This window comes from Nipponia nippon, unplaced genomic scaffold (genome assembly GCF_047370975.1).
Source record: "Nipponia nippon isolate SJK-2023a ecotype South Korea unplaced genomic scaffold, ASM4737097v1 scaffold_5, whole genome shotgun sequence".
Classification (NCBI taxonomy): domain Eukaryota; kingdom Metazoa; phylum Chordata; class Aves; order Pelecaniformes; family Threskiornithidae; genus Nipponia; species Nipponia nippon.
Genome location: NW_028262369.1, coordinates 65,384,643 through 65,528,821, shown reverse-complemented (window position 1 = coordinate 65,528,821; position 144,179 = coordinate 65,384,643). Strand labels below are relative to the sequence as shown.

The 144,179-nt window shown below is 38.2% G+C and overlaps 1 protein-coding gene across 1 annotated transcript; it reads left to right on the top strand.

Annotated features, from left to right (window-relative positions):
• The first annotated feature begins 27,866 nt into the window (after window positions 1–27,866).
• COL5A2 (collagen type V alpha 2 chain) lies at window positions 27,867–141,807 on the top strand. The gene is made up of 54 exons (XM_087732471.1): window positions 27,867–28,172; window positions 84,857–85,081; window positions 86,610–86,623; window positions 89,277–89,309; window positions 89,985–90,017; window positions 90,685–90,738; window positions 94,608–94,718; window positions 96,455–96,532; window positions 98,626–98,670; window positions 99,191–99,244; window positions 99,856–99,909; window positions 101,395–101,448; window positions 103,854–103,907; window positions 104,639–104,692; window positions 105,835–105,879; window positions 107,098–107,151; window positions 108,016–108,060; window positions 111,201–111,254; window positions 112,916–113,014; window positions 113,485–113,529; window positions 113,634–113,732; window positions 114,185–114,238; window positions 115,325–115,432; window positions 115,894–115,947; window positions 116,671–116,769; window positions 117,476–117,529; window positions 118,034–118,132; window positions 118,242–118,295; window positions 118,394–118,447; window positions 118,944–118,997; window positions 119,563–119,616; window positions 119,948–119,992; window positions 120,441–120,539; window positions 121,409–121,516; window positions 121,637–121,690; window positions 123,505–123,558; window positions 123,680–123,733; window positions 124,779–124,832; window positions 125,664–125,771; window positions 125,879–125,932; window positions 126,134–126,187; window positions 127,288–127,449; window positions 127,571–127,678; window positions 128,677–128,784; window positions 128,944–128,997; window positions 129,322–129,429; window positions 129,543–129,596; window positions 131,739–131,846; window positions 132,748–132,801; window positions 133,513–133,620; window positions 135,673–135,964; window positions 136,868–137,055; window positions 138,964–139,188; window positions 140,067–141,807. Exons 1-54 carry the CDS (start codon window positions 28,070–28,072, stop codon window positions 140,211–140,213), a joined length of 4,491 nt encoding a protein of 1,496 aa, XP_087588597.1. The 5' UTR covers window positions 27,867–28,069; the 3' UTR covers window positions 140,214–141,807.
• The last annotated feature ends 2,372 nt before the right edge of the window (window positions 141,808–144,179 follow it).

The following is a 144,179-nucleotide window of genomic DNA, read 5'->3' as shown; positions in this document are numbered from 1 at the left end:
AATGAGGATTAAAGGGATTCTGTCAAGATGATTAGGCCTCAGATTTTTTTTTTTTTTAATCAGTTATAATACTTGTGAGGTATGTCATGTTGATAAAGCTAAAAAATAAAATTCATCTTTTTTGAGAACAGACTCAGTATGGACAGGTGTAGATCAAGCTGCTAATTTACTCATCTTAATTCAGAGACAACTTTAAAGCATGTTTCAGCCTCCAGGGAATCTTTTGATGGGTAGTTATGACAGTTTATGAACTAATGACACTTTTTCACTAGAAAATAATTTTGAAACCATAGATCACCTATGTAGTTATCCTACAATTTAACTTTCAGTCATTGTTGGAGTGGATTACATTTGAATTAGAAGCCTACCAGTCAAAAAATTTACATTTCATTATCAAAATTCTGACTCCTCTTGTCTCCGCAAAACCGCTGTATTTAAGTACCTAAATAAGGTCACTTTTACTTTAACAAAATTAAGGAAAAAATATCTGTAATTTAGAAAATCTAAGTAAAGTAATCTTGTGCAGGGTTATGAGATCTGGCAAGTCAAGCTGATGTGTACAAGGTGAGTGGCTTTTATAAAACAGAGTAAATGCATTTAATAGCACACCATGAAAAATTCATGTGACCTTAAAAATTCGGGCAAGTTGCTGGTGTCTTTTTTGCAGTGTAAGTAGGTAGGCTTATTTTGACTGCTGGCATGATTAGCTGAACTACACAGACACCATGGTAGCATATAGGCCTCGTTTACTGCAAAAAGATTTAATAAAACTTGCAATTCTTAATTACTTCTGCTGCTCTTAACACTACAATAAGCAAATGTACATCTTCCCACCCTCTTGACTGGCTACAGTGTTTATTTTTTACAGTGGAAAACTTGATGGCTGATGATGAATCATCTGGCCAGCAACAACTAGCCTTGTCTGGAATGATATAACTGGTAGTCAGATGCATGTAGAAGGCAGTCATTATCTGAAGCAATGCTAAAATTAGAGTATTTCTAAACCAAAAAATTCAAACGTCACAGTAAAGAGATTGCATAGTGAAAAGGATACTCAGTTTTTTCCGTATCCCCTAATTTAATTTAGATGGTGCTAATAACTATTCTACATCTCTGTAATTACACTGCAGCTACTCACCATGCAACTGAGCTTACTAGGTAGGTGCTGTGCAAACCACAGGACAAGAATGGTCCTGTTGTTCTCACAGTGACCACTGCATGATGTGAAATTCAAAATCTGTGGATTGCCAGAACACAATCTTTGTACTTCTTTTAATACTGGGAATCCTGAGAATGTTTAATATTTGTAAGAATAAGTCTGATGTGTAGTGCTCTGTTGATTAAACCCTTCCTTTGCTTATTGCTGGGGCAAAAATAAGACGGCAGCAGGGAAAGCCTCTGTGGATTCCTAAGGCTGTTCTGTGTCCAGTCTGGTATGCCTTAGCATCCTGTCCTGCACTTGTAGCCAGTCCTGATTGTGGGACGGAAAACAGGGGATCTGCCCTCCCAGAACCCCAAATCCATCTTTCCGTGCCACTGTTGATGAATCACTTGTAGCAGAACTGCATCAGAAAAAAGCATGGCGGGTCTCCACATTTAAGGCTTCGAACAGAATTCTCTGAAAATTATCACAGAATGATGGGTCCTTTGCTATTTGAAGCAGACAGGATTGTTCCTTCATAGCAAGTTCTTTCTTCTAAGGAACTATAGACATGTTGTGTCATATTTGCCTTATAATTTTACTATCATGTGCTATATTACTGCATAATTAACTTTGAGTGCAGTTTTGGACACGTTCATGATGTGCTAAGTTTAGAATGATCTATATTTAGGAAGTGCAGTGGTTTTGACAATAGCATTGCTCAAACTTTTTTGGCATATTTCTCTCTGTCGATAGGCAGGGCTTGCAGCAGGATTGGGCTTTGAAACAGATTTGTACAGAATTCAGCGTTTGCTGAATGGAAGTTTCATTTTTAGTACCATGAAATGGCAACAGGTCTGTGAGTACTGAAGAGGCACAACATGTATTGTTTTAAGCAATGGAGAGCATTTGTAGTGGACCAAATTTAAACATTTTACTGCCACTGATTGTACTTCCAGGTAGGTACTATTAATACCTTAATTAAGATCCATTCTTAGTCTGCTCCTCAAATGCTTTTTAGACTCAAACTAGAAATAAAAAGTGCTTCGAAGCACTGTTAAATGCCTTATGCATTCTGTTGAGTCACATCCTGCCCCTTTCTTAAGGGAAATGAACATGAGAGACATTAGATTGTATGCCAGCAATTGTATGTTTAATGTGAAACATTTGGCCCTAACAGACCTCATTTTCTTGGCTCGTGCTGATTTTGCAGATTGGTAACTCCACTTATTTCAGTGGCACTAGCGGTATTTCATCTTGGAGAGCAAAGCTGTGTTCATAGCGGGTAAAATACAATCGTCCAAATGCAGTAACAATGTGTTTGGGGGGGAAAAAACCAAGAGTTTTTCATTGCCTGCTCTAGGCAAAGATATCTGTAATTTCTGCACTAAGCTCTTTATGGTAGCTGGGCAAGATAGTACGAATTCATTAATGCCTGAATATAGGAGGTTGTTATCAAAAGAGAGCTTGAAACAAATAATTATAGTGTCATTTTATTTTATTGGCATTGGTAATTAGTCACAACAGTTACTGTGAGGTTCTGTAGAAGTTTTAGAGACAGAAATAAAAATGTATATTTTTTTTGTGTCTGTGCATATTGTTCTGCAAAGAGCTTTTTTTATTAATGAGACAGCACTAACAATTTTTCTGTCATTAGTCAGACCAAAATGTTACTTTGCAAGATGACTTTTAGTTAAACTCCTGAATGGTTTAATGACTGCCTTGAGATTTCAATTAACTTTCTATTATATGGAGTACAATGTTATTAATAGCCAAGAAAATAATGAGAGAACATTGTAACACAAATGTCTTGTTCAAAAGGAGAATTAAAAATGGGAAATGTTAATGTGGCAGTAATCTGTAAAGTGAGTTCTTTATGGTAGATCCGTCCTGCTAAAAGTAGACTTCCAAAGAAAAAAGATGGGAGTAAGTGCTGGTTTAGGGAATTTGATGAGAGGTGCCTTTTCTTGAAGTTGGAGGGATGCTCCCTTATTTTAGAAAAATTGCTAATTGCTCAGAAAAGCCTGCTCCAGGAGAAGTGCAGGAGAAACATTCAGCAGAGAGTGCCCGGCATATGGCAGCGGACAAGGCAGGAGGTGACACTGCTCTGCTTCCCTTCTTGCTGCAGGAGAATGCTCTCCAGCTCCCCCAGAGAAAGGATCTGTGCCCAGATGTCTGTTCCAAAGCTTTCCGTCTCGTCACAGTGTAATATTTCCCTTAGTGTTCAGGTTTCGATGGCTTGAATGAATTTTATATCTGTTTCTATAATTATTTTATCAACAGTGTTGAGACTTTGGACGTATAGTTTAGAGTTTATACCCACGATGCAAAGAAATCCTTATTCACAAAGTATGGACTGTGATAAAGGCACAAGGAAGCAATACCTAATAGTATCTTGCTGTAGAGTAGAAAGCATGGGCCCACAGTTGAAGTGTGAAATTAGTACTTGCTTCTTCCAGCAGGCTATTTTTTATTGTCACACTGATGAAATTTAGTTATCAACAATGTTGAAAGGAGTAAAGTGAGGAGAAATAAGTTGATAGGTGGAACATCCATAAACATCTCATAGGAATTACAGAAAAGCCTGAAAGAAGTGTTAGGCTTCTAGAGGAACCTAAGAAAAAGAACTTAAAGGCAAATAAAAAGACTGGAATTCAGAATAAATAATTTGTTTCCTAGTTAAAAATATTTATTCTCACATTACAAATAAGCTTAGAACTGATGCATAAATGCAATAATTTCCTGAGGTAGCTTTGAATGTTCATTTAATTTACTTTTTTAAAGATGTGTATGAGATTTGCATTTTGTCCATGTTTGCTTAGCAATGGTATTTTATTAATTAGGCTATGAAATATGACTGCCACATCCAGTTTAAAATTTTGCAAGTAGCATGCAAAAGTACCTATTTCAGTTTCTTCTTTTTTGATTATATTAAGGTGTAAACCAGATTTATAAATCTTAGAAACTGACATTTCTAATTGACATTTCTAAGATAGAAAGCAGATTTCAAAAAGCACCAGTTGCACTGATTCTTGAAAACATATTAAAAAGATAGGGCAAAATGAATGAGCTTTGCCTCCCCAGGAAACTGGAAAAAAAAGGGCTATTTTTCAGAAAGCTTTGTGCCTTTATAATTGGGGCCACTTTCAAATATTCAAAATACAGTTCTTCATCCCTCATCTGTTTCTTCTTCACTTCCTTCACTCGGACATAGTTGTGGAGAAGCATAACCGCTCTGAAATACCAGACTACTTCGGTAGGACCATAAATGATGACAGATGCAACTATTTTGGGGAATGACATATGGAACTCAATACTGGATTTTTTTTTTTTGTACACTGAAATAAATATGTCTAATTGGTCACTTATGATTGTCTTTGAGCTTAATCTTAAGAACTCAGGGCAATCAGACTTCCCAGGAAACCGCGGTACCGCAAAAATAGAGCACTTAAATCTGAACAGTGAAGTCGATTTTGTCACGTCTTTCTTGAGTAGGGTTGCAATTAGAAAAAATGTTTCCTGAGGTGGAAAGAAAATCTGTATGACCCAGATGAACTAGTTTGGTCTAATTTTCTGAAATGCAAACAAAGAAGCATCATTATGGGATTTATAGCTATTCAACAATTTTTGATTCTGCACCAGAGGAAGTATCTTGATTGGATGGGAAACTTGGGCATATAAAGCAGCTGTGCTGGTTACCATTCTCCAGTTGCTATGCAGAACTACTGTTTTGTTAAAATAGGAATATTGAGATGTTGGTGAATTACTGTGAATTTCCATATGACTTGCCTAAGATTCTGCAGTTGGCACAAGGTAGTTTCTAGCAGCTTTTTTTTTTCCTCTCAGCTTCAAACCCTCATTTGATATTACTTCAAGACTGGACTAAATGGAGAATGTTTATTATTAGACTATGAGTGTATAGTGGAATTTTCAAAATACTCTTTTTGAATTTTATTTTGTTAAATGAGTTAAAAGGCACATTTGTAAAATTATTTGAAAATTAAATAAGGGGAAAACCAATTTCATTTCCTCCATTCACATTTGCTTTGCAGAACTCGGAGAGATAAGAAAGGAACAGACTCTAAGAGTGGAAGGTCTAACACCTAAATAGGTCTATTGCTTTGCAGATCTGTTTTTACATAGTTGCCTTTACAGTATGTATGGTTTTAAGCTTTCAGGCTTTTTTTTTTTTTTTTTTTTTTTTACTGCCTTACCAGTGTCTGAGTATACAACCTTCCTTTTCTTCCTTTTGCAAAGCAGATATATGACAGTGGTAACTTGGATATTTGAAAAATTTTTAAGCTATTGGAGAGAAACATAGTTCAAGCTGGCATTAGATTAGTTATTTATAGTTAACAACAACAACAAAAAACACTAAAAAACCCACCCTTCCAAATAGCCTGTTTCATGTAGAAAGCTCGATGGTTAAATTCATCATTCTTGTGTTGTCCTTGGATGCTTTTTTCATGTCTTTAAACACAACTAGTAGCTTTGGGAAACATCATAAGACGCTTTGCAGCCAACTTTGTTAGTTTTTCATCCTCAGACCCTCCCAGCTCCTTTGCAATCTGTTTTCATTTGTTTAATTGCTGTTTGGTGGCAGCCCTGCATACCTACTGTGTTAGTTTCAAACCCTTGCAGCTGGACTATAAATGTTTGCTAAAAACATTAGTAATGGTTGTCTCGTCAATTTGGAGGTAATTAAAATATATTTTATCATATAGATTTCCTTATTTTGTCTGTAAGGATCAGGATGTCTTCAAACTATTCTACCATATGACTACTAATTTATGCTGCTGTTGTTTAAGGACTCTGGACTTCTTGCCAGCCTGTGAGTCCCTGGTAGGCTAACAGTGATTCAGATAGCTTCATGAGCTCCAGAAACATGTACAAAGATGTAAATTAAGTGTCTTTGCTTTTTTACAAAATGAAAGTTCAGAAGTCTGGGGGTTTGGGGTATTTTTTTGGCAGAACATCTGGAAATTCCAATTTTTACTTTGCCTGAATAGAAGAAATTCAGCTTTCTGTCTGACTAGAAATTTACAGCAGTGGAGGATATTTTCTCTTTGATTTATTGTTCCAGCCTGTGCTGCAGCAATATGCTCTTTTAAACTAGTTTGTGCCTGAGCTTTAAATGTTAACTACTAGGGCCAGACAGACATCTCCAAGTTGAAAGAAGCACTTAAAGTTGGATGCTTCTTAAAAATCAACAAGACGAGGTTGATCAATTCAGGTTGTGACTTGGAAGCAACTGAGTTTGTGAAGAAGGATGAAAGTTAACTGGAGAACTCTTCTGTCTGCAGACTGTTAACATGAAAGTGTGGCTCAGAAAGTCAGAGTTAGCAGGGAACAAGGAGCCCCAGTGCATTGTATTTCAGAGAGATATCAACACTTGATTCTCATTCTTCTTGGGGATTCCTACTCCATACGAATGATTTTAAAAATTTAAAAAAGATCGCTCCTCAAAAGATCTACTCAATGATTTTTAAAATGTTCCATCATTTTTTTCTTAATACGGTGCAAACTAAGACGTGAACTTAGTGACTTGCCAAAGTGCAGTGAACCCATAGGACAACCCAAAAGAAAATCCTGGTGTTCTGATACTGAGTAGTGCTCTGTTCCTTGCACTGTAATTGTACCAATAACTGGACTAACAGAGGTTGGGATTTTTATCTTAATTTCTTTAGTTCTTATTTATTACTACATTTAATGACTTGGATCAAATGTTGATAGCTAGTTTCTGGGAAAAAGTTGCAGGAACTGCAAATAATGGTTTTCACCTTTTGAACTCCATCCTTCTTGGTGTCCTGATGTGATCTGTGAGATATTCATCTTTAATTAAACTCATATGGCCATTCCTAAGTCTGTGAGAACAGTCATAAAAAATGTCCCGCAGTCCCTCTCCCTCCCCCAACTTTGCTGAAGTAAAATGACGACTATGCAGACATGAGTATGCACAACTGAAGGTTAAAGAATTTTAAAATACTTCACAAGGAACAAGAAAGATGAGTCATTCATGATTCATTTAATTATCTGGTTCTCCTTAGTCTTGTGGTGTTCCACATCTCCCTAGCTGTATGGTCAAATTTTTGGCAACCTGTCTACCAGTAAGTGTAATAGGCAGCTGCTTCTTTCCCTGAAGTGAAAATACAGCTGTCACTCCTGGGGATGAAAGCAGGCAGGTTTGCATGGGCCCCAAGCCATGTCTTAAATGACATGGTTTAAGTCCTACGAATGCTTGTCAACTGCTCCACTACAGTCAGAGTATCAACCTCCTGTCTGCTGTGGAGGCAAAATATTTGATCATTTAGAGTCTCCTGTTAGATGGTACACAGCTGTTTCCTTTTATTACATGTGACTGCGAATGTGAAAAGGCATCTCTTCTACAAGCATAGGTAGGAAGAAATTCCATCAGTCAGGTTTCTCCAACAAAAAAACCAAGTGTCCACAGGGAAATCCCGCACGTAAGTCAGGCATGCTGATGGAAGAGCAGCCCATGTTATATCCTTTTATATCATGGTGGCAGGGCAGAATCATTCATCACCGTTTTTCGAGAGCGAGGATATGATTAAATTGCATGTCTCCTTCCACATTAGGATACCAAGTATAATGAGGTAAAACTGAGGGCTGCCTGAAAGAGATTTGTTTACTATCAATTAGACTTGCAGTGACTGAAAACCATTAAAATAGTGGGAAACTGAATGTGGAAAGACTTCCAAAGTAAAAAGAAAGTTCCTTGTTTTATACAGTTCCTCAACCTGTGTGGGTTCCCTGCTCACCAGAGAGCATCCACAGAAGCTTGGCAATGCAGGAAATGATGCATAAATCATTACTGCAAGGTCAGTAATTCACTACCAGAAGTTAAACGTTATTTGTGATCAGAGAGAAGCAGTAAAAACTATCAAATAGAAGCTGTAGAATTCAAATAAAATTTGAACAAGCAGACAAATTTTCTAACATGATCTGCTTGTTTCTACTTTGCATTAATAAAGGCTAATTTTATATTTGCCTCTTTGGTCTTTTCTGGAATGAGAAATATCACCATTAATGTGGGAACTAATTTTTTTTTTTTATGGGAAGTTTGTACTCTCTGTATTTGTACTGAGTGATAGTTCAGGTAAACCTATAAAATTTTGTGTATGAAACTTGACTGCTCTCCTCCTACTTTTCTGCCAGCAGCCTACATGCTCCTGGCACCGTAGCTGCTCTCTGATTCTTAAACCCATTTGCTAGATGGATCTGGCGCATGGGCTCTTGGAGCAGGAGAGGAGCTCTCAGAGTCTGCGCGTCACCTACTTACATCCCTGTATGGCAGCTGCACTTACCAGCTCCTGTGTTAGTCATGAGCAGGGATGAAGCATGTTCTTGTCAGGCTGGGTAGGTATTTCACCACCAGGGGTTCCTGGATGTTTGATGAAGTGCATGATGCCCAAGAAGTTTATCCAAGGGGTCTCATTTAATTCAAGACTTGTGATAAGTGCCCTTATTAGCTGCCAGTTACCTGCTCATATTGTTATGTAAAGCTCATTTCATTTTTGTGTCACAGAGCTGGCAGAACTTGGATGCAGTCCTGGGTAATAGCTTTACCGCTCCACAGCTAAAACACTGGCTCATGGAAAGAGCTAAACAGTTTACTTTCTGCTTCAGCTTTCTTCTGGAGGCTGTAATTTGTGGGTCTCCTACGCAACTGACAAATCATAGCATTTTTCCCCTGTGGACTGATGTGCTTTAAGAGATCAACAGTCTGGTCATTCCTTCCTGCTCTGGGAGTATGAATATTATATGGTCACATGGAGGTTTTCAGGCATGCAAATGAATTTCTTATTTTCCCTTGTCTCTTTCCTCCTTGTTCTTATTTTGCCCCTTCCTGCTTATTCTTTTACTTACATCTGACTCAGGATGTCTCCCTTGGTGTGTATGGCCTTCATCTGATTACCAAGGAATGGTATTAGGATGCTGAATTTCCTGGGTCCAAGTCCTCATCTTCCATCACTAGCTCAAATAAAAGCGCATTGCTTCTACATTATAAAAGTAATTGAAATAGTAGCCCCGAGCAGTATTGAGGACAGGAGTACTTTTGTGTAGGGGATGGTGTGTGGGCTTTTTTCCTTTTTCAAGACATGTAACCAATAGTGCTAATCATCCAAAAATGTTGGGTTTACACATTTCGAGCTTGCACATTCAGGAATGATAGTGTACCTAATGTAATGAATGGTCTTGGCTCTGATTTTGCCTACTGCTGGCCTGTTCTTTTAAGCTTTGCCTGGTTGGGTTTTTTGTGTGTGGAGTTTTTGTTTGTTTGTTTGGGTTTTTTAGTGTAATGGTTTGACTTCATTTCTGGACTATCAACTGCATTTATCATGCAAATTAAGTATTTGTAGGTTTTCTACACAGGCAAACTAATGAAACTCTCTTATCTGTTAACATGGGCAAACTTCAGACAAGGTGTTGCTAATATTCCTTCTGGATTGTTGTGATTTGTGATGACATCCCATAATGTGGGTTTTCCACTGGTTTCCAGCATATGATCTGTGACTTTTTATATGCAGTTCTTAGTTATCGCTTGCTTTCCCTTCAGTTAATTGCTAATCAGTTAATTTCAGATTTTTGGACATTATGTTATGCTAGAAGCTATCACCACATTGTAACTAAAGTAATTTTAAAAGATTGAGGATTGTTATGGACATCACTGGCAATAACCTGAGAATCTTTTGACTCCATCTAAGTAAAACTTTATTGTGAATATTGATAAGTGGATTGTAAATCTGTTTATCTCTTGAAAAGCTCTTCATTCCAAAGGAACTTTGGCTTTTGGAAAGAAAGCTTCATTTTTACATGTTTTGTGGCTCAGTTTTACTAGAACTAATTGAGGTTATAGTAATAGCTGACTTAATTTATATGGTAATAGGGGCGATAATTAAGAATTTAGATACAAAGAGGAGACTGAAAGTAAGCTGTCACTGAGCATCAAATATAGATTGTGGCCTCAGTTAGGCTTCTTGTAATACTGAACCATATTAACAAAACTGAATTGGGATCAAGGGGAGGGAGAAGCATATCTTTGCTAACATGTGTCCGAGTTTCTCTTCTGCAGAGTAGGTGGCTGACTAGTCCACATGGATTGATAACAACACAGTACTGTTCTCAGGATTTTCAGACACGGATGGATTCAAGGTCATGAAATTGCTGGGACAAAACTTTTGTGTGAAATTGTCCCATAAATGAGTAGAGTGACTAGTTCTGGGCACCACACAAATGTCAGGAATGAAGTGTTATTTAAATCAGTACATTTGTTCAGAGGTTTTCTGTACTGATGCAATACTTTCCTTCCAGAAGAGCAATACTGAGAAAGGGGATGCAAGACAGGCATTTCTGAGTTGTCTCCCTCTTTTCTTTCCTCCTCCTCCCTTCCTTTTTTGAAATTAAAAAAATAAAAAATGATCACTTGTAGCAAAGTTTGAAGATCACTGTACATTCACCATACTCTTTGTAGTGAAGTGTGGCCCTTTCTCCCTACAGTCTCACTTTTCTCTGGAAATTGTGACCAAATTCACTTTGGAGAGTTCTCTTTGGAGACAGAAAATTCAGTAGGGGGGTAAGGAGAGGAGGAGGAGGCAGATTAAAACAATACAGTATAGAAATAAAGAGCATATAGATTGGAAATCCTGGTTAGGAGGCTAAAGGTTTGTATGCTCTTTTTGCGAGCATATGCTGTAACGTTAGGTGAAACCATTGGCATAACAAAGCCATTGCTATTGATTTCGGTTTTGGTCAGGACTTTCCCTCTTGAGTGTCTTCCTTTCTTGTCTAAAACAAGGTGAGATTCTGCTATCTTTCAGTCCATTTCCCCTGCCTGTGTCCTAAACAAGCTTGTTTAACTGTAGTGTTTCAGTGTGTGGGTATGTGGTAAACTGGTATATGAATACCAGTTCACTGCATGGGGTTGAGACTTCTAGGAAGGATAAAAAAATCAAGGAAAAAGTGTTGGGCTTGGAAAGCTGCAGTTTTTGGTATGCATCAGCTTATCAGCTGTAGGCAGAAAACAAGATATCCTTGCCCATGTTCCAGGCTGTTCTACTGATTTATGTATGTGTGTTGGGAGAAGCTGAAAGACTTTTACCTTAGACCCAAGGCACAGGTACCAAAGCATGAAAATTGGGGAATAAAGTAATTAGGGAGTAAATATCGTTGCATGGAATAAATACCATTGCACGGTATTATAAAGCAAGTTATAGAATTGGCTCAGGTATGCAAATATTTTCAAAACTAATTTTGGGTACGCAAAAATGTACTGTGCCCCAAACATGGTATTGTGTCATGTCCCGTCGTCCCTCCCCCGCCCCGCTCAACACTCTTGAACTTGGAAGGAAATAGGACCTCTTTTAAAATACGTATTTAAAGGAGAGTGTCCACATAAATTGTGTTTTCTTTCAACTTCGGCAGTTGTACGTAATCTTCTACTTAAGCAATGTAACCTTTATGCCAAGTCACTTTGGTTGACTTTTTTTGCTTGAAATACTCATGGAAACCTCTCAGTTCAGCAACAGCCACTGTGTCATAGACTTCGAGGTGACATGATGCCTCTCATAGTGACATGTTCATCTGAATGCAATTGAAGAATTTTTAAAATAAGATTACTTTTATGTTTTAAAGGGAAATGATCAAGGCAACAGGTTTGCAATTACTTCAGTTGCTTTCAAAAAATATTATTTCATCTTTTGCATGTCCTCCAAAGATAAAAAAGCTTTGAAGTCTTGTTTTTAGCTATTATTAGAATCATAGGATTGTTTAGGTTGGAACAGACCTTTAAGATTAATACCTTCCATTTTAAACCATGTTGCTTTGCTCTGGAACCATCTTCTCGCTGGATGTTGATAAAAACCAATTGCAAAAATGGAAAGCAGGCTCTAGTTTTCTGTCTCTCTTGTTTGGTTTTTCTCTGATTTTCACTCTGTTTCTCACTTTTTCTTTTCACATAACATATATCTACCAGGTTAATTAAAAATAAGGATTCCTTTTCTGGGCAAGTAGTAGACCATGCATTACATTTGAGAAATATATTGGACATCCTTTCACAAGGCTCGTGTCATTATTTCTGCAAATTACAAAAGGTACCATTATTTCCTCAGAGCTTTCTTGAAGTCAGGAATACCTAGCCAATGAGTCAGAACCTCTTCACATTTCGCCTTTTAGTAATTTTCCAGTTGCAATGGTTGTCTGTGTTGTTTTTTCTAAACCCCATAAATGTAAAAAAAAAAAAATCTAATTAAGTGAAAACAGGCTGAAATGTGACTCATCCTACTCGTCAGGGATTGGTTTGCTGATGTAATTTCGCTTTCTATAGCCAAAACCTGGGAATAGTTATAGCTAGTCTAAGATGATATTATGTTTCTATTCAACTAAATCAAATCTCAATGCTCTTAAAAAAAAAAAAAGAAAGTTTTCATAGGAATTACTTTCTTTCAGTCCTCCTATTATTAAGTAAATTTGAGCGCTCCCCAAATCAGTCCTGCACTCCTGCATGTCACATGAACCTCTTATTAGAACTTACAAATCCAGTGGGGAATTTTTGAATGAAACAGCAGCTTTTATGCTCCATCAAGAGGGATTCCTAGTAGATGACTGTGCCGCTGTAGTAACCTCATTGTTCAGGGCAAAGTGAGATTCTGCTTAGCATAATGCTGGATTTCCAAACTCCCTCTGTATTTTATGGGGAACTTGGTTAAGAGACAGAATAAAATATTTTTAATGTTGCATTGCTTAAGAAATACACAAGAAGTTAATTTTTGAAAAGTTATCATTGGTTCCAAAATGCCTTAGCTCACAATCTCTTTGCTTGCTTTATCATTTTCTTAGCCTTGCTGGGAAAACAGACTTTTATGTTCTTATGGGAAAAGGGGAGGAGGAGGGAGGAGCAAATAGTTTAACATCTGAGAGAGAATTACAAAGCTGTGAAATAAAACCAGCTTTTGGGACACCACTGTGAAGTGAGTCATGCATTTGGTTAGGGACTCATCGAAGTAGGACTATGTAAAGCAGACAGCAGGCTGCTGAGGGATGGCCTGAAGGGGAAAGAAAGGGATAACGCTTGGCTATTTGACAAAAAGGGGAAACCTCAGGCATGTCTGTTGCTTGAAGAAGATGGGATGCTAAAGTGGGATGATTTATTTCATGTTTCTCACCTCTCCTAACCTGGCCAGAATTGTCTTCCTTGGTATTTGCAGACTTTGAATGTCCTAAGCTGGGTACTTGCACTTAGCCTGCACAGGGGAGCTGTCTTTGGAGCAGTGAGCCTTGGCTCTGTGCTGGCCCAGGTGCATTCACAGGGGAGGCACATGCCTCCATTCTCTCTTGTCCTTAGCCCTTCTCCTGCACGCCTCCAAGGTGGAATCTTACTCATGTGTGTTCACTTATGTATGCCTTATTCTCAGGTACAGTACCCTCCTTAGCCAGGACATTAACCCATGTCCTGCTATTTCCCTACTCTTTTACCATGCATCTTCATCTGGCATGGAATACGAGTTGAAGTCATTTGTACAGCATTAGTTGTAGAAATAAAAACCACAGTTTAGGAATCCCCCTGGCAAAATTGTGAAGTTGTGTGTCTGTGCCACAGCCTCCTTTAGCAACTGCAGTACTCTTTAGTGCCTGACTAGCCAGAAATCAACACGCATTTCTGCCTCTCTCTCTAGCTGCCCACCATTGCTGTGAGCCAGAATGCTGATACGGCTGGAAAGGAGTGGTTGGAGAGTGGAGGGTGAAAGGGAGGCACACAGTGGGAAACAAGCTATGTGTATAGCAAATACAGACTGCAGGTACTTTGTTAGATACACACCATCTCCTTGCTTGCATCTCATGTGTTGTTAAACAAAATGTCTTGGGATTCAATTTATGCATTTGCAGAAATAACAAATTAGCACCAAGTTCTGAAATTGAATTTTCTGTTCAAGTAATGACTTTCCAAATATTATTACATGATACAACATTGCTCACTAGAGCAAAGACAAATGTTAATTGCTATTCATTAAAGTTACTAAGCTGTCCATACGCTCTCATAACCCTGCAGGTCCGGTAAGCTGCCCAGTTCATAAAAGGGAACACATCTCTCATTCACAGAAGTAATGATCTTTGTCATCATGTTTCACTGTGACAGAAAATTTAGGCGTGACTTAATGTGACCTGGGATTATATTAAGCAACTTTACCATATTGTTAATAAATGGTATAAAAAAGCAATACCACACATTCAGCACCTATTTCCTTTAGAAAATAATGATATAGCTCACTTTTGGCAAATGTTCAAATACTGCAAGATGGGGTGGGTAGTAAAGGAATGTGAACAGAAATATTATGGCTGAATATGCAATGTACGATGTGGAGTCGGGCAGGGGAGTAGAGCTGGGTGGACCGGCAGGAGATGGACTATTGATTCCTTGGTATTTCACTCAACCTTGTGGGAGTGATGTGGGATGATGAAGGAGTTGCGATGTTGTGAGTCACAGCTGTTTGCAGCTCCATATCTCATACCCAGAGCTAAGCCTCAAGCTAACATGAGCCCAAAGCCAAGAAAGTTGGTTAGTCTGCTGAAACATACTACAGTTTTTGCCATTTTAAAATGTAATCTGGCCTACAGTCATAAAAAGCCATGAAAATGAGCAGTCATTCAAGAAGAGCTGCAGCTGTAGGAGAGTGTGTTTTGCCCTCAACAAATGTGTGTAATGTCTATTAAGTTTAATGAGACTTACACAGGTGCATTGATGACCTTGGGATTTTGAAATATTTTATGGTTTTTGTTTGAACACTAGTGACTGAATTTTCCAAGGCTGGCACACAGCTGGTTTTCTTTCTCCAGCTAATTATTTAAATCCTTCCTCATTTCCACAATGGAAACAGAGGATTGCACAAATGAAGAATTGTGCTGATTTTACCTGATTTTCACAAACAAGTTCTGTAACTAGTTCTTAAGTTCCTGAGTATACACATAATTATAATGCTGACCCACTTCACAGAAGTTCTGCATTCATCAGTTTAAATGTGAAAAAGTAATATTTATATTAATCCTTTGCTAGCTCTTACTTTAAAAGTACATTTGCTTTTAAAAGGATACTGCGACAGTACTACAAGGATATGAAAAGGTATTCACTGGGAACTCTGAGCTAGATTGCTAAATGACAAATTACTGAAGTGCCTTAGGCATAAATTTTGCTTTCAGAGATGGAGGAAATAGGTTAATTTTGAGAACTCCAGGACCAACAGAGATAACTTGCAGAAGGACTAAGTTTCATAGGCCTCGTGTAGATCATGAATGTTTGCTAAAGAAGCAGAAGATGATTAAACTTTAGTTATGTCTGTCCTCAATAATATGGATAAATTAGCTTTCAAATAAAATAGGACAAAACATTGAGAGCTCACTTGTCAAGATGAAATATCGGGCACCTGTATGTTTAGGGAGGAATGTTGTAGACAAGCCAAGCTATAGGATTAAAGCCTTCCATTAGCCCCTGCATAAATGTGAGTGAACAGAAGACACAACCATTTTTGGAATATCCTTCTTATAGACAGTGGAGAATGATTTCCATAAAGGCCGGTAAGTATCAGAGACTTAATTTTCAGTATCACTTAAAGTATTTGTTTCTGCAGTTTCTTTGAATCATTCCTCACCATCATTAGAAAAGCAGCATTTGTCTTTGGCTTTTCTGACATTCGCTAACCTTTGTGTTCAGAAAGGGCACTTAGTGCTGGCTTGAATCAGACTGTGAAAATGTGACACTAAATAAAACTTGGAAATAAACAATTGCAAACAGTCCCTAGATGGATTGAGGGATTTTAGTGAAACATCCACTCCTGTAGAAACTAATGGTCCTCTGGGTGCAACACATGATATCTAGAGTTTCAAAAACATTACAATAAGCACTGAAGGAGTATGCTATTGAAAATGTTGAAAATGATCCAACTTCATGAAAATAAAGGAATCATTCTAACTTATGTATCTATTCTTTTCTTTCCTGTGTAGTATAACTTGGGGTGGTGTGGTTTGGTGGTGTTTTTTTTTTTTTTTTTGGAGTTCAGATGCTTTAGATCCTGTAAAAAGTGCAGGATTCAGCTGTATTCCTGTTTATACAGACTTGTTCTCTGCCAAAGAAAATATTCGTCTGTGTGCCACCAGCTTGATCTTCTGGCGGTCTGTTGTAGTCCATATGTAAGATGGTGGGCTTTTAAAATTCTTTGTTTTAGGTTTAGCAGCAAACATTCAAATAGCCATTACAAGACTATCATAACAACAGTGTATTGTGGTCTCATAACCTCAGTCTGTGGTTATGGAGAATGTAAAAGGCTCCATCTGCCTTCATTTTTGTCCTCAAAATCTGTATTTCTTTATTTCACTGTTGACACACAGGTTGTTTGCCTTCGACCGTGGTGGAAGTCCTTTCCAAGGACATGCTTTAGCAGGTCAGTGGGCTGAGTTTGTTCTAGTACTGATATTTAAGCTGCAGTGCAACAAGCCCTCTGTGATCCATAGGTCCCACCCTCACTGGAAACGGCTTTATTACACAGTTTGAGAGGTGATTTTTCAGGGGCATAAAATTCTCTTACAAGGCTATAAATAGTGTTCTTAAAAGTCTCTGGCACTGAGGAGAGGTTAGGAGTAACATTTTTTCCATCCCCTCTCCTTCTCTATATTTTCTATATATTAGAGTACTCTTACAAGATTATTCGGAAGAGCCTGTGTACAAGCCTGAATCTGAGATTTCAAAAAGGCTAAAAAAAGAAAAAGAGAAGATATATTAAGTAAACTAAGCAAGGCCTGGAGAACATTCAAGCCCTAGGAATATTTGACTAAATGCTGGTGACTTTTAAAGACTTTGCCACATCCTTGAGTCAACATCTGCACGGAGCCCTACTGACTTCAGTGGGGCTTGTGACAGTTTTGACAACTATTCCTAAGAGTGTTACAAGGTAAGGCTGGGATCAATGTCTAGTTCATGACAGGACTTTACCTCTGACATGTAAGTGTTTGCTTTCTCTTCTTTCTGTGACATTGTCACAGGCTTCTTGAATGCAAATAAATGAGGTCAAGATTTTATATTAAAAATTTTCCTTTATTCTCAGTAGAATGGCACTAGGATTTCATGCCAGCCTCTTGTTCTTAGGTATAATTCTAAAAATAGTTGCAAGAAGCAGATAAAAAATCTGGAAAATTCTTCCACCTTCACTAAAAGTGTATATGAATTGCCACATTTTCTATTGCAAGTTTTATAAGTGTATATGAAATAATAATAATAGATATTTAAAGCTTGTATTCCAGTTGCAAAAGATAAGTTTTTATTAACACTAAGCAAAAGCATCTGTTCCATCTTGCTGAAAGCCCCATCCAACCTGGCCTTGAACACTTCCAGGGTGGGGGCACCCACAGCCTCTCTGGGCAGCCTGTTCCAGTGCCTCACCACCCTCATAGTAAAGAACTTCCTAATATCTAATCTAAATCTACCCTCTTCCAGTTCGTAGCCATTATCCCTTGTCCTGTCACTATGCTCCCTCGTAAAAGTCCCTCTCCAGCCTTCTTGTAGGCCCCCTTCAGGTACTGGAAGGCTGCTGTAAGGTCTCCCTGGAGCCCTCTCTTCTCCAGGCTGAATAACCCCAGCTCTCTCAGCCTGTCCTCATAGGAGGGCATAGCAAAGTCTGTGTGGGCTTCGCTCTGTGTAGCGGTGCCTAGACTTGATTTGCATGCTGAACTAATGTGGATGTAAATGAATGTCCTGGGAGATTTGAAGGAGGGTATATGCGACACGGTATGGTACTTTTAAAGTACTTGAATATAAATCCTTTATACAAACCCTTGCTTTCTAACAAGAACTCTAAATCTTTCCCAGATATCAAACAGTTAGCTGAGGGGAAAAAGAGAAGTCCAGTCACCCACTGTGGCTATTACTTATCTCTGACTATGTTTTAAACCAACCCGTTACTGAATCAAGGGTTACGAGGTGAGGTTGTGTTCATATGCTGCAGTGCCACCAAGTTTAAGTATTTTAGCTGCTGTCAGAAATGACATAACTAACAGGAGATATAAGGAGACATTTTATAAGTTTTTACCTACCATGGGAATTTTAGGGTATAGGGATCTTAGAGAAACAAATAAGTTATGCTGCTGAGGAAATGTGAGATGATCTTTAAGCATTAATAACTATTCTGTAAAACATCTGAGGCTCATCTAAGCTATCATTCTTTAAAAAGGGTAAGAGGCTGGTTTCCTGAAATACATCATGAAAGCAATCAGTTGAGGCAAAATAAAACATGCTAGTGAATATGGAGGGTGGGTATTGCCCTTGAACTGTCTGTTTCAGCCCATTAACCGATGAAAATCCATGTGCTGATGGGCCATAGCTTTGAGAATAAGCTTACCTCACGAAGAGTTCTGAAATAAAATTTTTAAAAAGGCTCAGTTAATATGTTTTTTCACAGCAAAAATTAAATGTAAACTTGACGGATTGTTTCTGAGTAAACTATGTTTTCAATTAGCACTTAATCTTTAAAGGCAGTGGGAAATGTGCTCCACACATGTATTTAAATCATAGTGCAGAAAAGCTCATAAAAGCTATAAAATACGGGAAAGAAGACAGCATGGAAAGGAAATGGAAAAGTAAAGGAGGCAGAATGAACCTTTCTCCTTAATAAATCTGTTTTGCATTCTGTATTTGAATCTAGCATAAGTAACTAGGCAACTGTACCGACATTTATCTAATGTTGTCTTGGGTTTATAGTTCTAATAGTGACACCAACACTTACAGTGCTAGAGTTATAGCTCTCTTAGACAAGATTTTTCTTGTTTTAGCTTTGTGCGAGTGTGATACATAAATTCAAGTCTTATATCCTTGACTTACACAAATGCTAATTCCTTTCTTGCTCCTTTTTCTCTATTACTTCCTTCTGCTGTTGTTGCTCTTCCCCTTCTTCCATTAATCATCCATAATTTGGTCAATGTTGACACATTTTTTTCCTGGATTGGATTTTATTCATTCCCTGGTTTTCCATTTATCAGACCTTATTGTCTGATAGAAGTGGATCCTATTTTCCAGAACAGGACTCACTTTTGAGAGACAATATAGTCAGTGTATAAATCACATTTTCCTGCTGGAAGAAAAATAATGCTGGAAAGAATCTAAAAAGATAATCTAGACTATTCCCATCCTTTAAAGCAGGATAAGCCCTATCCATATTGTTCCTGACAGGCGTTTATCTAGGTTTTTCTTTTAGACCTCTCATGGTGGGGCAAGTGCAAGCTGCCCATCACCATTTGTCGCTCTGGCCGTATGCAGCTGGTCTGGTGCATCAATGGAAGTGCTCCAGATTCCGTGTGTGCAGAGAAAGACCATGCTTCATACGAAAGAAACCAAGATGCATGTGGAAGAGAAAGGCCTACAAATAGCTGAAGTAGCCATGACCTGGCTTCCTAGGGCTGCTGATATACTGATGAGGTGTATGTATGTTTTCTTTTATTTATTGGTCTGCTTTTGTTCCTCACCTCAAAAAACCTGCACGATTCTACATTCTCATTCTTTTGAGTGCTCAAGAGGGAACAGAGTGGTATAGTAAAAGATGACCAGGGACACCAAGGTAGCATGAATGTGTGCTTGTGCCAAGGGTTTGAACCATAGTTTGTTTATTTTAGAAACAACAGATTGGATGGGACTGCTACTGCTGCTGCCACTTGCACTTGTCAGAAAGGTGTTATGCTTAACGCTCCAAGTAGGGATGACTGTTTATGTATTAACTTTCTTAGTTAATCAAACAGTGTGATGAAAAGATTGTTAGAAAGGGGTAGAAACATCCATCCCGAGGGAAAACATGAATTCAGTAGCTGAACTACTGCTGCTAACTTCAACAGGGCTGACATTTCACCACAGTGTCTACTGCTTTGATATGGTGTCGAGCATACCTGCCCCACAATTATTAAACCCGTTTCTTCTTTCTTGTTCTTACAAAATATTAATTAAAGATATTAAGTAATGTATTTTAAGATTATCTTACAAAAAGTTGAGCAATTCCAGTAAGATGCTCTGAGCAAGCTAAGTTCCTTTTGTCATTGGAGCTGAGGCCTTTCCCAGTTTTAGAGGGTAAGTAAGTAAAATCAAATGCTCTTTGACTATTCAGGACAAAACCAGTATGATTAAAAATGGGGATTTTCTGGCAAATGTAAATTTAATGTATGACATTGTATCAAACATTCACTAAACATCTGCTAAGGTTTTTTTACATGGGAAACAATATCCTGTGTAAATCGATCCCTTCAGTCCTACTTCATAGTGTGCGTAAAGTCACAGGCACTTCGTTTCACATGGATGTAGTAACGAATATGGTTTTGTGTGTGGGGGGAAATTCTTTAGTTCAGCGGCCCTTTGCCTCAGTGTTTCCCTCCTGAGAAGGGAAATTCTCCTTGGACCCATCTCCACTTTTGGCTTGCACAGTGCCTCATCTGCTCAAGATACTCCCTTCTGCAGACCACCCAGGGTGGTTCCCCCATAGATCCCTGGCAGCCAGCAGGCGGAGAGCAACTGCTGAAAAAGTCTCATGTTTAAGCTAACAGACAAATTCCAGTATGTTTGGTTACGTTGGGGTTTATCTTATTTGGCAACCTAGTCTGTAGAGCTTGATCGGTAACTAGCTTTCCTTGGAACATTATATATATTTTTTCCTCTAAGATTAAGTTTAATGTACATTTACTGTGAGTAGCCTGGTGATTCTAAAGTCCCTCCTGGAGTGCTGCTGCTGCTTTAGCCGTTCTCAATTCAAATCTGTAAGCCAACTCTGTTAACTGACACATAGTGTGTACAGGTTTTTTTAGCATTTTTATTTTGCTAGGAAAAAAGATGTAACTTGGGAGCAATGTGGTATGTAAGACTGCATCCTGAACTTCTTACTCGTGTTATGATTGGTAAGAATTTTGCTACAGACTTAAACGCTCTATTCCCCAGGCCTTTCTCAAGTAAATGACTCTGTCAGCTTTGGATATTCCACAGAATTAACTACAAGGCTGAAGAACAATACTTTAAAAAAAGAAAAAGTGTAATGATAGGGAAAAGAATACAATTGGCCAGTGATGGATAAAATAAATAAATAAGATTTTAATCATTCCCTTAGTTAACAAAATTTAAACTCTAAATGACAGATACAGTATTTTGTTTCTTAAAGACGTGATATGTTGTACTAGGACACCATGACAAGTTACCAAAGGGCTTATTTTGTCCTTGGGGCTGCACTGGGCGTATTAAAGCACGGTTCAGTGGTCTGATATCTGTGACAATAAGATGAAATAGTTCTACATCGTCTTAGACAGATTTTTAAATAAAGGAATGGCAGTGAAATGAGTATAAAACAAACACTGTAGTATTCTTTTAAAACTGTAGATAAAGCTTTGAAGTGGTGATTAAGTAACCCTGAGACTCAACACAGCTTATAAGAAGCATATTCCTAAAAGAAATGAGGGTTGAAAATGAACTTTCAGCCAAATTCCCTGTTTACAGTCCCATTGATTTCACCAATTCCCTGGGTCAGAAAAATGATTGGAGATGTGGATCTGCTTGTTGGATAGGATTTTAACTCTACTTTTGCGTGGACCTTCAGTCAATGAAAAAGTACAAAGTAAACTATCTTAGTGTCCCAACATAAATGAATTTAATATTAAAAAAAAAAAAAAAGTGGAGACCTATCAGAAGTTGGGACCTATTTGAATTACAGATTAGCATTTGCCCTTGCCATTTAAGTGGGTAGCTTGCTGTGACCCTTTTATGTTTTCACTTAATCAGTTTAAGTTCTTAAGTGGATGAAAACTAGCCTGACAATGAATTTGCAATAAACAATGAAATAATGATGCTATTTTTCCTGATCTAGGTAAAGAATAAGTATAACTTACAAAAGGACTTCATGCAAGACTTTCCCTAATTATTCTTGATTTTTTGCTTAGACTAATGTTGAGTTTAATTTAATTGAGGCATTCCGAAGGAAAGGCTGGCAGCGCTAATAACCTTACTGAGCTTATTGGGTTTGGAACTGCCCATAGCAAAAGCAGATTTATGGTGACTGACATAATCCAAGACCCCACTAGCAGTTTAAAAGCAAAGTATCATCCTGCTTCCCCGAATTAAAACTAACTGAAACAACATTACAAAGTTTGAATGTAACCAGGAAACATATTTTCTCCCTCTTCTCTATAAGGACTTAAATTCATTTATTAAACCTTCCTACCCAAAAGTTGATGGGAAAATTCTCCTGCAAATGGGAAGTAACGTTACTGATGTAGCATTGTTTAAATTTCTAGCTGATACTAGTTTTTTGGTGGATTTCTCAGCAGGAAGATTGGGATTTTGAGGTGATGCCGTTTGGAATCTAGTCCATTTAAAGATCTGATTTAAAAGTAGTATCCTGTTCCTCTGTTTATATTCTTGCCAATCTATGTAGTTTCCTATTACATTTTCTTATTTTAAATAATGGAATTTTCTGTCCTTTTACTATGTGAAAGACCTGTATAAAACAAGAAAACTGATTCCTTATGCAGCAAAGGGTCTTAAAATTGCAAAGTGAACACACTTCAAAGGAAAAGAACTATTTTTCTCTCGTATATCATTTGAGTCATGTTCATTTTAATGGTTAATTCTAAGAAATAAAACTTTTTATGTGGACTATATTCTTGTGAGTTAAAAATGTGGTATGTCACTTTGCTGCTTTTGTTTTTTTTTTTTTTTAAGCTAAGTGTGTGATTGAAGAACTTATACAAGGTGGAAATTTCAAACAGCACTTACTACGGATTTAACTGCCTACATAAAATTTGATAGCAACTCTCAGATTGACTTAAGTTCACTTTGGTGAAACCGCACTGCTTTTGAAAATATTGCTTGTTTTTAAACAGATACTTTTTGAATTCAAGTACAGCTTCTTACCAATTTCCATGATTCCACTGACTTCCTATTGCTGCTAAAAGACTGGTCCAGCATCTTATTTGTAGCAGATAGCTTGGTCATTTGTATGAAGGCATTTTTTGTCAGCTTGGTACAAATTAATTTAAAACAGGAGCACTGTCGCACTGTATGTAGCAGTGTCAAAGGTCATTAAACTCTATTGAAGAGAGACCCTCATGGATATTGGAATTTTAATGACTCATATGTATGCATGCTCTGAAGCATCCTAAGGTAATAATTGTTTTTTCTGGCCCGACTTGGAGATTTTGAAAAGTATAAGCCTGTGAATTATATTTTAATATATTTCTGAGTCCTCACAATTACCTAACAGTATTCCCTAGCTTCATCTGTCACTCAAAATGTTCTTTGAATGCGGAGTAACTTTGAACTTCACATGTGATTTTTAGGTCAGATAACATACAGTCCCTACTTATTGGCTAAAACGTAGGAATGGATATCAACAGACTGGATATTAGGGAGTATTTAATTACATTTTTTTTCAGAGTACTCTATCTTGACATTTCTAGGATTGTCCTAGCTTTGGGGACAGCTGTCATTTCATGAAAACTTTTTAGAGCTTATCATAAAGGAGCACACACTGCTTTTGTGTGAAGATTTTGCTCTTGTTTTATTGTTTCTCTTCATTTGATATAAAGATCCTTCAAACTTAAAAGCGTCTGGTTGCTCTAGTGTGAAATGTGAAGCACTAGAAAGTGATCTTTTAATCATGTCATATCGCTTTTTCATCTCCTGGGAGTCAGAAATCAGCCACAAATTGGTAGCTGAGACCGTCCCAATTTCAAAGAATCTCCTGCAGTAGAAAGAGACGGGTTTTGTGTCCTGTGTTTCCAGATCTATCATTCTACTGAGATGGACTAGAGAGAGTATTCAGTCCTACCACTCCTGCAGTGGCTCTGTCTGCTAAATTCGGGTTCATTACATGCTGTAAGCTTAATATATAACAATGAGTAGATTGAAGGTGCATTGGAAGGGAGTCGGCTCCAGGAGTCGGGGCCCTGGATTCTCCTCCTAAGGAATTTTCATCTTGTATAAGTTTTCCTTGGCACAGAAGAGAAATGAGCTCCAAAAAGTCTGTATCTGGCTTTACTTCTACTGAATGTATGACCTTAGGCTAGTTTGCTGAATTCCACATTCCTCTGTTCTTACAGAATCCTAAAAATGATGGAAAAAGTGAAAAATGGTTGGAGAGAAGTTGCTGCATAAATATACAGTATTATTCTATGCAATGTTGGTTTCTCCCCTGTTGAGAGGAGGAGGGGGAGGTGACACTGAGCATACTTGGAATTATTTATCTGCCCACTCTTAATTGCTTAGTCTGACTCTGTTTACAGTGGTACTAACTAAAGAATTTCACTCGTATCCAATGTGATGCTATCAAATAGCTTAGGCCTAGAAGTTAATTTGTTTAAATGAAAATTATAGACTTAATGACTAGTTATGATGCTTGTAATAAAACTGAAAACCTCTTTAAATGCACAGCCATGGTGAAAGGAAGTATTTATAAGGAGGCATAAGGAGATTGATTCGCTAAGCAATTTACACCCTTTTCTATTCTCTGTTGTTCACCTATGTCCTCGTTTCAGCTGGGATAGAGTTAATTTTCTTCCTAGTAGCTGCTATAGTGCTGTGTTTTGGATTTAGGATGAGAATAATGTTGACACATTTTAGTTGTTGCTAAGTAGTGCTTATACTAAGTCAAGGACTTTTCAGCTTCCCATGCTCTGCCCGGTGCACAAGAAGCTGGGAGGGAGCACAGCCAGGACAGCTGACCCAGACGGGCCACAGGGCTATGCCATACCACATGACATTAGGCTCAGTATATAAACGGGGGGGAGTTGGCCGGGGGGCAGCGATCGCTGCTTGGGGATGAGCTGGGCATCAGTCAGTGGGTGGTGAGCAATTGCATCATGCATCACTTGTTTTGTATACTCTTTTATCATCATCATCATCATCATAATCATTATTATTATTATTATTATTATTTTCTCTTTTCTGTCCTGTTAAACTGTCTTTATCTCAACCCATGGGTTTTACTACTTTTTTTTCCAATTCTCTCCCCTATCCCACTGGGGCAGGGAGGGGAAGGTGAGCGAGCAGCAGTGTGGTGTTTAGTTGCCAACTGGGGTTAAACCATGACAGTCTGTTTTGGTTATGTGGCATAATTTGTTGGTGAAACCAAGGCAGAAATAGATTTGAAGGGCAACTTTTAGATGTTGCTGTAGGAATCTCTCCAAAGGAGAGGCTAGACTTGAAATGGCAGAAGGTATCTTTGAAAAAATCTCTGACTCCTCAGGAAAAAGTTCCATTGGAAATGGTAAAAGGGGTCCTTCTGATTCTTTTTTCTCAATGAGCTATCGGGGGAAAAAAAAGCCACCATAATTCAATGCTGTTCTTGTTCTGGTGTTTTTCTCAGAGGCTATAAGAGAGAATGACGGTAAGGCTCATTCTTGCTGTGAATACACTAGGAATTTACCGACCTATTGCAAACTTAAGACCTGGGGACATAAGCATTATCTAATTTTGAGGACAAAGTTAGCAACTATAAAGGCAAGTTTTACCAGTGTGTGGCCATTGCTATGATTCTGTGGTAGAGTCTGAATTCCCTGTGGTTTCATTGTAGTTTTCCCCAGGCTGCATGGAGGACTTTCAGCTGTGAGTTCTCCGAGCAGTTGTCAGCTTTATTATAAGAAATTTCACATAAATCCCCTCCAGTTAGTAGCATATAGTTCAGAAACACCTATGTGTCTGTTGTAATGGGTTTTCATCAATGAGCACAGGAGGCTTTTCAAAACACTGTCCATATTCTCAGCCTTTCTCCTCTTAAATTATTAATATTACTATTTCTGTACTTAATACTGTAAATGACAGTTACCTCCAACTGTGGGAAACCTTGTGTAGTGTCAGTTTTAAAATGTGTTATTTTCCTTTTCTAATATATATATAGTGATTTTGCATGGTGTAATTTCGTGTGATGCTTTAGCAGTGGCAGTGTGCTGGGTTATGGCTGTAAGCTTTCTTGTTTGCTGCTCTCATAACTAATGTGCGTGTAGAAGAGTGCAAATGGCAAAGGTTGGATCTGGTTCTAAACTAGATATATCATCTAACGCACCTGATGTTTCTAGCCAGCATCACGTAACATCAGCTTTCCAAGGGAGATTTCCTGGGGTTCTGCTGAAGTATGACATCTGAAATATATGACTTTTGAGACTAGCAAACCAGTGCAAGTACTTACGAACCTGTCAAAACAGAGTTTCACCTATGACTGGGCAGGTTAACAAATGTTAATTTTTGTTTTTCCAGTTCTGAGTTTCTCCACTGATACTTACCAATGATTATGATTGCTTTTCAAAATCAAATTGCAGCGGCTTGCACAGTTTCAATATTTCTATTCTTTCTCATAGCTACCACTCTTGAGCAGGGACTGTGGGATATTACGCTCCTGCAGTGAAACCCTGTATGGGTTTAAGACTGCTGTGTCAAGACTGCCTGGTGCAAGACAGCGGGGAATTTTGATTTTGCTCTCTTTCAGCATATTTTTATGTTAATCTCTGGTTTTGCTACTGGAGTAGGTATGATGTAGCATTGCAGTGCTATATCATTTTCTGGGTTACCTTTCCTCTTCTGGGCGTGCTGCTCTTTTGAAGAGACGGAAGAAAACTTCACAGGCTTGAGGATGCTGCATCACTGAGAAGTGCTGTGATAACCAGAGTGCGCTAGTGTTGCCAACCTGCACAAATCCAGGCGAAGAGGTTTACTTCACATCGCATCCACTTCAAATGGGCTTGTTCTCAAGCTGAAATGCCTACAGATAGAAAACCTTCCAACAAATGAATCTGCGTTTCCCTGCAGCAGGTACAGGCAACCCCATTCTTAGCAAGTGAAGGGATTAGTGATGGAACTCTGCAGACCATGAACACTGTGGGAGGAAAAAAATCTTGCATCCACCTCCCAGTTGCAAGTGATCCACAAAAGAGAGATTTACTTAGTGCCCGTGCTAGAATGCTAATTAAGGCGCATTGTTAAGGGCTAAATACTAGACTGGGGCTTAGGTAGGTTTCCAGCTGTCAGGGAACAGAGGTGGAGAGCGTTGGATAAAAGCAGGTAATCGGATAGTTTGAATTGTCATTCTGGCGTTAGAAGTGTAGAGCATCTTCCAGAGATTTGCGGTACTCTTCCCAGCTGGTAGGACAGTAAATATAGAGCACACTAAGCATTTGAGGAAAGATTATTCAGAAAAGAATTCATTTGAGAAAGATTATTCCCCTTTGGGGGGAAAGGTGGTTATTTACAGGTTCCTGAAACAAGCTGCCTCGGTAGCTCTGTGGCCCCTCTCAAGGGACTGGAGTCGTGTTTGATAAGGCAGGGGACAGTTATCAAGGGAGAGGAGGAAATCCTCCTCTCCGCGAGCTGGAAGGGATCAAGTTCCTAATAAGGGAATCGGCTCCAAATGGGGCTATACCCTGCATTCCCAGGAACCGTGGGCTGGGTGCGTTAAAAGCAGAGCTTTCTCTTCCTGACAGCTTCTTATGGAGCTATGCTTTCCTTTCTTAATAAATGGTCCTGACACAGCACATGAACTGCACAGCAGCAGGAAAATATCCTGCAAGTGTACTCGTAAAGAGAAAAGTTCAAGGAAGAGTGAAATCAGCTCTGATTCGGTTATTTACCATCAATCAGACTGTTGCTTGGCAGGGAGTGGATGATTAGGAGCCTGAACGAGCTGAAAAGGGGCAGGAAGAGAAGTGGAGGCAGCATTCTTCCTATTTAAAGCTGCATCCCCTGAAAGGAGCGTTTGCAGACTGCGCTGGAGCTGGTGCTGAAGAAAAGGGCTCGCAGACTTTGTCCTGGAACTGATGCTGAAAGGCAGAAAGACTCCCCCGCTGGCTTCATGGTGCTAAAATAACCTTACGTTTCTGCGCTTTTTGCTGCCCAGGAGGATACATGTCTAATATCTAGGCATGATGGCAATCTGGGTACAAACGAGAACTTTTTTCATCCTTGCTGCTTTATTAGGGCGGTTTGTAACCATACAAGCGCAAGAAGAGGAAGAATATGACGGTGGTGAGTTTCTCGCTTTCCCTCTAAAAAAAAAAAAACCTACAAAGATCCCCCCTTTTTGTATGCAGCGTGCTTATTGTGTGATTTGGATAGTAAGCGGAATGGAAAACCTCTGGGGCGCAAGAGTAACAAGACTTTTGCTTTTATATACGGAGCGGGGGGCAGCGAGGTTCGCGCTTTGGGCTGCGGGCCGGCAGGCGGAGGGAGGCTCCCAGCGGCGGGGCGCGGCGGGCCGGCCGCGGCGACCGAGGGCCGGGCGCTGGCGGGGGGCGCTGGGGCTGAGCCCCCGCCGGCGGGGCTGGGCCGGGCCGGCGGGGAAGCTCCCAACAAAAGAAAGTGCTTGGGACGGGGCTGCAGGCGGGCTGCGGGGCCGGAGACCAGCCGGGCAAGCCGGGCTGGGAGAAGTAAACACAGCAGCCTCGCAGGGCGGAGTCGTTTGCGCTGAACTACATCTGCCTTCCCACGTTCTTTGTTTTAGGGAAATCCAGAAATGTGGATTCCCCCCGTCCCCCTTTCCCCCCCACCCCCCCTTTTTTCCCCTTTTCTTTTCCTCCTCCTTTCTTTGCTTCTCCGTCTCCTTCCCCCCGGCTCCTGCCGGCGGGGCTGCCCGACCCCCCGGGGCAGGCTGCGGGGGCACGCCGCCTGCCCGCTCCCCCGCCCGCCGGCTTGCTTAGCGGGGCAGCGGCGGTTGCGGTCAAGCTCTCTGAAGGCAGGAGGGATGGCGAGCTGCGTACCTGACCCGTGTAACCTGAACTTTCTTAGGCTGCTTTATATCCGTTTTTATTTAATATCATTTCAATGCCTGCAAGAGAGAGACTGACGGTCAGGAGAATGCGTAGTGACGGTACTCTTTCATCAGTCTGGATGGATGTCGCGCTGTACGTTGGTTTCCTGAAACGTGAGCAGGCTGGTTGTGGGACAGTCCGTAGCTATTAGACTCCTCAACATACTTCCTAGGCTTCTCATGCGTAATACTCCCTTCTTTTCCAAATAATGCCCCACAAAGGGACTAGTCTGTTGCCCTACAATACAACTTGCAATTATTTTATCGCGTATTTTCAAGAGTTCAAGTTTTCTTATGACTCACCTTCTCTGGTAATACGCTGCATTGTATAAGTGAGGAGGAGTCAAAGCCTGATGAATAAAACAGGGCAATAGTTCCGAAACTTTTGTTCTGCAACGCAAAATGAGACTCTCCTGGCTGTGCACAGCTGTGTAAGAAGCCCCGTAGAGGGGGCACTTTGTATAATCTTGGGAGTATAATTCATATACTTACTATAAAGCGAAAATTATACGTTTTTCAGATACGTATAATCACAAAGAAAACACTTGTGAAAATATTGCTTTCTTTTTTTGGTATCTGTTTAGTAAAAATGATAGGGTTTTTTGCCTGTTTAAAAAAAAAAAAAAGGCAACTTTCATGTGAAATTTCTGTGGGGTTAAGTTATTACATGTCATTTACTAGTTTGTTGCTATTATGGAAATTATGGGATGAGCCAGTGCTGCAGCAACACGTCCTGGGATGTGCTTCCCCTGCGCTGATGGCTGAGGCAACTCAGAGGTACGTGGTAACTCAGAGAGCAAAATACATTGTAATAAATTAGTGACATCTGTTTGCACTTACTTCACTTACTCATCTTCCTGTTTGAGATGTAATAGCTTTTGTCTACCATACATACGAGGAAGCTACTTCTCCAAAGTTCATTATATTAAAAATAAAACCCCCAAAACCCCAAAGCTGTTTGAGTGTGTTGTGAAGGATGGTGCACAGTGAGGAAGAAGGGGGGTGTACATCCTACATGCAGGTCTAGTTTAATTGCATAAACAAGGGGTTTTCAGTTTTGATTTAGGTCCTGACTGAAGCCCACAAATGCTGCAGAATGGGGAGGTTTTTACCCTTAGTTCGTCTTGGGTTTAGTACTTGTACAGAGGTCTAAGATCAGTGTACGTTGTATTGTACTGCAGGTGATTTTTGTCTATACAGCTGCTTTGCTTCTCCCCATCCAGTTGGCCAAATGGGTCACCTGAGTATAGGTGCTATGGTAAACAAATATGGGAGGTATCTGGGGAAGCAAGGAAGACACTTGAGGAAGCTTGGATTAGAAAAAACTATCAGACTTTATCATAAAGTATGTAAAACTGTTTTACCAGTCATTTTTCATGCCAATCCTAGAAGAAATGAGAAGGATTAAATACTGGTTGTCAACCTCAACCACAGTGGAAAAAAGAAATAGCTTTTGCAGAAGTATGTTACAGAATTTATCACAATGAGTGTGAGTGATATTGATATGTAAGTTGAAAACAATAAAGCAGGTAAAATGGTTTAAAAAATTTTAATAAAAGAACTGTAATACTTCTTTAAACCAAACATACTGCTTAACAATTTTTTTTTTGGCACTTACCATTGCTGTGCTTTTAAGTAATGCTGGTTTCTATATTCATTTTTTTTCTCTTGGAACCATTGCAGATTGATCCGTTTTGCTCAAGAACACTTGGCTGGTAGTGCTATATAGTACACATGCTTAAAATGCACGTAAAAACGTGAAAACCAGACACTTTCAAACCTAGTGCAGCAAAATCGGTCACTTTGAGACTGTCTGTTTTAAATGTGCCTATTTAAAAGTTATTTAGGAATAAAGTCAGCACTGCAAAATCTTAGAAGGACTGAAAGATCCTGGGTTTAATTTCTGTGTAGGAGCCCAGACTAGTTCAGAAATGCAGTAGGGCCAAAAAGTGCCCAGAAGATGGCTGAAATTATGTGCTGTTTAAGCACTGAATACTTGGAAGCCCTGAACCTTTGGTGTAGGGATTTCCACACACTGTATCATCTTTCCTCTTTCCTTAGGACTCAGGATAGAGGAAACTACTAGCAGAAGCAGTGCATGCTTCTGGGATCCTTTCCCATCCACTTGTGAGTGTAAATGTGATTGCTTTCTTCAAAAAAGTTATTTAAGAAAACTAGAAACACACCTTTAGTGGAAAATCTCTCAGTAAACTTGAATCAAAGCTGAAATTGTGGGACTCACCTCCTTCAAGAGGGTTTGTCTGTGCAAATTCCACGTGGGTATGGCAGTGATGGTCTACTGCCACCATCTCCCATATTTCTCACTGCAATCCTATACTTGCCTTTAGGTTCTCATCAGTTTCTGCAACACACCCTGGTCTGTGAATTTTGTGGTGATTTATCCTTCCCTGTCCCACTCTTGTGGTGTCAGCCCTACTTCAGCTGAGATCAATGTGAGCCCCGCTATTGATTTTAAAGTATCTAATTTGCCTTGTTCCACAGCGTGAGCGAGCAAAACCAAACAACGGTCGTGCCATTTGAATTCATGATCCACTTTGACTTCTTTGAATTCTCAGGGTCTTTCACTTTGTCTGGAAACCATGCAAAGAAGAGAGGAGAATGGACTGGCCTTAATGGAGACAGAAACAGCTGAGCTGGTTGAATGGGGGTTATTAAATATGCCCATTATTCCCTCACTGATATTAGAGACACTATCTTTAGGGAGAAACGAGGTTACCATGTTACATAGCCTCCTCACCGCAACAGGTGTTGGGAATATGATGGCAAGGGAAAGTCCACTGTAGCTATGAGGAGGTAAGAGAATTATTGAGCATTCGTGCCAGATGCTTCCTTGGTTTTTATGGGTCTTTCACCTTTGTAGAGAGTCCTCAAAGCTCCTAAGGAGAAGCATATGAAAGGGGAAAAAAAAAATCTCTGTCTTGCTAATTCTCACAATTTTAGTGAGGATCTTCTAATACTTGATTCTCCCCCCCCCCAAGTTCCAGATCCCAAGGTCATTCACTTATATGTGTACCTCTACTTTCTAAATGAGAAAGCGTGCACATGTGTGTCTGTGTGCGTAGGTATTTATGTTTGTGGGTCTAATCATAGCAAATACCTTGAAAATAGAAGTGATTATAGATCTAAACAAGCAGAAAATGAGAATCCATTATTTATAAAAATAGAAGTCACAGTTCTTTGAGGACTGACTCATGACTTCTGAATATTTGTGGTTGGGTTCCCTGCCTGTAAAAGTGTGGGAAGGGGACTCTACACAGAAATTTCCCCGAGAAGAGTCCTCAAGAAGATTTCTCCTGCTCAGACTGAGTAAACTTTTGCTCGAAATTACGGAATACATAAAATTGAGGGTCACATTAAGCTATCCACATTAGCTTGTTCTTTTTAGCAAATACTTTGTGGTTGAAGAATAATTGCATGCTGTGGTTGTTAGCGCAGGCATTTTTTTGCCACAATGTTTACAAATATAGATTATTGTCATAGAAACCAAATGGTCATTTCATGCTCTCATTCACGTTTTGGCACGCTCACACTTTATTTCTTGATCAAGTCCTTTCATCTTTGCAATTCGTTTCAATATGATAACGTTCTGTCAGGTTGATTTGTTCATGTAAAACATTGCAGAATTGGTCCTGTTTAACAGTAATGTATATTAACATAAAAATAAGCCTTTTTCAATTTGTTACCTCTTTAGAAGTTTTCAGAAAAAATAAATGTCCACCAAACCCCTCAATTTAGTATAAATTTACCTAGGAAAACTCTGCTTAGGAACAGCACCTGGTGTTTAAGTAGTATTTCCTATTTCTATCTGGGTTAACTGGAAGTTACATGATTTTTCTGTGGTTAGAATTAGAACTGGTCAACTCACCACATTACTTGGTTTCTGGTGTTTTGTGAGAAAAGAAACACACGGATTCTTGTATGTATGTGTGGGGAAGCAGAAACTCTGAAGGCAGACCTTCATGCAACACTATGATCCTTTAAAAAAAACCGAGCAGATGTTCAGGGCTGTGTGCAACTATTTTTCCATATACAGGGAAAGGCAATGAACTCAGTGCCAAAAAATAATAAAGTAATAATAAAAAATAGTCAAAATTCCAACCGGAGGCATGTGATCTATCCTTATATGTACACTGATTGTTTCACCCATGTTTGTCTTTGTGACCCTGCACGTTTTTGTGTGTATGGTCCTGATATAAATTTTTTTCTCAAAAATTCTTAGAAAGAATAAATCAAAGTGCCAATCCAATGGATTCTCAGTTGGCTCAAGTGAAGAGAGACTAGGCTTGCACTTCAGCTTGTTTTATAGACAAAAGAACCTACTCTTGATCTAATGCACAGGGCAAAAACAAGTATCCTTTAGTGTAAAATGAATAAATTAATCAGATTAACTTGGAATTTAAGTTTTTGACAAAGGTTTCTTGGAGTTTGAACTTTCAGAGCATGAGGAAAGAGTGTTGCACTTGCTGCCTGGAATCTCAAACTGCAACAGACCCACCTTGTTAAATTGCCCTTTGAAAGCCCTGGTGACTGTTATCTGCAGAAGGTCAGGTATAATTTGAACTGAAGTGTCTGATGCATTAATTGAAAGTATAATGAGAAGGGAATGAGGAAAGTGTGTTTCTTTCCGTAGTATAAAGTAAGCGTTCTTCAGTTATTTAAGAAATCAGGTACTTTCAAGCTGGAGAAAAAGGGCTTATAAGTCATGCAACACTTTGAAGATGAGAGGTACCTCAGAGGTGACATTGTGTACTGTTTACACCTTTAATGTAATCAATACGTTATGTGTGTAACAATTATACCTTTTTTCCATAGTTTTTGTCACAGATTATGTTCTATGATTTATGCTTTTCCTGACTTAAATTCTGAGAAATTTGAAGACTTAGTGCTGTTGCTGAACTACCAGAAAGGATAAAACAGTGTTATTGTCTATAGGAAGTGACACAACAATTTGTTCATATAAATTCTTGTTTTATAAGTTGATTTATGGTTATGAAAACAATAGCATGCAGGAAGCTTTGGATGCTGATAAGCCCTCGGTGCTGGGGTAATTAAAATATCCAAACCATTACTTACAATTATCTTTTCTGAGTAAGCAACATACATTTTTCATAGCCTGCTGTGCTGTCTTTTATTCTTGTAGTGAGAAACAATTCCATTATTCCACTGTCCCACCCGTGTTTGCTGCGGAAAGGTCATGTGTTATATAAGCACGAAGACTAAGAATGATTGTCAGAGGGCCAGCGGTGGGATGCTCTTTGTACAGGGAACCTCTATTCATGCAGACCCTTGGGATTTCGTTTTTATTAGCTGCTGGAGATAGGTCTTGTCTTTGGAGAGCTGGTCTAAGGTTGTTCCTTGGCCATGCTGCTGCCAGCTGAACCGTGATTGGAGTTTTGGAGAATTTGTATTTTTCTGCAGCTTTGTGTAAATAGTACAGTTGGGAGAATGATATAATGGAGTTGGTTTTATACTGAAAAACTTCCACAGTGTTTTGTGTCTTCGCTTGTTTTCATTTATAGCCTTTGGACTACGTAACGGTAGCATGGGAGGACTAAAGAATTAATTTGAATCTCTGTGCCCCTGTTCTTTGGATAATGTGGCTGAATAGAAACACAAGCAGCTACTCTGATACTGCTGGCAGGAATTCAGCATTTTGGACATGAACTCATTTAGAGTAGGAACAGAAGAGTAAACTGTCTCACTGAGGCCTATTCCCTGCTGTGCAGTAGATGTCTGGCTGAGAAGGTCCATACAATATCTTCTCCAAATACTCTTCAGTCATGAAATGCTTGGCAGCATCCTTCAGCAAGCTGACTATCTGAAGTGAAGGATTAAAGGCACAGTGATAGTGGAGTGCATGAAGAGATGAAGGGAGATAAAAGGTATCATCATGAGTCTGTCCTGGCCCAATTGCTCCAAGATTAATACTGCATGTTAAAATGGTAACAAAAATACAGGCGAAAAGCCAGGAAGAAACTGTTCTTCATTTGCAAAGAACTCCTGTCACCTGTCACTGGATAGCTGTATTACTACAGGTAACCTCAGAGGTTATGATGAGAGTTTTGTTTAAAGCAGACCTCTCTCTCCCAGAGATCACAGAAGACCTTGATTCGATTTTTTTTTTTTTTTCCTTAATCTCTTACCAGTCTGAGGTCTCATATCTCTTGTTTAATATCCCAATAGGCCAAGAGAAAAATACTAAAGGGAAAAATTAAAGCAGAAACAGTGAACAGAAACTGTGCTTGCTTGATTGCCTGTTTTTCACTCAGCTTTTCTTAAATATTTTCTTTACAGGGTTCTACCAGATCTTTTGATGTGATGTAATACCGTAGTGATTGCTGTCCTATGATAATTATTTTTGTCTCATTTTCTGTCTGTCTTAAAGTTGTTCTTTGCCTCAGCTGCAGTGCCTTAAGTTTTCCAAGTAGTGAACCTCACATGTTCAGTGGCCGGGAAACAGCATCGCATGGCACATTGTTGAGATAAATAATTGAAATCTCACTGGCAAGAGGAACTTCCTTTAGACTAGGATATATGATTAGGTTTATTAGGCATAGGGACGATTTAGCCATCTTTAAGCCATCCGTGCTATTTTAGGGAAATCAAGTTACCCTGCATTATGAACATTCAGTTACCTGAATTATGAATTATAAAAATTGTTAACAAATAATGTAATCAATAAACATGCATTCATTTTTTAATAAAGTATGATCTATCTTTGGCTTTCTCATTTACATTAATAATGAGCCTCCTGGTAGGAAAGATACCATTGAGTAGCTGGGTCATCTCACTCCTCCTCTAAGACTCCTGGAGGTTTCCTGAAATTCCTCTTCCCATCAGAAAATGAGAATATACTTTAACGTCACTTATCTTCACATGTGTCCTAGTCCCAACGGTAGTGATGCTTTCACAAGAAGTTAAGGTCAAGAAAGGAGAGCATTCTCTGTGGTAGCTGTGACCAGGCCTATAGAAACCTGTCAACTAAATCAACTAAAATGGAGATTAACCACGGAGGGCTCCAGCTGGCAAAGCATGCTGTGGTTCTGGGGTTGTCCTGGCTTAATGTTGCCTAGCAGCGTGACTGCTGATACCAATCCGGCTGAAGGTGTCTTTAGCTGTCAGGTATTATTTCTACAAGGAAAAGTCATTTATTATAGTTCTGGAAAATTCATTATTTATTCATCAGGAAGTTTGAAAATCTATTAGACTTCAGGTCTTTGGAGATATGAACAGATCTTTCAAAAATATTTTAGGGGTCAGACTTGCAGGTGGTACTGTAGCATCTTTGTGTCCCCTAAGGGAGAACTTAGCTTCATTCATTGTGTGTACTGTTGAATTACATTTTACATGGCTGTTGTTACAGGGAAAGATGTTGCAGAGTTTTCCCAACGATAATTTTAAAAGGCTGTTGCTTGATGTCTTTATGCTGTGTTGATGTAAAAGCATTTGACTACTAGTAAAGCATTTGCTTCACTGTCTTATGAAATCTTAAAGTTAGTGTTGGCTTGAATGTTGCTGTTGTGAGTGGTGGGAAAATTAAATGTATGTGATTAAGAGTAATGTATCTTTATTGTGGATGAAATCTCATGGTTTAACAGACAGTCTTCTGTAATCTAGATCAGGAAAGAAACAGGATGTTAATGAAATTCACAGATGATAATGAAGAATGAAATACTTGCCATCTGTGCAAAAATATGGGTAAGATGTACAAAGAGGAGAATTATCTCGGAAAAGTGTGGGCTGGAGTGATGATAACAACAACAGAGTTTGCGTTGTGCTCTGTGATCAGAGGGGGCTAAAACTAAGGATGCTATTCTTTGTCATATAGTAGGACTGGGTAAAGAAAAATACAGTTCTCATGATCCATTAAGCAGAAAAGCATGAGGAAAAGGACAAGAGGCTTTTGTTTGTCCTTCAGTGATCAAGTCCAATGTCAGCCTAAGTGGTAATTTAAGGAAAAAAACAATTATGGTAAAATGAAAATTTAGGGGACCCAGTCTTGAATAGGACAGATATTCTGAGGACCGAATCTGTTATTCAAGGTTTTTGCCATGTGTGCACCTGCCAGACTGAATAATCCTCAGTGTGTCCAAAGCTCTGAGAAAGGAAGATGAAGGGAAGCAAAAGAGGCAGGAACTTCCAGAGAGGCGTTGGGCGTGAGGTGGGGCTCGTGCCTCTCGAGGAGCCCTTGGCTCTGTGCGACTGAGGCATTATTGCCCTATCGTGACTTCAGGCTGTGGAAAAGGAGTTGAAACAGTTTGTGTTTTCTACTCCTTCAGAGGCATAGGCAGAAAGTAGTCTCTCCTTTCCTCTGTGTTGATTTTCCATTGAAGGATTGGCTTCTTTTATTACAAAAAACCCAAACCCAACACACCCTAATGCATGCATTGAAAATCTACTGGCTTCTAAGAGAAAAAGTAATCAGCTCCTTAGCTTCATGATGCAGTTAAAGAACCTCCAATGGTGAGGTGTATTTTCTTTGACTCATGCAGAACATGCAAGAGCTTTTCACATGCTATGTATCAGCCTTGACAGTGTTTCTTTAGGTATGTGAGGCATTAAAACAATGTTTTTGACAAAGGGCTTACAAGACAGAATTGTTGTATTATGCCTACTTTGTACCTTATGACACACAGCATCTGATTTGTTAGACATCCTATAGGTTATAAAACTGAACCTTTAAAACCAGCTTGAATTGTCTGAGTAGTGAAGGGGAATGCATGTAGCAACAACTTCTGAAGACACAGTTAAGACTTTCATAGACCCAGTATTCAAATCATAGCACTTTGATGTCATCATTACAGGCAGATCATACAAAAGACTCCCAGTTTTACATCTGAAATCTCATTTTGTCCATTAAAGGCCTTTTTTTTTTTTTTCAGGAAATCTTAGTGAAAAAATTATATATTTCAATTTCAGATGGCATGCACTAGAAAAAGAATGCAATTCTGAATGTAATGTATTGCTCCATATTTATTTTAAATCTGTAATTTAGAACTCTCTCAAATCAGGAATGTTTTGAGCTGTAAACCTACCAGCATGCACGCTTAAATTTTTAAAAGAAATTCATGTGTGTTTGTAATTTACTGCATGTTAAATTTTAGAATAGTGTAATATATAGTATGTTAAATATATGTAGTGCATTTTGTGTGTGTGTATATTTTTATATATATATAAAGTGTGATGTCTTAAGACATCAGACATTCCCACTGTATAGGAATTACATTGCAAGGCAGACGCATCTTGCTGGTGAAAGTAATGGAGGATGATTTCCAGATGTTCAAATGCTTGCTTTGGCAAGAGTCAGAAAATACTGGAACATGCATTGGCAACAAAGGAAGGGAAGAACTTGATGTAAGAGGTTGGCAACAAGCAAAGCAGAACATGGAAAATGGAGCCATGTGGGGAAGGAAGAGCCAACACGACAGTATGGCTGCTGTGACAGCACTGAATATTGGAATTATACTAATGACTGGCAGAGTGCCGGAAGCCTACTTCAAAAATTAGGACTGAGGTTACACTTTTGTCCTTTACCTGCTTTTTTTTTTTTTTTTTTTCTGGTTGAAATGTTTGCTGTAGTGATAAAAAATGTTATCTAAACCTGGATGCTGAGGTTGAGTAGCTCGGACATGCTTTGATTTTATGTTGTTACTGTAAAGTGCAGGACCTTCCTATGAATTTGTGCAGTGCTGAGCACAAAGCATCCTTGATCTCAAACGAAGCCTTAGGGTACTACTGTAATATACATACTGAGTCATCGTGCTAATAATATGTTTCTTGAATTGCATGGATTTTCATGTTGAATAGTTGACTAGTTTCAGAAGTGGAATCTGGCTCCTCAGCAAAGAAATCTCTAGACAGCAAATCACGTAAACTGTTGCTTGCTGTAAGGTTTCAGTAAGCACACCTCTTTGTGGGGCTGGCCACCCTTTTAGTGTACAGACCAAAACTTGGCAGCTTTACCACATTGTATCAAAATGGTCACACTTCTTGGGGATTTTTAGGTTTTTTGGGGTCAGGGTGGGAAAATGGGGAAAGAAGAGTTAAATCTCGATCTCTTCAGGCTGTGCAAGTTTGCCTTTATGAAGAATGCCAGGGCCTATCAGTGTGAATTGCACTGCTCTAATTTTTCTTAGTGATATCTTTCTAATGGTTTTAACATTAAGAATATGGAGCCCTTAGTTCTTTGTTTTTTGTTGATGGTTTTTGGTTTTGGTTTTTTTTATTTTCCTTTTTCCAGCTGTTCTCTGTTTCTTTGAGCCTTCCCTGGTTTCCTAGGAAACCTCTGCAGGATGGAATTTGTCTATTTTACAGGCACTGTGCAAGATAGGCAGTTTATTTTGTTTGTGTTTGAACGTAATGAACACAGAAAGTAAATATTTGGTGATTTAAATCTCCCATTCAGGAGAGTGCTTTAGAATCTAACTTGAAGCACATGAATAGCCTTATTTCTTGTAATGAGATGACTGGTACCTAGTTATGTTTGCCTAACTACCTTAATGAATGAAGACTTTAATAATTTCAGTTTTTTATTTGAAAGAGGGCAACAAACATCTGTTCATCTGCAGTAAGAATTAATTAGGAAAAATGATGTAGCAGTGAGATACTTGTAATAAAAGAGTAGTTATCTTAGAAATCTTTTATCAATTATACTGGAAAAAAATGAAGTGCACACAGAGATTATTTTCATATGAGCAGTGTTTTTTACATCTGTTGTTATTGGAGTATTAGAAGTATGCAAGCTTTTTGTAATTAACCACCATGCTGAGTTTTGCTATCTTTCTGCCCAAATTCACATAATTTTGACTGATGGTTGCTTCCCGTCACGAGTAAACATCAACCTACAAACACAGCCCAGTTTCTGGTTTCAGGGGGAACCAGGAGAATCTCAGTGGCTTTGGCTTGAGTTTGCTCTATGCTCAAATCTGATGCAGAAAAGGTCGTTGCAGGATCTTGGTGCTGCAGAACAAGCAAGTTAAGGCTTTCGGGGTTCTAAAGATGATCCATGCACTTAGGATGATAGACAAACTCCTGGTAAATTTTACATGAAGCTACAAAATGTTCAGTAAAGGCTTAACTTTGGGGTAGAATTAAGCATGCCTAAACTGGATAGTGACTTAACATTTGGTGTGCGTAACATCCTAATCTGTAGCTCTGCCTGGAAGAATGCTTCAGGAGCCCTCAGCTGAAGGGATGGTACCAGGAGGCAACGTCACTGTGCCTGGAAAGTGGAGGCTCCTACAGTCCTGTTTTCTAACAGGACACAGCTGTGGCTTACTCTAAGTCCCATAAATGTCAGTGAGTGTTGACTCAATGCCATGAGAAGAAACTTTGTGGTGTGATAGTTCCCTGCCTTTCTTTACTGGGACAGCAATCACAACTGAGCAATTAATGACACAAAATTTCAAAATGCCACACAAGAGGGCAAGATCCTGCTGCTTTTCTTCATGTCTGCATCAAACGTCCCTGCTTTCAAAGCCCCAATTGCTTCATTGAGACTACTTGGCGAGTAGAGTTCTCTTGAGAAAAGGAGGAGTAAGAGATTCTGCTTTGTGCTGCCCCCCCCCCTTTTTTTTTAAGCCTGCTTATCCCATAGGTTAAATGTTTAAACTTCTGAAAAACAGGAGTCTGAAAATATAGCTGAAAATACGTCACTGCTTTTAAGATAAAGCTGGTCTGTGTGTTGAAAGATGACGAGTTGAAATGAAAGCATGCGCTGTTGGATAGTATGTTATCCAGATTTACTAGTCACCAACTGATACTCAAATTAGCAGGGAGTCTTAAGATCTAGGTGTGTATAGCTTCATCAAATAGTTACTTAAGGGCTTTGCTCTTGGAGAGAGCTGTGAGACACTGTGCAGCAGTTATTATAATGAATTCCAGTATAATACAGGCTGTCTTGAGCCCATGTGTAAAGTCCATTTTCCAGTTTGTCCTTTTGTTTCCACCTCACAGAAGAAAAAAAGGTATGGTTTTAATGTATCCCTCTTGTCTCCCAGTATAATCAAATAAAACTGAATCTGGTTAGGATTAATGGAGTGGTTCATCTTCTGACTTTAAACTGTAGGCTTGGGGCTGGTTTAGCAAAGGGGTACACTTTTACTAAAACTAGCTTCCAGTGATTGTTTGTTAGAACTACCAGCTTATACTCCTGGTCACAAAAAAAAAAAAAAAAAAAATTCCCCTGAATTGAATTTTATTTGTTTATAAGATGGCTAAATTCACTCTCCATCTTATTCGTGTGTGTGTGTGCGCGTGCGCGTGCTCTCTCTCTCTCTCTCTCTCTTTATTTTATTTTATTTTTTTTTAATCTCCTCCCTTGGGGAGGCTGAAAGACTGAAATTCCTCCTTGAAGTCTGCAAGACTTAGAAAATTCTAAGTCATTTGTTTATACAATGTAATGCAGTTCACAATGAAATGTAAATACCAGGACACTAATGCTCCTACGTTTGCAGATAGCATAGACTTATAACTGTTTATTAAAATGGCAGAGCTAGCTTTAGGACATTTTGTCATAGTCAGGCAAGACAAATAGCTATTTGTTATGAGTCCTTTTGATATCTAACAAACTCTTCTCTTAGTACTTGTCTCAGTAGGTAGAAGGTGATTTTTTTTTTCCAGGGGTGGTGGTGATGTAGGTTTGGTTGGGGGAGGTGTGTGTGTTGTGTTTTTTTTTTTCTTTTCTTCCCCCTGGAATTATCTAGTATCAGTAAGATGGGGATTTGGCAAATTATTTCAGAGCTAATGCAGGAGAAGCTTCTCTTGCCCCATAAAAGCAATGCTCCTAGTACTGCTAGCCTTGCTCTGAGAAGACAACAACAAATGGTATCACGCAACTGTGGTTAAGGCAAGTTTAATAAAAGAAGTTGCATGTGGTTCTGGCTGACAATAGCCTCTGTCACACTGAAAAACTTAGCTAATATCTTCAGTTTGCTTACGAATAGCGAAGTCAATTTTTCAGGAATACAGATATTAAAAAGAAAAAGCAACTGCTGTGTAACCTGTAGGTCATTACAGGTGGTATACAATTACAGCTATCATATTAATATTTTTTGTGCAATGCAGCACAATCTCTTCAGGCATGTTTCTTTCAAGTCCTAATGTACTAAACATACCCCCTGTTCCTAAGGGTGATGTAGGCGTACGCCATTCTTCATGTATAGGTCTGCTACACATTTTCATAGCCCAGTAGGAGATTTGGGGCTGGAAGAACTTGCAGATTTAGCCATTAACCCTACTGACAGATGTACTACCGAAGAACACAAAGTATTTCCTCAAAATGCCTTTTTCCTCTGTTCTAGCTTACACTAGTTTTCTTGGTTGTGTTTGTTTTTTGTTTTGTTTTTTTTTTTTTCTTTTTTCTGCCCATCCTGTGGGAAACATGCAGGAGCCTGCTACTAGACAGCTCTGGTTTTGGAAATGGAGTTGTCTTCACACAAAGTGCCTGAAGGCAATGTTTTTCTTTCAGTCCAACTAAATGCATCATGAGTTTTCCAGCACCTGTGTTAAGTCACTGCTGTATTATGAAAATTCTGACATGCTTGCAAAATTCAAGTTTTCATAGCCTGTGAAATTTCTGGCGTGTCATATGCAATTAAAGCTCAAGTCATATGTTGCACTAGCTCTTTAGATGGTGCTTACTCAGAGAAACTTCCTGCAGAAAGAAAAGTCACTAGTGTGTACGCTAACATGTACTGTTTGGTCTGGGCATGAGCATGCCTTATCTAGCAAAAAGGATTTGATGAAGACTTGAACAGGCTGGTATATATGTTACTCAGGCTGCATAAGAATATTAAGAAGAACAGAACAGAGTAAAAAAAACCTAAACATATTACAGCTCCCTTTGGTCCAAACTGACTATGCTTTTTTGCTTAAGGAGTATTCTCTCTGAGTCGTTGTGTGTTTGAATTCTCTGTTTTTATAACATGTGAATAGTCCAGCAATTACCTGAAATTAATCAGTTGTTGATGGTGTAGGGAAGTTTTCCACTCAGTTTAAGGTGTTACCTATGTTCATAAGAAATTAATGTTAAAAAAGATAATACCAGGACTTCAGGTGCTTGAGGTCTGATTCAAAGGGAATAAGTTTCTAAAGCAAGTTTTGGAGCCTGTGTGAAGCATAGTCTAGCTCCTGTGCAATGCACCTCTGAGTCAGTATTACAAGCTCTTCTGATCTGTGCGACTTGGCACTAAAATTTCAAGGCAGCAATAACGATTTTGTTCTTCAAGCACTGACAGAGATTTAAAACAGGAAATAGAAAGTTGAGGAGAAATTTTTCTCAAGATCTATGAAAGTGCCTCATTAATCATATTTTAATATTCCTGTATTATGTGGACTGTGAAATGGATTTTATTTCTGGATTATTTTGAAAGTATCATATTGCTGCATTATAGTAAAATGGCATCCCCTTCCAAAACAGTCTACACACCGATGCGTTATGGCTAAGTTCTTCATGCGTTAAGGGTGTTGCCCTGCTTATAGGTAGGGGAATGGAAACATGGAGTGATGAGACATCTATTTCCAGCTGTCTGCTGATTCTGAATATTCCCTTCGGATGCTGATGGGGAACACTCAGTAGGGAAGGCCCTACCTACAGATTCATTTACACAGTGACCACCTGCCTGGATAAGGGTGTTTCACAGTGAGCCCTAGACACCTGTTTTACTTCAGGAATGTTTAATTGTGTAACTCAGTTGCAGGAAGAAATCTTGCAAAAGACTGTTACGCATTTTCATGTGCTGTCCTATTTGGAAGAAGATGCTTCTGTTCCCAGAGAGGTGATTTGCATGGATGCTATTCTGTTCTTTCATTGTTTATTACCAGATGTGCATCTGGGATTTAATTTATTGCCCTTGAGATATTCTGAAGAGTAATTATGTTCTGAATGAAGCAGTCGCAGGCTTTGTACCTTACCAGTGGGCTCTTCTGCCTCGGTGCCTGATCACTGGGCTCCTCAGGGTGTATTCTTTTTGGAGCGAGCTTGCCCATAATGAATGAGGCCTGTTTTCCATATTGACCTCAAACTGTACATAATTGCGTAAATCTAGCCAACCATAACAATGAGGTGCACCTAGAAAATGTACTTCACAGAGGGATTTCATAGAGCTTACAGCACAGTTAAGTTGAAATTACGTGGCTGTTTATGGGAAATGTATGGTTAGTTATGCTCTCCATTGCGCCTTCCCTCGATCTACACCATGAAAGCAGCGCATCATCTGTATCAGCACTGCTGTGAGGTTGTCTGTTTCCGTATTTTGGCTAGAAACAATATTCTTGAAAAATAGGAATGGCTTTATGTTACTCTTTAATACCTTTACAATAATGTTCATTTTCCAATTCTAGGAAATTTTAGCACAAAATGAATTTATTTTTTGATATTTTTAGTTCAGTCCATCAGGAAATTCATTGCTCTGTATTTATAAACATCTCCTACCTGCTTCAGGGTCATTTGTGAGCCTGTTACTCAGCCCTCAGTTAAGGGCAGGGCATTAGGAGACTTCAGATGGTGCAGTTTCACTCCAAAGTATGAGTAGGATGCTGGAGGGAGCTTCACTCTGGCAATGTGACATTTACTTAGGGCAGTTCAGCAGGATTGGGACTTGTGTTTGACTGGACAGCCCTGCTGCCGAGCTGCCCCCTTCTTAGGGTGAGAAACACGTTTTGGGCAGGGAATTCATTTTTACTTGACTAAGACATTGAATTTCTTCATTTTACATGCCGGTTTTCCTTGCTCCAAGCAAGACGAACAGTGACCATTGTGTTCCTGTTGCTTCCTCGCACCCCACTTGGTCTCACCTCCATCTGTTGTGGTCACCTTACAGCACTGGTTCGAACTGGGAATTCACGAATTCTTAATTTCTCATTCGCTCCACCATTCTTTTCATTGTAGGGGAATTACTTTGAGGGTAGAAGGGAAGAATTGGTTTATTTAATATAAAATTTCATTTGTGGTTCTCATTTGTGAAACAAACAATTAGAAAACTGATGATTGATCGATGGTCCTAATTATGATTCTGAGTTGACTTCTACATTGGAAAAGTTGAGTAAACTTTGAGGTGACCATTTTTCTTGTTATCCTTGATAGATTAGCATGAAAGTAAAGAACGTGATTAATTTCAAACAAATGTTTCAAACAGTGGGGTTTTATTCTCACAACTAAGCTGATTGCGAAGTGGAAACATAACTACGTTTGATTCTTGTACGACTTGGCACGACTGAACTAGCCACCTTAGATATTTTACATGTAGTGGAAATACTTTTCATGCAGTAGGCATTGAAATAGCTTGAGCGAGAGACACCTGTGCAGATTTTGTGTATAACTGAGATGATAAACACTTTATTTGAACACGATATTAACAGGTTTATTTGCACATGAAAAATTTTGGCTGAGAAAATGAGGACTGAAACATACGCCTTTTTTTTTAATGCAACTCTCAGGAGGTTCACATGTTTTATTTATTTTTCCTCTGGTCTGCAGTATGTAATGTAAGTTCAGAGCTTGGGAATGGTCTTAGGAAAATTGCCTGGAAATATCTTTCACCTGAAGAAGTTGTGCCTGGAGTCGGCGCTGAGACCCAGGAGCAGTTACTGTTCCAAGGGTGACATCCAGGCTGCTGCTGCTGCGTGTAACGAGCCTGCTCTGTTCTTTTAGGCTGGTACCTTTAAATGCTGATCGTGTCTTTGTTATTTCTGAAATCAGCACAGAACCAGTGAAATAAAGGCAAGCCACCGTTTATTTACTTCAGCTTTCATGGAGGAGGCCTATCCCAGGCTCTAGGCAACCTGCCATCAATTATCCACACAATTCATAACAATAAAAGCAAGAAACAGCAAACCATACCCACGTTTGCCAACTGCCTTAGCTAAGGGGAAGTGAAATCATCCAGCCCCTCGCATTCCCTTAGGCCCTGCAACTCGGCCCCTATCAAACATTTGTTCCAGAAACAAGCTATGTCTCTGTTGGAGTTAAAAATGTACATGTTAATATATTGCAACAGATCATGAAATTTCCTAGCTTAGAAAGCTGGCTGTGCCAAGCTCCTCTTCTATAGACTATAATTTCCTTTCTAAAGAGAGAAGAAGCATCTGGACCTACTCAGTCCCTGTGCAGTATTCCTCCTCCACGTCAGCAAGCTGGAGCTCCAGTGCAACTGGCCAGGGTCAGCTGTGGACTGACTGGAATCTTCTTATTAAACAAGCCCAGAGTTTTGGATCTGGACCAAACCCCCAGAACTGAACACGCTGGGACATTTGGAAGTCCTGTTTCTAAAGCAGAACTAGGTTGCAAAAGGTCATCGATGCACACTGCAGACGTTTCCCTGTGTGCTCTGAGTCTCAGACCTCAACTGTAAAACCTTCTCCCAGCATAGCTAGGATTAAAAACCCAATTAATGGAGGGGTCTGCTTTCATTCACCTATGCAACGGACAAGAGAATAGGCTATGTTTAACTTTTTGAGATCAGGATCGAACCGGCAGTTTAGGATTAGCTTGGTATACTTAGAAAAATTTTTCTAAAACTTACGTTCTCGGCCACTATCCCTTGGTAGAAATTTTCCAGTAAATAAACTTCTGTGAAAGGCCATATTTGAATTGTGATAATATAAAATTATAATGTAATTGGGATGATTGGTAGTCTGTTAATTTAGGGGAGAGAATGGTGTGATATCCCATTTCAGTCCTGGTTCTGTCTCCCTGGTTCTTTCTAGACTACTATTCTTCTGACTTTGCAAAGAGAAAATAGAGTAACATTATTCTTGGCACCAGATTAACCCAAGGATTGTTGGCTACTGACATGCTAGGGTAGATGGAGATATAAAAATGGGACTCTCGGTGCACGTTCATCAGGGAGATTGGAACAAGAGGCTTCTAGTGGAGAGGAGTTGTCTCCTGACCTTATTGCCTTAAAAAAACCTCCAAAACCCCACATTAAAAACCCAACACCCCCACCCCTCCACCCCCCAGTAAAAAAAAAACAACACCAAACTGGGTTTTCTGATTTTTCTAGATCCTGTGTTTGAAGCCAACTCCCACCCAGCACTTTCCTGAAAGGCTTAGTTGAGCAGTAGTGAATCTGGTCCCATCTGTAGTGAATCCTTTGGGGTTATTTTTCAACACCGAATTAATTTTGCAGTATGTTTTTGCTTTGATTGCAATGTCGCACTCAGGTAACTAATACACGAAAAAATGCCTTGTCAAGTCAGATCATTTGACTTACTGTCATGCTATTTCTGTTTGGAAGAGGCAGATCTTGGAATGGATCATCATCTGGTGTAAATTACGGTGGTTCCATTACTTCAGTGGAATAACTTACGCAAGCCAAAGGTCTGCAACATTATCCAGAGACCAGGTGTGCCACGTGGGTTTTTTTCCCCATTGTCTGTAAAATCATAATGTGTGTATTAACGGTGGGAGAGTTTCTAGTGTGATGCTGATCTGTTCGTTGTGGTGTGTGTTGCTAACGCTACTCATAGTCGGCAATCATGCAATGAAAATATTATCCTTAATAATGCTTACCTTGCATATACAGCGCATCCATAAATTTGGAAATATTCCCTAATCTCCAGGCTGTAATTTGAGGATGGGAGAAAATCCCATAATGCACACACATTTAACCTGCAAAAACAACAAATGAAAATGTAACAATTTGTTGTTTGCTACTTTTGGGGCCCTCATCCAACATAGCCCGGAATGCCTGAATTAAGGCTTGGATTAGGGCCCCGTTCAGTTGTTGGGATGTTGTTACTGAGCAGTTTCACAGTTCTTTATGTCCTAATTGGAGAACGTGAAAGAGACCTTTTCTGCCCTCCTGGGTGAGAAGCCTGGTGTGGTTTTGACCTCGTATGAGTGGTCAGTTGATGCTGTTTCAGCTATCATTTAATGAAAACGGCTGTGTTTAGAGCCCTATGAAGTTTGCATCAGAGATAAAGACTATGGGCAGTGAAAGAGGCAGTGTATTAATTGCCAATCTGTAGCAGATTATTTAGTATTTGCACTGACAACACTCTAAACTTTTTGAGAGAGGACCAGATCTTTTTGCCTGATCCCTCAGGAGTTTGGTAAGTCCTCGCTGGGGCTCCAATTGTTGCCATAAAATAGATTCTGATGATACTAAAACTACTAATTCTGCCTAAAAGTAGCCATAGAAAGCTGGTTTGTCTCCTCCTGACTGAAATGTTTTACTCTTTAAATAAAGTATTGGAGTATCATCAAGTTTATGGTCAAGTAAAATGAATAAAATGAAGCAAATTATTTATGTCCACAAATAACCATGTCATTGTTTTCCAATATTTTATGTCAGGCAGAAAAGCAGTTGATAAGATTAACATCCAGATAAGCTAATTGTATTTATTTGAAATTCTTGAGATCATGCAGTCTCCTGGAAGTATAGAAATTCCCTGATTGCTACGTGGCACTTGATAATAGAGTAGGGTGGGGGAAACTATAAAGCACATATAAAGGAAACTGTGTATGCATATGTGGGACGAAAGTAAACAATGGTTATTATGTTGATGAATGAATATTAGGGTGTATCATTTAAAAAGAAAAATAAGACATTTGTGAATGTTGGCATAGTGAGATGTTATGTCTTTTCTTTCCCAACTTTTATGGGAACATTTAGGAATAATTTATGCTTCAAAAATTCTTTCTCTTGTGGTCAAATTGCTGTATTTCCAAACAAGAGGCAGGAAATAGTATAAAATTAATTTAACTTGTTTTGAAAAATTAAGCTTTTCATTTCAGCAAACTTTATTTACTAGAAAAAAAATGTACTTAGACATCAGGCTTTTTACCATTGGGAAATTTCTTAACTGATTTCCATGTCTAAGTATTCCTCAAAGCAATGAGATAAACAACCCCCAACTGTGCCACAAACTCTGTAACTGCTGTCCCCCAAAGCCACGAAGATCAGTGTCCTTGCTAGAGCACTACCATGGATGTTTCCAGTATTGCTGGCTTGATTCGAAATTTATGTAGACGGGCGAAAATGGAGACAGGGCCAAAGAATTCAAACCATGAAACTGGAGCGGAGGAAGAGTCAAGTCCCATGCTGGGAGGAGACATTTGCTGTTTTGCTGGTTCCTTGCTTTGCAGGATCATGGGCCAGCACTGAAAGGGGGGAAGAAAAAGAGAAGTATACCTTTCTTTCAGCCTTGCTCTAAATCGGCACGCATTTCCATTAAAGCTTACGGGTTTTTTGTTTTGTTTTTAAGATCTTCATTTTCTGTGCTATTTAGCGTTCTCTGGAATTGGCTCAAAGCTAAGTAATGTGGTTGAATGTAAATTACTGTTTAATATTATGTATTCGTTAATAATACACCTTGTGTTCCAGAAGAAAAATAACCAAGGAAATGTACATAAACAAAGTGAATTAATGGCATGACCTATTTTTACAGTTAATGGATTGTCATAATGGGATGAGATATGATTTTTTTTTCCTCTAAATCATTCTCATCAGTTGGTTTGGTTTTTTTTTCTTCTTTTTTCTTTTTCTTTCTCCCCCTCAGTTGATAAGCATAACTGAAAAAGGATGGAGTAGTTTGGGAAAATAGAACTATGAAGTATGACACTGACATCAGCTTTCTAAAATTCCATGCTGACAAGCGTTTTCTTTAGTTGCATTAGATCTGGACACAAGTGCAATCAAAGTATTTTGTAGCCAGTATGGAGAGGCAGGAAACGGTGTTAATCTTTGTGGTCTGTGGTGTTTATTTTTATAGCTATGGATTAAAGCAGTTTCATATAGTTGGTATGTTGAAGCTGAGAAGACATCTATTTGATAACACTTAATAGCTTGGCATCACATCAATTTCCATAATTGCCTTTTTATATATTATGCTGCTGCTTTTTCTTTTCCAGTGAACCAGATATCACACTATCAGTTACCTGAGGAGATGGGACTGTTGCACTGTGTTAATAAGTATCTGTATTGCGGGTGTAATGGTTGCAAGTCCCTTTCAAAAAAGAAAAAAAAATTGAGTTTAACTTTCTATATATTTATAAATGAGTTCAAAGTTTAAAAGTTTCATTTATCTGCTTATTTATTGTTATAGCTAATTAGGACATTCTTTGACTCCAGTGCTAGAAGCATGAGAACTTAAGAGTTCTGAATCAGAATGTAAGGAGTGTAGCTCTTCCTTTGGAAACGTTTCTGAATTTAGGTATGTTTGTCACTACGGTGTAAGGAAAAAGACCACAGGTTCTGGCTTGTATTGCTGGAGAGTCAAGGTAAATGCTTAATTTAAAGAAAAAAAATAAAATTGTGCTTTCCCGTTGTAAGTGATCTCCTTTGGTTGTGATCAAGGCAGTGTAAGTAACTGTGTTTGTAGCAGCTGATTCCCTTTCCATGACTATGCTATCAAAGCTTTATTGTGGAGAAATCACATTTCTCTTAGAGATATGGAGGGGACTAATGATAATCAGAGAAAAATTTATAGAGTAGAAGAAATTAACAAAACTTACTATGTAGTGTTTAAGAGTAAAATCTGTTCAAAAAGCGTGCATAGCAAGTTTTAAAACCACCTGGGGAGTATGTGTGTAAGCATGAAAACAGTGGCTTCCACTTAGACTAAAACTAAGCAGCTTTGAGGCAACAAGAAGCGATTTTTTCAGCTGAAACAAACACGCCAAAGGATGAAATGTCCTTGTAAAAGAACTGCTTTGAAGAAAAGACAAGGTACAAAATACATTGGGGCTGGACAGCTTTATTTGGACTTGATGATGGTATTGGTAGTTCATGAGAAGAAATCAGACTGAAGTAGTACATTTGCTTAGCTGCTGTCTTCTGGCAGTCTCAGCTTTTAGTTCGTTGAGCATGACAAAATATGACATGCAATGTATTACATACAGAGACTCTTGGTTGTGAAGAGCATGGGTTGGTTACTTTCTAGTAAAAGCGAAAGAAACCAAGATACTTGTGGAGTATCTCAGAAAAGAACTGATGGATTTTTTTTCCAGTGGATGAAAAAGCAGGTGGTTGGATGCATTCTTTCAGTACTAGTGTTGTTAATGTTGCATGTGATGTAGCTGTATTTTTAAGTACTAGGTAGCTAACTTAAAAATCTCTAAAATGCTTTTAAAAATTATTAGCAAAATGTACTCAGCAAATTTAACTTGCTGTCATTCATTCTTGCAGTATAATTAATCTTTTTATAGTCCATTTCTTTTTTTTTTTTTTTTTTTTTAATTTTTTTAGTAAAAGTGACATGAAGTCAGATTTGTGCGAGATACAAACTGGAACTAAAATGGATGATTATGAAATGGCCAGATGATGTAAACCTAAAAGGGAAACTTGGTCTTCTGGTAATATTTACAGTACCCTTGCTTTGCTTTCTGTATCTTCATTGGAGTAGGGAAGACTTTTCTGAGGCATATAGGAGTGGGGTCTGTTCCGCTTGCCATCTCAGCTGGACTCGCTTTACTTCAAAACTGGAGGAGAGTAAGCCCATTTCCCTCAGATGTTTTTAAGACATGGCCAGAGAGGCAAATGAAATACAGTATCACCCTTGGCAAATTCTGGGAACAAATTTCTTTTCATGGAATCGAACTGCATGACTTCTCACAATATATGATTAGGCAAGCAATGTTGAAATGTCACAGCCTCATAGAATATCTCGAGTTGGAAGGGAACCATACGGATTGTCGAGTCCAACTCCCATGTTAACATGTCAATATTAACACCAAAATCAGTATTGCTATCGAGAAGCGAGTAAACTGAGCAAAGCAATAGATTTCAGTTTGATATTGAAAATGCTTTCCAATTTTATAAAAGCTATTAATTTACACAAATTAGGTGTTCAATAGAATCTAGCTTTAAAAAAAAAAAAAAAAAAGGTGATTTTATCTTTCCAACTTAGTGCAGACTAAGGTCAAATTTCTGAAAAGTGACCTCTAGTTGGCCAGCTAAAAAGAAAGGAAGGAATGTACTTGGTGAGTAGCTGTCCTCAAAGTATCTCAGGATGAATAGGCCTACTATTTCAGAGAGGTAAAGATTTCAGTGTTCTAAATTGGGAGACTTCTAGGCCTGAATTTGAAAGGACCAATTTATTTGCCCTTTTTACTTCAGGTTGAGTGGTAGTTGTACATCATTTCATTAGAAAACAACAATAAAAGAAATCTTTCCAGCTGAACAACCAGACACAAGGGACGACTTTCAAATATTACACATTCCTCAACTGTAAAATAGGAACAAAGTAATATTATATAACCTAGGGTATTTTTGAAACTTCAAAGCACTTAATATCCTTTGATGGAATTAATTATGACTTTAAAATATTTTATGTAAATTAAATGCCATCTTAAAATATTGCTGTTTCATGGTACAATGGAAAGAGATCTCCTTAAATGATGAATTTCACAAATAATTTTTTGCAGAATATTAATCATAACTGTAAGAATATAGCATGCTTAAATTATATTTACACATTTGAAATACTTTAGAATACATGCATAACAGATGTATAATATAGAACTTAAGTAATGCAAAGGTAAGCATCCTAATCTCTTTAGGAGGAGATTGTACAGCAAACTTAGGAGAGTCTGTCTTCTCCGAATTCATTCAATTAATAGAAAAAGAAATCAGCAGGAAAAAATAAATTTCAAAAGAGGTATCTGAGTATTAGTAGTATTAGTAATTTTTAGGCATGGTATCTACAGATTGTGTCCCGGAGTCCATTATGTGTGATGCTACATCAGAGGTTTTAAGTACTTCAGAATTAGCTAACAAACGCTTCCCTTTCTCCTGCAGGAGCTACATATCAGCAAAATATTTCCAACTTCATTAAAATTTGCAGCAAATGGTTTATGTTAATTATGCAAACTCAATACCTGGTAAATGATTTTCATGTTCCTAATACAACAAAAGACAAAGCATGGCTTAAGGCTCCAAATAATTTTACAACTAGAAGATTACCTAGTAATTTGATTTGAATTCAGACATCAGGTTTTTGCAAAGCCAGGCATGTGCAAGCTGAAACTGGAGTTGAGTCAAACCGAAACACAAGTTACTCTACAAATACTAAAAAACTCCCAGCCCTGTGCGTAGGTTATTCAAAAGTGGCGTGAAGCTTGCATACTGGTGCCAACTGTGATCCTGAATATAACAGCATGACCGAACCTGCTGGTGAATCCATGTGACAGCCTGTTGGATGCAGACAGGCATTTGCACTCCTTAGAAAAGACGTTTTCTGTAAGTCAAGACAGAACACTCAACATTGTAAATAAATTGAGAGTCAGTAAGTACAGCTGCAAGTGAATTCCTGCTATTCTTACCTTAGTCAAAATGGTTATGCAAACAGTATATGTTTATCTATTTATAGCGCTTTTATCTCACTTCAATTATTTTGACTTGTATAACTGTTCAGTAGATTTATAATAAATGGCAAATAAGTTTAATTCTTACCAGCTTATTATTTTGTGGATGCAGAAACAAAATACGAGCTGGCAAGCTGGGGCAGTTAAATAACATGAGTATGTAAAATTAAATGGGGCCCTTATCCACTTCAGATATTCTGGGACTATGGACACTGAGATAAATTGCTGTATGGACTCAGTCACAGGAGCACTGAATTGGTTTTCCCAGTCAGTACAGTCTACTTATTTTTATTCCATCCAGCAAAATGTTCAAGCGTATGGTTTACTTCAGGGTCATACTGACATACGATGCTGGATCTGGGACATAACGGTTACCTAAATGTAGGCATCTAGGGCCACTTGAGAAGCTGTTACATGTCCTGCCTTGCTAGTCCAGAAGAGCGTGGGTCTCCTGTATGTCCTGTGTTGTATCTCCTAGCCTTACTTAGAGGTCTTGCACATTTTGACATCTAAAGTATCACTAGATGACCTATATTTAAGCAACTGAATCAAGCCCAATATACTGATGAATGTGTGACTGCACTAAGTTTTTTCTTGTGCACTGTCTATATATGTTTTTGTGGCTGTCTTGCACTTGAAATAGTATTCAGACTTTATTTTTGTCATGTGCAACCCTGCAATTGTTTTTTGAAAGGTAATTCACAGGGTCATTTAAGTTCCTAATGCATTGAGTGCAGTATTTTGAATCTTATAAAATGCCAAGAAATTCCTTGACTGAAGCACGTATTTTACCCGAAATTTTGAGTGTAAAGAGTTAATTAGAAAATTAGACGACTAATAACAATGGTGCAACTGCAGAATAAAACCAAGCACATTAATACTTGTATATGCTAAATCAATAATAATAGATAATAGATAACATATACAACCTATAGAAGGTTGTATAACATGTCATGAGAAATGCAGCCCAGAGCAAGGCACCATGGTTTCTGAGAGTGAAGGTCAGTCATTGAAGGAAGCCAGGGATGTATCAGTCCAAAGCACGAAGTAAGAGGAGTCCCGGTTACAAGGCAGATGTCTAGAGCAGGAGAGCAAAAAGCCACACCAGGAACAGGAATGAGGGCTCAGGAATCCGGAGTTCAGCTGTACCAGGATGGGTATCAAGCAGCAAGTAAAACCAATAGCCTTCCCTTATATAAATCGCATATCTTACATGTCAGGATTTCAGTTTGAGGAAGACTGACTGTGAGTAGCGCAGCCCTGCCAGAACCTGATAGTAAACATGCGACTGGTGGCAGGCCAGGACTCATCATCGAGTTTTTCTGTTCTCATGACCTGGAAAGGATTTTACAGCAAAATACCTGAGCTCCCTTTTATTTATAATTGAGTTGTTTTCTACAAGTTGGGAAGGTAAAATAAGTTCAAACTGCTTGATAATGCAAAAAAGGAGTGTCGTCTTTGATGTTTTTGGATCAGTGAATATGATGAATGCTTGGTACTCCTGAAGTTGAGTAAATGTGAATTTATTAGCCGTGGGATGCTTTTATGTTGTTTTGTGTGAGTATGTGGATGTTTTGTGGGACGAGTATGTAGGAGCAAAGATAGGATTTGGAAAATGTTTACATGCTTCTGATACGTATAATGCTGATGTTAGGCTTTTCTTGGAAACTGGGGAAACGCATCTGCAATTAATGAAAGCTTGGTTACTAATAAAGCATTTTGAAATGGAAAACTAGAACTAAACAAAAAGAAGGAATACCGATGCTGATAATAGTAGATGTGGTTAATGTCATGAAACCGAAATACAGTTAATGCTGTGTTGTTCATGAAGATCTCATTTAATTTTATGAAAAGTTAGCTGTTACAAATCTAAAACATGACTGGATAGGACACTTGTTGCCAAAGATGACTGCTGTTAAGCCTGTATTTTATAGGTGGAAGACCGTAACCTCTCAGAAACAATAGATTAAATGCAGCCAAAATGTGGGAGGATGTTTTCTGTGTATGTGCAAGGGAGATGAGCAGACTGGCTTATAAACGTGTGCAGTTATTGCATTGACCACTCACTTCTCTGTGCGAAGTCTGCATTTGAGCACGCAGCTGAGACCTTCCCTCAGCTCCATGGTTTATACGTATTCAGTCCTGTTTGAATGACTGAGTCTGCATGCCCAAAGAAACGTGTGTGCAGCTTTACAGAGGAAAAATATACAAGCCTATATGAAAAACTGTTCTGCAAGGCCTTGTTTACACGTGTGGCATAGTACTGAAATCTGTGAGGATTTAGCTGTGTCAGTTATGTTTGGAGTAGGAAGCTGTAATAGCTTGTGATGCCTCCACTTGCTTTTTATTGGTTTTGTTTTAAAGATTTAGAGGGACATTTAAGATATACTGGGTACGCTGTGCGAAATGCTTGCAGGAAGGCCGTGGCGGCTGTCATTTCTGCAGACATTGTGAGACCCCGTCACTGAAGTAGAGTTACTCTGTACTCGCTAGACTCACAAATGAAGTGGCATTGCAGCAGTTCCATCACACCTTTCAGCAAGCGAAACTCAATGGGAGCTCGCTGGAGTCTCGGTGATCTGACTTTTCCTCCTTTGTGAGCTGTCGAGGGGGCCTGGATCTAATGAGACAGGGTATCCAGCCACATCACGCCTTTTTCAGATGCAAGTCTCGTACTTTGTGTGGCTCAGACCTTGCTGGGAGGTGTGATCCAGCCACCACAGCCTTAAAAGCTGCAGGACTTAAAAACGAAGCAAGGAAGATTCAGGGTAGGTAGAGTAAAAAAGCCTCTCACACAGGGAAGGCTCATATGAAGGTAAGGAGGAGGAATTCAGAGTTTAAAAACTTTTAACCCATGCTTGGTTATTCTGCTCCCCACAGCTACCACTGTGATGGCAGCAGGCCAGTGTATTTGGTCTTCCTTATGACTTGTTAGCACATGCAGTCAACGAACTGCAGTGCTAGTGGGTTTGTTCTGGGTACTGGGTGTCTTTTGCTACAGTAATAAGGTATGGAATACATAGGTTACAATTTGCCTCATGCATTTTTTTCTTGCACAAAAAGTGTCAATGAGTTGGGCTGCAGTGGTGGGAATGTAAGGAAGGTCTCTTTTTCAGAAGCTTGAGACAATAAACCAAAGCAGAATTTTCCCAAATGTTAGGAAATGAAATACAGAGTTAAGGACACACTTCTAGCGTGGGACAACATATAATTCAGGAACACTTTGATAGATTATTCCAGCTTTAGCAGAATTTTTCTGTAAATTAGCCTGAAAGTTTTAAAATTGAGATTACCTGTTTCTAGACTTCAGATTTGGGTGGAACCCCGTTGGGTTTATGGCAAAAGGGAAATGTATGCTTGTCTATGAACAATTGCACTCTTCTGTTTCCTTAATTTCTAGATTTTTAGATTGATATTCTTCTCTGATTCAGTCTTTGGCATAAAATGAAGTTCTACAACAGGAAATTAATGAATAAACCTGTGAATAGTGGTAGTGAGGGTATTTTTATAGATGTCCTTTGTCTATTTAGTTTTAGCTGCTTAAAACTGCAGTCCTTTAATGGTTAGCAGGTGTATTGATAATTAAATAATTAAGCACCAATTAAGTAATAAAGACCAAAGGTGCTTTTGGATTATTATCAGCCACCAAAATGAGAGTGTGCGTATTCTAAAGGAATCTTTGAACTGTTTCAATAATATGAGATGAAATCAATTTGGAAACTGATTTTCTTTTTGTGCCAAAGTGAACAAAAAGATAGCTTTGTCCTCAGTGCCAAGAAGATGTGTTTTCACGACTAGATAATTAATATTCATTTATTCATGTCAGTGTAGAAAACCAGCCTGGATTTGACTGTAAAGTAACTGCGTGAGATAGTGTTACTACAGTGATCGTTGATCTTGTCTCCATTGGGATTTTACAGTGCGTTTTCTAATACTAGTTTTCCCACTGTAAACAAACAAACAAAAAAACCCACCAAAACAATAACTAGAAAGAACTGTCCTGCTGCCAAAGAAATGCAATTTGTATTTATATATTTTTATTTTTTTTAGTAAGAATTGTCTCTTAATCTATATTTATTCATTTCCAACCAACCACAATTATATCGGGTAAGGAACATGAATAGGGTAGGACTAGCTTGAAACCTGGTAGCCTAGATAGAGAGGGAGAGAGTGGCAGGGCTTGAGGTGATTCTTTCCTTTCTGAAAGGACAATAGAGAATTTTTGGGGATGGTGAGGGAGTATTTTAGGGAGTGAATGGGACTGAAATTCAAGAGACAGAAGAATGTGCTGAGATTTGGTAAGAAAGGGTATGCAGTCCTGAATACACGCTTCTAAAGGAATTACTAGAACAGAAATATATCAGTATTTCCAATCCAAAACCTTATGAAATCATGAGTCATGTTAAAAAAAAAATTAAAATAATCATAAACTTAATCTTTTAGTTTTTTTAGTTGCCTTCTGCATTTGTTTAGGTTTTTAGGCTCCCCCAACCTTTTTTTATTTTTAAACAGTTAGAGTTTCTATTTTAAAGCTTTCTTCTGCAAGCCTGGGGCTAGAATTATCCCTTTCTTTTCATGACAGCTCAAATCCTCATATATTATATGACCCAGAATCTATAGTTTTAAGAAAAATACCATGCATCTTCAGACTCATCATGAAATCATGGGAATGGATAGGATAACGCATCCCCTATACATTACTGCTTGGTACTGAAAGATGTGGTTATATTTGGATCATATGTAAGGTAGAAATAGGATGTATTATACATCATATTAATATTCTTTTTAATAATGGAATAATGAGTATGCTTAATAATATCCTTTGGAAGGAATTTTGTTGTTATAGTAATGATAAATGTGTGCTACTCATGAATAGCAGGAGCAATAGATGATTTCCTAAGTTATGGTGAAAGCCATGAATGTCAGACTAGTCAATGTGTAGTCATTTATTAACTCTATATAAATTAAACTTTAATTCTAAGTGAAGTTTTAAAAGCTTTGCCTTTTATTTGTAAGGTTCACACTTTATTTGGTGTTTTAAATTACACAGGATACATATTTACTCAAAACAGGAAGCATTTAGAACATATAATGTATGCATTTGATATTCCTGGAAAGGCCCAACCAGACTAAAACTAAATGCAACATGGCGTAATACATTTTCTGAATGTCTTGTTGTACCATTGCTCTTAGAAATTTCCAAATCTGTTCAGTTACGCTGTTTCTGTAAGAAAAGACGATACTGACCTGACTTCAGAGCTAAATGACAGCTAGGAAATAATGTTCAAGAGTTTTAAAATAACCGATCTGAAACACACTCTGAAAAAGGTATTTGGTACTGCAGTATACCTTTATTTTACTTTGTGTGTGTGTGAGAAAGAGAGAGAGAAGGTCTAATGGATATTTGTCTAAATAAAATCTGGGAAACTGTTGTGAAATCTGTGGCTTCTATTTCAGAAGTAAGCTTCTCTGCTGTTCCTAACTATGCTCGTAGGTCAGATCAAAGACCTCTTCCTACAAGCTGTTTCTTGCTTATGCATCCAGACCACTTTAGCTGAAAGAATTTGGCTGCCTTTTCCTTTTTGGTAATGTGGCGATTTCTGAAAGCTGCCATCAGGGCTTGGAACTCTGGCTGGCGGTACAGCGATGAGGAATATGAGATAACCTTTCCTTCTATGTAAAGCTAATGCAGACAGGAAGGGATAGAATAGTAAGCATTGGAACGATGATTTCTGATAGTATTTTACAAAATATGCCATGCTTTATATATGAATTAAGTCCATAGGTGAATAGGGGACTAATGCTGATTTGCCCCAATGACCTTAGAAGTTTTCAGCTCATGGGCTGAATGCTGTGGCTGGTCAGGCTGGGCTTCTGGGACACTGTTCTGGGTCACTGTTTTAACAGGAAAAACTTTGTAATGGTGTCTAAAACAGGGTAAAGACATACAGTTATTTGAACTGTGTGAATCCATTTCCTTTTATTATCACTGCTACCAATATATTCATTTGTGCTTTAATGCAAGCTAGGTGCAAATTGTAAGTTGTTTGTTCCTAGCTCCAAATGTAATACATTTTGTTACAAGCTGAAAGAAGGGGAGGGAACTGATCTGATCATCAGCTGTGCTATTTCATCTCCAGTGGAAAGAATTACTTGTATAGCAAAATGCTCTTCAGAAACATCCAGCCCATTTGCAAAGTACCTTTTTTGGGGAATTTTGCCACCCATGACCTACTGACTTAAGTAAGTTTTGTGACTAGTAACTCGTATGATTCTGTGTCAATAAGTGCCGTATGTGTCAATAAACTTGCGCACATTTGACATACGGTCTGTAGTGATTAGTGACACTGGAGGACTCGATGTGTGAGGATCAAGTCCTAAACATTTTTAAAAAATGAAAACCTGAAGTAGTTGAAATTTAACAGGCAGCAAACCAGGGGGCATTGGTTTACTGAAAAGAAAATGCTCCACATGTGCCTGCTTTTCATTTTCCAAACACGCTGTGGGGTGAGCATGCAGACACCACATTTAGGAAACACTGGAGTATACTTGATTAAAGGCTCTTTGGAGCTCCTTCCTGCAGAACCAGCTGGTGGGCTGTTTATAACCAAGCATGGCTTTCTACAGATAGCTGGCATTTCTGTGCATTTTCCTGTGATGCGCGTTTGATTTGCTTTATAAATTAGGTGTCAGTTACTGCCCCATATGCCTATGAAAATGGTGTCTTCTCACCACCTGTTTGGTAGTGTTTGCTAGCCATAAACTCTGCTCCCCATAAACTCTGCTTTGGTGATGTATTTGAGACTAAAAAAGAACAGTGCCAAGCAAGCAGCTGAAGTATTGCTGAGCTGAATGATGCGTCGCTGCTGGATTATGCTTTTCTCTTGTGATGAATGGCACCATTTCAGGTGCTATAGCCTAGATCAGGACTTTTCTTTATTTTGAGTAAGTCAGGGTAATACCATGAAATAGAAAGAAAGAAAATGCAGCAGCAGTGATTTGTTGAGTGTAAATGGGAAGGAAAATAAACTCTGGCCAAGGACTGAAAATGAATCTCATCAAGCTTTGTGCTAACCTGGGCCTTCAGACTGATTTTTACTCCACATTTTTTTGATTTAATCTGCCTTGGGATTTGGGAGATATTTTTAAAGAAATGGAATAGTTTTCTGAACTCTGGAAGACTGAAGCCATTTCCGTATGAAATAGCCTTCCTGGCTATGTCTCAGGTTCCCATATGTATTAAAATACTGGAAAATGTGCTTTTGTTCTTTTGTACTATGGTGGAATGTAATCAACTATAAAGACACATGAAATGTAGATTTTATTTTTGTTTTTTTCCATGCTTGGGTTAGTAACTCTCAGGAATTTTGCCTTATCCGTCTCTCATTATATTTATCAGGTTCTCTGCATACAAAATATATGGGAACTGTAGGGGAGCAGGAGTACAGCAACTGCAGGAAAGGAAATCCAGAGAGATTTGCTAAGAGCAGCTGATATCTGCGATAATGTTTTTTTCAGCATTTTTTAATATGTGGGCCCTTAAAAATGTTGGGGGTGCAGAGTACTGTAGAGCAATATAAATCTACTAACAACGTATTTGCTTTTCCTTCGGCTTTCTTCAAACTGGGGGGCTGAAGTGCATGTCCTAACTACATCCCAGTTCTATGTTGGGAGCAAAAGGCCAATTTCCACAATCCTGGCTTACCCGCTTCCTTTTGTGCCCCATTTTTTATCGGGAAGAAATGTTGGGGGATGGCTTAGAAGAGGGCTCAGGTCTGGAAGATCAGTACACCAGGTTGCCGGGGCACACTGCTGCCTCTGCACTTTCCACACTCCATACATAGCTGTAGTTATCGTCACGGGCCCTTTTTTTTTTTAAACCCAGAGACCATAGGTTCAAAACCACTTGACTGGTCTGTGCTAGGGATGCTGTTTTGAGAGAAAAATAAACTGGGAGAAAGCCTATAACCTATTCATCATTAAATGAGGTTAATATGCAGAGAAAGACAAATATTGGAGGAGACTGGCTGAAGCTATACCAAACAATTAAAATCTAAGTTTGGGCAGGGTGCTTAGTCTTCTACGTGGAATAAATTTTTTTTTAGTACTTTTTGCATCCTCAAAAGCTGTTCATTGCTGAGCTCTTATGTAGGTGCCTAGTTAACTGCAGATAGCTCAAAGGAACACCATATTTTGAGCATTAGACCCTTATACCTCTTGCCTCATTGAGAATGTAGAACCAAATATTTGCCCGCGTTTCAGATGTATGGATGGATACCTCCTGGCGTGAAGGTAATAGTTCAAAATATAACTGGTTCTTATAAGCTGAAGCTACCTGGCTGAGAAAATTGATACTGAGGCACAGCAGAAATGGAGACTTTTATAAGATAATATTTACCATTACTACTCATATAGAGGCACTCTGATTACTGTGTAATTTAGTAATGTTACCATGAGCAGCTGTATATTATTTCTGTGCTCTGTACATTAACATTAATTACATGAAATCCATTTGGAAATATACTTAAGGAACTATGTAAATTCTTTGGGTTTAAATATTTTCATATTGATTTATATGTAATTTATTGTATATTTAATATGCACTGTGATTGATATGCAATTCATTCATTTGCTTATAGCTTGCAGTGCTGTATAGGTGATTTTGTGAATTCGAGTTTGGTAGACACATTTATAAAGGCTGTAAAGATTACAGTGGAAAACTGATTGGAAAGTGATTTGCATGATTAAATTAAGAAACGTGTTTGAATTGAGTATTGCTAGAAATTGGTGGCCATGTTAGCAACACCATCCAAACACAGGGGAAAAAATCTTTTCCAAGAATCCCCTCAACCTGCTTATTTTTCTCTTTCTTGGAGGGAAGTTTCCAGTCTGCCATACATTGATCACAATGCATCCCAGATTTTTTTCTTTGTACAGCAGTCTCAAATATGTTTTATCCTTATGACATACAAACAGCTGGTTTCACACAACTAAATGAATTGCTTCTGTCTTTAATGCCTCTTTGTATTGCTACACTTTGATAAATAAAAAATAGATAGGACAGAAGAATGATTAACAGTGATACTGTCTACTTCTAATCCAAACATTTTGATGCCTACTCTCAAATGAGTTTGATTTTTTTTTTTTAAAATGTAAACCTACCATCCTAAGCTGGAACTGGCCCGCTATTTTGTTACAATGTCCTTTTTTTCAACTGTAAGAACATGTACTAAATGCCTGTTAGATACAGTATGTTGGACCTGGTGCGTTTCCAGACTGGACTATTTGAAAGACAGAAAGAAATTCCGTGCATATAAATCCATCAAAAATTCAGAATTAATGAAATCCCAGAGTGATTGTGTCTGTTTTCCATTTATTATATATACTTTCCAGCACAGAGCAGGATATTATAAAATAATGTAATGTGTAAGTCATAAACTAAAATTTTGTGGGGGATTTTAATTAATGGAAAGAAAAAAGGAAACAAGTATTTCAGACTTTGACTCACATTCCTTGAATTCATGAACTCCTGAACATGCGAAGAAACTGAATCCTCACCTGAGGACAATCGGAACAGCAATGTTCATAGTAATGTGCCGGCGAACTGCTACTCTAAGTGAGTAAGTTCCTAGAAGAGATTTTGCAGCTTTTTATACCCTGTCCATGTCTATATCTTTTGGTAAACAGTTAAATAATGTGCTATGTCAGTAATTTAGATTTATTAGTGTTTGTCTTGCCAACAGCAGTTGTTATTTTGGGTTATTCAAAAATTCCGGTTTAGGCTCAGATCCGTATTTTCAGAATTTCTTTGTAAACGTGAGGTGATACTTGGTTTAGTTTAAAATAGGAAGCGAAGAAGAAACCTTATGTTACTTTATGCTGTTTGCCGTTAAAGACAGATGTCTGAAGTACTAAAATGACTTTTAAAAAGCAGTTGAGAGAAAACTTCCTTACAGATAATACATCTTGAGCAATGCACTTGTTAAGTGCAAGTGTGTATCTCATTCAGCTGCTTCGGGTTTCAAAACCATTCAGCAATGGAAAGGAGTGCTATAGGGTCGAGTCTCTGGTTCCCTGAAGTAGGATTGTCACCGTCTCCTGGGGGTGACCAGGGTCCTAGGGATGAAATGACAGAATCTGTAGCCTGGCTGTGATTAGCAGCTAGTGCCAAAAGATAGTAAATAGCAGCAGGATGTATTTCTACTCACCGTGTGAGAGATAACACTTAAAAGGCAGTGCTGCTAGTAAGCTGTAAGTAGAAGAGTCTGGAAGATAAATTTGTGCAGCATCCTTTTGATTTTTGCTATGTGTCTAAGAGCTTTGAAGTTGTTCTGGCAAGTGATGATTTGATTTGTTGTTATTAGTTATCTCAGCACGTATTCATTATGCTTTCCAACAGACATGAAGATTGCAAAGAAATTGAAATAAACCATTTAAAAATATGCTATGTGCTGCAGTTAGTGGAAATTGGAGGAATGCGTATAAATTTTAGGCAATCACCACCTGTTTGCAGTTCCCAAAAGCTGATAGATGCTGCTTCCTTTTTGACCCTAAGTTATAGGTTACTTCCAAGGAAGGATTCCTCTGACGTAGAAGTTGCTTACGTCTCAGGGTAAGTATTTTTCAAAGTGATATTTCAGGCTCCTTCATACAAAAAAAGGCAAGTGTTGCTTGCTGTAGTGAACTTCTTAAATTTTACTCTGAATATTTTGGTAACGGGGGAGGAGTTTTGCTAGATTACACTTAGTGATGAGGTAACTGAAGCAATCTAAATCTATAGGCAGAGCAAGGAAAATGGAAAATAAAAATGGTGTTAATAGTTCGGTTTCTTAGCCATCAGCCCCTGGCAATATGCCATTGTTACAAGGAATTATCTTCTTTTAAAAGAGAAGATCCAAGACTGAGCAGTAGTAATGGTCCGCAGAGGTGTACTTTCATGTATGTTGGTATGAACAGCTGATGTAGAAGCAGAAAATGGATTGTGTGCTAGAACTTTAGGCTGCAAAACTTAGATCAATGGTTTTCTTAGGTAGAGAGCTTTGATATTTGTTAAACCATAATTGCTCCTCTGGGTGTTTTGAAGCGTTCACCATGAGAAGCTGCAGTATGAGTGGGTGGATCTGGCAGGAAACTACCACTTACAGTCTAGAAAAATGAGCTCCTATGATATAAAAATAGATATAAAACGTGGCACAGAAGCCCTTTTGTCTCTCGAGATTGGCAGGCTTTCTGTGAGGATGGAAAATCATGTGAAAGTGCTTATTGGAGGTATTGATCAGAGGTTTACTAGTCACTCAGTGAAGGAAAATGAAACAATAGCTGTGGCTTTTGAACCAGAGGGGATTTGGGAGCCAAAAAATACATCAGCAGTTATTGAATAGAAGTTTAATCATGCTGTAAATTGAGCTAATCTTACCTTAAACAAACACAATTATGCTATTTTAAACAAAGCTTGGTTACTTCGCAGAAATACTTTGTTAGAGGATTCAATTTTAGTTTTAAAGCTTTCAGAACAGATCTTCATGAAGCGTGAGAGAATCATTGAAGAATAATTAAGCCAGGTTTTAGGGTCTGGTTTGGAAATAGACTCATCTGTCATTTCAGCACGGGCAACAGTAGAGCAATTTAGAGGACAATAGGTGGCTTTGTTTTGTATGGGAAAAGTCATTAGTTATCTGTGTCTCATTCTTGTCAAGTTTCTTTCGGACTGCTTTCTGAGATCTGAAGTTTCTGATGGGTCTTAACAAAACATTGTCCTGTGGTTACTTTCTGGATTTTTTGAAACTATATTTCTGCGTACCTCTGTGTTTCAGAGTTTCATTAGCTCACACTTTTGAGATGAAGATATCCTGCAAAACATATGGTGACAGATATTCCAATAAATGTAACTTTTCTTGAAAATAACCAGTTTGCATATAAGGAAGCTTTTACATACCCTCCTCTGCTGCTCCCTATTGACTCATCAGGAGATGAGAATTTATTGTTTAGGACTGCTTTGCAAAGGGGCTTGCAAATTAGGTTCAAGTTAGGTATCCCGTAGTGTCCTGTGTGCTAAGAAACGCATAGAAATCACAAGTTATGAAAATGCATAGGAGTATCATTGAGGGCTTTTTTTCAACATCCTGTAACATCCCCCAACCTTACCTCGATTTCAGATCTTGGAGGATGTGTTCTCACAGTCTGTTGTGATTTAGTAAAGTTTTGTTTCCTTGTGTTATTATCTGAGGTGGAATCTCTGGTGCTGAATTAAAATAATTTCCCTCTTTGTGGAGACTAGAAAGTTCTCACATGTTGAAAGGAGCATTATAACATAGATGTATTAAGGCTGATTCCCACACTACTTGAATGACTGCTTAATATCAGACTGTGCTATATAGAGACTTCAGGATGAAGCAGAGGTTTCAGAAGGCAAACATGGAATAAACCTTGCTCGGTTCTATATATGGTAATAAATATACAGGGCATACACACTGAATGCAAAATATTGTGAAAGTCCTTCTGTATTTAGCCCTTTTAAACCCAAGCGGTCGGTTGGTCTGTCTTGAAGAGGGAATTTCACCACTATGAAGACGACGGTATGTTCATCTGCAAGCCATGGATTTCACCCCAGAACTTTTCTCCAGTATTTAAAGAATAATTTTTCCAAAATATTTAAGTGAACTACTTATCCTGTAGCACCAATACAGGTCCCTATACAATTATATAGTTTGGAATAAAAATAAATAAATCATGTTGTCCATATGTAAATATGGATATATATAATAATAGTTTCTGTAGCACCCTATTAAGTTTGTGAAAGATTATTCACTGGATTCTTGTATTTGGAGGTGAAAGTGACTGTTAGACCATCTATTCTCTGGCCCTCTGTATATCACATTTCATTAATTCTCACCACTTTACCCTTGAGGCCACTATTCTGCGTTTGACCAAACTATGTTTTTATTAATTACATCATTGTTAAAAAAACTTTGTGTGCCTCATTCGTCTAGTTTCTGAAGAATTATTCAGGTACCTTTTAGTTTTTTTGATCTATCTAATTGGAAAATGCAGTCTCTCAGACACAGGTGAGGTTCTTGTGGACATTTGGTTCTCATCTCTGCTTGTTGATAATGTCAGTGGGGTCTAGTGTGTCTTGTGGGGTCTAGCGTCTTCTCTGTTTGCATGTTGTTGAAAGTCTTGGAAGCTCAGCATTTGCTTAGTGTTTACAGAGATGTATATTGAAATGTATCATCTCTGTTACCCACTCTTCCATTCCTAACATGACGTAATCTTCATTATTCTTTTGTGCCTCAATAAAAACATTAAAGCTCAACAGAGATTTCTGTTACTTAGGGTCTGAAAATTGTTACATTGTATCAATATTCATATGTACTAGAAATCTCGTCCTAGTGTTGTTTGGGGTTTTTTTTTGAAGGCTGACTATAATATGGTTACTACATAATATTGGCCAGGGATCTGGAGGTGACCCCATTACAACTTAGCAGGTTGCAATGCCTCTTACAGAGGATAAGAGGATTCCAATTAATTTTGGTGAGATTTAGTGGATGTCTTTCAGTGATATTTAGCCAGATCTGGGAAAAGGGCTGTATCTGTAATGGTGGTCAGACTGGGTGTTTTTTAGGTTTTTTTTTTAGTTGGCTTTTTTTTTTTGCTTTCATGTACACAGATCAGCTCTATTAAAAATAACTAACTCAACTCTTACACAGGCAAAGAAAGCAATGAGGCATGAATGTGCAAGTCTTGCACAAGAGGTCTACCTCCAGTGATCTTCCTCTGCTCCTGCCTGCTGTCATTTTTGCAACTTGTTTCTTCACTCCAATTGCATGTAATGAAGATAACTTCCAATGGGGCAAACAAGTCCTCAGGCAGATTTGTAGAGGAGTTCCACATCTCAAGTAAATTACATTAGATTGCAGATGCGATACACAAAAGTATTTACCTAAGTTTAATAAGCAAACCAACTAAGAAATTACAGATGGTGAAATTATTTTTGAGACAAATAATAGGGTCAGAAAACAATCAATACACTTAGTTTTAATTACATATTAATATTGTTTCTTTAAAAATGAGCAATGCGTCACCTACTAACATAATAATTAAGAAAAGATTAGGTTAGCACCATTAACTGAAATATTGTTTGAATCAGATCTTGAAATGTAATTACAAAATACTGTATAGTCATTGTGGAGAACACGGTTTCTATATTTCTAATAGTGTACAGAGCTGATATATACCAAACCAAAGCTTTTAATCCTGTGGCAGGTTGCATAGTAGAATCAATAAATGCCAGTGTCTAAGAATGATTTTACAGTGTAATAATTTCAGTTTGATCATTTGCCACCATTTCCATGAAATAATATCTTTTTTTTATATTTAGAGATGAGTGGAGGTATTTCTGGGTTTTGTATTTCAAATTGAAGAATATTAAGATTTTTAACTAGTTTCAATGGCCAGATACTCAGCAGCTGCGCAAGATTATTTTTTAGAATTGACTTTTCTTATTTATTTATTATTACAGTTATGGCATTAATAAAGGAGTATCTCACTTGGCGGTCACCTTTCTGATTTGTTTGAAAGATTCTATAAAGTACAACAAGTAATCTCTGAGATACGTGCTTTTGTAAGTTGTTATATTTGAATTATAGAGTGTAAACTATGCTGCTCTGCTTAATATCAAGAGTGTAAGGGGCCCTGTAACAACAAAGCTGTTTATATTCTTCAAGTGTTGATATCCGAGGAATGCTTCAAAGTGAGGTTTGCTTCTGAACAAAATTTATTTATAACTTTATGTTTGTTAAAATGGTGCAGCCAAACCTGCGGAACTGTGCTATGTGGGTCAGCCTTGAAACTATACCATTTACATTGTTCTTCTAATACATTGAAGGATATTTTGCATCCCCAAACCTTGTTGATACAGATCTATCGAATCACTGTCTTCTGAAATATGACTAGATAAGTTAAAAAAATGAAGGTATACTTTGTACTGTCCAAGGAATAGTCTCTGTTTTGGCATAATATATTTTTAGCACTGTCTGACTTACTCCTGATGTTGAAGAAAGGCACATTTTCACCTCATCTATTCGCTCCTGGTAGAAGAAAATTAAATGAGAAAAACTGCAAAATATACTCAATAGTAGTTTTAAATTACTGGGTTTCTAAATTCATGACTATTGTATTAAAATCAAATCATAGTGATTTCTATGTAGTATAGTAATTTATCAGCTGTGCACAGTGGGGGTGCATCTCATCTTGGAAGTAAACTTCTCCCCATTTGTCCTACAGTGTATCAACAGGGAAGATTCACCCTGTGCCCCAAAGTAAAGACAAATTTATATCAGTGTCTTGTGTTAACACTTACTAGGACAGAATGGTACGGGAGGCTACACCCCTGCCAAAACGCCGCAGAGCTCAATGCTCAGTCTGATTACTCATTCATTCAAAAACAAAGCAGCAATCTTCAAGTTTCTAAAAATTGCCTCATTGGGGGATTTCCCAAACACTTAATTGATCTAATTTTTTTATATGTGTATATATAATTTACATAATATCTAATTTTATATTTTTATATTTTTACATATATATATATAAAGCTATTACCTAGCTTTAGGTGGGTGTAACCTTTGTTGCACTTTGTACATTCTCATGTTTTATATATGAGAGTAACTGCAGTAGCTCACAGCATCTGATACAAATTTAATCTGTCACGTTGACAGTGTTAAATTTATTATTCATTTTCAGTGCCTTCCTCAAGAGTAAAAAAACCAAAACTCCCCATCAACCACAAATAAACCCTGTCAAAAAGTCCCCTGTCAAGCAGTGAGCAAATTTCTTGTCAAGAAAGGATTTGTGGTCCAAATATAGGAAGAAATTAGAATACCCCAAAGTTTCTAGCGCGAGAAGAACAGAGAGCTAGTCAACGTGAAGTGAATTGTGTAAGTGTACAAAGGAGAGCCTGATCGAAATTTAATGAAGTTAAAAAATGTTTTTGTGATTGTTAAATTAGAGGGGTCTAAACTACAACGTTAAATTCTGGATTGGATCCAGAACTGAGTGGTAAGAGAAGCATTGTTATATTTACTTTTTACATAGGTCTTAAAAAATCATTCATTTTCAATAGATACAGTTAGCGTACATGCATTAAGTTATCCTAGATAACCATCAGTTCTAGATCAAAGCAGTTAAATGCTTTTGGGAAGGACAAAGCTGAACTAATGTTTTCTGAAACGTATCTGAATGTTGTTTGTTAATTTGGGGTTTGTTTCAGCAGTAATGAAATCTGTGTCAGCTCATCCCTTAGACAAAGGTGGTTTTTTGGTTTTTTTTAGGACCTAACCTTTTCCATCTATCACAAATAGCTGTGTTATTTTCAGTTTCTAACAGGTCTTATCCTTGGTTTACAACTATTCATAAAAATATATATTGTGTATGCATATTTGTACATATATGACACAGTATTTGTACGTATATGACAGTATATCACAGAGATGATGTGTGTTATGATTCTGCATCAGTGAAGTCACTGAAGTTGCGCCATGAACATCCACAGAAGCAGACTGAGATATGACCTCGCATAGTGAGTCGTTTCTGGTAGAAATCAGTGAACTGCTGGGATACTGTCACTTTCTCTGTCATTCTGTCCCCACAAACACCTCCCTTCTCTCTTTTCCAATGTTAGCTCAAGAATGACTTTCCCCCCAGTTTTTCCAGGTTACTCCTGGGATTGTGTCTTGTTAGTTGATGTAGAAATGTTGCCTGCCAGCTGGAAAACTGCTGGAAACAGGGAGGCCTTTTATGGAAATGCTGACACAACTTTATCTATAGCATAGCAGTGTAAACCATCTGTTTCCAATAAGGTGGTTATTATCTTTTCTTGTCAAACTTATCACTACAAAAATATTTTGCTCTCTTCTTCAATATCTGTAACGTACAGGAGTGCGGTTACGGACATGATAAGAATGAGCTTTATGAAGGATAGTTTTCCCTTTTGATACCATGCAGTTAATATACCAATTTATGCATATTTCATTGCCAGAGGCAAAAAAACCCTATATTTCTTTTTATATTCCCCCAGTTCATCAGTTTTGGTAGTTCTTTAGGGATACAACACAGAGGACCACACTTAGACATGCATCTCATTCTGCAGCTCTTAAAATTGCTACATACCCACTTGTTTAAAAAAATGGTGCCGCAGATGACTGTGCTGCAGAGCGGCTGTAAACAGTGGGAGAGTCTGTCAGTGATGATGTTGATCCATTAACTTCAGTGCAACTCTACCTGTTCACACAAACTGAGGGTGAGGTTCTGTATATTTAGTCTGTGAAAATTTGTCTGTTTTTCTCTTGCGCTCATTTAATGCAATTCTGTCTGTTGTTTCTGTCATGTGTAATAGTCAGTTTCATGACAACAGATAGACCTTAGGAGACCATAAGCCTTGAAGGATTTTGCTTTAAACTTTAAATAAGGCCCTGGTGAATAAAAGTAGAGAAGAATTAATTCATACGGTGTTGCCAACTCAGTGCTGAAGGCCTGCTGAAGGTATGCAAAAAGTCTTGTGGGTGGTCTAGGAGTATAAAATAAATTTATTACATGCATCTAGGATATATTGCAACATTACTGAAAGTCTGAACTCTCACACAGATTTTTGAAAAGAGCCAGGCAGCAAAGCACTCTACCAAGGAGATGTGCATTGGTGTCCTAGCAGTTCACTTTTAGATTGCTGTTTTCTTTAAGGCAGAAGTTAGGTTGTATTGAAGACAGTTAGAAAGCTGCTCTTGAGTACTGGCCATTCATCGAGTATTTGGAAGGTCTGGGTGCAGCACACACGCATGACAATTCTGCCTGGCGTGAGATAGAGAGCTTGGTCTCACTGCACGTACCATACAGTTTGGCTCATTCCTCCTATCTTGCCTCTGTGTATGTGCAGATCAGTTGTGTAGCTCATGCATTGTAGGTCTGCTGTTGGACGCTCATCCTTGAGGGCACTCTGTCTGTCTTAAGTAAGCACTGGTGTGCATCTTTAATGTCTGAAATAGTCACTCCTTATTTCCTGTAGTGCATTTTATTTCAGAAGAATTATTTCATTTTAACAGCCCTTTAATGAATTTGATTCCAGGTATGAGCCTACTATTTTTAAAATAATATAGTGATGACATATTTGGCCATATTTGCACAAAAGATTGTTGGGAGTAGCTGCACGAGGCTACATTAGCACAGACCACTGGTGGAGAAGGAGTTAGTGAGGAAGGACACTGGCAATATTACATTTCTTCACTAGTGTGAATAAATTTAGCAATAGGACACTGTATTCTGGAAATTATCACAAACCTCGAGTGCACTTTCCGGATAGGTGCCAGCTATTTCTAATCCTCTGGGAACTTAGAGCAGAGCGATAGATATCTATGTAAAAAACAGATGCTGATCGAGGCACTGAAAGTCAAAATATTTAGCTAGCGTAAACCGGAGAAGATCCGCTCCTCTGACAGCTACTCGTTTTTCAGAGCTGTGACTCTTTGAATCAGATGAGAATGCAACACCATATTTCCAGCCTTTTTCTTCAAGTGTAAGAAATATGAGTACCTTTGGCGATGCTCTTGATGATTGTAATATTCTGAAAGAGCTAAAAGATCAGAGTTCATTCAAAAGCTATGTTAAGACTTAAGTATAACATCCCTAATTGATTAACTGAATATCAGTAGGCAAGTAGAACAGAACATGTTAATTTGCACGTAGATGTTCCAGTCTGGCTTTACACAGAAATGCCAGTAATGACTCTGGCAATAAAGCCACCTCTTAAAGGACTTGAACATAAATATCTTACAGGCTTTGAAGAACCAAGATAATCATCTCACTTCTGTCCTTTTGATCATAACGAGCATTAGACTTTACTGTTGTTACCAAGAGCATGTTCCAACATATTTAGTACTTTGCTGAACTGGATTCCTATTTCTAAACTGATGGTAAAAAAATGGCAAATGGTTGTCTATTCCTAAATCGTTGAGTGGCAATGATTTTTTTTTTTCCTAATAGGATGAGGTGTTGTGGGTTACTTCTTGCTATGGAGTTACTGATGCTTACAAAATTTTATTCAGCAGTTCTTGAATAGGAAATTGTAATGTTAAGGTATCTTCTCTGTGTAACACTCAAAGATATGTAAGGTGGTGAAGTAAAGGAAAGATATGTTTTTTTCTTAGGGAAAGAGTTTCAGAGGAGGAATTTTGGGGTTGGAAGACAAAGATGAATTGGAAGGGTTTTGTGGTTCAGAAAATGAAATTATGTAGGAACATAAAAAGATAGGTAATGAAGATGCTCTTTGAGGAAAAGTAAGACCTTGAAAGGCTCAGGTGAGCTTGTGATAAGCTGGAGTTTATATGAACCAAGCAAAACATTATTTGAGCTTCTCCAGGAAGTCAGTTGAAAAATATCGAAGAGAGCTGGTGAATGGACTTGTATCATGTTTGTATGCCAAGCTGCTTCTTCAATCACAGAACGTTATTTAAATGCAAAAGCTGCAATAATTCCCTATTCAAGTAGAGCCCCCAGGGCCCTAAAGAGGACCTTTAGGTCCTTTATGAAAAGTCCTAAACTGTAAGGTTGAAAGAAGTAATTGGGCTGTTCTTATTTGTTGCTTGTATTGCAGTCTTAAATACGGTGTGAAAGATGTGATTGGTGATGCATTTCATGTACCACAAATAGTCACTTTTAACAAGCTACTGCATTAGAGAGAAAAAAACTATACTGAAAGGTGTTTATAAGGAGCTGAAGTGATGCGATGCATCATGAAATGTCGGTGCCTCAAAATGTAACACAATAATGCTCTGCATGGGATTAAAGCCCACTGACATTAATGGGAGTCTTTTGATGCCAGTGGGTCTGTCTCCAAAGGCTTATCATTTAATAGCACTGAAGACTACGTAATAATTAAAAAAGGCAGTCCTTTCTTTTCAGCTGGGTATGTACTACTATCATGTAATTTTGGAGAAAGGTAAACTAGGACACATATTTTCACTGTTAAACTGAGCTGAAGGTGATGTGCAGGATTCCTGCCTTCCAGTTGGTGATTTCCGCTTCAAAGACCAAACCAGGTTTGGTCACATAAGAGCCCAATTGTAAGTCAGGGTTCCCTATGTTGTTTATGCAGATTTCTGAGTGCAATGAAAGACTGAGTATTTACACCAGCAATGAGGTATAGTCACACTAGAGTGCCCACATACCCTGAATTGTTCCCTAAAAGTTATCTCTAGTCTGATATCTAAGTTGCATCCCTTAAGCATGGATTTTCTCTCAACCCTGCACAGATTTTCATTCTTTTACAAAGGGGAAAATAAATGACGTGTCTGTATTTTATGCATTTACATGCACCTCATTGCAGCTCCTAACTCTGCTGTGAGAGTTAACTGCTGCAAAAAGATGTCAGTATTTGTAGAGCTTTCCTTTGGAAAAAAATGTTCTTGTAACTTGGATGCTGCTTTCTTGGGCTTTTAAAGGCTCATATCAAAGAAACAATAGTAGGATAAAATTAAAAAGATCTGAAAAATGATAAAGTAGTTTTGAAAGGAGGAACTGAGGGAAATAGAAAGTAGATTAAGTTCAAAGCAAACAGTAGCTGGAGGTGATGACGGCTGGTTTGTTTTAAACTACGCATCCCTACTTGAATTTTAATTCATTCAAAATGTTTTTAGTATGGACTATTTGCCTGACAAAAATTCATAATGCTTCATCCCTGAAGTATGGAAGGATATCCAAGGAATAAGAGCAGGAGAGCCTGCAGGAAAGCCTTTCATTTCCTCTGTCCCAGAAACCATAATCCTGCAGGATAGCAAAGTAATGGATGGTATGTATCTTTGTAAAGAACATTTATCAACGTGATGCATCTAAATGACAGGGTGGATGGAATTTCTTCTTTGCTGACTTTTTTTTTTTTTTTTTACATTCAATGTCTGTCTTTTTTTTTATGCTCATTTTTAATATGTGTGGACCAAGAAGTGGGACAATACCAAAGCCAAGTTAAAAATGAAATTGAAATAAAAATAATTAACTTCATTCAAATGCAGAATGCAGCAGCAGAGAGTCTCCAGATAGGCAAAGACACCTCTAATTCTTCTTTCACACTGGCTTTTTCTTACAAGGGCTTATTAACATTAATGTCTTATTAACATTAATAAGGTTAATGTTACCATTTCCCACTGTTGCATAAAGGCAAAATAAGAAACTGCGTTTTGTTTAAACTTCCTTCTTAAATTTAATGAAGTTATGCAACACTGAAAATGGAGTAAGGATCTTCTTCCCCTGGCCTAGCTCTATTCTTCTTCTAGTAGGAATTAAATTAAAGTACGTTGGTCTGCAAATGTGAGAGTCTACTTGAAGACATCTTGGGAGTTGCAGTATACAACCACCAACTTGTGCCAGAAAGGAAGCTGCTTATAAATATCTGGGTTTTCCCTAGCCAGTCAGGATGAACTGAGGCAACTTTGAAGAGGTCTCATGACTCAGTAGCGATGAAGAAGATAGAATCGGGTCGGGTCAAGGAAAACATTTTTCCTCAGCTTGATTTGGATGTCTGTTTTTTATAAGGCTTTTTTGGTATAAAGATCTCTCTAGCAAACACCAATGTTTTCTTGACTGAAACAGGTAATTTCAAACATCCTGAAAATGAAAGGCAGAGTTTTCAAGTAGATGTATCTAATAAAAGCACCTTCCTTGGTATTTCAGTAATTCAATGCTTTCCAACAAAAAAAATGTGTAGAAACATTCCTGACCAATGCTAATTGTCTTTTATATTCAGTCTCAAGGATTTTCTCATTCCTAACCTTTATTGAAATGAACTGAGCTCTGCTCACTCGTTGCTTACTGATATTGTTATTTTTAGGCCCTGAAAGAAGGATACTGCTTATTGCTCCTATATCTGTAAGTAATAAATAAGTTTAACTTGTGTAGCAGTTAAACTCTCTCGGGCATGAAACGCACCTAAATCACCTCCTCTTCCTCATGCACACGCACATGATTGACTTCAGATTACACTTAAAACTAGGCTGTTCCTTTATAACCTTCGTCCCTGATGCTGTGCAGAAAACAGCTAGGATGCCCTGAGGGCTGCCAAAGCCTGTTCCATGTCATCTTGAAACCAGAAGTTGCTGACTGAGCTGTCTGAAGTGTGGTAAAGGTAATGGTAGCAGAAATGAAACAGAGGCTTTGTTCCTGGAATTTTTGCAGACTTTCTTGCTTACCGTTCTTCTTTTTTAATTTCTCAGAGGCCCAGAGTTTCAGCAAATGAATAGGTTTGCTGAACAAACAGCATATTATGAGTATAGCTTTCCAGCAATACCTTCCTACTCCACCCAAACACTGGGTAGTTTTTGCCTCAGTTTGAAATGCTGAGCCTGATGGAATGCAATGATTTTTAATTATGGAATTGAATTCTCTTACTAATTACAAATCTTTATTTTTAGTTGAAAAAGAGGGTGATATTAGCCAGCAAGGATGCATTTAGGGGATTACATGAGTCCACTTTGCAAACCACAATGTAGAAAAGCTTTGTGGAAAAGGCAATGTGTAATGATAGGTTTCTATTGAACTTTGATGTATATAGCTTCAAAGAATGAAGATGTTTGGGCAGCAGCAAATGTGTTTCTCTTAGATGTAATAAGAAAAGACATCCATACGCATTTCGTCTGACTTCAAAGGAGCTAAATCCTACAAAACAAGGAAGGCAAACCAGTTCTTTTGCAGTGCATGGTTATTTTATCAGCTAGACTTTGAGTATTATAGCATATGTGAAACTAGAATAGTGAAATTGTAAGAGTTTGGATAGGTGGGTGCATTTGGATAGAGAAAAGAAGACTGCCGTTAGGGCCTATTCATTTAATGAATTTTCCCTTTGCCATTGAATTGGTTAAATCTGATTGTCTTCTACAGTGAGATAATTGGCTTGGTGAACAAACGAAGAGTATGCTGTTTACCTTCAGTTTAGCAAGGCTTTTGATGCCATCTCCCACAGCATCCATAGGCAAATTGGGGAAGTATTTAGTCCCATATTCAGTATGGGACTGAATGGGTGGACAACAAGGTGAATGAAAACCTGGTGGGGCTATCAAGTTCAAAGAGTAATAGTTGGCAGTTTGAAGTCCAGCTGGTGGCTAGATAATGGTGACATTCCTCAGGGGTCAGTGCTGGGATGAACAAGAAATGGCTATTTCAGAACCTGGCTGACACAGTGCAATCTTACCCTGCATGGCTTGTTGCTTGGGCAATTGGTTTCTGGCTGGCTGGACAACCAAGATGGCTTCTTGTGAATCACCAATAGATTTACTACAGGAATCCAAATGTACTGTGAGTGGAAACTGTGTCTCGCTGATGCTGGCAAAGGAAGCAGCTGAGAGAATTTTCTTCACAGCCAAAATGCGTTATTTTTTACTGACGCACGGCAGTCCAAGACTAGCTTTTGGAAAGACCAAAATCAAATGTTCATGGATTCCAGAACAGTGAGCCAAAGTAGACAGTAGAAGAATATTACATTTTCATTATAATCTTGCTGTTTTAGACTTAGGTTTAAATACATTAGGCATAGTTCCTTATGTCCTGATAAGATTTGCTTTAATTTGTAGTAGCAGCAGGTTGGGCAGAATTCCCACTGTCGGGGTATGTTTGCTTCCAGAATGAAGCCTCTTGCATTTTGGGAAATGTGCTAATTGCAGTTTTAATTCTGTTTTAATTTTAAAGACAATGCCTGTTTTGCCAAACTTGTGAGCGTTCAGAAGTGCCAAGCCCTGGCCCTGTTCTGCTTCCGCTGACTGAAGCGCTCTTGCAGCACGTTCTCTTTGTAAGCTCCCACCAAAAATATCTGCTGTTTCTGTGGGACCAGCCTGTCTTCATGCAAACGAAAGTGATTCTGCTTAAAAGTGTCATCCCAGAGTCAAGAATGTGCTCCAACACTTTGCGTAGAAACACAAATGATCTCTGTTGCCTCAAGCCTCATTTGAAGTAATAAAGCATAGTAATTGGCCATGATAAGCACTCTTTTTAGGCTTTTTCTGCCCTGAGTCAGGAAGAAAACTGTGGTACAGGTGGCTATAGCTGAACTGACTTTGCTGTAACTACCTTGAATGAAAAAGTCCAAGCAGGGCATTTGCGGCCACATGGGCTCCAGCAGAGACCAGGCACCGCGCTACAGATTTCAGCTTTTGATTGATTTGCGCCAACTGCTGAAATCTGTGGCAGTGTTTTCTCAGGCATGCCCTGAATGCCTCCCCATTACAATCTATGCGCAGCCTTAGACATTTGGAAGTAATTTTATTTCCCACTTGAGGCTTGATTGCCGTCATCTGAGAGTATTTGTATAAGCACTCCTGGCAGATCAGGCTCTTCAAACTCCCTCCTTCACCCTATTCTCCTACAGGCACCAGGCAACGTGTCCAGCCATCCTACTTGTGAACCAAAGTAAAAACAGAGAAAAACAAAGTAAAAACATGTTTACGTTCAACCTTATTCATGGGATAACTCTAGTGAGTTAGTTTAACTCAGTGCTTTTGAAGCATGCAGATCCAAGACTGTGGAGTAACCAACAGAAAAGGACCAGCCTGACCAATCTGTCAGCGAAGTGTCGCTGTTGCACAGTTCCCTGCCATGGCCGTAGCATAAGACAGGGTGTTTAGAAGGGTTGAGTCTTGTTCAGTAGCTCAGGAACAGTGAGGTTCATGTGCAGATACAACCTCATCAGATGCTCCTAGGGAACTGAACAGTATAATAAAGATTGGATAGTGCTGTGGGACCAGCAAGGGAAATCCTTTTTACTGGAAGGGATCCCAGTATATTCTGCCTTTGTTGAATGTGTTGAATCTTGTAATAAAAACATTGTTGTTGATTGTTCTGTGTTGGAAATTAACTTTATCCATAAAAAGGCAAGCAAAACTCTTTATTTGCACTGATGGAGACATAAATACGTGAACCTGTGAGTTGGGGAAATATAGACTACCAAACCAAATGTAGAGTAGTATTTTTTCCATCCAGTTAAGGGAACAGTGGAGAAGCAGTTGTATACTTCAGATGTTAATTTAAAATTCATGCAGAGGAGTCTAACGGTATCCTAAGCATAGTTTTTCCTTTTCAGTTTTCCCTATTCAGCCAAATCTGGAATCACAGTGCTGAGTGGAAAACAGATTTATTTATTTTGGCACAATTTTCTGGAAGAGACAAAATCCAGTTGTCAGATCGCACTCAGAGAGGCCTTTACCTGGGAGATTACCTCTTCTTTCGAGTCAGGGTATATTGTTTTGCTGTTGCTTTCTCTTCTGGGCTGTTGTTTAGAGCTTGGAGGTTGGATTTTCTCCATTGATGAATCTCAGAGGGTGAACTCTCTCCCCTTAGTGCCAGCCAGAAGCGACTGGCCAGCTACAAAGTGTATGTCTTCCGTAAGGTTTTGGTTAACTGCTATAGCAATTTCAACGGGTAATTAAGTCTCTGCTTGGGAGCTGACTTCCACCTTGATACTTAGCAGTATTTATTCATACTTCACGTTATTTGTGGACTCTGCAGGAAAAACAGTTGAGTCTGTAATTTTCCAGTCCTAAAATACATGTTTTAAAATTATCTACACCATTCAGGAGAACACCCTGTGACTTTTCTACTTCTGAAACAAGGCACAAAGGGTTGCAGCTCCTTGTCTCGAGGGTTGACACCCTCAATCACATTGAAAACTCATTTGGAATTAAGACCATTCAATGTCTTTTAATCTGCGGAATGCTTTTAAAAACACTTATTTATTGCCAACTTTGCAAATCATCCTCTAGGATTTTTTTAAGCAGGAACTCTGCAGGATGGATTAAAAAAACCCACTTCTTTTCCTAAGAAACGGTTCTGATAAAACCTGGTTTCCTGGTTTTGTGTTTTAAACTGTGTGCCTGTGTGCATTCCCAAAAGTATAATGAAAGGGGTTTGTTATTATCCACTTGTTTTACACGGGAGCCTTGGTGGGGCACTAACTTGGAACTTCCTTCTCTCCCTAACTGTGTAGGTTCACAAAATTTGCAGGAGCACAATTATCTTAATGACCTGGTCTATCACAAGGTCTCTATCAAATTGCCTGAAATCAGCCACTGGAATCAAATGGGCTTGGGGACACAGCTGTCACAGTGCAGCCTGTAGGATCACATAAGCCTAATTTCCTTAGGAAACCATAGGGGAAATACAAAATGAAATGTTCAGCGGGACCTTCAGCTGGCATAAAGCAACACAGAGCCACAGACTTTGAGAAAGTCATCCTATTTTAGATCAATGAATGTCTGTGCTAGGTATTCTTTTAGACAGTCCTGTAATGAATAAATCCTCTGCATGATACTCTTGATGAATCTGCGTGTCATTCGTTGCTTATTCTCTTGGCTATGCAGGGAGACTTAAACTGAATTTTAAGCCACTGAGAGAATTTTCATCTTCCGTAACCGTTAGCAAATTAACAGTGCGTTACAGACCTTGTTAGTGGACAGTGTTTCCAAGAGAATGCTGAGGTACTTGGATTTAAGTGCATCGTTGTACTGTATCTGTTATCTAATGTTCACTGAGATGTACGATGTGTCCTGAATGGAAATGTCTGAATGCAAATTTGATTTCATTTTGACAATCAAATATTTCATATTAAGTGAATTGTGAATCAGTTCAGTCTTTTATCGGTAAGCAATTCCAGGCTCATCCTCATGTATGTAATTGTAAAGTACTTATGTAAACTGTGTGTGTTAATCATCATTAACAAGAATTGTTTCTGTGCCACAAATGCAAAATAGGTCTTGTATTTATTAGCACTCCTGAGAAGTATCTGATTTTCAAAATAATTGGTGTTTACATTATAATTTGCATGGCACAGTAATTTGGATAATGCTTTATTTATTACCACTCAAAAAAAAATTATCAAAAGATAAACAAAACAGGCAGTCTGATTCTTATTGGAGTAAATGAAGAGTTTTTTTCCATTGATTTAATGGGACCTGAATCAAGCCCTACATTATTGTTGCAACAGGCTGACAATCAAAGATTATTAACGCCAAGCTCCTCTTGTCCCTCTCTGGGCAGCCTGTACACATGTGCAACAGTACATCTGCAAAATGGTTGTTAGCACGTATCACCTTTCACTTTGATTTTCTTCTGCACCTCTGCTTTGTGAGTCAGCAGGATTAAATTTTGTAATTCATAACCTGAAACTCAGCTTTTCGTATTCTAGAAATTTTTTTAAACTTAAAAAACATGGTATCTATGTAATCTTATATTTCCTTATGCTTTTCACAAACTAGCATCAGGATGAGCTGTTTTGTTTCCAACCCTTTTTCATTAAATAACCATACCTCTTCTGTTCCAGTCTTTTTATGTGAAGCAACGTAAAAGCATTGGGGTTTGGTTACAGTATGCATCAAGAAGTCCCCCTTGGTGGAAGAAAGCATAAAACTGGCAGACTGTGCTTTCAATACCAGTCATCACCTTTTCTGCCTTTGTTAGACTACTGCTGTAGGTCTATCAGCCTTTAGGCTTCTTTAATTATTGCATTGGTAGGACTAGTAAAAATGCAATGAAATAGAGCTGCTTTGCTATCAAATCCTTTTCTTTCCCTTACAGTTTCATCTATGAACCAAAGTTGTTAGTGTCTGCAGAAAACCTATAAATCTGCAAGTTTTGCTCGGGCTATTTTTTTTCCAAAGTAGGGCATTGAGAGATGTATTCCCTTCCATCGTATACCTGCCATCTCTTCAGCTGAGGTAATGGTGGTTGACTGCTTCCATATTAGGTTGTCTATAAGCAGAGACAGGTAACAGGAGAGTATAGTTTGGGACTTTGGGGATGTCTCTGCAAGGAAAAACAAGACCTTAGGATGACAGGTTCAGCAAGCCTCCCTGTTTGTATGTGTGGACTAGTCTTTCTTTTCTCCCCCTTCTTACCCTTTTCTTTTAAAATATTTTTGCTCAAGACACTGTTCCTCCCTCCCCCCCATCCCCCCTGCTTAATTTTCTCTTTTTATGGTGTCATTTTCCTTCTTTCTTTCTTTTGTTCTACCTGGTACCATGCCCAGGCCTTACTTTCCTTGTTCACATGCAAGATGTGAACCAGAAGTCAATGAAAGCAATAAGGGTACAATAATGAGGAGTAACTTTAAACCGCAAACCCAGCAGCAGTGGATTTCCAGGTGTTGCTTTCAAAATGATGTATATCTGGTGGTGCAAGATGGAAATGGTTTCATATGCTGTCTTTTAAAACACTTGTCCTGTTGTTGCCTTGTTGAGGAGTGGAATTAACCTTGAGAGAAATGTACTTGAAAGGAAAACAAGCTCAGCATAAAACGCCCAAAGCAGGGGTGTGCCTTGCACGCCTTTACTGTGCATAAACTTCTTTGACACTGACTTATGATGACTGACGGGCTTTGACGGCCATCTAGTGGCTGGGATGGGGGTTCACTCCCCCACCCCCCCAGTAATTAGTACTATTTCAGTGTTGTCACAAAACTGGGCCTGGGTATGTCAGTGCATGATGTGATTTTTACTTCCAAAGTGTTGATGTGTAGTCTCTGAGTGTGATGATTTAGTATATTAGCTATAACTGGCTGTTTGACTTCTGATCAAATAATTCTTTAAAGCAAAACTAATACTCCAACAGATCAATATGTAGCAGAAAAATTGCATTGTACTCGCTGTGCTTTTCATTGAAATCCTCTTTCACGAGGGTCCTTTGTGCAAGCTCGTGAACGAATGAGTCTTTAAATATATCATAGGGTATTTCTTCTACCTTGCCTTTTGTATTTGCAAACTGCTTTGAAACACATTTTCACCAACTTCAATGGATTCGCAACCCTGTAGATTCTCTAGTCAAGTCCAATGCCAATTAGAGTTGTACTTTTTGTTGGTAAGAAAGGAATCGGTTAATGGACTAGCAGATCCTTTTGCCACATTAAGAATTTCCAAAGCTGCTTCTCAAGCCATTCAGCACCTTGTGTTACAACTTCAGAGGTAGAAAGAACATGTGACATAAAGTGTTTGTGACTTGATCTCTGCAATTAAAAAAAAAGTGCAGATTTCCAAACCAGGGAGGAAATGGTGGAACAATTTCCTTTGCTGCCTTTCACGGGCCGGGTGTAGATGGATAACATGCCTGCAGTTCAGGCCTGAGAGTAAAATGTCAAAATGTGCTTGTGGGATGAGTTGGCTTTGAAATAGCTGCTCTTTTCAGCTTACTGTCTTGGTGTAATGCAGTCACAGCAGAAAGGAAAACTAGAAGCACCAAACGTAATCAAAAGAATTAAAATTAAAAATGTGTTTTCTGGCAGTATTGTGGGGTGTTTTTTTTTTATTATTTTTTTTATATTATTTTCAGCATATCTGTAATCTGATAGGAAAACAGACGTCTTTGTACACTTCCAGAAGTTGGTATGTGCTTTTTTTCCCCTGCCTTTGTCTGCCTCTTTCTCAGCTGCTGAGCAGGACCCAGGCAGAAGCTAGTCACCATCTGGCTCAGCTCTGATTTGCCAAAGCAGTTGCTATGTGGTTTATTTGAAGTTATGACAGAATGCTGACTTTGGGCTCAGTAACTTAGAAATTTCATTTATGCAAACTGCTGCTCTTCTGAGCAGCACAACGAGTTCTGCGGGTGATGCGTTAAGGAAGACATAGACCATATGCCAGACATCTGGGGGGAAAAGGCTAAATATGTCAGACACCACGTTATGTCATGCACACAAGGGAGAAGTGAGAAGAGTGCTTTCCAAAATACGATCTGCAGTTTGGAAAATTATTCTCACAGTGTCATAAATGGACTGTACAGCACACTTGGTTGATGTCTTTACTTCACACTGAAAACATTTCCTCTTGAGCTTCTGCAGCACCCCTTCGAGTCGTTTTGTCAGTGGGTGTGATAAACCGACTGAAGAGAGGAGTTGAGGAGTTGGTATAAATTTGGATTTCAGTTTCTGTTAGAAAGCTGCAGAAGTTAGTGATGGCAGGCAACAGTTAATGACACATCTGCTCCGTTTTTCCGAGCTTTGACATTGATGGAGTAACTGGACTTGAGTTAAGGCACGAAGCTGAAATCCCAAATCTGTTCGTATTTATTACTTTGGGATTTTCTGTTTACATCTGGTTTAAATTAGGACAGAAATGCATAGAACAGTGAAACTGTCCTTGTGCTTAGAGCTGTTAATTTTTACGCTAATAATAGGTTTTCTTAAAAAATAATTGTCGTGATCTTTGACTACTGGGATGTGTCATATATATATACATATATATATAAAATCCCAGGGGTCAGGAGAACAATTTTGGACTGTGTGTGACAGCTTTGCTGTGTATGGCTCAGAGGAGGGCATCTTGTAACTGGGGTTCTTGGTTTGCAGGTTTGTGACCCATTGTCTAGGGATAGCCTGGGGACAGTTCATTGCTTTTGTGGGCACTTGTGTTCCTTTAGAGGATGAAATATTCATTGGGCTAAAGTGAAAAAATCTTTTTCTTTTTTTTTTTTTTTTTTTTTTTCTGATAGGGCATTCTGTGAAATGTTGGATACCCAAAGAAAAGTTTCCACTTTACTTGATTTTTGAATTCCTTATCAGACATATTTTGTTTTTAGGGGGAGATACTGAGATATACTCACCTCATGATTAAAAAGATAATCCAGCTATTTGGAGTATCTGCCTACAGAGTAGGAAGAAAACAAAAGCATAGACTTAAGTACAGATAGAACAGTACCTAAACAGATGGTTATGTACCCTTAAATGCTGCCGTCAGTCAAATGGGGAAATGTTTTACACATCTAAGTTATAAATTCAGCCCAGAGAAGTTGTTCTGCCTTGGTGACAGTAGATTGGTTGGAGAGGAGAGACTAAAAACAATATTGAATGGATTTCTAAATAATTAGTAAGAAATGAATTCAAATTAGAGTTCAAGGTAAAGAAAGAAAAGTAATAGTATTAAGACAAGAAAGAAAGTAAACCTTCTGTAAATGGAGTGGATTAGGTTAAAAATGACAACTTCGATAAAAAAGAATGACCTCAATAAAAATGTGTGAATATGTACATAGGTAGGACATATACATATAGTCAGTTGATGCTGTTCCTGTATAAATGGCCACATAGGATAGTCTTTCATATATAGCTAAAATATTTAAGAGGTATTCTGTATGTAGTTAATATATATCCATAGGAATAATTCATGTGTGTGCTGGGGTAATCATGTAGGGCCATGACCAGCTGGATTCTGACACTGCCGTGTCTGTTCAACACTGTCGTAAGTCTGGCTGTGTAAGGTGCCTGCAGCAGGGAGCAGGCAGTGTATGCCGTTTCGTACAGAAGTCTCACAGGTTCTTCTCCCCAGTCAGATGTTGCTAAGGCCCTGTGCACAACAGTTACAAAGAGCAGGCACATGGCAGGAGTTCCTCAATGCAGAGTTAGCACCCCGCTGAGCAGAACGACATCCAGAGACTCATGACGCAATGTTCATTTGGTACTGTGGTGGCTTTGTGCACTCCGTGATGACTCTATTTGACTTCTTTCTGATCAAGAAATAAGGTGGTAAAATAAGAAAGACATCGAAAATGTGTTGTATATTCTCTCTCTTATGTCAGGAGAAGATGTTGAAGAAATAGCCTGCACTCAGAATGGCCAGATGTACCTGAACAGGGATATTTGGAAGCCCTCACCATGCCAAATTTGCGTCTGTGACAACGGAGCTGTTCTTTGCGATGAAATCCAGTGTCAAGATGTGCTGGAATGTGAGAACCCACAGGTGCCCCCAGGAGAGTGCTGTCCTGTGTGTCCCCATACAACGCGCGATTTTGACACCACCGTTGGTAAGATTGCTTTCCAGTTTGCTTTTTTAAAAGGAGAGACAGCCCAAAGAACTCGGAATCTCATGATAGTGAAATTTCTAATAGTATTTCCATAGTGAAAGTTAAGTCTGAAGAGAGTGGATACTTGGCAGTTATCGTCCATCTTGGGTTGCACCTGAGCTGGCTCTGTAAACAGTTTTCTTCTGACTATGATTCTGATAAAAGCCCAAATGGCTTTATAACTAAAAGGTTGGTCTGAATTCCATCTTGATATTTCAAGGAGGTTGAATTCTGGCTGGTTTTTGTAGTTCATCTGGAACTGAAAGATAAATGTGTTAAGATAAATATATATAATAAGCATATTAAGATAGAGATATGTTTATTGTATAAACATATATAATAAAATAAGTGCATGCTTCAATAAAACGCTCAATTCGAGGCCCCTCCAATAGATGAATAAATGTAAACATTATATGTAAACAGTAAAATGTAAACAGTATAAAGTGCTTCCCCAAAGTGGAAACATGGACACGTGATCCTTTTGTGAGACATAAAAAAAAAAAATTAGCACGAAGTATTATTAACTCCCTGTTTGCATACTTTCTATGATATACCTTAAAGATTATGTCTTTTCCAGTCCATTTCTTCTTCCTGGAGAGACTTGGATGAAGCAATCCCCCCTCAATTTTCCTAAAAGAAAATCTCTTAGCTTGCAATTAATGCTCATTAATACTGTGTATTGCATTATTTGAACTACATTCTATATATATCATAATTAAAGCAATTTCTTCAGGAGATATAATTGCTGTTGACTAGCTTAATATAGAGCAAAGTAGTGATAAAGAGCATGTATTAGGGACTTGTGTAATTGAGCAATGGAGCAAGATGTGGCAAGCATGAATAGATGATGCATCCTGCCATGCTGTGGGAGGCACTAGGCCAATGCCAACAAGGTACACCCAACAAATATAAAAGCAGTATGGATACATTCCAGAATTCCTTACTGTTATTCAAGGTATTAATAAAATATTCCTCTGAAGGATTTTTGTGGATATGAGCGTGACTATATGGCTCTGAATTCAGGCACGTGATATTGCAGATGCTTTTCAAACAAGAAAAGGTCAAAAATCCCTCAGTCAGCTCTATCTCTTGAAAAATACCATGTAGTATGTTGTGAATCCATCAACATTGCTTGTATTGCAGTAATAAAATTTCCTTTGACTTCACTGTCAATTCATTAGGCCAGCTTCTGGCAATTCCTCACAATGTATTCTGCTTTCCTAAAGTGCTTTTTCTTATTCTATGCAATGCTGAAAAAGGCTGAGAATCGGGGGACATAATTGCAAACCATTCTGATTCCTCACACCTGAACAAGGGAGTATGTGTGTCCCTGGTTTCTTCCCCAGCTCCCTGTAGGTGATACACCATTTTTTGTGCATCCAGGATCGGGGATGGCTCTAGCTGTAACACCTTCACTCAACTCTTACCATATTCTCTCAGAGTAAAAACATTAATTTCCTCTCTTTTCTTCTTTTGTCCTTTTCAATAGGTAGAGGAAGAAAGGTAAGATTTCCTTTATATTGTTTTTTAAATGTATTACAACAGTTAAAAGAATCTCTTGCATGTCCTTGGAGTGCTTCACAGAAATTAAATATAAGCTCTGTTAAAAACACTTAATTCTTTCCTCTTGGTCTCCTTAGTGGCTAGGGAGATTGCAGTCCACATGGAAAAAATGCTGGGATGCAGGCAAAAATCCCGGTCTTAATATAGAGAATCCCTTGACTTAAAATCCCCGCTGTCTACATAAAAGGAATTCCAGTCTGAGTAGTTTGGTTATTTCATCTCTAGCAGTACCACAAAATGAGGGAAGGGACCACTAGGTCATTAGAAGCCAAACTGTTAAAACTTTCAGCTTGTTTTTTGCTGAGTCTTAGCTGCCCAGTGCGCAGCTAAGCAGGTAGCACAACCCCGCTAACCATTCCTCCTGGAATTGTTAAAGCCTTGTGCAGGAGACGTGTCTGTATTATGGTGCAAGACATTACTGCATCTTGTCTAGCTGTCCTTGTGTTAGCTTTGACCTATTTCTAATTCAGGTAGCAATCACAGGATAGCTGTTGCACTAGTGCCCGTAGGCTGGAGCAGCCACTGAGGTATGAGACGCGGCTGGTACGTTGGCTTTCCAGCCTGTCTTGCATACGGCTACACCTGAGGTCAGGTGTATTTGCAGGAGCCTAAGTGACACCTTCGACTGCTAGGCAAACTTACCACAAAACTGCTCTGCCTTCTAGCTGGTACCCCACAACATTGATGTGATGACCTCCAGTGCAAAGTTATGCTTACAAATTCAAGTTTTAAAAAATGTTTTACACTGCTCATTGATCTAAATAGTGTTTTTAATAAGAATTTTGGGTTTCTTACATTTGCTGTTGTATGTACAGGACCAGGGAGGTGACAGTGCCCCTGTACTCAGCACTGGTGAGGCCGCACCTCGAGTACTGCGTTCAGTTTTGGGCCCCTCACTACAAGAAGGACATCGAGGTGCTGGAGCGTCTCCAAAGAAGGGCAATGAAGGGTCTAGAGCACAAGTCTTATGAGGAGCGGCTGAGGGAGCTGGGGTTGTTTAGCCTGGAGAAGAGGAGGCTGAGGGGAGACCCTATTGCTCTCTACAACTACCTGAAAGGAGGTTGTAGTGAGGTGGGGGTTGGTCTCTTCTCCCTAGTAACAAGCGATAGGATGAGAGGAAACGGCCTCAAGCTGCGCCAGGGGAAGTTTAGGTTGGATGTTAGGAAAAACTTCTTCACCGAAAGGGTAGTCAGGCATTAGAACAGGCTGCCCAGGGCAGTGGCTGAGTCCCCATCCCTGGAGGTATTTAAAAGACATGTAGATATGGTGCTTAGGGACATGGTTTAGTGGTGGACTTGGCAGTGCTAGGTTAACGGTTGGACTCTATGATCTTAAACGTCTTTTCCAACCTTAATGATTCTGTGATTCTATGTCATTATTTCATATACTTGACCATGAATAACTGGCGTTTTATATAAATCACTGGAGGATTGCACAAATATAAAAATACTCCTCAGCCATATTTAAATGTATGAAACCATGCTGAAAACAGTTTTTTGGCATCCTTTCTACTTTCACTGTGATAATAATTCAGGCCGCCCAAGGCAGCTTGCATAACATCATGGCCATGTTCGAGCCAACACTAAGGAAAACACTGGCAACCATTAGCCAAGTAGTTGTGAAGGTCCTTTACAACAGGAGGCTCTGCAGGAGGTGGATGATGTGCTGGAGCCTGAGGGCTTGATGGGGACACTTGGTCCAGGCACTGACGAAGAACCAGGACAATGTGTTCTTGCACAGAGCCACACTTCTGTGGGCAGCATCTCTCATAGTATGCAATTAAACAAAGAGAAGATCTATTCTTACAAAAGAAATTAGAATACATTCTGATAAATGAGCTTCTAAGATAGTAAGCACCTACAAGAAATAATAGAAATAATTTTTAGGTCATGAAGTATATACACTCGCTAAAACCAAGTAGCTCTCTATGCAGACACCATTTATGGAAATGAGTGGATTGTAACCAGTTTATTATTACTTGATAAACAAGGCAGGAAATTTTTTATCTTTACAAAGTCCTCTTTTTTCCTTAATAAAGCGCTTACCACCAATAGGTCTAAACCCAGTTATTTTATATAACATGTAATCATTGTCAACACATTCAGCTCAAAGAAAAGTCAATTGGCAAATGCTGTGTCCTTCACTCTGAAGCTATGCGATATAGTTTTGTATTCTGTTCCTATGCTGCAGATGGACATGCAGGTTTTTTATGTCCATAAATTTAATGATATGAATTTTAATGTAATACCTTGAAGAAATGGAGTCTGAATGCTGCTCTGGGCTCTGCGTTTCATGTGAATCAAATAATCCAATAACAGAACTACAACACGTTTTCTAGTACTGAAATATCATGGTAATTTTTTAGTTTGACTCTTATTTCAGCCAGTATGTTATGCAGTTAGAAAAAGTCTGTTAATTTATAGCCTTCATTTAATCAGTGTCCATAGTCATTAAAAATAGCACACATTAGCTATTGCAGGTGAGAAGTCTTAGCATTTGTCGCAGTCACAGGGATGGTATTGGTGAAACTGATACTGTTAATTGTGCTTTCACTTTTTTTGCCATCTGATGTTTTTGAATCTTTTTCCTACAGGGACAAAAAGGAGAACCTGGAGTAGTGCCTCCTGTAAGTCCATTTTTTTTTTTCTTCATTTATCAGCACACCCTCGAAGTGTACATTTTAGTGCTTTAAAGCAGAATTGCCGTAATTAAGGAAATAGAACAAAAATGTACAGCTAGGAATGAAAGGAATGGAATTAATTACGCTGTTTCATGTATGTGACATCAGAAATTCCTGTCAATTGCATTTTGGGAAAAAAATCTTATTGAGTTAAATCTGCCATAATCTTTACTTTTATAGTTAGAATTTTGGAGCGGTGTAATGGTAAATTAGTACTTGGAAGGTGTAGAGACGCTGGAGAAAACTGGTGAAATAAATTGTCACTTTCTGTATTATGCCTTTCTAGCATGAAGACAAACAAATAAAAAAATTGATAAGTTGAGACTAAATCATTGTAACTTATTTATTTCATCTTCCTTAGAATAATAATGATACTTCCAAGATTTTGCTCATATTGCTTATAAAACAACTCCAAACTGGAAAGAGATAACCAGTGGAATTTATATATATATCTCCCCCCTCCCCCCCCCCAAAAAAAAAAAAAAGCGCCTTACAATTTGCCTGGTACTTTACTTGTCTCTCTTGCTATTTACTTTTCAATAACTAGTTTTCTGTAGGGTAGTCATGACAAATATAGCCATAATGTTGTCTGGTAACTTCAATTCATGTTGCCTTCTTTAGATTTCAGGAATACGAGGCCGCCCGGGACCAGCTGTGAGTATTTTCTGATCTTCTGTTTCTCTGATGATAGCATTTTTGACTTTCTGCCATTTTTGTTTTGTATTGTGAGGATGATGTGAAGGAGGACTCTTCCGTGCCTGTAGTGGGTATTGTCTGCAAAGACGCAGGATTTGAGGAGGCAAAAAGATTATGGGATTTTTTACTAGTCTCAGGTCAGCCTGTGCCCTAAGTGAATGGATGTGTGCTCGTAGTACATGCATGTCTGAGGACCTTTGTGCGAGGTCGATGCTGGGGAATGCTTTTCTATGAGGGATCTAGCAGGAGTAGAAGGAGATGCAGTATGCTCCCTGTCTGTGGCTAAGCAGAGAGCAGTTCTGGACTAGCAGGAAGGGTGTCTCAAACCTGTACATCTCTGCATCAAGAGCCTCCAGCATTCAGAAAACCTTTGCTAAATTAACCTGTGGAGCACATGAGAGATGAAAGCATTTTGTAGATCTCTGCATCCTGGTTCTACTCCCTTCAGGCAATGTACAGCTGAGAAGAAATACTGACTATTTGGTGATTGTAGCTCTTATCTTTATGATCATCATCAACCCCCCACAAATTAATTTTCAAATAAGCATTGCATTTTATATTTTCAGAGCTGTATTAATCGTTAGCTAGTTTAAAAGGTACCTAATATTTCTAATCTTTCTTTTAGGGACCCCCAGGCTCACAAGGACCACGAGGAGAACGAGGACCAAAGGGAAGACCTGTAAGTTATTAAATGTCTCAGAAATCAAGTACTGGACTAAACTCAAAGGTTAGATGGCTTTAAACTTTCTCCATGTCTTCTAGAGTTACCAGAACTTTCCTCATATTTTCCAAGAATCAGGTAACAAACAGAAAAACATTTATATCTCACCGTTCCCTGGGTAGATTGAAACCTGAATGTTTTGAGATAATTGATAGAGGTTTAGCAGTATTTCCACTAAAAGCCATACTTCATCAACTGTTACCCAAAGTAGTGTCTGAGAGTATGGCTTTCTTCAGGATTTAAAAAAAAAAAACCAAAACCAAAAAACCAACCCCCCCAACAACATAAAACAAACAAAAAGAACCCTGGAACATCACGTTTGCCTATTTAAGAACTTGCTGAGTTTTTGTTGCTTACTACTGTGCATCAGAAGCAGAGTGAGCTGTGTGGCTCACAGTATTTCAGAAAACGCGAAGCTCAGGAGTTAGCAGGAGTCAATACGTGACTACATATGTTGGTATGCTGGTGAATAATATAATCAAAATTGCTCAGTGGAAATAAAGACTTCATAAAGGAATTTCAGTGTCTGCATGTGGAGAACCACAGAAAGGCCAAAAGGGACTGCTGAAAATACCAAGACGACATGTTCCTGTTGAAAAAGCTAGGTCAAAGAGCAGAAGCTGCTAAAAGCAGCTTTTAAAGAGTTGCATCATTGTAATTTCTACGTGGATATTTTCCTATCCCTCAGGAGAGAGCAAGCCAATACTGAGTTTAGGAATAGGCCTAAAACTGACTCCTTTCTACTGTTCCTCCAGTGAGTGCCTGTTGTCCATACATGGTAATGACACTTCTTCTAAAGCAGCGGAGTAAGTGTGTAGCCTCTTTGAGATCGATGCCAAGCCACTGCTGCTCTCTAGATCGCCATAAGACATTTGTCTGATGAATGAGCATCAAGATGCTTAAAAGAATTCTAAAGTAATTGCGAAATCTTGTGGTGTGCAGAGGAATCTTGACTGTATTTATAGAGATGTCTGGAGTGCTTTCCTAATGTGCAGTATTATCAATGAGATGCTAAATAATTTCTGATTCTCTGCCATGCATCCCTTGTATGTCTCCACAGAGCGGTGGCTAGAAGCACCTAAAATACCAAAAGGCTGTAAATAGTTTTGAGTTCCTTTGGCACAGGTTATTATACTGCTTTCAAGGAATATCAAGGGATTAGGAACCAGTCAGCTCCTTTGAAAATGTTACGTCAAAGGTTCTGGTGAGCTGTGTGTATGTCACAGTGTAGGTCTGAGACTGAAGAGCACTGCTTTATTTACAGAGTGACTGCTATTGCAGGATTTTTTATTTATACTTGTGGAAAAAAAAGTTAGCTCACACCTGCAGTTTATATTATGAAAACCTCTCTGCACATTGTTTGCAGTTTGTTTAAAATACCTTGTGGAGCTGGTAACCTTGTACAGACACCCTTTGTAAAATTAGTCTTGGTAAATACATTGCTGACTGCTGGTATTACAAAACCACTAAGCACATTTCCAAGCCTTTTGTTTGTTTCTTTGGATTTTTTTTGTTGTTGTTGTTCTTTGGAGCTCAACCTTGCTATGGATCTCTGCCTTTTACAAAGGCAGGACCCTTGGATGTAAAGTGAATTCAGGAGTATTGGCATATTTTTTGCTTCAAATTCTTTGTTAGTATAACAATGAAATAGGAACAGCTAGGGAACAGCATGTTTGCATTTGCAAAATGCATGTAGGGAGGGAGAGTTTTGGAGCATGATACAATTTCAGGTGTTTACAAATCATCTTTTGAAGACAGAAAATAAGCTTGAGCATCCTCAGAACTATTGATATGATTTGTTTCAACATGGATTTACACTCGATTGTAATTGTAGTAGCAATTAAAATAGATAGTAGTTTGAGAGTGTTCTACCATGATCTGCATTTCCGTTTATTCCATTACAGGTAAAACCTGTACTAGTTTCCTGAACAGCAGCAGCAATGGGCCAGAATGATTCAGTTGTGTGTTTAAATGGTGCCACCTCGTGGCCTACGTGAGAAATTTTTTCCTTTTTTTTTTTTTTTTTAAAACCTCACTGACCTTGAGCTGGTGAAAGAAAATGAGAGCGCTTTTTTTTACATACGTATAAATAGATAAATAATACAAAATAAATAAAAGTATAATCAATATTTTATTAAAAAAACCCCAACATTAGTTATATACCACTGGTAAGTTTCCACCTACAAATAACATACATACTTTTCAGGGACTTTTTGGGTTTTGGGTGGCGGGTTGCAGTGTTGCTCTTGAAGCACGGTGATTTTTGGTGGCTATAGAGTAGGTCCTTTTCTAAAAAGAAACGAAAAAAGACCTTTTTCTGTGTAAGATTTTGTTAAGGTGTCTTGGTTTGGATATTGAAAATCAGTAGTTGTTGTATAATGCTTGCTTAATTCTTTATAGGCAACTGTTTTTTTCACTAATGCTTAGCTTTGTTTTCTCTTTATTTTGAGAACAAACGAAAGAAGATAACTAATTCTTTTCCTCCTTTGGACAGTATGCACTTTTAGGTTTGGCAGTGTGTACTTCTGTTTATAATAGAAATACTAAATAATAAAGTTTTCTGCTAGAACCTTCTGCTTCCATCCAACATGTACAATCTTCTCATTTGTTTCAGAATACCATCTATCCACAACTCATTTGGCGAGTAGGGGTGTGTGTGTACATGTATGTTCTGACAAGAAAAAGATTTTCCCCTGATTGCTAGTCTTACAGGAATTTCAGACCATAAAGATAGGTGGAGAATTAAGAGAATTAGGTCATTCACTAGGAGTTTCCAGGAATCCTATTGTCAATGCTATCCCAGTGTAGCCCTTTCCCAAGGGAATGCTTTTTCTTTAACATACGAACCACACTAGTTCAAACCATACTAGTAGTTCAAACATAAATTCCACTGAAGCGTGTCACAGACTGCAAGGAAACACAGTCCTCATCTCACGGAAATACAAGCAATCTGTCTGATTATAATTGTGTTTGTAAAGATGACTCACTGAGCCAGGCTTTCAAAGTTTTATGTTTAAGGATCCTTAAAGTGGAAGAGCTCATTATACAGTATAAAATTTTTTGTCGCCATAGTCAAGCATTTTTATTCTAATGAAGGAAGCAGGAGTGACAAGCACTTTAAAGTCTATGTTTGTGGTTGAAGTATATCTTTATTGGCCCTATTGCTATTGATTTTGTTCCACTAATATTTTATTAGCTGCTTCTGTATTTAATTTTAGTTCTGACACAAGATAAGCTGAATGCAATTTAGGAATCAGAAGTGGCTGATCAAAATGGGAGCAATGGTGTGGCCTCCCAGCCTATTCTGCAAATACTAGCTAGAGATAACATCGACATCAAGGGACTTACTCTGCATTTTTGGCAGTGTAACTGTGTTGAGAATTCAGCAATAGTATGAGCTGTCTAAACCACTCGTGATGTCAGGAGGCTGTAAAAATCCAGCCTTCCGCTGGAGTTCCCTAAGCATGTGTATGTATGTACACTAATCTGAGTTATCTGTATTTTAGAAGTAAATTCTTGATATTCTATGTTGTGTGCAATGAAAAGTAGTTTTTCAGGAATAGTATACTCTAGTATGGGATGATAGGAAACCTGAGTTTCTAAAAGAGTCTGAGAGAGCTGCAGTTTACTTGTGTGTTGGATTCGTGGCTAATCTTAGCCAGTGCTTCTGATCTGAAGGTAGGAACAGGTCTTGGGGGGGATGTTGTTTGTTTGAAGTTCTTTCTGTAGAAATACAGATTTATCAGAAATGAGGCAATTGTTTGCCAGTTACAATGATTTTAATGAATATCTTTGCACACTGTTGGCATTTCTGATTTTGTTTCTAGGGTCCTCGGGGTCCTCAAGGGATTGATGGTGAACCTGGTATCCCTGGCCAGCCTGGTGACCCTGGTCCTCCAGGGCATCCTACCCACCCGGGACCAGATGGACTAAGCAGGGTAAGTTTTACGCTTGCTTTAGTAGAAAGTGAAGTGAGTGTTGGGTCAGATCCACATGGTACAAAGAGTAACTTCTCTTTGCTTCAGTGAACATGGAATGCTGTGCCCACAGTTCCTGTCTCCCAGTCATGAGGGACAGCAGCTAGTGGTAGTGCAAGTTCTGCCAAAAACTGGGACAAGTTGAACATGAGAAACCTCAGAAAGGACACACCTTTTGCAATGGGTTTTAGCATCTCGAAAAGCCAAGGTGCCCAAATCTAAAACCCTCAGTAGGGTTCTGTTACTTCCAACTGATTAAAACCCAAGGGGTCTGGGCAATAGTACAGGGAAACTGGTGTACCAAATTAGGAATACAGAAAAGAAAAAAAAAAGATTAATTACAAATAACAGAATAACTAATGAGAGAAATTAAAATGTGGTTACTTCTTGCTGGAATTGTTCAGACCAACACTGAGAAGATTAGGTAAGGAATTGTTTGTGAAAAGCAGTGCTAACCAGCCATAGATACAGGCAAGGTGTTCTGCAAGACTTCCCCCCTCTTTTTTTTTTCTCCCCACAAATTCTATAGAACACTAATTATGATTGATAATGAAATACATATATCAATTCCTCAAGTATATTCAGATACACATTTATTGCTGTATGGAAGATACCTGTTTTGATTTCTCCATTGTTCCTGCAATGTTTCTGAAAACAATAGAGTTATGCTGACAATAAACTGAAGTATTTATGTTAGGCCAACAGCTTGCAAGTTTGGGCAGCATTTCTTGACTTTAACCACCTTTCCAAATAGTCCTGAATCCCACAGATTCAGCCCAAGTAAATCTCTTTAGCACAGAGGAATCCCTTAGAATCACAGAAGCACGAGGATGGGACCCCCATCCTTCATAGATTTCCACAGAAAATATGAAAGAATAGGTGTGGCCAGAGATCTGAGACATTTTTGGTTTGTATTCCTGTCTTTGAAGTTAGGCGGTCTCCAGCCTTGCGGAAAATGTGTTTGGGAACCAATCTGATGCGGAACAAACTGTAAATCTTAGGGGACTTGAATGCACATTTGTGTTGTTGCTCCTTCTCAGCCACTGTAAGGTCTGGCCTGCAACTAGTGAGGATCTGGCTCTGAACAAAGCAAAATAAAGCTGTTGATTTCAACTATGTGCTTGCAGAAGGAGGGCACTGAAGGTTCTCCCTGCTCTAACTCATTTGTCTCTGTGATTTGGCCTGAACAGCAGTGGCCTTCAGCTTTGCTGGGTAAGGACGACATGCTTAAAAATTCTAATTTGCAATCATAAAATCAGCTACATTTCCATTTACCTTAAGATATTTCTGAAATTGAAGCACAAGAAGTGAAAACAAAAGAAGGACTTGGAAGACATAAAGGACTTTTGCAGGTGGTGAAGTTAAGGTGTGATTTAAATTTGAAGGTAGTGAAAGAAATCTAATTAATTTCACAAGAGGCTTTACCTTTTTTAGGTCATTTTACTATTTGTTCAGTATTAAAGTGGAGGTAGAGTCAGAATAGTAAGCAGACAATATGATCCATTCAACTGGTCTTTGAAACCTTAAACCATCTCGAATTTACAGGAAAGACAACTTTTATTTTAATGATTAAAACAAAAATTTAGTTGTTAGCACTGCAAAGCCAATGTAAATAACGAAGATGCGGTTACATGGATTTTTGCCTTATGAACCATCAAAGTGAGTGATGGCTAAAATCACCCATCTTATTTTTTCAGCCTTTTTCAGCTCAGATGGCAGGACTGGATGAGAAATCTGGACTTGGTAGTCAGATGGGACTGATGCCTGGTGCAGTGGTAAGACCAGATTAGCTCTCTACTGTAGAACAGGGTGGAAGTGCAGTGCACGTGCAAGAACCCAAAGGGGAATTCCTCCTTCTTCAACTTCCTATGCCTCTAGAACCTGGATGTACAGTATGTTCTAGTGCAGTTTTGCGCAGTACCTGGGAAAAAATACTCTTTTGTTGAAGTGAAAGCTTTTTTTTTTTCCTCCCCTTTATCCTTCTTGTTGTCTTCCTTCCCTTCTTCTGAAATATAGCAGCTACTAACTTTAAGGTACAGGAAAAAAACAGCTCCTGATTTTCTCATGTCTTCAGTCACTGCAGAGTAACTGAAAAGTGTTAGGTATAACGCAAAGCAGAATAAATAAATATGTAACTTTGAAGGCTTCTTTTCACATTGTGACATCAAAGATAGTTATTTTTGGTAGTAATTTAAAAAATTATTTCTGAAAACAGCTGTTAACTGAAAGCTGTGCTTTATTATGTTAAGACAGACATTGTACTTCTCCAGTGAGTCCAGTTGTATCATTGGCATCTCTCGCTGTTTAGATATGCCCTTTGCTTTTAGTGCACTGGGGACTTAATGGTAACACTGAAATTTTTTACCGTCTGTGAAAGCTGTTTCACCACCCTAAGCTGTCTCTGCTAGAACTCTTTTTTTTTTTTTTTTAATATTATCTCTTTTCACTACGTCTGTTTATCACATTGTGATATCTTGAAGATACTGTTACCCTCTTTGCTGTTATTTTTAACATTAATTCTTAAGGAAACCGTCCTTTAGTGACTGTACTATCCATGAGTTTGCCTACCTGAATGTTATCCCTCCAAGTCCCCACTAGTAACCTTCAAACTCAGTTTCAATACAATTTGAAAGGTTCTAAAGGTAATCTGATGTTTTGCCTTAAGATTAACTTTTGCAGTGATTTCTTCAAAGAACTTTCCTTTTTATGAATGTCTCTCTTCAGTGAATTTGCTGTGCGCACATACAATGATTTGTTCAACAAATCTGTCCTACTTACTTTGTTGCCCTCCATCATTTTGCTCAATCCTTTCACTCAGTTTGTCTCGAGACATTGCATTTCTTGAACTGCCTCTTGTCATTCTCAAATATGATTCATTTTAATATTAATATCTCTTTTAAGGTATTTTTCAATATCTAGGTCTCTCTAAGGCCTTACACAAAGTCTACTAAAGTCAGTTGGCACTCACTCACTGTCTTTGGATTGATTCATCATGTTCTATGATCTGCTTTTTTCCTTTCTTTGTAAACTGAGTAACTGACAGTCATTCAGCTGAACCACTGTCTTTTGTTTTGTTTTTAAAGTTGATTGGAATTTTGAAATGGCCAATTACTAACTCTTCTACATTTGCTTTGTAAAAATTAGTAAAAATTAATGAATTGTGTGTAAAAGACATAAATCTTGAGCCTCTGTCAAAATGCAATTTATTGTCTGCTATGGATATTTTTGTATTGCTCGAAGCAAGAGAATTACTTTCAGACAAGGTTATGTTCACTTATAAGTTACAATTAAGCATGAGATTTTTCCTAAAAATCCCATGAAACTTTTAAAGAAGAAATCTGAATTTTCTGTAACAAAGCATAACTGTGTGGAAGCTCTTTTGGTGGTTTGTATGATTCATGAAAATATGTCCTTCCATTGCCACTTGTTGCTGCTTATGGCTGAGAACAGCAGCATGAATTTATTTTGTCATTGATTCCATTGTGAGATTAATCTGAGTAATGAGATTCCCTTCAAGGGAAGACTATTTCCCCCAACTCTATTTTGTTACATTTTTTTCAATGGAGCTATGCAGGCAACCGGGTTATTCGGACTGATTCCAGATACTGAGGTTCCAGAACGCAAGCAAGCCCATAATTTCAGCTGCTAATGAATTTACACTGCTGTGGCTTTTTGAGTTTGAAGATTTCCATTCTGTGTACTTTTGTATTTCATAACATCAGTCTCCTGACTAAAAGCCTTTACGAGAGTTTGACCTTAGAAATGTTATCTTGGAGGTCACTATCAGGCCATTTTGCTGTCTTTGTAGGATGAATGTTACTTAGGGAAGGGTGTTTTCCAGTGTTGTAACAAGTTATGTTTTTGGTAGGGTCCAGTGGGTCCAAGAGGTCCTCAAGGTCTCCAAGGAAAACAAGTAAGTACTTCACTTCAGGGGATTTAAGATAATTAGCTAGAGATGAAGGCAAAGCACATAGTAACTGGTGTGTATGTCCATCTCTGAGACAACGTCCATCTTCAATGACTCATGGATGAATGCATCTTCATCTAGAGGTGAATCTAAACATGCTGCTCTCAAGAGCTCTGCTCCAGATGTTCTATTCACAGAAATTAACTCAGAAAGAACAATTTAACAAGGTTTTAGCCCAGCACACATTTTTTTAATGAGGGAACAGCAATGAAAATGGTGACTGTTCTGGTTTCAGTATTGGCATGGCATTAAGTTTCCAGTGGGATTTGTGTAGGGCACAGGACTTACCTAAAACTTGAGAGATTTTAGTATCCAGCTTTCACTCATTTTGCAATGTGAGCTGAATCTGAATTAGAATCCGGACTGTCCCATGGGCTGTGAATTTCTTGATCATGGATTTTAATTTATATGCTTATATTTGTACTTTCTGGAATTTGTAACTGTGTTCATCTTTGGTTAATTTTAGGGTGGTGCTGGCCCCACAGGCCCACCTGGTGAACCTGGGGATCCAGGACCTATGGTAAGACCAATAAATCCAAACATTTCTACAATAAAATTGCAAACAGTATATTATACCTCCTTAATTCAGAGCAGATTTTTTTTTTGTGTTGTCTCAGCTGAAACTATTAAGTAACCAGTCAGAGCTGTGATGTTCAAAGCTTGTTATCCTGAATCAGTGAATTTGAATTGTTTTGAACAAGCATAATAATGATTATAGTATAAACAATCATTATTACTTTTCCAGCACAGACCTGAGGATGATTAAGCACTGATAAAACCATACCTGGTAGTGTGACTTACACAAAGGAGGATGAGAATATTTATTTTTTTGAAGCAATAAAATGATTCAAAAATAAAAGCAAGAGACAGGGATTTGGAACAACAGCAATTGTGATTTTTAATGTGTTGTTTTTCTCCTAAAGAATCCATCCTATATTTTTATATAACATAATGAAGGTTTCTTAGGGGCAGAATGGTTAGAAAGAGCACTACAAAATTAAGCAAGTGTGCTTAGGCATAAAATTATCCTTTTTCTACATCTGTTTTTATAAAACCAGACTTTGAAAAGGAGCAAATAGATATTTTAGTGATGGCTAAATTGACTTCTCAACAAATATATTTATTTCTTAGGGTCCAGTTGGTTCTCGTGGACCAGAGGGACCTCCAGGCAAACCCGGGGAAGATGTAAGTTTGTTATTCTTTGTATCTTGTTTTATTTTAATAAAACAAATATTGGCATCTTTGAGACAGTGACTAACCAGCAGATGTGCCTGTTGCAACTACATTTACTTTTCTTTGTAATCACACTCCTCATTAAGTGCAGTGTCATAACTATAAATCTTAGCAACCCTTTCCAAAACCCTCCTATCTTTTCCTTACATGTCACCATCATACCTAAAGTTTAAGCACTGCCCCTTTATTATTTCTTGCCTCATCCAGTTCTTCAACTGAAATGTCTTTCTTGAAATCAGACATAATAATATACCACAGTTAGGAGGGAGCAACTGGAGGAGTCTCCTCTCTTTGGGATCACATGATGAGTTAGAACACCTGTAATGATAACATTCACCTGGATCTGGACAATAAAATTTCAGTATTCAAAATTTTTTTAACTTCTTCATGATTTATTATATTCCCAACTGATTTTAAGACTCTATACATGTATGCACACATATATGTAAGATGTAGGTATTGTATATGTTGCATAAGTATATATGTATTGCACAATAAATAGCGCAAGAATTTACCGGTAGACATATATTATTTGTTTGCAAAGCACACTAAATCCATTTGAATTGTAATTTATAACTTGGAAACAAGTTGAAAACTGCAGATGCTGGATATTTCAGTCTAAAAATTACGATAGCTTGTGTAATGGCTGCTCTCCCATTAAACTGTACAAAGAGTTATAAGAGTCTTTGGAAACAGTTAACTCGCAGTGCAGTGAAGCCAAATCTTGATACTGCTCTAAGAACTTCCTCCACTTGCAATGTAGGTATGCGTTTCTTGAATTGCATTTGTGAAGTAGTTTACCTTCTCTCTGTCCAGAAACTATTTTTCTGAAGCCTTTCATATTCCTGCAGCCAGGAGTCCTGGATGTATTTGGACTGATTAAGGCATATAAAGGAATGTTTGGTTGTGACTCTGGAGGACTTTGAATAATCTTCGAAATATGCTTGTTTGGTTCTACCATATTTTCTTTCCTATTGCATGACAGAGAAAATAATCACCGACCTAGAATGAAATGATACACATTTCAAAACATTTGAACAGAAAGAGAAGTAACAAGCTACAATCAGGCAGTTTTAGATTGCTGTTCGTATGGAAAATTAAAGTAATTTGACTCTGCGTGAGGATGACAACTGGTTGCCTCATTAATTCTCAAGGAAACTACGTTGCAGCGCCATCTTGTGATGCTGAGATGCATTTTGGACTCAGTCTTCAGTTCCTGCAATTCTTTGTTAAAAAACTTTTTTAAGTTAATGTGTTTAATGCACATTGCTAGTCATTTCTGCAGTTGATTTATATCACTGAAATTGTTACAGTAAAGAGAAGATGTATAGTACTGATGAGAGTGTCCTTATTTGTTTGAATGGAAGAATGATAAGAGAAGTTTATTTTCATGTGTTCCTTTTTTTTTTTTTTTTTTTTTTTTTCTTCTTTCCTTAGGGTGAACCTGGTAGACCAGGACAATCCGGTGAGCCTGGATTTCCAGGATCTCCAGTAAGAGCATGATTATTTACATTTTAGCAAAATAATCATACCTAACATCATCAGTTTCTCGTTTAATAATGAGTGCAAAGCTCTGCCATTCAATTTCTGAAGTACTTGTGTTAGCTTACTCTAATGATCCAGATCAGTGTGATAGCTCAGAACCAAACAGGTGGTTCAAAAGTCCTGGAGTTAATCCTGAGTGTCATTTCACTGGTTCATGTTTCAGCTGTTTCATAGATGAAATAGGCGTAAACGAGGTGACAGTACATAGAAGTTTTACTTCGTTTCCCAGTATTTCCCATGGTCATTTGCAATCATGTGCAGGAAGTGCTCAGAGAGTATAAAATGATATCAGGTTGGGGTGGCACTGTTTACCTTTATAACAGCCAGTCTGAGGGCGGGGGAAGAGGGGATTGTATCATAGAGGTATATAATTTATTTTTATATATATTTTCAATATATGAATGTGATTAAAGGGTTTCCAAATAATACGTACTTGTACTGCAGAGCATGCTTGTAATGGTTTACTCTAGGAATAAAAGAAAACAGGTATATCTGATGATAAAATGACATAATTTTATCATCTTATATAATTTTGGCCCATATTAAGAGTTCTACCTTCATTAGTCAAGTTTCTGTACCTGGATGGGAGCTGTAGTGTGGCTGAAAAGGGGACAGATAAATCCCAGAACTGAAGCCACTTGATACACATCATCTCTTAAGCTGCCTCCTTTTCTTTTTAAGCGTCCAGTTCTTGCCTGGCAATTTTGTTAGTGACAGGAGATATGATCTCTTGGAGAGAGAAATGATTTTTTAACAAGTCAGTGTTGTTTCTTAAGCTTTCCTCCTAAGTTTTATGGATCAAAGACAATGTTTCATAAGTTGCTTGAGGCAAATGCAGTCTGTGGAGTATTGTTCTATGCCGGTCAAGTTGTTGTGCTTAATAAAATCATCTTTTAGAAGACTTTCTAATGAAGGAAAGAAGTACTGCAACTGCACACACACAAGAAAACCTCATTAAGAGTTTGCTGCAATTGCATAGCACTGTAGAGAACACCATTGAATGCCCTGATAGTTTATCAGAGAAGCGTGCCATGTCTGGATCAATGACAAGGCCCATAGACTGCTACAGAGATACCCGATGGTTGTTTCCCCTTGTACATTATTTGTCTACTTGCTATGTGACTTGTCCCATGTGTGTGCTTCATCATTTGACTGCCCTGGTTGTATAAGCTGATATACATATACTACTGAGCACAGGCCAAATAAATAGTTTTTATGGGCTACATTCAGTCTAACAAGCATAATTTGTGCAATTTCAAATTTACATGCAAGACCTCATATGACAACAGAGATCGTCCTTCACTGAGAAACTCATTGAGTATAAATAATTTCAAGCAATCTAATATATTCATTTCAGAAATTTCATACCTTTATAAAGTAATTTTCCCTTTAGGAGTCTGCAAACTCTTGAGCAATTTCCCACTGAACTTTATGATCAAACACTGTCCATATAATTGGCTATGGGAAGACAAAGAACTTCCTTACGTTCCTTGATGCTAACAAGGAAACAGCTTGTCTGTATGTGAAGTTCTCCTCTCTAATGCTGAGATCTCACATGTTCTTCTTTGCTCCTCTGACTATCAGTGTTGCTTCATGATGCTTCATTTTCTATATCTTCATGATTTTTTTGCTATGCCAAAAGGTATGAACTGTAATCTTTTTGAGAACTTTGGTTCAGAGGTACCATGAAGGAAGAAATGATATGTTTAAACAGTTTGCTGAATTGTTGTTATCTGAGAGTATGAAGGTGTTAATGTGATTTCCATTACAAATTCATGTGACTGATATTCTAACACGAGGCACCTAGCTCCCTTCCATTACTTAGTCTTTCCCGAAAGAGAAACTGGGAAACTTGGTAGGAAACTAAATGTAAGGCAACTTTGGTTTAATTGTTAAATGTGTTTTAGTAGCAGTTAATGCTACTTGACTGACACATTCTGAAAGAACAGGTACAGTTTGCAGTTTGGTCTCAGTTTCTATTTTATTTCAAATGATAGCTCTGAGTTTTGATCTCTGTTTAATTAAAGTTTCTTCATATTAAGCTTCAAAACTCGATCTACCACTAGTCATTACTTCTATTTGAGTTTGATCATACACCGATGTAAACAATAAAGCTTTTAATATCAGTGAAAATGTGCATAATGCTGAGACTGTCTAACTTCATAGCATGTTATGCTATATCATCTGTGACCCACTCAAATGCTATGCCTCACTATTATTATGTCACCAAGGTGACGGAGTGTTAGGAGTATTAGTATTAATGCTGCTACCCTCTTCCCTGTTGGCAGAATTATCACTAGGTTTATCTGCAAAAATAAGGATTTTATTTATTTTTTCTTTTTCCAACCTAGGGGCCTCGAGGCTTTCCTGGTGCTCCTGGTCTTCCAGGTCTCAAGGGTCACAGGGTAAGAAACAAGATTTTCCCTCTCCTTATAGAAGATATTTCCAGGCAGTTTCAATACAAAGATACTCAACTTCTTTTGTATTAGTGGTCAATTTGACTACACTTTTAGTCCTGCCAATTGCAGCAGATTCACTGGCATTTTAGAGAAAGAGGGCCTTGCAGAAAATCAACTCTATTCCGCTTTAAGCTGACTTCTGTATTATATTCTCTAGTGCTTTCTTCACTCTATTTTCGAATGATCTGGGAATCTGGAAGGAGCTTGCATGAACCCTGCCAAGCTTCAGGAGGCACAAACCTGACAGTTCTCTCACTTTGTTGGCAAGCCTTGCATTAGGGTGGGGAACTTGAGAGGTGGATATGTTTGCAACATGGAGTGATTACAAATTACCAAGTTTTCTGGCCAGAATTTTACTTTGGGGAGGAATAAATAGGTTTCCTATGGCTCAGAGCCGCCTCCTTGTTGTTTTAGGATTTTTTAAAAATGTTCTTGTTTTAAAAAAGAAACCAAATCCAAGGAAATGTACCTTGTACAAATGGTTTCCATTTAAGAAATGTTTAAAAACTTTATTCCATCTGGGTTTTTTCTTCTTTACTTTTTTCCTCTCTTGCTCTCGCCACCTCAGATCCATTCTTAACACTTTAGTTTCGAGTTATTTTAACAATAATAGTAGGAATGCTCTCTGTGTGTACATATATAAATACAATTTCTCCATATTTTTATAACTCTTACAGGGTTTGAAAGGACTTGACGGTCCAAAAGGTGAAATTGGAGCAGCTGGAGCAAAGGTATTTTCATGGCCCAAAGAACTAAATGCTTAAGCATGTTTTCTATAATGCCAAAATAATGAATGGTAGTAAATCTTTTGAATGCAGCTTTGTACCCTCCCCTGTCAGTGCTACTTTTATGGATTGGAGAGGCTATGTGGAATTGTCCATTTTTACTGTGTGCTTGATCCATATAAACTGCTGGGCTTTATACAGGAAGATAGTTCAATAGTGCTAGTCACAGTTTCAGCTGGGGCTCAATTTTAGGCCTGTAAGATATCACTAGGTGAATTGACTGTGATATGTCTGTGACACCTATAATACTGAAGACAACAAAGTCTGTTAAAACAAAGAGCCCATGCACATCTTGCAATTTTCCACTTGGCCAGAATGTGGTTCTTGTTGGCTTTATGTGACCAAGCTGAGAGAGCAAAACCAGTTTTCTAACATTTTTTTATATGTAATAAAATAAAGGCATTGGAGAGGAGAGAGAATATATTTTATCAAACTGACTAGTTTTCACCTAACAATTTTATTCTCAGAACTTTTGACCCTCGCTGGTACTGCAGCACCCCTACAACTTCAGCTCAAAGCAGTGGTAACGCAGAATAGCCAGCTGGAGACAATCCTTTCAAGATGGATTAAAAGTTATTTTAAAAGAGCATAGAACACTTTTTTTCAGGCTTTTACACATTGATCAGTGCTGATGCTGAAACGTTTTTGGCCTAGTGAATGCTGTAATCACAGGTGGGACGGAACTATTCCTCTAGATTAAAAATGTAGTAAATGAAGTGAATCTTCCAAAATCTAAATTTACATGTGAAATCAGTAGTTAAGGAGAGTTTGTGTAAGAAAAGATTTCTTTCCTGAGATTGCCTACCACTTTCTGTGGAGGCAACAACAGCAGGAGACTTGGTAGAAACAGTGCAGTAGGTGGTGTGGGCTGTTAGCTAGAACAGGTAGGAGTTAAATCTGCTTCACTGAGAATGTGTAAACATGGCATTTCTCATCAGCATGGGAAACAGTGCCCTTGATGCACACAGGTGACTGTGCAAATATGCCTCTTAGATCTAACATAAGCACAGAGGACAGGGAGAAAACATGTAACTCCATTTTCCTCTAAACCGTTTCCTCTAATTGTGTCATTTCATTTCCATTTCTAGGGAGAATCCGGACCAACAGGTGCCATGGGTGCGACAGGTCCTCTAGTGAGTGTCATGTGCATTGGATATTACAGAAGTGGCTTTAAGATTGTAAATGCTATTGCCAATAGGAATTTTAAGTTTTTATATCTGTACTTGATGTCATGAAGCTGAACTTTCTCTTAATTAAGGCTTTGTTTTCTATTACACTAACAGTGAATTTGGTTGACCATAAGCTGTTTTTCTTTGCAATTCACAGCCATAGATAATAGCGATAAATCAGAAGGCTCAACAGAAACTTGAATGTAGGTTTTGTGATTGTTTACCTACTCATGTAAGTGTAGAGTGACTAAATGTTTTTTTACATGTTGATGCTTCGTATGGAGTGATTTCAATATGAGAAAACCAGGTTTAGGTTGCTCTGAGATAGACATGGGATAATTTATGTCAGAAATGCACTAGCTAAGAAAACCAATGACAGAGGATTTTGGACATTATGGTAAGGATAAGCTTGCATGACATGGAAGTGAAACGGAGAAACTTTTTCTCAGAGTAGTTTTCATTCAGATGTGGTTTTGGAGAATTGAATACTTGTGAGCAGCGTAACATGCCAAAAATCGACTCTCAGCATGCTTCTGGAAGTAAAACACCTTTCCGATACCAGATAATTACATCTCTCTGCGAAGCACTATCTTGTGTCATGCAGAATGTAATATCCCTGAAGTGGAACCTAGTTTGTGAATGAGACGTAGTAAATGAGATTGCATTATTGACCCTGGTGAGTATATACAGAATTCATTCTAATGTGTTTAAAACTGGAAATACTGTTGGAACAGTATTAAATTTCCACTGGGCAAGCCTGTGAAGCTGCAAGGATTTATGTAAGCTGCTACTTCTTTCCTGCTATAGGACAAGATAAGCTACACCTGCAGGAGGAAAAAAAATAACTTGGTTTGGTAACTGTTGTTCGCATCACCTCTCCTTATCATGCTTGTAGTCTCAGTGTACCTAATCATGTTCTTGTTAGAAGCCAGTGAAGAATACTGAGCAGAAAATCACTGAAGAGCAATGCAGTGCAAAACTTACTTGAAGCAAAGGAAAAGTCAAGTATGTTTAAAAAAAAAAAAAGTAAAAAGCAAAGAAAAATAAGAGGAAAAAAAAAAGAGGGGATGGCATGTGTTTTCTCCACTATGGGGGGAAAAAAAATCAAGTGAACTATGTTTTCGCGTTTTTATTCTGCCATGATGAGCTCCTAAATAATGTGCTTTTTGTTCTCTCTTCAAGGGACCTAGAGGAATGCCAGGAGAAAGAGGTCGAATTGGACCACAGGGCGCCCCTGTAAGTAGGACCTTCCTTCTCTCTCCTTGTAATTCTTCCCTTATTTTAGTTAAATTTAAATCCCTGAGCCTGAAAGTGTTTGTTTATGTGACTGCTAGTCACTTCCATGGTGAGTTCTGCTGTAGCTTAAGAAAGTTAGGGCTGAGCAGAGTTTTATGGGGTGAGACCTTTACTATCAATTTCAAAAGTCAGAAACAGTTTTAAAAGACGAATGCTAGCTGTATGGTAATTTCTCATACCAGAGCTGCCCAGGAAGCCAAATACCCTCACACCACTTTTTTCTGTGATACAAACATGTCATCTTTGTTTCTGTGAAATTTCTCGAGAGGCTATTTTAACAAAAAATTACTGACCTAGAAATAATATGTATTGATTTTATCTGGAAAAAAAGTTTAAAATTAAAGTTTAGACTTTCAATTTAAATTAAGTCTTATAATTTAATTCCAGGTAATAAAGCTGTCATCTTGAAAAATATTTTGCTTTTCAGCAAGAAGAGGGATTAGCCTTGACATGAGATCATATTTGAGTAGAAATTTCTTTCTGTTGCTTTACATCCGGTGTCAAGTATTGTTTTTTCTGGCATTTCTCCCCATGACTTTTATGTGTTCCATTTATGTTATGTGCTCCATACAATGACACTGTCAAAATATTGGTCTCTCTGAAAATAGAGAAATCCATTAATTCGAAGGGTAGCTTAATTTCTTCCAGAAGTTTTCCATGCCAGTCTTTGGAGGGCTCTGCAATCCAGCATTTCTTTGATCACTTTAGTATGTATCGCTGTTATCACAAATGCTAACAATAAATAACTAAAAAAAAAAGTTAGATTTATTATAAATATTCTAGCTTGTCTATTTTCATATCTAGGGTGGACGTGGCCAGCATGGTATGCCTGGGAAGCCAGGGCCAATGGTAAGTTTCTTTCTTAATCACCTACTTTTTTCACCTTCTATTTCCCACTTGCCTTTTGACACTACCAAAAGAAGTGCAAAAGAATTGTTGGCAGTTGCTGGTAACAGTTAAGTGCACCTGGAGTTATCTGTAAGTGATTCCTAGTTCTACTCATTTTAGCTTTAGTGCTGTCCTCTGAGAAATTATACCCTGTAGTTTGCTTCATCTAAAGGTTTTAATTTGCAGAGGAGTGGCATCTTCCCTGGACAGGTGATGGTTTGCTGCTTTTATGAAGTGGGATCCGTATTGTAGGGAGATAAGTGTCTTAAAGATATGCACTGGAATATAAAACAGTTTATAATTGCATATTATCTTCCTTCATGTACAAAGTTGGCAAATGAGATTGTAGTCATTCTCAGCAAGAAGAAATGCCACCCACTGGTAGCAGAACTTGCTACCTGCAATTGATCCATTATAAAATGTGTAAAAGATAGCCTTTTCATTATGGACAGTCACACATTGAACTCAAGAACCAGAAGCCTATGTGTGAATGTATGCCAAACTGAGAAAGCCTGGTATGCATGACTCTCGAATTTCTCACACAATTGCAACAGGGCTGAAGACGACTGTGGTGGTTTAAACTGTGGACATCGGTGTATCAAAGGGTGATGGTTTCAATCCTACAATCCAATCTCACAGTGCATTTGCAAAATGCATTTGAGTGAATTCATATGAGTATTAGGAAGCCAGTGGGATTATTCACATACATATAGTTAATTCTGTGTTGCTTTTGCAAATGAAAGCTTACGATGATTTTGTGCTATTTGTGCAAGGCCAGTTTCCACTTTAAAAATGTGGTATTCTTTTTTGTTTGTTTTTTTTGAAAGCATTACTTTGAGGATGTGGTTGACAGTTTCTGCCTGTTGATGTAGCGAACCTGAACCTTTACCACTTTGTGATATTCAACTTAAAAAGAAAAAGGAAAAAACCCCACCACTAAAACCCCACCATGAAAAAAAAAAAAACTCAAAACCCCAAAACACACCTGCCTGCAATTAACATTTTATTCTGTGCATACCCTTTGTTTAATAGTGATGTAAGTCCTGAGCAAAATTATTTACCTGTGTCACCTTAATGAACAGACTGTTCTATTAAAAACTTCATTAAGAACTAATTAACTGTAATAGAAGCTCAAAAAATGAGCTAAAGTGTCTAAAAGCTGCAGAAGTCAATTATTTAGTATATCATTAAAGAAGGGTAACTTGTTAGAAGAAACTCTCAAACAATGAATATATTTTTCAGTATTGAAAACAAATTATAAAGTTAAAAAAGCTGGGTCCTGAGCTATGAAATTCTACATGAGGCTTGAAAGTTTTCTTTGGCCTAAAATACGAGCTCAGCTTCACTGGACATGATAACTGGTTGGCTGACATTTTTGGTAAAACCCGACGTAGTGTCACAAGGGAGATACTGGTACTTAATGCATATGTTTCTCATTGGAGGAAGTGTTAGTGAAATGCATTGTTATTTGGGTCAGTGCAGTGGTACAGTGTAATTCTGGAATTCCTCCTGCAGCAAGAGAGAGATTTGGCAGACATGTATTTGTGATCCAGTGAACTGGGACATAGGTTTTCAAAAATATACTTAGTGAGCTGTTACATCAGTTCTGTAGAAATCCAGTGCAAGGTCATGGCAGAAGTACTGCCTGTAATTAATGCTCAGTGGGACAGATTGTTCTTATTAAGTTTGTCAGCAGAGCTTTTTAACATAGAACATTTTTTCACAGTGTGCGTCATATTTTACAAAAAGAGAGAAAATCAGAAAAAGATAAAGAGGAATCATCTGGGAACAGTGTTGTAGTGAATATTTATAACCACTGTGTGCCGCCATCCAGAGAGTTTATAATACAGTAGAAAGATGTTCTGTTGAATGTCTTGTTCAGCAGAAGAGGAATTATGAAAATGGAAACAATTTACAAATTTACTTTAAAGCCCTTAATTGGAAGTCTTTCTGTTTAGCAAAACAAGCTTTGCATCATACCATACAGGTGTATTAAAGTGTATACACTCAAAGTTTGCTTTCTAGTGAGTTTGGACAGTCTGCTGTGTAATGCAACCCCAGCTGTTTTCATCTCTGCCCAAACTTCATGTCCTCGCAGCCACGTGAGGTGCGCCTACACTCTGCAGCACAACGCACCAAGAATTTGGCTCTAGAACCAGAAATAGTCTAGCCACATCAATGCTACGGCCTGCTCAAGCTGTCAGCCCTTCTTAGATACAGCATCGACTATCTCAAGATATAATGCTATTTGGGAAGAGCTATACTGGTTTTGGGAGCTGAGGGTGTACCTCTGCACAACATTGGGTTTTGTGGTGTGGCATAACCCAGCCTTTCCTCCACTTCCTTTTCCATAAATACCTGCCTATCTCTGAACAAAGATCCAAGCAGTAAACTGTCTCTGCTGTACATCTTTGTCTATACAGCCTTGAAAATTTGATACAAAATCTGCATTTTAAAGCTTGCAAATGAATTTGGCTGTGAATTTGGGAAACTCAACGGGGAAGAAGAGTAGGAAGCAGGGCATGTAGTTCCATAGCCTTCAATTATATTTTCACTAGTCATGTTGCTTACCTCAAAAATCTTGTCTAGCAACCCAATTGTTTCAATGTAGATGTGGCTCGTATACCTCTTTTTCCTAGATTACTATTTTAAGTTTAAAAGTATTGAAACTCTCCTTTGCTACATTCTATAGGACAAATTGTGGTCACTTAACGAATGTCTGATCTTTTCATTACCATACCACAGTAGCATAGATATAAACAGAGGATATAATATTTTTGTTAAAAACTAAAATTGAAAAACAATTGCTATAATAATTGTCAACTGTGTACATTGCAATTTGTGCATTAATAGTTGAATCAAGAGCTGTAACTTTGCTGAAGTCAGTAAATACGTTATTAAAATACTGTACCACAATTCCATAAAATCTATATGTATCACTTAGAAAAATGATATGTATAGTTATTTTGGTTTTGTTATGAACAAATGCTTTATTACTAAAAAATACATTTAATCCCAGAACCATGCTTACCTAGTGATTAGATACTAGTCTGTGGGATCTAAACTGCAGAATTACAGCTCTGTGTGTCTGTCTTTTATAGGGCCCACTTGGTATAACTGGTTCTCCAGGTTTTCCAGGTGCTCCTGGTGTAAAGGTAAAAAATAAAAATATCTTTTCAATATGTCTAACATCAAAACGTGTACTAGACTACACAGAATTCAGACTGACATGTATACAGGTCCCCAAGAGTTGTGGTGAAATCAATCTTAGTCAAGATCTTGAGACAGAAGATAGAAATCAGAAGCCAAATGAAGCAATTGCAATTCACCACAGTTAGGATACTTTCTTTGCTTTCACTTTTGCTTGAGCTAAGGAGTGATTATAAGATGACTGCCATGCTGTGCCTCAGGAATCTTGTCCAGTATATTCAAAGAATAACAAGATGCATTATTACAAGGTAACTTGTGAGGAGTAGTCTAAGAGTATGGAAGCAGGACCTTCTAGTGCTGAAACTTCGAGTTTCAGCCAAGAACACTTTTTGAGATGGCCTGAACTGGTAACGCAAATGCCTGAACCCCAGCAGAGATGTACTGCAATTCATCACAACAGAGCATATGATGATTACCACCTTTTGTGGCTCTGTGTTATTGGGCTGAAATGGAAAACTTTCATTGGCTGCAGCACTGGCTTTGTGGGACTTCCCTCTCTTGTTTTTCAAGAAAGTGCTCAATTTTTTTTTTCTACCCTTGAGAATATGTCTGCGAATATAAAAAAGACAACTCATACAGCTTCCTTATACTTCTTATATTTGCCCTCTACCCAGTTGCTCCTCTTTGTTCCTTTACACTCCTAAAACATGATAGGAAAAAATTATACAAGAAGAAATGCTTAATTAGTCAGGTAGCCAAGTTCAGCAGATGTTTTGTGTTGTGAAGCTGGCAACATTCACAAAACAGTTTTTTGGAAACAAGTCTTAGTAAGAGTATTAACATAATGTATACAATTAAATGATAGACCTTTTAGTGCATGTCATAAAATGTTTTGGTATGGCTAAGCACTACTTAATACCTAAATAAATGTTTGGAGAAGCTGTCACATGAAGAATCAATGAAAGCTTTTGAAAGGAGGAACTACCTTCAAGTCTGATCATCAGATGATGTAAAATTGGAATAGCTGCTTCGAAGTCATAAAAGCTAAGCAGATCATACAACGAAGATGTGGACTTGAGTTATGAAAACGTGATATTAACAGCCATCAGTTCCAAAAGGCAAATTTCCTATATAAAGATAAAATTCAAGGGAAATTCTAGGAGGAATTTTTTTATTGGAGCATCCAGTCCAATCTTACAGAGATTTTATGTTTAATACAGTGCTACAACACTGAGTTAATCTGTACTGTGCAAAAAACCCCCAGATGTGTTATCATTTCTAAATCTTAAGCCTTAGCTGTTAATGAAGCTAAAAAAAAAGTTGTCAAATTACAGATACGTACTGGGATTTCAGAGAGAGACGTCTATCTAAAATATTTGATCTGATTTGGGCCGCTGGATATAGTTCTGCTTCTCTGTAGAAAGTTTCCTTGTCCTTGTATCCACTGAGGAAAAATTCTATTTGTACTTTTAAAGTTTACATTCACGTAGAAGTAGTAAAAGCAGAATTAGGTAAGCAAAAATACATTTTAAGGGTAATAAACTATTTATTGTTTATACTATGAATTCTTTTTCTCTTATAAACTCAGTATTCCTCCTTAGTTACTTCGTAGCCCTACTTTTTAGAGCAAAATGATCTCCAGTTGTTTTCTCATGTGAAATCTTAGGGTGAAGCAGGTCCAACAGGTCCTCGTGGTCCTGAAGGTCCTCAAGGACAAAGAGGTGAAACAGGTCCACAGGGCCCAGCTGGATCACAAGGTCTTCCTGTAAGTACATTAAATCGAGTTCCTCAGTGCTCAGCTTGCGCATGTTGCCTCTTTATAGGGAATTTTAATACCTCACTTGATAGACACTGAGTTTTGCTCAAATTACGTTTTTCCCAGGAAAGCAAAGGTCTCATTCATTTGGTTTATGCTTATTTTGTTGAAAATAACTTTTCATTATTTAATTAAAACAACTTGGAAAACTGAATGTTACACAGCTTGATACAATCTCAATCCTAGAAGTACTTTACAGCTTAAGCTTAAACATAAGATCTTAAAGATTAAAAATCACAGTAGCTAGCATGCTTTGTTACCCGTATTAGCATTTGCACAAGTAGATCATATGTTGCAGTATTTATTTAATAGCTTTTATTTTCTGGTCTTGTAAAGTGGATAAAATAACTATCTTCTGCTTTTGTTATCGATACCCTCCTCATTAAAATCAATTTTAATGACTGGTACATTATCTTTAGGGTACCGAAGGGACAGATGGTTCCCCAGGTGCTAAGGGCCCTACTGTAAGTAGTCGTATCATTTGTTGAAGAAATTGTGTAAGTGAATTTTTTATTTCCTTATTTTTATTATGTTTCTGTACTGTGCTTGCTGTTCTTTCTCTTTGAAGGGATCCCCAGGCACTGGAGGCCCCCCTGGTTTATCAGGTCCACCCGGTTCCCCAGGACCACAAGGCAGTACTGGCCCACCTGGTATTCGAGGCCAGCCGGTAATGATGTCTTTGTCTCTGTGGAAATTGTAATGTCTTCCAAATGTGTCACTCTATGAAACTAAAACAGTGATTAGCAGTGGAGTTCCTTTAAATAAATTAATAGCAAGCTAGTGAGTATGCTGAGACTCAGATCTTGTGAATCTTCTGTGTGTCCAAAATACTGTTTTTGCTTCCATAAAGGTCTAAGAAAGAAGAGTGTCTGTATAAACTTGGACAAACAGTAACAGTTATCTCCTGAAACTGTCTCGTTTAAGTTTTTGTCTTGATAACTTCATAATAAACAAGCACGCTGAGGGGAAAGACAGACCATTATAAGCATCCTATTATATTTCCTACAACTAGTTACTAAACTAGGAAATGTTTTTCTGTTTCATAGCATAATACAACATGGTCAAATGATTTATGCAGAGTTTTAACCTTATGGTTGTTATTCATGTATTTGTTTTCAGGGAGACCCTGGTGTCCCAGGTTTCAAGGGAGAAGCAGGACCCAAAGGTGAACCTGTAAGTCTCCATATGCTTTGTAAGATGAAAAGGAATCACAAAGGCTTGTATGAGTATTTTGAATAGATTCTTACAATTTTTCAAGACACTTCTGATGATCATAATCACGAGAATAACTATTGTGGAAGACAAACCACAGTGAACCTGGCTAGACAGTACTAACAATGAATGGTGAAGCAGGTCCTTTGATGTTATAAATCATCTACCCAATACAGGCCTTACAGGACACAGGGACAGAGAACTGATTAGTGCATCTACTGAGGTTTCTGTAGCAAACAGAATAAGTGTATTCTAATTCCTTAATTTCATATGAAATGGATCCATATGATTCCGGACATTTAAGAGCACACAGGTCTGTGTGCTAATCATAATAAAAAAGTCCTTTTTATTTTAAATGTACATTTAATACATTTTATACTTATGTAGTTATGTATATATTAATTATGTTTTTATTTATACATTAAAATAATACAAATGTTTATTCATTTGTGGTATGAATAGCTGTTTAGCCCACAGCTAATCTTTGTGAAGATTATTTGAGAACATGGCTAATTCCATGCTGTAACCATGTGAATTTTAGAAGAAAAGTGATTCTGCAGAGTGCGAGTCAGTTGACTTGTCAACCAATCTTTAGTTTTTCTTTCTCACTAGTTAAATGATCATGTAATAACTGACAAAAATGTACAGATGAAATGGTTTCCTTACCACTGACTGTCTTCTCCTTTGAGAATTTCTACTAGAGTCTCACTGAATTTTTAATCCTTTGCAGCTTGTCCAATTAATAACAATAAATACAAATTATTGTGTCTGAGCAAATAGGTGATTATAAGAAGCACTGTACAGATGAACTGCAGAATTACAGTTTATTCATAATGCACTTCTTACTGAAATATTAGCTTACAAACATTGTGGAAGAGAAAAACTGATGCTGAAAAGCTGCATTTTTTTAACTGTTTCAAAACTATTTTTCTTCCTCCTTTATTTGGAAAAATGTTTATGATGTTTAGAAGACAGTCTGTTTCGATATACCTGAGGAGTGGTGAGCTTAACAATGATTTAAAAAAAAAATATTTTTATTTTCACTAGGGCCCACAAGGTCCCCAGGGTCCCATTGGCCCTGTAGGTGAAGAAGGGAAAAGAGGTCCTCGAGGTGATCCAGGATCAGTAGGTCCACCAGGTCCTGTTGGAGAGAGGGTAAGCAATCCACAGGAATGATATGTCTTGAGAGATGCACTGCTAAACTGAAAAACCTCTTAACCTAACCATGAATTTTCTTAGAGATTTGTTCTGGATGTAGTCAAACTTTATTTTCCTAACAGTAGTTAATACTATGCATTATTTTTTACACTGGATATTTTAATTTGTGGATTCAGTGCACAGGATAGTATGCTAGGAGAAACGATGGAGGAATCTGCAGATTTTTTGCTTAACCCTGTACAAATGGTCATCTTGCTTTCAATGAGGCTGTTCAATGTGCATGAATGAAACATTGATATTTTTACCACTTCAAGTGGTAAAAAAAACAAGTTTAAAGTATTGAAGTAAGAAAGTTGTAAGGAAATAAACTGAACTCCCAAACTGCAAATCTAATACTTTATTTGCAATAAGTTATGTAAAAATTAAGATAATAATCTTGTATCTATGGCTTTTCCTAGGGTGCTCCTGGTAACCGTGGTTTTCCAGGTTCTGATGGCTTGCCTGGACCAAAGGTAAATGAAAGTAAATTATCCATCTTTTATTGGTCATTTTTAAAATTTTCGTACATACAGATACATAGAAAGAAAGTGGCCCATTAAAAACGTCTGCTTCTGGGCAAATAGGCAGATCCTCAAAATCACTGGAAGCCAGATCAAAAAGAATTGACAAATACCAAAAAGGGGTCTGAATGTTTTGAGACTAAAATTTTTTGGGGAAAAGTCACTTTCAATTCCTGTGATGTTCAGCTTTGCTTGCTTGTCCCTGACTTAATGCTCCCTCATGCTGAAATGTGAATAGATGAGAGACCTGTTCTACTACTATATTGCTTTGTGTATTACTCTATAGTAGGTAACTATTTGAAAAATTGCCTTTTCTTTGTGTGTTTTACTAGACTTGTCCCTTGAACAGATGGATTTATCTGTCTTTGGCTTTCCTAACTGCTATAACACTTTCAGGAAAGTGACTCACAGAAGTATTTTTCTAGTGGTTTTTGTAAATTCCTAAATTCTTGGTAAAAATACAGGGATTCTAGAATTCTTATATAAATTTGCTTTATGGAAGAGACAACTTTTAAGTAATAATTTTGGAAAAAAAAGTAACACTAATAAAAGTATTATTGATTTGGAACTCTGTTTGCAAAAATAGGTCCTTAATAGAAGATACCTGTTTTATTTAACCTTCTCTTACTGTCGCTGTTCTACCTGTTAACTAGTAGCGCATTGGTATCTTTCTAGGGTGCCCAAGGAGAACGTGGTCCAGCAGGTTCTTCTGGTCCTAAAGGAGGTCAGGGAGATCCTGGACGTCCTGGTGAACCTGGCCTCCCAGGTGCAAGGGTAAGGACCTAGTAACAGTATGCTATAAACCATGGCATTTTTCATTTTCAAAAGGCAGCAATGAACTTTGCAGAATTAAGAAGCTGTTATACAAGGACAAACTTGTTTCAGTGGAGCTACTTAACGGGTAAAGGCCAAAATACCTGTACTTTTTCCTGCTGATTTGGGGAGCACAGGTTCCATTTGTCTTTGGAAGAGGGGAAATAGCTGCCCTGATTGAGACCAGCTAATGCAATGGAAGGAAGTGTGCTTGTAAAGCACATAATTGCCACAGATAATATGAATTGAAGGCCAAACTAATTGAAGGCCAACCTTCATTAAATTGGTTGTTGATAACTTACATAGTTGAGTGTTGCATGTCGTCTAGAGATTTTTTTCAGGAAAAATATTTGAGGAGAATTTGGAATATCACAAAAGGAGAGAAAGGGAGCAGCAAGTATAAGATGTGATATAGATAACTGGGTAATGTTGGCAGAAATAAAGATGAGCCTGTGAGAAGCTCAAGAGGTGTAAAAGCAAGAAAAGGGAGAATAGGAAAAGGGAAGATCAAAGGCAGCGGGGAATGAAGCTGTAAAGTCAAGACCTTTGATACAGAGAAGTTTGTACTATAGTAGTAACTGAGCATATCTTCTGGATTTATTTACATTTCTCTATTGTTCTAGAATTATATGTACAATCTTAACACCAATATTATTCCCGCTTCTAGGGTTTGACAGGAAATCCAGGTGTTCAAGGCCCTGAAGGAAAACTTGGCCCCTTGGTAAGCCACACAAAAATCAGTCCTTTCAGTTAATGCCACAATAATTCAAAGGTTCCAGCTCACTGAAATTACTTCTATTAACTTTAGTTTTCTTGACATTTGAAGGTTCATCTTCTCTTTTAACTGTTCGCTTTGGATTCCCAACTCCAGAATTAGTGAAGATAATGTTCCTTTAGTTTTTTCTGTGTAGCAGTGTCTGTTGTTTAGCAGCTGCTGCAATATTTTTAAACCATTTTGAATTAAATATCTTTTCTAACTGTCTCTTTAAGGAAACAATAAAGGATTTGTACATAATGGCTCAATGATAATAATTGCATAGTATTTGGTTATATCTGACAGTATGGTTAAAGCTATGTCTGCTTTAAAGACATTTTGACTGATAACTGTAGCACCAAACCAGGTTAATGCTATTTTTTTATATATACAAACATTTTCCAGGGGTAAATAGGTTCATATGAATAAATATATTTTTAATTTAATGTGGAAAATGCTTTATCTCTGTAGGGTGCTCCTGGAGAAGATGGACGTCCAGGCCCAGCAGGTTCAATAGGAATCAGAGGCCAGCCAGGCAGCATGGGCCTTCCTGGGCCAAAGGGTAGTAGTGTGAGTATGGCATCTGGTACTCAAGATCTCTTTAACTTTAAACATTTGCATATATTTTAATGGATGAAAACAGTATCTAAAAATAGTAATTTTTATTTCTGCAAATTAGGGTGATCCTGGAAAACCTGGAGAAGCAGGCAATGCAGGTGTCCCAGGACAGAGAGTGAGTGTGACTGTTATTTGCAGTGATTACAGAAAATTATGCTTTTCTGTTATACATGTTCACTATACAAGACTTCTTCCTATGTCATTTTAATTTAGGGAGCCCCTGGTAAAGATGGTGAAGTTGGTCCTTCTGGTCCTGTTGGCCCACCAGTAAGTCAACTTTTACCACTCTGCCTGCCTGCCAGTCACTCCATCCATTCCCTACTCTTTCTGCTTCTATTTTTATCTATCTTCATGCCAGTTGTTGATTCCAAACAAAAAATCCCAAGAACATTTAAAGAAAAAATTTTCCTAGAAAAATGGGAAGCTTTGTATTGAAAAAATATATATATTAGTATTCTAATTTCCTGACCATTACAAAAAATAGTGCAAGGAGCAAAATTTTCTCATTGTTCACTTTCCTAGCTTCCTTGGTTTCAATGGAACTGAGTGCTTTCCTGTCAGCACTGAATTTTTGAGGGAAGGATCTTAAAGACATAATATACATCTTATTACATCTTTTAGATAGGCTATGTCTTGGCCTGGGGTAAGCAAAAATGTATAATAAATACATACATAATTGAAAATATACATATTCAGAGAGGAGAAAAATTGTGGAGCCTGCCTATATTCCTCTACTGTATATTTATTACTTTCTTCTGTGTAGGGTCTGGCAGGAGAAAGAGGAGAACAAGGCCCTCCAGGTCCTACAGGGTTTCAGGTATGTGCATTCATTTTTTTTTTAAAGAAAAAAATAAACAAACATGTTTTTATCAACTTAACCTGGATAAATTCAATCAAGTGATGTATAACAATATACAGCTTCAGAACTAAGGCAATGATGTTCAGAATAATCAGTGATACTTAGCTTTCACATCAGCTGTGCACTAAACTAAACTGGCAAAGGCTTAAATACCAGCTCTGTATCCCTTGAGAAAACCTTTGTTGTTTTTCAGTTTTAATTTGGAGATTTTCCAAAGATGTTCCAAATATGGAGCAAAGGAATTGTTTTGATAATGAAGTATTAATTAAGTCAATTGCTGTTTATAAAGAACTTTATTTTTAGGGCCGATATGCATATGTCCTACAAATGTTAAAGAAGGGCTGCCATTTCATTTAGAGGGGGGAAAACACTGTGGTGCAATATTCATGTAACTATTTTGCTTGGGGATTTCTGAGGGCATACTCTTGTATAATACTACATTCATATTCTTGATGTCTTAGTTAAATCTGGATTTACATAACTTTCTATCATGTTAGTGACCATTTTATTTACTTTTTTACAGGGCTTGCCTGGGCCACCAGGTCCTCCAGGTGAGGGAGGAAAGCCAGGTGATCAGGTAATTTCTGTGTAATTTAACAAGAATTCACTTCATAAAGTAGTTTCACCTTTTCTTCTCTTTGTAATTTAATTTCCCATTCTGTTTCAAAATATGTATGGATGTAGTCTATAAGCTGTCTGAGAACTGCTTTTGGATAAAATAATTACTAGAATCTGACCATCTTCTTGGACTGAGTTGGACTATCTCCTCTTGTCATGGACAGATAATATTCAGAACTAGCCATCTACATTCACAGTACTTTGGAAATGAAAATGTTTCTCTCTAATTTACATAACTATAAGGTTATCAATAATGCTTTCATTCTAATAGTGAGTTCTGTTCTGCTTAGGGTGTGCCTGGAGATCCTGGAGCTGTTGGTCCATTGGGCCCTAGGGTAAGTGTTTTCTTTCAGAGTTTAAACATTCATAACAGTTCTCTGAGGTTGAAAGTTGATATATAATATGGACTTTAACAGCTAAAGTGAATATTTGACTTTTTTCCCACCAACAAAATGGTTGTAAACATGGATATGTTTTAAGATGGTTTCTGTAAAACCTACCACCTTCAATGGTTTCGTAGCTTGTGAAGTGGTGTTGAGTACTAGCTGCTAAATGATTTGATTTACAGCTGTGAAATGAGTTTTTAGTTTGCTGAGCAACATGCTATTTCCCCTACCTTTAACAATAAAAGCATAAATCTGTTTCTTATTTGATCAGTTCTCCTAGAATTTCTTCACAGTCTCTTTGTTCAAATAGCAGTGTTGCACTTATGGTGTATTTAGGATTTTGTCTACCAAAACCGTACCCTGACTTCTGAATAAGTAATAATTTTCCATTTTGTAGGGAGAACGTGGCAATCCAGGGGAAAGGGGAGAACCAGGTGCATCAGGACTCCAAGGTGAAAAGGGTATGGCTGGAGGTCATGGTCCTGATGGTCCAAAGGTAAGCTGAATGGACATTTGTGTTGCTGCAGTGATGTAGTGTATAATTCTGCTCATTTGCACAAACATAAAAGAGATATATTTTTTATTATAAAAGGAATATCTTTTCATGAAAGGTATCTTGTTTATATAAGGGTTCTAGGAGGACATACAAGTTATTCCACTATAACAATATTAACTTGCAAGATACTTAAATGTTGAGAGATCACATTTTGTATTAATTTATATAGGTCTGAAGTTTAAAATGTTTTTTGTGTTTCTCAGTAGGGCCAAGCAAAGCCATTTCTGAACTGCAGAAAGCCCTCTAGCAATATTTTAAGAGCCATGTCAGTTTACACAAAGACACTTGGAAGGGTTGAGTGTTTAAAAGAAAATGCTGAAAACTGCATGCCTGCCTTTCACCTGCAATTGATTTAATTAGGCCTAGGAAGGTCACCTCAAGTAGGGAGTGCCTCTGGTAATGTGGGACCTGTAATAGACATGAGCTGCGAGAAGCAAAGAATAAATAACTAAAGCATCTCTGCCCCTGGCAACTTCTACCTGTACCTACTTTGTGTAATAAACCCATGTGGCAATCAAGGTCAAGGTAGAAAGATGCTCGAGCTTCTTTTTTTGTCTGTTCTCATCCCCAATATGCACTGAGTAAATACTAATGTATTTGGAAGGACTACAGTATTGCAGCTGAACTTCCTGAGTAACACAATGGGAAAAGAAAAGTATTTGGACATGAATAAAATCCAAATTTAAGAGAAAATTATTACTTAAAACTGTACCACTGGGACTTCAACACAGGCACAGCATGTTCTGCAGCCTAGAGACAACGATACTTCTCAGATGAATAGACAACAACTTGTTCTTTATTTGCTTCAGGGAAGCCCAGGCCCTAGTGGGACGCCTGGTGATCCAGGCCCACCGGGTCTTCAAGGTATGCCTGGAGAAAGAGGGATCGCTGGAACGCCTGGCCCCAAGGGTGATAGAGTAAGTTTATTTCTGTTGCCCTGGGTAAAATAACCTATCTCTTAATACTGCAATTATTCCAGGGTATGAACTACTTGGTGTTCAGTGTCATAACTGAGACTTTCTGGGTATTTTCCATAGGGTGGCGTAGGTGAGAAAGGAGCTGAAGGTACAGCTGGCAACGACGGGGCAAGAGTAAGTAAATCTATCACTCTTTTTAGACGTACTCTTCACACACCAGATTGTTTATTGTGCTAGGGGTACTCAGGTCATAGAGTTAAACACTGCTCAACTTGGTGATGTCATGGGTTGGTAGTCATTCTCATTACCTGTACCCTCCAATTTTTCAAATTTTTCAAAATTGCTGTGCACAATGTTTTGGGATGTCTGTGTTCCAAGCGTCTGCTTTGTATCATCAGGAATGGGAGTTAAGATGTCAATGGAAAGGATTCCCAGTAGTAGTGTGTTGATTTGGGATTCAGCTAAGCTGACTATAGTAAAAATATGAAAAAAGGGCCAGACAGAGATCAGTGGCCAAAAAGAAGACCTTCCAGCTCTGACTCTTGGACTAGAGTCAGATGCAGATGCCTCCTTATTGTTTGGATTGAGTTGCCCATGGTCTGTCCTGAGTTTCACAGGTGAAAATTCCTGTAAAGGTACTAAGCCCCATATGGGCAGTAAGTTGCTGACACTTCTGGAAAGCTTTGAATCTCCTGTGCATAAATAGCATGGCTAGTCTGCTCAAGACATGTTCAAGACATGTTGCATACACTCTTCTGCATAGACCAACTGTCCAATAATTCCAAATGCACTGTGATTGCTGTGTATGCACTGACCATATTTTCTTCCCAGAAGTTATTGGAGTTACTTTTTACATGAATCACATATATCTGAGATTCTTGGGTTTTGCAAACCAGTTGGAATACTAGCTGCTAGGCATTTGGAAATCTGAGGTGCATTCAAAAGATGAGGATCCTGCCTGGACTAAATTTAAGGTTAAAGAGGAAAAGGTTTTGAAGAAACTGTAGTATACAGAAGTGCTAACTTAAAATCACTAGCTATGAGCTGGAATTAGTTATATGTCAGATATTATCCAAGGATACAGAACAGTTCGTAGTCATTGTAAGGCACATTTATAGGTTGCAGTAACTAATGAACAGGTAAAGTAATGGTGAGCTAAATGTACGTCCCTGTTCTAAAGCCAGGTATCTGCAGATATCTCTGTTACCTACCACTAGAGCATTGATGGCATTGCAGTATCCTTTCTAATGCCTTCTTTTTTTGTATTTCTCTACAGTTTTAAGTAAGTTCTAGTGCAATTTTTTTTTGGGGGGGGGAGGGAAGAGGAGAGGAATTTTGTAATTTTGTTCAAGACAAACTTGGTGCAAGTTTCTGGTACTCTGCTTCTAATGAAAGAAAATTGTAATTGGGATATCTACGTATTCAAGAGGGTAATATAGTTAGTGCTGTGGGATCATTATGCAGAGTTGATGGGTTTGGACAAAGAATTTGCAACCTATTTGCCTAACTGCCGCATGAAGAGAAAAGGGACATTTTTGAGGAATTTGCAAGATATAAATGAATCTTCAAAAGTAATGATAAGCACTTCAAAATTAATTTAAACAGTTAAATACTAGCATAAAAGAAAGAGAGCTTCTGTGCAGGTGGGGGAAAAGGACTTAATTTCCTCCTGAAAGAGCAAAATAAAGCCAGGGCATTTTTTTTATCATTGGCCTTATTCATAAACATTGCATAAAGGCAAAGATGAAGTTAGTAAAGAAAGAGAGAATGAAGAAAAGCAGGTCTTTTGAGATGTGGGATTTTGGTCACTGGGAGAGGAAATGCAAGTCAATTTTAGATAAAGAAGACCAAACAAGTTTTCGGAGATAAAGGACAACAATTCAAAGGAATAAAAAAGCATATGGAAATCGTAACATATGAGAAGTTTTAAACTAACTGTTTTGAAGCATCATTTCTCTAACTTCCTTTCATCTTAATTTGTTCGAAAGGGTCTCCCTGGTCCAATAGGCCCAATGGGTCCAGCAGGTCCCACTGGTGAAAAGGTAAACAGATTTTTATTCCATTCTCTACTGAAGTTTCTTAATATTATCACACTTTATTGGCACTTTTGCTACTCATCAAGTAAATTACTTGGGAAATAATAACCTTTAATTTCATTTTAAGGGTGAACCAGGTCCTCGAGGTCTAGTTGGTCCTCCTGGCTCCCGTGGAAACCCTGTGAGTAAACATGTTTGTTTTTTGCCTGACATAAGTTAACAATATCTAACACTGATCCAAACTCCAGGTATTTGTCTCATTTGCTGATATATTTTCCTCTTTTTCTTCCACTTCCTTTGTAGCCAAAATCTGTAGTTCTGTCTCGATGTTGGGCACTTGCAAAACTATTAGCAGATTTTGTTCCTCTGTCCTACACTTGTTTAAGGGCAAACTTTGCAGAGACTTAGCCTCATTTACCTCACTCCTGAAAGTATGCCACCACTTTTAATTGTTTAAATGTTTTAAAAGCATGCCCATACCAGATACTACTGTACATGTACAAATATTTAGATTGACAAAGCACAGAGCTATACCTTAGTTCATATAGCTATGTTAATTCTTGTCATCTCCCGTCTATTTGTAATTTTAAGGATTTTAAGTGTTGACTTTGATTAGGCAATTAGAGGCTAAGCCCTTCTAGATGCTTCATACTGCCTGGAATTGATTATGTCTCTCATAAATCAGAGCAATCTTATTTCCAGTATAAATTGGAACAGCTTCCACCCCTCTAGGGAGTGCTGGAGCTTGGCAGTTTTCAGCTCCTTCTTTTCCAAACAAATGTTGTGTGGAAACCTCGGTTGAAGCAGCTCATAGGCCATTCTGACCTTGTAGAAGAACACATCTTTGAACTACTGTTTCTTTTCCCAGTCTATCTGATTGGAATGATAGGTTGCATAAAGTGTGTCCTCTTCAGCTAATCATGCTGTCTCTGGAAGTGGTTGTGAGCAGAATTTCTCCTACTGCAATTTTAGTGCTTGCCTATGCCTTCCATCTCTAAATTCTGAAAGTTTAAATATAGTCTTGAACACATGGCAAATCTTAATATCGTAGTTAACATTGTTTAATTTGTGATTAAAAGATCATTTGATTCTGATTAATAGAGCAAAAGTACAATCACACTTATGACAGGAAATAGTTAACATCCTTTCTTGTGTATTTAACTGTAAATTATATTGTATATAGAAAAACAGTTGTTAAATACAGTTATTCTAATTTTTTTGACCAGGGTTCCCGAGGAGAAAATGGCCCAACTGGCGCTGTTGGTTTTGCTGGTCCTCCGGTATGTGTTTTGTAACACTAATGGATTTCCTTTAGTCATTCTTAGACCTACTTAGTTTCCTTCGTTATGAATAATACTGCAGTGTCCTGGAACATGAGGCACATTTTTGTTGCAAAAAGAGCTGTTTCTTTTTCCCATCATTATATCAAGTAAAGAAAAGGGCCAATAAATACCCTAGACAGTTGAAAAGTGGTTTTGTTGATAAGATTATGTAATTGTTCACCAGATTTTGTATTTTCATTAATATGCTATGTTGCTCCTTTGAGATTAAAATGAGGCAAGTTATAAAGTGTCATCTACTGAGCGTAGTAAAGATTTGCTCCGTGAGTAGTGAAGGCTGGAATGAGTTGATGGACCAAATGGAAGGTTTGTGAGTTTTCCAGTGAATACCCTAAACTTTCCCACAGCCTAAATATTCTGTTTCAGACCTTTCACAAAGAGTCAGGCACCTGCTTCCCTTGGTGGGAGAAAAAAGACTAGAAAAGACAATGTTAGTTCAGTCCCTTTTGCTTTTAGATATGTAATAGCTGCTGAGGAAAAAAGAGAAAATGTGAAGAAAAGATAAATGTGAGCTAGATAAGAAAACATGTTAAATGGAAATACTGACTTCACAGACTGTTCAGAAGATCTCATCTGTGATCTTCTAAAGACTGTGCTGAACTGTTACGGTTCTCTTGAACTGAACTGTTACGCAAATGCAGTGTTTTCTGGGGTGATTTGTTCTCCTGTTATTTTTTGCCTTCTAGAAATTGCCTACAAAATGACTTTGTTAGGCTGGAAAGATTTGGTATTCTCTGACCTGATGTCTTTTTTGAATATTATTTCTTATAGGGCCCTGATGGTCAGCCAGGTGTGAAAGGTGAACCTGGAGAACCTGGACAGAAAGGAGATGCTGGATCTCCAGGACCACAGGGTCTTGCTGGGTCTCCTGGTCCACCAGTAAGTAGAAATAACATTGTCAGAGAACCAGTGGCATAGGCTGATCTTGCTTATTTAAAATGTTCTGGCTGTTAACTATCACCCCTCTCTTTCTCCTTTTCTCTTAGGGTCCTCCAGGTGTTCCCGGTCTGAAAGGTGGTAGAGGAACTCAGGGTCCACCTGTAAGTAGATTTTATTTTTTGTGACCTGACTGCAGATAATCTAATACTGAACTTTTATGTAATGTGTGTATCATTCCTCATCTCAGCTTGTTTTTCACACGGTCTGTAATTATAACATTTGCTCACTAATTCAGCTGAGAACATTTGAGGTAACCAGTCCTGTATTTCTTTCAATAAAGCTGGCATTAAAATGTTTTTTAGGGTGCTACTGGATTCCCAGGATCTGCTGGAAGAGTTGGGCCTCCAGGACCTACTGTGAGTCAATAGTCATATTCCTCATACATGTGTTTTATAAACTGGTCATTGAAAACCTGAAGACTAAATAAAGCTGGAAAGGCGAAGCAGTGTTTATGGCCTGATGCTATAGAAGAGAACAGTTTTTCAGCACTGACTTCTGTGACTGCATGCTCACATCTGACTTCATTAAATAAAACTTATTAGTCTTGGGCTTTATTCACTGTCAGTGTGCCCAAATTAGTGCAAGGCTTTTCACTGTGTTAAGTAGGCTTTGAGCTGTTCAAGCTGCTCTAATGACTTAATTGCTTACAAGAACAAAACAACAACCTATATCTTCCTATACTTTTTACTTTTTTGTCTCTTCAGTGGTGACTGAAGTTAGGAGAGTTTTTGGAAAAGGAAGAAGCCTCTGCTGGGCTATCTCATCAGTGGACTTAGTCATAAGATCCATTAAAATAAATTCAAAACAAAACGAAATCACAAAATCTCTTATGTCTAAACATTTTCAGAAACACTAAAAAAAAAAATTAGCTGTGGATCAACAAGTGAGGATTCAACTCCACACAGAGGACTGTGTCACTCTCTTCACATGTCTTTTAATGTTTTGATGAGAAAAATAGCTTGCGGTCGTTGTGAGTTTATCAAAAGGTGAAGTTTACGGAAAACATAATATACATGTGAAGTCTTTTAAAAGTATTTGAGAAGTGAACAAAGGTCCATTAAAACACTATTTTTTACCACGTAAATGAAAAGTTTGAATATGGGCTTTAGCTTGATGATATTGGAAAGAATGGGCAAGGGTGAGTTTTCTAGCAGAACTTGTACACCTCAGGTAAAAAAAAAATAAAAAAGAGAGAAACAAAAAAAAAGAGTGTCTTTTAAAGGAGGGAGTTTGGAATTGCAAAGTGGGGGGGTGGAGCTTGGACATAATTTGATGAGATGTTTATTTCATCTCATTTATTTGATCATAAATGAGATTATAATAGCTCTTAGCTCATTCACAGTTTAGGTTTTCCTTAGAGTATGCATATTTATAGTTAATCAAAACACAGTCTTTAGAATTTAATTGTCCTGATCAGAACAGGGTCCAATGTAAGGAGGTGTTTTAATCTTCTTAGGGAGCTCCAGGGCCTGCTGGGCCTATTGGTGAGCCAGGAAAAGAAGGTCCCCCAGGTCTTCGTGGTGATCCTGGTTCTCATGGCCGTGTGGGAGATCGAGGGCCAGCTGGGCCTCCCGGTGGTCCTGGAGACAAGGGTGACGCAGGGGAAGATGGGCAGCCGGTACGTCCTGGTTGATGTTACTAATTCTCCCTAGACCAACTCCTAGGCTTGGTCTCATTGTTATTTACACTTATTGCTCCTGATATGATAGTAACATTGTTTTATCTTTTGTGGATTTCAGGGCCCAGATGGCCCCCCTGGTCCAGCAGGAACTACTGGTCAAAGAGGTATTGTTGGTATGCCAGGACAGCGAGGGGAAAGAGGCATGCCAGGGCTGCCGGGTCCTGCAGTAAGTAACCACCAAGTCAATATGCCACCAGTCTGGCCACTTTCATTGTCTTTGTGGGATTGAGACCGTAGTACCCTGTAGCACAAGGAGAAAGTTGGAAAACTTCAATTGCAGGAGCGAATATAGAGACAATAGTAAATAACTAAATCTCATGCAAATGCATGAGGTGGGAGATTTTGTTTCTGCCACAATGGAAGATCTGAACCTGAATTAAGAGTAAGTGGGTAATAGCATTGAGACTTCTGGCTAAAATGTTCCTACTTGACTTAAAACTAGATCCTTGAAAAAAACAACTCCTGACTTTTCATTTAGGTGCCGAAATGTCACTTGAATGTGAGTAAATACTCTGTAACTGCTATTTCATAAATTGTGAACTACAATCTTCAAAATGGCCATTTGTGTTCTCTTTGCTTTCATGTAGGATTTATAGATATTTATTGGAAAGCCTAATGATCCAGGTGATGAAGTCATTAAATAGAGTATTAGTAAAATGGATAGTATGGAGAATCTGCCATTATCACTGGATCCATAAAGTCAATTTGTAGTTAAAGTTGGCCAGAAATTATTCCAGGCTAACAAGATTTGTTGCTGTTGAGGCAGACAAAAAAAAAAAAAAAATCATGTTACTTGTTTCAAACTGCATCACATTTTTTCCAGAGTCAAAAAGACCTTACCTATTGCAGATAATGCCATCAGACATATTGATATATCAAGGGCATGTGCGCTTAGGGAGTTGCTACTAGGTAGACTAATTTCCAGTGCAGCTACTAGTCAATAAAAGCAACTAACACAATTAAACTGCTTAAAAATACACAGTATATTAAATATATATTAAAAATCTGTTGGAACACTTTCATTAATTATCAGGTTTTGGAAGTTACAAATGTTGATGCTACTTCAGACTGGATTAATGAGTAGTGTTTTGCAGGCAGACAGTTTTTTGTGCTTTCTTTGTTTTGTTATTAAAATTTTGATATGACATTTCTCATCTCTTTTAGGGTACACCAGGAAAACAAGGTCCCACGGGGCCACCTGGTGATAAAGGTCCCCCAGGACCTATTGGCCAGTCAGGTGCCACTGGACCTGTAGGTGAAGCTGGTCCAGAAGTAAGTATTAGAGCCTCATAACATGCAAAAAAAAAGACAGTCTAGTGGTTATTCTCCTCAACTTGAAGTTGGAGGTGGGGAATAACTTTCTAGTTCTTGTTATAGAAATGCAAGATTACAGAGCTGATCAATAGCCCTGTTTTTATTCCATAACTCTAGGGACCTGCTGGTAATGATGGTACTCCTGGACGAGATGGAGCTGTTGGAGAACGTGTAAGAATATATTGTTTTCTTAAGTCACTTCTGGAAATCTCCATTTTATTGTTAATTTATTGTAGATTTTCTCTTCATTCAGTTAACTTGAATGGAGAACTTGTTCTAAAAGTGTATCACAGTTTTGAATAAGTAGTACCTCTCAAAGTTGAGGAAACCTGTCCAAGAACACCTGCCTCCACAAACTCAGACTTGAGTTCTTACAGAAGGAATATCTTTGTAGATTGTAATTGCTAGAAAGTAGATTAGCAATGCTAGAATCCTGTTGCTTTTGGTCTGGTCCAGTCCTCTTTAGATATATAATGTTGAAATCATGTTTTGCAGGGAGATCGTGGTGAACCTGGCCCTGCAGGCTTACCAGGTTCCCCAGGGGGTCCAGGAACTCCAGGTCCTGTTGGCCCTCCAGGAGATGCAGGTCAAAGAGGTGAAACTGTAAGTGACACTTTTTTTCTTTTTTTTTTTTTTTAATACTTTGTTTATCAAAAAATCTATTGTGTATGCTTTTGTGCATTGCTTCACATATCTTCTGTATGCAATCTTTGTAGGGTTCTCGAGGTCCGATGGGTCCCCCAGGTCGTGCAGGAAAAAGAGGTTTGCCTGTAAGTTCTCCATGGGCACTGTGGTTTTATCTGAGATACTTTTTACAGGAAAGCGTAGGAGAAACTGACCCCAAATTAGAATGCTGAACAGGGCTTCAACTTTTAGTGTTCTGACTGCAAGTGGATGCAGGTAGTCTTCTGACCTTCAAAGCTGTCCAAATCTGTTTGAATACACTAGTATTTCTACACTTCCTTTAAAAATACTTCACGGAGAAATAACAAATGCTTTGGAAGCCTCTTTATTTGGAGTGTGTTGCTGTCCAAATGATGATAGGACCTGAGTTAGCAAATGGCTAGAGTCTGTGTTTGGCAATTCAAATAAGGGGTAAAGAAATGAATGGTGAACAAAAGGCAGATTTTTAGATAAAAATGGAAGAAATATAACATAGAATCATAGACTCATAGAATATCCTGAGTTGGAAGGGACCCACAAGGATCATCGAGTCCAACTCCTGTCTCTGCATGGGACAACCCCAAAAATCACACCATATGCCTTACGGCATTGTCCAGTTGCTTCTTGAATGTTATCAGGCTTGGCACCGTGACTACCTCCCGAGGGAGCTTGTTCCAATGCTCCACTAACCTTTGGGTGAAGAACCTTTTCCTAATGTCCAACTTACAACGCCCCTGGCATATCTTCCTGCCATTCCCTAGAGTCCTATCATTGGTCGTCAGGGAGAAGAGATCGGTACCTGCCCCTCTTCCTTCCCTTGGGAAGAAGCTGTAGACCGCGATGAGGTCTCCCCTCAGTGTCCTCTTCTCCAGGCTGAACAGACCAAGTGACTTCAGCCGCTCCTCGTACGGCTTCCCCTCTAAACCCTTCACCATCTTTGTGGCTCTCCTCTGGGCACTCTCTAGTAGCTTCGTATCCTTTTTGTACTGTGGCGCCCAAAACTGCACACAGTACTCAAGATGAGGCTGCACCAGTGCAGAGTAAAGCGGGACAATCACCTCCCTCGACCGGCTGGCAATACAGTGCTTGGTGCACCCCAGGACACAGTTGGCCCTCCTGGCTGCCAGGGCACACTGCTGGCTCATGTTCAACTTGCTGTTGACCAGAACCCCCAGATCCCTCTCCACAGGGCTGCTCTCCAGCCTCTCGTTCCCCAGTCTGTATGTACATCCAGGGTTGCCATGTCCCAGGTGTAAAATCCGGCACTTGCTCTTGTTAAACTTCATACGGTTGGTGATTGCCCAGAAATCACCTGTTCCAATGAAACTGCCTCATTCAAGTCAAGAGATTGTGACTTTAGTCCAAATGGAAAAAAAAAAAACCCAAAACACATCTTTTCGTGTTACATTACTCTTTTACAGTCCAAGCTTGGAACAAAAATTTAATTGCAAACTTGGGAAATTCAAAAGAATGTTGTCCTGTCCCTAAGCAGATGTCATATGAGAGGCAGGAAAAGTTTATTGGGTAGTTAGTGATAATGATGCCATTGATAAACTATTTGGAATCTGGCATTGAGAAATTTAGCGTGCAATTTGGGCTGAGAAATATAGAATTGAAAGCAGAAGCCATTTTTTCCAAAAATTCTTGAATTAGCATGAAAAGTTTGAAACTATCAAAAATACCACGAATGAAATTGTGATGGTAATAGAACCAAGCTATTTGTACTGGGAAGTCTGAATGTTGTTGTCTGTAGTTAGGCAATGTAAGTTCAGTTGTACTTTAATCATAGTGAAGGTGAAAAGAGCTGTGAGAAGTAAAGATGCAACATGGAGGATTTCATACTGAAAATACATTTTATCATTATGAGTCGGCACGAGATCCACAATATTTCAATCTCATCTATGAAAATAATTTGCAATATCCAGTAAGGCAAAGAAATTTCTCAATCTTAACAATTTTGTTATGTAAATTATTTAGTATTGTTATTACAGGAGTTTTTTGACTGTATTATGAAGCTAAATAGACTAAACTTACCACAACTATGATTAAGCACAACACAATTTTCTGTAATTATTTACTTATTCTTTGGTAGAAAATTAAGATTCTTGGAGCTGCCCCAGCATCACCTTCTTTCTAGCTTTAGAAGTGAAGGAGGTCTAAATGCAGTATCTAAAAGCAAATGAGGGGTTTTTGAGTTTGGGGTTTTTTTTCCAGTTCAGAATTTTACATTTCATCACTGATATTTACAGGGTCCCCAAGGACCTCGTGGTGACAAAGGTGACAATGGAGATCGAGGTGATAGGGGCCAGAAAGGACACAGGGGTTTCACTGGGCTTCAAGGTCTTCCTGGTCCTCCTGTAAGTTGTTCTGTTTTTACTATAATTTTATTTCCTTCATAGTTAAATAATGTATCAGGAACATAGTTATTTAAAATGAGAAAAAAGAAAACATGAGTTATTTTTTTCCCACAAGGTGTTTGTGAGTGGCCTGGCTGTCTGTACTTGCTAATATTTTTAATGCAATTTTACAATACTATTGCCCGATGAGGTAAACCTGTGCTTTGCAAGATCTGTGTTCTACTCTTGTTCCATTTGTGCCAGTCCTGCAGTGACCGATCACTGGCAATCTATGACCTGTCAGCACAAGACGATAACAAAAGTTGATAGTTTCAGATAAGCACATTAGGGTGTGAAATGCTTTTTGCCAGTGTTTGAACTCTTTACAGTTAAGGAATCAAATGCAAAATCCCATGAGGACTGTGATAGTATCTCTTGCTAATATTTGCAAGAACTTCATGATTTCAGTGGCAATCGAATGGAAATGCCATGCAAAACTTATTTTTTTTACATTTGTTCACTGATCCTGTGCAAGAGCTGGAAGTTTCAACATGCAGGAAAAGAGTCAACAAAGAAACCCAACACCCAAAGCATCTTTCCACTTCATAATAGTGTTGTCAGTTACTCTTTTGTAAGCCAGTCTGATTCTAAATGTCATGAAAGCAAGGCTTTTCTGCAGAAAGAACTATATATAGCCAAGGACCAGTAAATTCTATTAATCTAAATTGTGATTACAGTTGTTACTCTGTGACAAAAGAGAACAATAGAATGAAAATGAATCGTAAGAGGGAAAGGTACTACCCATTGTTAATATGTATTATAATCCTATTCATACAGACTTGTGTGTATCACACACTAATTCTTCAAAACTAAAGGAATGTGCTTTAAATGTCATAATGATACGATAATTTCTTCTTTTTAGGGTCCTATTGGTGAACAGGGCAGTCCTGGCATTCCAGGTCCATTTGGTCCTCGGGTGAGTGTAATGTTTCAGGCTTAAGGTTTTTCTTGCTTGTTTTTTTCCACAATCAGATTTCTATTTCTGCTTCACTTTTATTTCACTGGCTTTTATTGACTTCAGTATCATGTGGTGATTACCCTACTGTCTTTTGCTGAGAGACATTACTTTGTTTAATATAGTAAAGCTTTGACATAAGTGTAGTTTATAGCTAGATAAAAAGGTCAGTTCAGAATAGCTACAGGGCTACAGTCTCCTTTTACAGACATTTTTGCTGCAGCTAATGCAGAGCCATTTATGTGGCAGCTCTGCTAATTGCTACTCTGCCTTTCATACCCCCATGTATGTCATTCATCCAAAAGTAAAGGAGAATCGTGACTCCCTTGGATGTTCCCACGTGACAGTATATCTCTGAGTCTGCATACATGTGGGTGTACAGCAGCTACTCCAGTCTGTGTAGCACCTGGAATTGAACCCACTTAAATGGTTTAGGAAAAAACATACAGCTGATCCAAGGTATATTGGCTGAGGTGATTGACTTCAGAAGAACAGCATTGAAACTGCCTTCTTACTTTTAGAGAAGAAGAAAAAGGGTGATTTTTAAAAGTTTGGTGATAGACACAAATAATTGGATTGCTTCCTGAAAAGATATTGCTTGTAAAGGGCTGTTTTGTATAACTTTGTTATTAAAAGCTAAAATACATTCCTTCTTTCTCTTATATTTTCTAGGGTCCTCCAGGTCCAGTTGGTCCTTCTGGCAAAGATGGAAGTCCTGGCCCACTTGGGCCAATTGGGCCTCCCGGTGTTAGAGGGAGTGTAGGAGAAGCTGGACCTGAGGTAAGTTAATGGGAATATGGAGGGAAAAGGTTACCTTCAAATAATGAGATTTTTTACAGTCCATTGCATCACTTTCTCAAACAGCCATGTGTTCAAGACAAATTGTAACATTTGATACAGTTTCTGCAACAAATAGCCAGGGTAACTGTGTATTGAAAGGGCTCATTTCTTACTCATTTTCATCTTCTGGACCTGTGACGATCCCAGTCTCGTCCACCTATGCTCTCCTTAGGCCAACCTGGGGCTACTTCTGCAATTAGCTGACTGGATCGTGCTGGATCTGCAGTTCAACATGGTTATCTGGCAAGTTGGGTCCTAAAACCTCAGGCCTCAGCATAGGTCAGTAGGTGTATCTGGAACCAGCAGTAGTACAAAGTCAGTAGGCCCACAAAGATGACACTGAATTAGAACAGCCATGTGACTGATTGCCAGGAGCATACTCCATCATGCCTTGCGTTAAGGAAATCCTTCAGTCCAAATGAACAGCCCAAACTCTAACACTCAGCTCAGCTGACCTTCAGCCTGATCTGAGGTTTACAGACATCAGCCGTGAGCTGATTCGCAACTAGTGAAAATTAGTTTGACCATTTTAGAAAAAGTGCTAAACCTTTGCTAGACACCCCAGGCATATTCCACATTTACCAATTCGCAATGCTCTAAGTCATAAAATGTAAGTTATGCTAGCCTAAGGAAGACAAGTTAGAAAATTAGAGGGATTTGAGAATAGGGCGATCTGGGTGATCACATGAAGAATTAAAAGACTGGTATTGCTTATTTTGGGGAAGAAGTGGAAGAGGTGAAATAAAGGTGGAATAAAATAATGGGCAAGACAGAGAAGGCAGCTTCTGCTGTTTTTCTGTCTTGTAAGACATGGTGTTTCCTGTGTTTATCATGTGCTAATATTCACCCTACTTCATTTGAATTTCTGCCAATTACCAGTATCTCCGCTTCTGCTGAGGCACCAAGACTTGAATGAATAGTCTATGGTAGAGCGTAAGAATGTAACGTGTATCCAGATCCTTCATCTGTGTGATGAGACTGTACAAGAAATATCGCATACCTGTAACTTTAGTTTTGCTTTCCATGATGGCTTCCTGCAATTATAAGTTGGAACCACAAAGCAAGAAATAAATAAAAGTTAAGATTTCATTTGTCAGATGCAGCATGCATTAGTTTGAGTGTGTGCTCTGTAGTAAACATTTGGAGCACTAGTTGTGACTTCTGAAGTAATTACTCTCAAAGGAAATGCCACGTTCTGATGTACCATCTTACGCACCAGAGCATCAAACTTACAATGAAGGTATGCTACAGACTTTCTGCTGCCAAAGAAGAGCTGGCAGAGCCTGCAGGTGGAGATATGTTTATTAACAGATACATTCTGTCTCAAGACTCACTTACCTCCCCAAGTGTCACAATTCAGGTTGACAGAAGGATCTCACAGCCAGTCATTCAGGAAAGCATACGTAGTCAGGAAAACACCTGCTCTGCCAAGTAAGGATGATGTAGATTGTGTCTCACATACCTCTGGCCAGAAAGCTCAGCACTGTGCAGGATAAATGTAAAGATATTTCTAGTACCAAATTTTCCATCCAGGCTTTACTAAATTGAAAATGTGCCTGAAGCATCTCAGGGGAAGTAGGAATTTTAAATTGCTCTCAAAATCACTTACAGCTGTTGGGAATTTTAAGAAATAAAGTTATTAGGCAGGGATTTGAACCAGGAGGGACAGATGACTTAAAAAATGGAATAAGGTGGCCATTCCTTGATGACTTTTTCCAGCTGTTAAGTCTGAAATCAGGAGTAAGAAAAAGTTGAGCAAGGTATTAAAACAGGCAGAGAGGGCATGAAGCAGAGAGAATACCTCACATGCAGTTCTAACCCCTGTTCCTGGAAATATGAAATGTTTATCTGTATCTGAATTTTCCCTGCGCATTAGGGTGACTGGCCGTGAAGTTTTGCTTTTTTAGTGGCTGGCTTTGCTATCATGTTGCATAGTATTTATTCTGCTGTGCATCTGTTGCCTTTCTTTTTTTTTTTTTTTTTTAACCTTAGGGTCCGCCAGGTGATCCTGGCCCTCCTGGCCCTCCAGGACCTCCAGGCCATCTCACTGCTGCCATTGGTGACATTATGGGACACTATGATGATGCTATGGCAGATCCACTACCAGAGTTTACTGAAGATGAAGCAGTCCCAGACGACCATAATAAAACGGACCCAGGAGTCCATGCCACACTGAAGTCACTGAGCAGCCAGATTGAGACTATGCGCAGCCCAGATGGTTCAAAGAAACACCCAGCACGGACTTGTGATGACCTGAAGCTGTGCCACCCATCCAAGAAGAGCGGTGCGTGTAAACACACCATCTCCTTTATGTACCATATGATTCCGTCTTATTTCCCGTAGATACTTGGTCACTGGAAAAAATGTGTAATATAGATTTTGATGGTCTAAATTGACATTCACGCTAGGAGTTTGAAAACTTCTTCTTGCCAATGAAGTATATATTCTAATGTATCCCATATTTATTTATTCAGTATTTATTCAGATATATTTTAAAATCTGAAATATTTTATATTTCCATGGAACACTACTTCTGAAAGTGTTTTCACCATGGAGTATTGCTATTAGCTCAAAACGTTACCTGTGGGCTGATAACCTGTAAGTGTTTTCCATCCAGAATTCTCTGCTGCTGCTCCATGGTGGCAATTTGTAGGTGGTAATGCGCTAATGTGCCATTTAGGACTTTCCCTAATTTATATGGATTACCAGTGATAGAACAGACTGGAAGGTAGAGATAATTTGTGGCAGGCCTTACCAGCTTTTTCCCTGTTTCCTGAAACTTTGCCTCCAACATCAACATTAGAAACTTTGCCTCCAACATCAGCATTAGGAGGGGCTGCCATTGGTTTCTCTTATGTAGGGAAAACTGTCTTCTAGCCATTGGGTGTTCTTTATGCACTTGGAGCATCCAGGAACTTTGCAATGGATTTAAACAACCTTAACCTTAAACAACTTGCAAGTCTGCATTCCCCAGTTTTGAAATATTTGAAATACTGATCAGCTTGTATCTTGAAGTAACATTATAGTGTATACCTGATGCACACATCAAAACATGCATCAGATTATGTGAAATATATGCCTGTTTTCCTTGTGTTTTGTACTGTCATGACATACTTCTGCTTATATCTCCCCAGTTATTTCAAGAATCCTAAGAATGTAATGCAATGACATTTTATTTTCTTTGTAGGTGAATATTGGATTGATCCTAACCAGGGATGTGTTGAAGATGCTATAAAAGTATATTGCAACATGGAAACTGGAGAGACCTGTATTTCTGCAAACCCGTCTACTATACCACGTAAAACATGGTGGGCCAGCAGGTCATCTGACGTAAAGCCCATTTGGTATGGCCTTGATATGAACAGGGGATCACAGGTAACTAAATATATTTAACGTCAAGAACTGACTTCCGTGAAACTTGTTTCCTTCTGGTTTAGAACTTCATCTGCTATTCTGAGCAGATTCTGCAACAGTCAGAACAGTATAACCATTGATTGACTGGCTTATATTCAACTGGTTGTTATCATACAGTAATTATAGGAAAGAGCTGGGAGAAAAAAATACAAGTGCATCTAAGGCAGGATTGGCTATAAGTATACCATTGCTGGAAGAGATTTATTTCTCTTGATCCCAAAAACTTCTTCTCTAGCAGTCTACTTCAGTAACTCACTACCCTTGTCCTTAAAAAGTATACATTTATCTTAATATATGATTTAAATCACTGCTGTTCTAATTGAATTCTACCCTTTTTTTCCAAAAGCTCTTCACTGCTAAAAAATACAAAGCTTACTTTATTAATCCTCCCAGCTAATCTGTTTTTTAAAAAAGTATGGTTGTTATCATACGTGTCAGAATGCTCCATGCAGAATGCATCAGTCTGCAGGCAGACAAAAATTCCACTCTTAGCTTTCTGTCGGGTTTTCCCTTTGTGGTAACTTCTAAAAGCAGGCTCAATGATCCTGCCAAATAACAGAAGTTTATGCTATGTGAAGTATATAACTAAGTAACAAGCTTTTGCCATTTTTATTCCTAGTTCATCAAATCAAAAGCACAGAAAATATTTTCAGTTGTTATTTCACAGGAAGTAATTAAAGATCTTTAAAATAAGTATTTGGTGTGTAAAAATAATAGTGCTGTTATCAGTTGGATTCCTGATGACAGTTCAGAACCTCAACAATTGAGAACAGATGTGATATTGATTGCTTTTATTGAGATGCTCTCGCTTATTATTAAATTCAGGAGAACTTGCCATGACCCAAGATGTCACAGTTGACATTTAGCTGCCTGCAGAGCTACACGTAGGGTTTTTGTAAGTCAGATGTGCTTTGGAGGAAGAAATTATCATCAGGAATACTATAAAAGGATATTTCATTTTTGAAAACACTGTCAGATTTGATAACTAACAGTATGAGCTGTGTAATAGTCATGTGCACTCCTTACAGATTCTAAATAATAAATATGTCCGGGATTGCTGAACAGAGATAACATGTTTTGTAAAAAATGACAGTGTCAGTGCATAAGACTTTCTTTTTTCTTCACCAGTTTCAGAGAAATGTATACATTTTTAGTCGTTGGTGACTTTTTTTTTTTTTCCCCCAATGATTCACAAAGCATGAATAACATGAAACCTGCACAGGTAGGGAAAACATCTCAGGAATTTTAGAATTTTTGTTATTGGTAGAAAAATCGGTTCTGGTTTTTATAGAAACAGTGGCACATTGTAAAATATTTTTCAAACCTCTGTGTAAGTTAATTAGTTGATAAAGTCCATATGAAAATCTATAGTTATTTTTATATAGTCAAACTTTCTGACTGTTAGTGATGCTTCTAAATACAATACAAAGCCCATAGAAAACAAGCTGCAACGTAGCAGGTACACTGTAAAAGGGGTTTCCGTGCTTGACGTTTCTTATCTAGTTTGAGGTTGCTCTAATGCACTAATTCATATATAAGGTTTAGCTCCTACTGAATCCCTTTCTGAAAGAAGGCAGAATTAATTCCAGAACTTGGCATGTCTGTGGAGACCCAACTGCCTTTCAGTCTTTCAGCTGCAAAGCTTTACGGTCAAAATTCTGCAAAATGGTCCCTGCTACAGGATGCCGAGGTTTCTTTGTCCTCAACTGGCAGCAAACGACAAAAGAAACCATTCTTAGATTTTATGTAATAGGGCTCCTGCTAGTCATGTCTGGAAAGGGTTATGATAATGGCAGATGTTTCTAAAATTCATGAACTATTAATGAATTTTCATGTAATGTATGTTGATATGTTTCTTTATCTTCACAGTTTGTGTACGGGGATACAGCTGTCACTCAGATGACATTCCTGCGCCTCCTATCAAAGGAAGCTTCCCAGAATATCACTTACCTTTGTAAAAACAGTGTTGGGTACATGGATGATCAGACTAAGAACCTGAAAAAAGCTGTAATTCTGAAAGGGGCCAATGACCTGGAGATCAAAGCAGAGGGGAACAGCCGATTCAGATACACTGTTCTGCATGACAGCTGTTCTGTAAGTTTAGGGATTTTGTCATTTGTTATGGAGACAAAGGACTTTTGTCTTCTAATGGTTTCAGTTCTTCCTTGATTTAGAAAAAAATCCATAGAATGGGGTAATTAAAATGCTGCAGAATTTCACCCTAAATTGTAGAAGTAACTGATCAAATAGGTATTTTACTACAATTCTAGCTTCACATAATAGAAGCCCGCACTAGAGGATATTTACAAATTACTAGTTATTAGTGAGCATACGTAACTTGCCATTTTGCATTTTCCAGTATTTGTGTACCTCTGTGTGGAGTCACACAAAGGGGTCAGATAACCTCAAGCATTTGTCTGCCAGATGGGTAAGATTATTGCAGCAATACACTGGAGGAAACGCATTGGTACTATGACTGACTGAGTTGGAAAGGAAAATGTTCCCCCAAAAAATTCTTAGTGGGCATAAAACCCAGCAAGTAGTAAATCTTTCCTGTTCATTAGCATTCTCAGCCAAGTCCAAGATACTGGCAAAATATTTCTAAAATTAGTTTTGCACTTGAAATAAGTTAGAGTATGCTCTGTGCTTTAAAGTAATATAGCCCAAGAATATCTATGCAGGCACATATTAACACATAGAGAAGAATTTCATAATATAAAGAAAAATCAGTCCAGCTCAAGGGGGAAATCCTGCCGTGTCAATCTGACAGGTCTGTTCATCAGTGTAAAAGCAAGATATATACATTTTAAAATAACCAAGGTGCAGTACAGGCAGAGGTGTGTTGCTCAGTGAAGATACAGTGAGATCCTTCTGAACTACCAGACAGCTGACTCGCCAGCTGGAATTTAGGCTGTTTCTGACGTGAGCTCTGGCCTAAGTTTTTCTTTTTTTTTTTTTTTTCTCTCCTCCAGAAACGTAATGGGAACGTGGGCAAGACTGTCTTTGAGTACAGAACACAAAATGTGGCACGCTTACCTATCATAGATATTGCACCGGTGGACATTGGTAGTACCGACCAGGAATTTGGAATTGAAATTGGGCCAGTTTGCTTTGTGTAAGAGGAAGGGGGGAAATAAACACACTACCCAGCAACAGCAGCAATTAAACACGTGAACTTAGACTGATTGAAGTTAATCCTGAGACTCTTGAAGTAATGGCTGATATTGGATCAGCATTGTATATACGGTTCTTTTTAAATGCCCAGCCTCCTTTTGAATATTTATTTTACTTACAAACCTTCCGTTTTAAATGATCGAAACCAACTTTTTAGTACAATTTTAAGAGGATTGATGACCACCTTTTAAAAGTAATATGAATCTTTTTCCTCGCTTTTGTTTCAAATTATTTTGACATTTACAGATATTCAAAATAGATAGTTTTAATGTGGGACTATGTAAAGCTCTAAGGATTATTTCTTTTGCTTGGATGCATACTGAATAACAGAAAAGTAGAGCACTTTTGTGAACCGTTGGCTATATTTCAATCATACCTACTTCCTCAACCCCAGTTTGTCTTCCTGTGGTTGCCAGTATGATAGTCATGAACAGAAATCTATGTCTTCTGTAGAAGAAAATCTCTTCAGACAAGATCATCTTAATTTGGCATTGTCTTTCCTGCACTTTCCTATGTAATAGTCTGCTCAGAAGAGTATTCTATAGCCATGATTAATTTATGAAGTAAAAATACTACTGGGGTAAATATGAGTTTTCAATAGGGGTGTCCCATATCTTAAATTTTAAGGCCAGACTTCACTTCTCACAATGTATCTGTGTAATTCTATTAAATTGTCCTTAATCTTCAAAGTACATCTTAAACCCAATACTTGTTGATTTTCCAATACTTGCCCATCTAAGAAGCCATTACACATCAAATTATAAAGATGTCTTATATATGGTGCCAATTTATGTATGTTGCAAATCATTCACATGTATACCAGACCAATTGCTAATAAAGAGAAAGAAAGTTTAAAAATTAATTAATTATTTTTAGCTGACATCCAGACATGCATCACCAGTAATTTGACTTATTGGCCTTGAGTTGTCAAGGCAAGAAAGTTCCATCATTTCTTAGCATGAGCTACCTCATCTCTGGAAGTTGGGATGCATTTAATATTCCTATTTTTATTTTAGATGTTAAAAGGTGCTATGCTTCTGTTGTTATTTCAAGAAAGGAGATAGGCAGGGCAAAAACAGCAAAAAAATGATGGTGCTAAATGACTCTGTAGAAGGCTGATGAAATAAAGACACCTACTGTCTGTCATTTTCAGAGCTTAGCTGTTAGGCTTATGGTGTTTGAGAGAACTATGTTACAGTGCATTTATTTGTTGGTCATACAGTATATAGAATGTTTTGTACCACTAACATGCTTTATTTTGTGAAGTATGTGGGTACAAACTTACTTAGGTTTTTTTTGTTTCTTTATTGCATCTGTGCTCTCCACGTTTTTTTGTTTGTTCCTTAAAAAAAAAAATAAACAGCTGGGGCCATCCCTAAAGAAAGTCATGCACATAGCTTTATTCATGTATCTTTGCAAAGCATTTAATTAAATACATGCTTCTCGCTATGTAAGTGGTTTCCTTTTTGTAGAATTCCTTCCAGTGTGTCCCATATCAGTTCATTTCCAGGAAATTAAAAATAGAAGTATTTACTTTTATTTTGTTGCTATTTGAATAACTCATTTGCAATGCATTCTCCTGAAGTATTTTACACAGAGGACTATAAAGGTATTTTGAATAATGCCCTCTTTGTGCCAGTTTTTACAAGAGAGGTGTCAATTTGTATGAAGTAGTCACCTGCAGTCCTATTAAAGCTACCTAACTAGTATTGTTTGAGACTCCAGAGAAAGAGAATTTTTATTCAAGACTGAATAAAATGTGACTTAGCCAATTCCCAGTGTCACTGTAAGTTATCGCTGATAGAAAACAGTTTCTGGACAAGCCATAAAGTTGCATTGTAACAAGGCAGGCAAGAATTTACATTCCATTCCTCCTTCTGAAAGGGTAGGAGCTTTGCAATTTTCCAGGTTGTCCATATGCATGTCCATACAGGGTAAGTAGGGAAGTTGACAGGTTCACACTGACATTATCTGTTTACTTTTATTACCTAAGCAGGAACTCTATGATTTGTTTTTACTAGCATGAAATAATTTCTATAAATATGTGACCCATGAGTTAGCTTATCATATTGGATCCTTGAGAAGTTTTAGATAATGTTACTTTCACTGAATAACCTGAGGTGTAATGGCTCGCTCCAACACATTCATGTAAAGGTAGATATCCAGTGGCTGTGACCATACCTCCACAGAACATTTATCCAGATGCACAAAATAAACAACATTTGGAGTATAGATGCATGTTTGAAAGTTACTTTTAATCTCCAGTTTTCATCAGCAGAGTATTATAATCCATGATTAGTATAAATGTTTTCTGAGGTTGTTGAAGGAGAAGAGAATTTCATTATGAAGGATATTTTTTTTTTTTCTTTTCAAGTCTCTCTTTGCATCTCTATCTCCATATGAAGCATGCAGTATTTCCTCAACCGGGTGCCTTGAGCACTGAAAAAGAGCTTTAACTAGAAAGCACTCTAAGGTAATATTCTGTAAAAACCATCGCTGGAGAATCACTGAAGCAAAGTCTCACTTGAAGTGTGAGCTCTCAGGAAATCAGAGTAGTTAACTGAGAAGTCTTTGTGATGCAAGTGGTTGGACGTGCTTTTTTTCTTCTCTTGACTATGTTTATAGCATACAGGCATTATTACATCGCTTTCCCTGTTTAAACATTCCTCAAAGTATTGTAAAATCTTTTTAATCAGACAAAAAAAAAAAAATCCACAACACAAAAGGGGGAGGTGGGGGGAATTTCACTGCTTTACCTCTTATCCAGGCAATGTGGCACAGCCTCCTGTAAATACAGCTTTGATTTCACGAACCTAGAATGAATGAGCTGATAATTTGCCAAAGGTTGATTAATTTATAAAGTAACATTAAGTAAATATCAGCTATTAATGACATTTAGCACAGCTCTGTCTTTGTTGCAAGTGGCCTCAGAAATGGTAGAAAAGGCACTTTAGAGTGATTATGGTAATATAATATTAGAGACTGCATTTAAATGAAATTTCAGTTTTAAGAGTTGGTTATTGCTATTATTTTCCATAACTGACCTGCCCTCAGTGAGGAATGAACTCCAGGAGTGCCCGTAGCTGACAGCTTCTCTCTTGGTTTCTCCAAAACAGTAGCGCAATCGTGCGGCAACTGTTCACTAAAATCTCATCTAGAAGGTAAAATTCTGTTATGCACTGCTCATAATTTGGCACTTACTCTATGTTTCCATCAGTGGTGGAGTTGGTGATGAGGTAGTTTAGCTTGAACATTTAGAGAAAGACATTTGGATTCTTTCGTAATTTGATTTTAACCAACCCATCTGGATTTGCAATGTTTGTTCTGAAGGTGCTTGTATCATCACTGTCATGCTTTTGTCCCTGTGCCACTGAACTCTAGATACAAAATACCAGAATTTGTATGTAATTACACAGCTGATTACAGGCTTAGTACCAAGCAGAGCTTCCCTAGTGTGAGGGGCCCTATCAATGGAATGGGAGCTTATCCTTCTAATATCTCACAAAGAACAAAAAAAGCAGCCAAGTATGAAAAGCAACAGCTTTGGTCTATAGGGCTGTGAAGTTTAACACTAATTTTTCACCTTCACAGCTTACATTTTATACAGCTGCACAGTAGAATCCATTTTGGATTTCTTTTCTCAAGCGGTGTCTCCTAACACCACTTTTTACAGTGTATTTTACTTTTAGATTTCTTTCAAGTTAAAACTTTGAAAGAATACTTTCTTGCTGATGGAGGAAAAAATGTGAAAGATCTTTCAGATATACTCAGTGGGCCTTGGAGGTTATGATAGATGTTGCCAGAAATGAAAAAGTTTCCTTATCTGCAAGCACAATGAACAAAGAATTGAGATGCAAGTATTGTTGAGCATATTCTTATTTTGCTATTGACTAGTTTTAGTGATCTTTCAC

Excerpts from the sequence above, each read along its gene's own strand:
- COL5A2 (XM_087732471.1), top strand. The coding sequence starts at position 28,070 with ATGATGGCAATCTGGGTACAAACGAGAACTTTTTTCATCCTTGCTGCT. Across the intron at positions 128,785-128,943 it reads TAGGTGAAGCTGGTCCAGAA|GGACCTGCTGGTAATGATGG; the intron begins GTAAGTATTAGA and ends CCATAACTCTAG. Across the intron at positions 133,621-135,672 it reads TAGGAGAAGCTGGACCTGAG|GGTCCGCCAGGTGATCCTGG; the intron begins GTAAGTTAATGG and ends TTTTAACCTTAG.